Source organism: Oxyura jamaicensis, chromosome 2, assembly GCF_011077185.1.
Source record: "Oxyura jamaicensis isolate SHBP4307 breed ruddy duck chromosome 2, BPBGC_Ojam_1.0, whole genome shotgun sequence".
Classification (NCBI taxonomy): Eukaryota; Metazoa; Chordata; class Aves; order Anseriformes; family Anatidae; genus Oxyura; species Oxyura jamaicensis.
Genome location: NC_048894.1, coordinates 70,371,545 through 70,488,857, shown reverse-complemented (window position 1 = coordinate 70,488,857; position 117,313 = coordinate 70,371,545). Strand labels below are relative to the sequence as shown.

Here is a 117,313-nt window from a genome sequence, read left to right as displayed (position 1 = left end):
TACATCAAGGTGATCAGTGCATCATCAGCTGCATCACCAGTTTCTTCAAGATTGCAAAGTATCTCAATCTGATCAGCACAATCATCTTCTTAGCTGTAATGGTAATTCCTGCACTTTTGCAATAATTTCTGCAGTCTTTATGTCAGGTCTTTGCCATTTTCCCCGTAGACTATCTGCAATATACTTTCTGTAATGTGAACTGAACTAAACTCAGGATTAAGGAGCTGAATATTTGTCATCCTTTACCATGACAAGGCAGCTGGTCTCTCTTTGATAGAAATTGTTTATCCAGAGAGCAGATGTGTTGGGTACTTTATTATTCAGAATTTGATTTCCATGGCAAATAGTTTGGCATTATCACTAGAGGGAATTTTAATACATATTTAACAGAAAGTTATCTTGATGATTTGTTCACCTTTCCCTTGAAAACCAGTCCAATAAATCCTGAAGGACTTAGTTGTGTGATGATATTACTGTGCTTTGTGGTTGTGTTTTTTTGTTGTTGTTGTTGTTGTTGATTTTTGTTGTTGTTGCTGTTTTTGTTTGGGCATTAATGATGACAAGCAATTTTGAACATGCAAGATAGGTTTTCAGAGTTTTGCTTCTACAGTGTAGGCAACTACAGTGTTAGTAAAGGACGTTAATCTCTGGTGTCTTTGTAAGCCTTAGTTTTGGAACCCCCTGTTTGTGTAAACCATCTTCTTACTTCAGCATGAAAGGCATGTGCAGTTCCCAACAACCAACCAACCAAGAAGAAATTAAACTTCAACTCATTTACTTAAGCAGAGATTTTTATTGAGAGAGAAATTTAAGTGTGAGCCCCGAATCAGCAGCTAACTAATCATACAGTGCTTTGCTCTGCTTTTCTTGGTTGGATTGTTTGTTTATTCTCAGGCAATCAGTAATTCTGGAGGAATCACTCTTTTGCAGCATTGCCCTTAGTCAGAATCTAACATACCAGGTTCCAAGTCCACAGTTTTCAGTGATCACCACCACTGACCAACTGAACTGGTACATGCTCTGTCTTCTCATGCTACAATAACGCGCCATCCAGAAACATCCTTGCTACTCCAAATCATTGCAATTCTTTTACCATTGATGCAGATTAATTTACCACATCTAGCTACAGATTGTCCTCATCTAATAAAAACATAATCTGTTCTACCTTGAATTATGAACCTTTCCAAATCTCTCAGCATTCAGTACAGCTAGACAACATATATCATTTTTATGAAGATCATATGTGCTTAGCTACATGTTTAGGCTTATCTCCCTAAAATAGTTTCACAAATGAGGATCTAAAGGGCTAAGCGTTATGCCTGGAAAATACTCTAATTATTTAGGCACTGTGCCACTATTGCAGGCCTTGCCTCAAGTGTGCCATAAAGTTAGCTGATGTATTCTTATTGCTTAGTCCTTCTCCCTGCGTACTATGATGTCTCTCTATTTTCTCTCAGAATTTCACTGTTCAGTCTCTCTGATCCGTTAGAGTATGGCTGCAGGATGTGTCTGTGTTGCGCAGGCTCTAGTACAATTTTCCTTAGGTAGGTTATGGGCAGATTCCTATTTGCTTCAGTAATTCACCAGTTGCTTCCAGTGCTCAAAGGCAGGGGAAGGCTATACTCTGTAGTCACAATTACTTATATGCTTCTTGTTAGCAGCACTTAGCTGCTCTTAAAAGTTACTCCTGCATGTTTAAATAAATGATTTGGTAGTCTTGTTTTGAGTCTTCTCAGTGTAACTGGGGAGTTGGTGTTCAGAAATTACTACATTTTCCTCAGCAAGATGTTCAACATAATGACTGAACAATTAAACTGCACAGGAATATTATTCTTAGTGTTTAATCAGAATAGAAACAAAAGTTCAGTAACATTTTTTTTTTTTTGAGGAAATAACATACAAAATAACTTCAGAGAGGTTTTGTAGACATTTAGTTGGTAACTAGTAAATCTATATGTTTAGCTTTTAAAAGACCTGTAAGTCTCAAAATATGTTTTGGATTTGCAACTTCTATTAACAATCTATGGAAGTTGTACATGCTCATCATGCTTTTTGAAGTGCTACTATTATTTGTGTAAGGTTACATATCATATCCTCCTTTCCAGGACAGGTAAGATACCCACTTAAATATAATCTGCCAAATGCAGGAAATGAGAAAGTAAAGTACTCTTTGAATACATCTAGAGTGGTACATTATGTTGCATTGTTGTTTTTTTTTTCACAGCAAGAGCACCTGGGAAAGAAACATTGCTGGCACAAGTTCAATCAGGAGATGTGGTTACAGGAGTCTTACTTTACATATGAATCAACTAACAACAGAATTGTTGTTAATTAAAGGAACTGAAATCTCCCTAAATTGGAGTTCTTTATAGATTCCTGAACCATTTAATGATGCAGGTGCTGGCTGTGGACTTTTCAAGCATTTTTGCCAAGCAACTATCAGTCCTACTCTTTGTTGTTCTTTCACTTTTTGAAAAAAAAAAAGTATGTGGGGGCATCATTTCACAGTTTAAACCAGCATGTGCAAATGCTGCTACTGAAAGGAGCAGTCTGTCTATTTCCCCAGGCCTTCCCTGTTCACTCCCATGCCTTCTTTTCTGCTGACACAGATGTTTTCACAGTCAAACATTGAACCAGCTCAGGGAATTGATCTAGGTTACAATTAACGAGGCAAAAGCAAGTACGTAAATGAATAAAGGTTAACTGTGACCCACATCAAATCTCCGATCCTTTTGCATCGCACAACTCAATGCACACTCCTATCGGTGCAAAGGATAGAGACGTAAGGGAGTCTGACAAGCAGTAGGATTGCTTCTTTCAGCAGCAGTGCTTTCTTGCCTCAGCTTACAACATTAAAGCATTAAAGTATAGCCTCTGAGGGATTTGTTTCACTTTCTATCTTGGTCTAATTACATTGCTAAAATGTTTTACTCTCATATCACAGAAAGCATCTGTGTAAGTAGATATAAATGGGGCTGTTAACTTACTCCTCTAAGAAGTGAGTTATAAAGCTATAGTAATGTGCATCTATTAGCCTGTTAAAACCAGAGCTGACAGAGCTCCGGTTTTAGTCCCGGAATAGTAGGTCCTTACAATTTTATTTTTTTTGGTCTTACAGAGGAAAATGAAACTGTTAATGGTTCCACTAAGCAAAAGACCACATCATGAGCTTCACCCTCCATCAAACAACTGTCCTAGTATACATTTTTCTCATGTGTGGGATTTTCTTGGCCTTGATGTATCTCAAGTGTCAGCAATCTCTACTTCTGCTTGTGTTGACCCTTGCATAACCCTTTATGTTGTGCTGACATCCGCATTTGTGTGGGCATTCAGGGAAGCAGGTGAGACAACTGATCCAGTTAAAAAGTAACCCACTCCAGAAAACCCATCAGCTGGACCAGTTTGCAGGTTTGATTTACACAGTTCACAAAAACAGTGGAGCTGGCACAGCTCAGAGCATAGTGACTGTTTAAGACAGCACTATTGCTGAAACATTTATCTTTAGACTACACCCCTATGTCTAACCAGACAAAGCTGCTTCACTAGGCTGTATCTCGCTTTGCATATGTGTGATCACAGTCTACCTGGATTAAATCTCTGTCTGGCTTTATTAACATGAGCATCTGCGGAAAAGTTACCAGTTATATAAGGACTCCATGCAAGTTGCTGAGCTCAGGGCAGCATAAACTTAGAGGAATTAAACCTTTTAAGACCTGGAATTACCAGAGCTGAAGTGCACCCCCTACCACTCCAGCACTTCATCAGGCTTGGTTTGTCTGGCCAGTGAGCATCTTGACTGCAGGGTGTACTTGTTGCCTTTTGGCAGCTCAGTGTGTAAGGTAATTTGCTTTGCAGGCTGCCCGTTGTGCAGGACTAGTTTACTTACCAAGGGCAGGGGTTTTTTGGAGAATTTATATTGCTAAGGAATTCAACATGGTTTTTGTCTACACGTTCCCCAAATACTTCAACATGTACTTAATACATCCTTTTGCTAAGGAAGGGTATCTGGTCCAATTTTCTTCATCTGGTGTAATTTTGTTCCAGTAAAGTCAAAATTCACCCCAAAACTCCCATTTGGATCTCTTCAAGACAGTAATGTCGTTCTCTGAATTTGAGGGAAGGCAGATCCCTTTTGATCTCTCTCTATTATCTTTTAATAGGTCATGGCTAACTTCATTTTCTCCTATTAAAGTTTAACTGTTGGTGTTCTTTCAGGCTGTAAGTTTGCAATCCAGCAAAATGTGTTTGTCTTGCTTTGGCCTGTAGTCTGTTCCACTATCCTCTTTTCTCCCCACAAATCGGGTAGACAGTAGCTCATGTAGATCTTTTTACTGTGTGTTCTGTGATTTCTCACACTTCGTGCCATAAGATAATACATTTAGACAGATAATCTACAGAGGGAAAGCAAAAATTTAAATAAACCATGCAATAATGTCACTTCAGTAAATAGGTTTTATACAGGGCTCTGATGATTATTCCCTAATACCTATATTGCATCTCCACAAGCCTTAGCGTGTCTCTGCTTTTGTGTAGATACCACCTACTGTTTCTCTTCCTTGATAGCATCGCTCCTGCTTTCATGTAGAAATGTTTGTAGTTAAACCAAGCAGCCAAAGTAACCACAAACAATGTCTGTGAAAAATACTTATTTGTGTGAGTTATTCTGGATTTTTTTCAGAAAGAATATCTTCTAGATTAATCTTCCACAGTGCAGTTTACTGGAATCCAGCCAGTTTGGTACTTACTGCTTAGCAATAGCCTTGAATGGTAGTGAATTTCTGGTTAAGGATTATTTTTTTTTTATTTTTATTATTTTTTTTTTTAATGAGTACTGGCATTTCTAGATGACTGTACTCATACTTTCTTCATTCCTTAGGACTTAGGTAGTTTTTACTTACTCCTTGATTTATTCAGGGTCATGCCTAAATTGTCCCTTTTTATCATTTTTGTAGTCTCAACATATTTTACAGTGAGAACTGGAACAACTCTGAGGTATGCTGGTCATGCCACTAGGAAAGGCTAGTAAAATTATGGTTCTGAAGAAGTAGTGGTGGATATCACAGAATTTCTAGGTTGGAAGAGACCTCAAGATCATCGAGTCCAACCTCTAACCTAACACTAACAGTCCCCACTAAACCATATCCCTAAGCTCTACATCTAAACGTCTTTTGAAGACTTCCAGGGATGGTGACTCCACCACCTCCCTGGGCAGCCTGTTCCAATGCCTCACAACCCTTTCAGTAAAGAAGCTCTTCCTAACATTTTACCTAAAACTCCCCTGGCGAAGGGGAGTTCATATGCACATGAACTGTCACAAATTTTTAACCAAGTGGAAAAAAAAGCAAGAAAATTTCAGGCCCTGATCTGCTAAAGCACTCCTGGTGGAGAAGCATCCATAACCACAGTCATTGGCAAAGGGATTTGTACCAGTTGATATAATCAGCATCCCAAAATGGCATATAACTTGGCTGCATCTTATTTAAAAGATCTAGGCCTAAAAAGGGTTGAATTGCCTCCTTCAGTTGCCCAGCGTTTAATTTAAGTTGCCTCCTTAAGTTGCCTCCTTAAGTTGCCCAACATTTAATTTACCATGTCCATGTATAAGAGAGAAGGACCTCGGTATGACGTCCTAGCCACAGCTGGTCTGGCTGGAGGCCACGGCAACAAGGTGTGAGGAACTAAGAGATTTGGCTTGTGATGCAAATCTGAAAGAAGGCAACTGTTCCATGTTGTCCTTTCAGTTAAGGGTTTTTATGTTCTTGAGGAAATAAAAAGTGCCAGGAGATCTTAGTTAAGCCTTTTTCACTTGAAGACCCCAGTCTTACCTTTTGATTATAATCGTGTTGTGTAACTTCATTTCCAATTGTTTCATTTCCCTAAGTCATCAATTTTGTAAGGTGCAGAACTATAACGTGCTTTCTATTGTTGCTAAACTCAGACTGTTCAGATGAACAACATAAAATAGGTGTGTGCTGGCAGCATTGCAACTTTGGTTTAGATTTATTTAAGTGCTATTTTGCAGTCATGTTCTCTCACAGAAAATAGTCATCTTAATATAAACAACATGTTTATCCAAAAGTATATGAATCACCTTATAATGGGTCTTCCTGTGGCTGCAGTCACATGTCAATATCTTCATATAGCTACAAGCTAGAAGACAGGTATCAGCAGTCTAGGGAAAGAAGAAATTTAAGCAGTCCTTCACAAGTAAAATATGGTGGTGGTCTTGTCACTGCACCGCGGGCTGCCAGCAGCTAGGGCAGGGCGTTCAGCCAGTCATCCAGTGTAACTAGGAGACTGGCTCCCACTGTAACTTGTCTTTGTACTCCCTTTTTGCTTTATGGCAAATTTAGTTTTGAAATGTGATGTTAGTATGTATTAAAAGCCTTCTTGATTATGCAAGAATGGTAGAACCTATAATAAAGAATAGAATTTGTGGGCACAAAGAAAAGTGTGCCAAAAGAATATATCACATTTTCCTAGAGTCATAGAAGTGGTAAGTTTGGAAGGGACGTCTGGAGATTGTTTAGTCCAAGTGCCCTGCTCAAAGCAGGGTGAATTTAGAGTAGGTTGCTCAGGACAGTGTACAGTTGGGTTCTGAGTATCTCCAGGGATGGAGACTCCACAACCTTTCTGGGCAACATGTTTCGCTGTTTCACTGCCCTCACAATAGAAAAGCTTTTCTTCTGTTTAAATGGAATTTCCTGTATTTTGATTTGTGTCCAATACCACTTGTCCTCTCACTGGGCACCACTGTGACAAGTCTTCTTAACACCCTCCATCAGGTATCCATGCACCTTTTTAAGATCCCCCTGAGCCTTCTCTTCTCCAGAATCTCCCAGCCTCTCCTTGGATGTCTGATGCCCTGATCCCATGATCATCTTAGGAGGTGGACCCTCTCCAGCATGTCCATGTCTCTGTTCTATTGGAGAGTCTACAACTAGACACAAAACAACTAATGTTTATCTTTTGTGCTGAGCAGAGGTGGAGAACCTCCTTCAATGTTCTGGCAACACTTTTCCTAATGCAGCCCAGGACGCTGTTGATTTTCCTTGCTACAAGAGCACATTGCTGGCTCATGGGCAACTTTTAATCCAACAGGATTCCTGTTTGCCTTTCTGCAACGCTGCCTCCTAGCCAGTTAGCCCCCAGCAAGTACTGGTGTGTGGTCCCAGGCATGGGACCTTGAGCTTCCCTTTGTTAAACTTAGTGAGATTCCTCTCTTTCTGTTGTTCCAGCCTGTCCAGGTCTGATTGGCAGCTCTATCACTTGCTGTACCAGCCATTCCCCCCAGTTTCGTATCATCTACAGACCTGCTGGGGGTATTCTGTCTTGTGACCCAGGTTAAGCAGTATCAGTCTTACTGGTGTAGCACTCATGCCTGCAGCTGATTGCAACCATTTGAGCCTGGCAGTTCAGCCGATTTTCAGTCCACCTCACCATCTACTATCTAGCCTCTACTTCATCAGTTCATGTATCAGGGTATTAGAGGAAACAACACCAAAAAACTTACTATATTCAACATAGGTAGGAATTAATGCATAGTTTTCTAGGTAGAAGGTTATTACAGGAATTAGACAGGGATCAGGAGTTTGGACAAGATGTCCTCCCAATGTCTCTAATAACCTGAATTATCCTGTAATTTTAGTTGGAGTCTATTCTCCATAACATATCTCTAAGTGACCACAACAAGGGGATTAATGTGCAAACAGATTTTTTTTATGTTTGATTTTTTATGTTACAGGGTTGCTCACAGTAGAAAGGATGAGGGCCAACAGCAAAGATGCGCAGAAAGACCTCCTGATATTGAGTGAATAGATAATAAAAAGGCAGATGAATGCAGTCCAGATAAATGTTAAGCAATATACATGTGAGGAAGAAAATAGTTATTTTGAATATTTGAATAGAGATGCTAAAGTCTAGATTTCTACTCAGGGTTGAAATTTGAATCATAATAGATAGTTAGAGTTATAATAGATAGTTCCATGGTAACATCGGTTCTGTGCTGAATGGCAATTAAAGCAGAGAGCTGACTCTCTGCATCTTTGTTCTACATCTGCATGAAGTGGTTGGAAATGCCTCTACATCACAGACATCTTAGGAGGTTAAGTTGAAGTATTGGAAGTCCTGCCCAGATGCTTTGAGAATAGACGTGCATTGCTCTGAACTGATGAGGTATTTTGCTTAACTAGTCTAATTTCTTTCATTTGTTTTAAAACTTTTTAAAAAATGATTAACTGGGTTGACAAGCAGCTTGTATAAAGGAATCAATTATTAGAATAATAGCAGTACTTTCTCAGGGGAAAGTACTGCCCACTTGATAAAGAGCCCTTTAACCTGAGATTCAATTAAAAAAAAAAAAAAAATAAAAAAAAAAAAAAAACCAAAAAAAAAACAAACACTTAGAATATTAGGTCCAAATTTTCAAACCTGAATACTTAAAATCTAGTACCCTTTCCCTTTCGCTTAAGTATTTTCTCTTTTCTTCTGTAGTTTTTTCTTCCCTTTATCTTGTTTCCTTCTCTCAGGTTATTCCCTCCGTCTATGAAGTGGATTTGGCATTGCCAAGAGAGGAAGAAGTTAGTATGACTGTGAGAGCATCTTTAGAAGTGGCAAAATATTATATTAAATTCTCTCCTGAGATCCTTTCTGGTCTTAACATCACCATTATCATTTTTTATTTTTTTTTTTCCACTCAGTATACTCTCTCAAACAACTGGATAAAGCCTGCTGAAAAACATGACTCCCTTATGCACATCTGCACTCAGTCAGTGCATCCCACCAGTGCTATGAACACTGGGAACCCTAAGTGTTGCCTCATTCTTAAAGGGGGGATCCAAGCCTGATAAAGAACCTCCTGTTGTTGTTTCAGTAAGGCAGAATTCTACTTCCTTTGTCACGGTGGAAAAGCTTGATTGAGGAAAGGATAATGACATTCTTCCCTGGTATACAGTGGATACCCTTTCATTGCCCAGCTCTGAAACGTGCTTTTAGTCATGTGTAAAGAGTATTTCCCAGCTATTTGTCTTAGCATTGAACTATTATTTATTTGGAAGGTGCAGAGGCATAATCTGCCTCTTGGCAGATATGAGATAATTTGTCTTTGGAGATCCTAAATCTGTTGTGGAGTTTGGATTTGTTCTGGCAATACGCAAAGACAACGAGGTGCTAGTTTATTGAAAGAGTGCATGGTGTATGCAGTTATATTCCCGGCAGCAGTTTTTTTTTTGTTTTTTTTTTTTTGCTTCAATGCATATGAGAGCCTAGAGACCCTCAGTGTAAGCGATGAAAGCAATTAGTATAACTTCTCAGTGCTCCAAATTATCATGTTTATTACATCACTGAGAGCAAAATTGTAAAGTTCCTGCAATTAAAAATCAAAATTCATTATTGACTGAATGCCCTGGGATGATGCATTTGAATGTGTTAAATTTGGAAGGTAGGGATTTCTTTTTCAAAGTAAAATGCAGTCCTAAAGAGGCACAAAAATGGAAATAGATAAAGCTTGCTTCTATTTCCTAGCAAACAGATGTCCAAATCATGACAGTCACTGGCTATCATGCCTGTAGATAGGCGCAGTAGAGACACAAAAAGATGAACATCCATGAAGAATGAATTGATTTCTACTGCTCTTACATCTGGGGAAAGATGAAAGCTTGGGATAAAAGAGACATCAACAACTGCCTGAAAAATCTGATTCCAGGTAGAGAAGGCTAAATGCTGAAACACAGAAAACAGGATGAAATGAGAAGGATATAGTGGTGTTGTTTCATTTATATCCTTATTTCCTGTTACTTGGTGAAACATTTGTGCTAATTTTCTTGTCCTTTTCTGCTTCATAAAGAAAAGTATCATTAATCTTGATTAGGATAAAAGTTAAAACATTTCAAAGTATGGTTGGCTTGTAAAATATTTGTTAGGATTATTGCTTTGAGTGGTGAGTTTGCAGCATGCTATTGGAGCTTTACATCTCTATAACGAAACAGTAAAACTGCTGTAAAAGAAAGAAAGAAAGAACAGAATTCCACAGGCTTCAGACAAAATTCTTAACTAATTTCTCCTCCAGGATTTAAAAATAATATGTACACTAAATTTTTAGAAGACATTGGGATGTAATATATGCTAATCCATTTTTTCTACTCCTCTGGAGATACTCAGCCAGTTTGCTACAGGTTTCAGCTTGTGGTAGACTTGCCTGCTTTGAAAAACCCTCTTGTACAAAAGAGACCTTTGCATGCATATACACACGTGACTGCATAAATCCCACTGCTAACAGTTGATTTCACACACCCTGCTTCTGGGAGAATAAGAAGCTAGTAATAATAGTTGTGTCTTTCCATTGGTAACTTCAAAAATGTTTGTTAAAATTATAGAAATGTCATTGGACAATGTTAGGAGACGAGACTGTAATGTAGCCTTTGCTTTCAGCTGTGCAAAGTATTTTGATTGTAAATGTTTCTGTAAGCAGTTGGCTAAAATCAAATAATTTTTCCAGTAGTGGCTGAATCTGGAGCAAAAGTTTGCTAAATGTGTTCAAAGATGAATTAACCAGGTGTTTTCTACCTCCTTACAAGGCACCTTACAGCTCCTCCTGGTGGGGAAGCCTTGCAAAATGAAGACGATTTTGAAAAGGTATCCTTTGTACTGGAGCAGTACAGATAATCAAGCACTATATATATATATATATATATATATATACAAATGTCATAATCTGACAAATCTCCGAAGTAACTGACTAGGGAGGAATAAGTGTTGTATATGCTTTCTTTCCTGTAGAATAGCTTTCAGATTGCAAGCTGCAAATAATAGAAACATGGTCTTACAGAAAATGTAAAGCTGAATGCAACCCCAGTGAGTAAATGAAGAAAGATCAGAACCGTTAGCAACTGGTTACATTTAAAACATAAATTCTAATGATGTTTTCTGAAAATATGTCTCTGTGCTCAAGGCTTATGTGTCTTTGGTAACCTGGGACGTGGCAGCAATGATATATATTTATAACATTACATTCCCCCTTCCTGGCAAACATGAATTGTTATGCTTAAACTGCACTTTCTTAGAAATTAGAAAGAGATTCTTAACACAATCTAGGAAATATAATGCATAGATAGTGTTTTATAAATAAGCACATTATCTTTTTTATTGGAAAAAAAAGGCTGCTAGGTGTAATATAAGTCCCTTCTAGGGAATTAAATGTAAAGTTGAGGCAACCTACTAATCCTCCTCCCACGTATCCACATCAAAATGATCTTTAGTGCCTTATCTTAACTGGTCTTTTGAACAGTATATGTCTATAGCTGATACCGCTCTATGTTCTAGGTCTTACAGTGCAAGGCAGTCAGTTAGGTGTTTGCAGCTGATACAGCAGGCCAATACTGCTGAATCTAAAAAATCCTTCTTTATTTTTGCAAGCTGCTGTAGATAGGTTTTGCACAGCAGGAGCTGTCTGGAATGAAATAGCAGCTTTTTGGAGCAGAAGAATCGCTAATGGCTTTCGCTAACACCAGTTGCTGCACTTTCAGGGTCATACAGATGACATGAATTTCTGCAAATTCTTAAAGAGAGTTGGGAAAATTCCAGGCTTGCTAAAGTCCTGAAGAGGCCTGCAGATAACTTCATCTGCTTGCAAAAACTGTGGTGTTTTCATTTTTCATTTGCACTACTGATGCAGCTGTAAGTTGTAAACAAGAATCATGCAAAAGCCGGTCAATGTTTTGCACATATCCATTCCAAGGACACGTACTGTCTTATTAACGCTTTGGATTGGTTTTCTCCCCACCCCCTCCTTTTCTGGTATGTTGTGCAGGACTTCATTGCTTTATTCCCCCAGTGGAGTAAAGGGATATTTGCATCTTCAGGAACAACCAATCTATCTGTACCTACTGAGAGTAAAATAACAGGAGGGAATCTTTACTCCACGGATAATTTGAGGAGCTAGGTTTCCTCACAGTGATCGTTGACTAGCTTGAAACACAGGAACTGGTACTATTATGGATACCTTTGTTGTGCTTATGCTTGTAATATCTGTCTTTTGGTCAAGGATTTGATAAAATGCAGTTTATTGATGAAGCTATGCAAAATAGTATTCATCTATCATATTGAGATCTGCAGCTGTGTTCTTAAAAAAACACTTTTGCAAGCCTCTGTTGTACCAGTCAGCACGTTACTGCTATGCCCCAGTACATATGGATTACCACATCAGTTCTAGCTTTTTGCACCGTTTTGCTTTGCCAAAGACCAGGCACTTAACACAAACTCTGCAAATTGCTATTAGCTCTTTTTGTTCTTTGGTGTCAGCAGTTTTGTGATACTTAGCCCTTTCATACAAATAGATCTTCTAAAAAGCCCCCAAAGTCTCAGAAGCGTCATTTGCCAACTGGAGTATGGGATTACTTTCAAAAGGACTTTGAAAAATGACCTGAGCAAAACTCCTCTATTTCAGCATGCATGTAGGCAACCAGATGGCTAGCTGACAAAGGTATTGTATGCACACAGCAGACAAACAGATATTACGGATAGTTCAGTTTATGTGGCCCTCTCTGCCACATAATTACAGCTGTGGCATCCAGTTCCCTTTAGTATATGTCTCTACTTGTGTGGACTTTTTGGACATTATACTGAGGAAAAACATCCAAAGCACTGTTAGGTTTCCATTACTACTCATCTCTACCTTTCTACATCCCTATTAGGTAATGGGTGAGCAAAGAATACTTGAATAAATGTATGACTTGTGATAATGAGTAACTCTGAAAGATGGTATTCAACTTTTCTAGGTAGATGTCATTATATGTACTGCTGACAGGTTAAGTGCCCACTTCCACTGGACAATGTCAGTGATGTAATTAATTTATGATTCCTTAAAGCATTTGTTTCTCATCTGACAAAAGACACAGTCTATCTCTTTATCATTATTTCATGTGGAATATTTATTTCGCTTCCTAGAAATTTCTTATTAGCTAGAGTTAAAGCTGCCTTGCTCTTTTGATACAATAATATTCAAATGCTTTTTCACTAAGAACAGGGGTGTAGTACTTCACTGAATCTGTTATACTTCATTCTGGCTGAGGTGATCAGGCAACATGTGGATTTACATTACGATTGTAGCTCAAAAAGGGCTTTCTGGGAATAAATGCTTTGGAGTAACACTAGGTGGACATCTGGATCTTCTGAAGCTATGTGAATTTTATATTATTTGTTCTCATTTAGAATGTCATGCGCTAGATCTCCCCTAGTACTGCCATACCTGTGGCACTTATCCTTCAAAATGTATTCAGTATTACTGTAAACAGCATAAATTATTTGAGGCAGACCTCAAATGCACATGCAGGCTGGAAGAGCTTTGCAGTTGTTCTTCAGACGTAATGCTGGTTCCTTAGTTCTTTGGTTGTTGTGGTGAATTTTCTTCAGGAGTGTATTACAGACATGGGTTTTAATTCAGTTTACAGGCCTAAATTGCAGAAATTTTAACAGACACGTGTATCATAAACTCAGGATTTGGAGCATGAGGGATTCGCTCAAGAAAAATACACACAAAATATGAAATATTATATGTCAAGTTTCAGCAAAAGTTGATTTTTCTTTGTTTTGCAGTTACTCAAAATTATGGAATTCATTCATATAGCTGAAAGAAGAGACTACTTTGTTCAAATCATTCTCAGAATAGAGCCACTGCTGGATCAAAAAGGTGTTCCACCCAAAGCACCACCACAATAAAATAGTCCTGACATCTAGACACAAAATAAGAATATGAAGTTGTCAGTACTCCTGAAATCCTCTGATATGCTTGTGCATATCAGATTGATTATGATTGATTATTAATAATCAGCATTGATTATGCTTTTGAAGAAACAGCATAGCTGTAGACTGTGGTCTTAAAAACTACAGCTGTTGGGAGGAGAGTAACTGTCAATACTCGATTGTCTGAAAAATATGGATCAAGTGTCTGGTAGTTGGATCACTTCTGTGTTGACTTGAGGAGTGTCATTTCCAGAGGTAAGAGGTATTCATTTTGTTGCCTCACCCCAAAAAGTAGTGTCATTTTATTTAGCACTTGCTAACCTTTGGAAGGAATTCAGCTTATCAACTAATTACAGAAGGATCAACATGTGTACCTATGAGAAAGAAGACAGAAAGAGGAAGCAAAGCCTTTAGAGAGACAGGCTGTTCTTAATTTCTTCACCATTACATCACTTGAAGCATGAACCTATGCTTGTTGGGTGTTTTGTCTTTTTTTTTTTTTTTTTTTTGGAGGTGAAATTTATTCTACATGACTCTGTGTTACTGAAGGAATAAAAAACACTGGTGTTCTGGTGTTCCAAAGCTTTCAAAAATAAAAGGTAACCTTCCTCTGAGCCCAAGTGCCCATATAAAAAATCATGTACAACTATGCTGATTCTTCAGTAATAAGAACCCTCATCCTCTCTCGTAAAGAACAATATCACATTCTTCCTAATTTGTCTTTCTATTGCATTTTGGAAAAAGAAAGAACACTTGCTATAACAAGGATAGTTTTGCTTCCTCTGGTAATAGTGCCCATAACTTGGTCATCGCTTTGTGCTTCTGTCTCTCTTTAAAAAGATGTTTTTTTAATCTGTAGATCACATATTGGGCATTATTTGTCCTAGGCAAATCTGAAGAAGAGCATTTATAACAATAATATGCTCACTGTATCTGAAACTATTGTCTTTGGGAAGATGTCTATGGAACAGTTCCTGGAGTTTGGTTGAGTTGGAGGAAAATGGTCTAAATTGTCACCTGAAATATAGAAAATTAGAAATAAAAATGGATGAGCATTTGTTTCTTGGTACTATGGTAAAGCTTGGCGATTTCATTCCCTATTGTGCTGGGTGATGTCCAGGAAAAAAAACACCACCACCCAAAACAAATAAACAAAAACAATGAACAAAAGACTTTCCTGCCACAAAGCTTGCAATTTAAGAGATAACAGGGTGGAGAAAGACAGTGAAGCATAAGGAAATTAACAGCTGCCTCTGAATTCATAGGAGACTGGTACTGTTGTCATTGCTGGGTCTTTAAAAGAAAGTAGATAAGAGTACAGCTTCAAAATCCCCCAGTACCCTATCATATAAAGAATAAGTGTATTTATGTGACATATCAGGATTCATAAGTGTATCTTGTAACGGCTGATAAATTCTCCTTAATAATGAAATACATGCACACAGTATAGCATCTGCCATTTCTTACGTTTTTGAGAAGGAAAATAAAGCAAACATATTTTCTGCTGCACAACGAGCCTTCCTCTTTAAGCATTTCAAGTCCTGGGACTCTAACCTCACAGGGGTGATCCCTACTGTGTGTGTTGTAGGACTGAGTACATCCTCCCCTAGGACATTATGGTCTGAGATGACATGGTTTGTTGATTAGAGAGACAGCAGCCTTGTCTGTATCGACCACAAAACAGCGATGCTCAAGGTCCCAAGAGGATTGAGGTAGGCAATGAATAGGGAACAGACCCCGGGCTTCAGAAGAGACGAATCACTTATTCAGGGAAGCAGTGGCTGGGATCCTGTGGGAGGCAGCTTTGTAAGGCAGAGGAGCTCAAGAAAAATGACTCATTTAGAATATATCATCGAGTAATATGAGTAAAGAGTTGTCCATTCCAGTGCTCAGGAAAATAAGTACACATACCACAAGACTGGCTTAACCAAATAGGGAACTTGGACTGAGCTCCGATGGAAAAAGAAGAGGTGTAAGTGGCAGAAGCAGGAACAGAGTACAGACAAGGATTATTGAAGTTGCCCAGGCTGGGGGGTGACACGAGGACAGCAAAAGTTCAGCTGGTGTTGAAACTGGCAATAAATACCAAAGTGTCTGTTCCCCCTGAATTGGCAGTAAAAGAACAAATGAGGGAAATGTAGGCCCACAGCTAAATGGTCTGGGTGAATATAGCAGATCTAAATAAGACAGAGATACTCAGCACTTTCTTTGCCTCTGTCTTTATCAACATTTCTCAAGCCTTTGTGCCTAGACACAGGTTCAAACAGGAGACAACTACTGGTAGTGGAAGAGGACCAACTTAGGGTTCTGTTGAGAAATCTTAACCCATACACGTTCGTGGAACCAGATGGGTCAGCTTCAGCTATGTCTCTAGGAAATTCATGGCACAAGTGAAGCCAGTTTTCAGCCCATGAAGCAGAAGGTCACTGAGAACAGACAGCATGGATTTGCCAAGGGTAATATGCTGGATCAACCAGATTCATTTTATAATGAAATGACTATGTCTATAGATGAGGGGATGAGGAAGGAAGAATGGATGTTATCTACTTTGACTTCAGCAGGGTGATAACGATCTCACATTGCATACTTCTGCCCAGGTTGTGGTGTTACAGTCTAGCTGGGAGAAAAACTGTCATTTCTAATAGTTTAAATTCATTCCTTCTGTTGATTTTGGATATTTTTAGCAGTGCAGCTTCTACAAATGGTCTTTAGGCTGCCCCATATTCCAGCTGTTCCTATCACTACAGTTATCATGCAGATTTTTTTTTCTGTAAATGTCCCTTTTCAGGTGTAATGATATGAAATAACTTGCTCTGTCCTGTCTAACAACTTATAATCTATCCCTCCTCACCCCCTGCCCCACTTAGGGTAGATACTTTCTCTCCAATTTATTTGTCTTTGTTTGTTTGTTGTTTTTATTTCCCTGCTGCCTTTTTTTTCTGAGTTCTGTGTCCTTATTATATTCTCTGGCTCTGCAGTGTTGATTCATGCAACATTTTTATCATATTTATAATGCTCTCTTCTGTGAAATGCCTCTAGCTTCAGAATAACTTATTTTGTTGAGTTGCCAATTGCAGTGTTTATTTATCAAATCTGGATAAATAAATAATCTAATTTTACCAGTCCTTAGAGTTTAAAAGAATAGTCGTGTTGCCTAAACAGCAATTAGGCTTACCTTCTTAGATTACTCCTACACCTGTTTTTCCATTAATGCGATGCTACTGATTTAGACACCTTGATTTTGATGTTTTGTGTCATCTATATGGGCAGAAACACCTATTAAAAGAATCTGAGAGTGGCTAAATAAATGGTAAAAGTTGCATACTGGAAGAATATTGTTGGATTTCTCTCTTGCTATTGAAAATAACACTATGACCAAATGCAATGCTCTCTTAAAATACTTTTGCAGAGCAGGAACCAAATAGCGATTAGTTTTTCCTTTCTTCTCTGAGATGAGAAGAACATCTGCAGTTTCTGGAAGTACTCTCTGCAAAAATGTATCAACAAAATATCTTGGACCACGTAAGTCATATCACAAGCAGATGACTTCATGGCCAAGTCAACTTGGAGGGGAACTTCATGAACTTGGGTTTTAAATGGACTGGCCACTGGGGTTCTCACTGATTTTTAATACAATACAGCAAATGCTTCTATGAGTGCTTTAACTTAGAATTATTTTCACTGGTGAGAATCATTGCATATTCAAGATTTGGCACAATCACGATTTATTTATTTATTTATTTATTTATTTATTTATTGCCTTTTTCTACTTAATAAATGCATCTGAAAACCCACTTCACTTTGCAGTTTTCCTTGATGTTAATTTACACAGTGTTAAGGAACAAAATATTCATGAATATCCTACTGGTTATACATTAAGATTGACTTCTGTATTTTTACTGTACCAGAGACACTTACAATAATTTATACATTACAGTCCTGACAGTCCTTCACTGTAAAGAAAACACGATGTTCATAGAACTTATGAATGCCTCTTTAAACGGCTTCAGCTTTAAAGGGCTTTCACATTTCATTTTCAATCTGATCTGTATCAGCACCCACATTTACAAATGTCAGCATGAATTTGTCTCCTAAATTAATTTAATTATCTAAATATCAAAAGTAATTTCACACCTGCAACTCTTACCTAATTTGCAAAATAACATAACTATCCTGGCCATGGTTTTCCAAACAATCAATAGCTCTTTTGTCCAGCTAAAAATATTGTTTTCCAAAGTCTGTCTTAGTCTTCCTTCTCTTGTCTTAGCAGACTTGGAGGCCGTGAACTAATGTTGCTTTTAACACCTGAAAAATGTGTTTAAAAATACCTGTATCACAGCACACAATGGAAAGAATACTTTACTATCTCATATAATACGACTACCCTCTTTGAAAAAAAAAAATGGCTGGCAGACAGAATCAAAATTATACTAATTTTTTGCTGTGTCCTGAAAGACCAAGTGCAGAGATGTATCACGTCAATGTCACGCTGTATCGTTTTAACTGAAGTGCTCAACAATGATGTGGTACTGTTATGACTGCACTATAAAAGGCTTTTCTGGTACCTTCCTATTTTTAACTTTCACTGTCATTTGAAGAAAAGTCAAGGTTTTTTTTGAACAACCTTTTTTAATAAAGCAAAATTGAAAAGAAGATCTTGACTATTTTTGGTTTGTCTTTAGATTTTTGTGAGGAGGAAGGGAAGTATAAAAATGGAATTTAATTAGATAAAATGTTGTTTCAATAAGAATGAAAGAAGCATCTTGCTTTATCTGCCTTTATTATCAATGAGCAAGCACTGAGTTTTAAAGGAGGGGAAGGCATGTACCTCTTCCTAGTCTTGTTCCAAGAACAAGTACATATAAGCTGGCAATCAATAGAATAAGCTTGAGGTTAGCAGGAATGCCTTAGCAGGGCACTTGAACACATTAACTGACAATTTTCCATCTAGATGCTTCTCTGCTAGAGAGGAGAGATTACTGTCTTCTTCCTATCATGAAAAACAGTCCTCCCCTCTCCTCATCTCCTTCCCTCCCTTCTGCATGCCCCAGACCTTTGCTACTGCTTTACCTGAAGCAGTAAGAACTTGTCCTTCCTGTTTCAAACTAAACCATTGTGCAAAGGAGTAGTGACAGAAACCAGCTACCTCTGAACTCATCGTGAGTGGCTCAACTTTTTGTTTTAATAAAATGTGCAGGGCTTTCAGTAAAGTGTTATTCTATGTAGAAAGACCCTTGTAAGTGGAATAAGAACTTATTTTTCCTGGAAAATGTTACTAAAGTTGTGAGAGTTATGAAAAAGTTATGAGAGTTGAGAAGAATGCAAAAAGCCTTTATACAAATCTGAGATGAGGCTAAAATACAAATACAAAATCTATACAAAGCTAAAATGAGGCTGGATATGTGAATAATTAAGATCTGTACCAGTAGAAGATGCTAAGAAGGGTGTGGGATTAGCGCTGCAAGTAGGCTGATGTAGAGACAGTCCTGTTTTCCCCTGAATTCCCATAAAATGTCATTGAAAACTGTTGTCAGTTTACTGTTGTCAGCTGGCGTGATGATACAAATTCTGTTTCAGAATACTTCTATATCTCTTTCAGAGCAATGTCCATACCTTGCCTATATAACAGGCAGCAATGCAGCAATCTCCAGAGTAGTACTGAGCCACTCTTTCTGTAGGCTGTGGATCATTGTATTGCTCAGATGCTGAGACCTGAAAATAAGTGCTTTGGCAGAGGTTTTGCACCAAGGCTTTTTGGTGGCCTATGGCACATATTCTGAGGCACTAGGGCTGAAAAATGTCCTTTCTTATTTTATCTATTCACCACGATTTTTAGCATCTGCTCTAAATTTTCTGCCAAGTTGCTGAGGTCATTCCCATGGCACTAGTAGCTGCCACTCCCAGAAACGAGGAAGTCTCTTAAACACACCAACACAAGCTGATGCTGTTCATAAAAAATCGGATTCAACCACTCTTACTGCAGGTACAGCTGGATGAGGGAGCTGTGTCTGACAGGCACAAAGGAAATGGTAAGGGATCCAGACTGGTCCTTGTCATAGTGAGGAGGCATAAGACTGGACTCACCTGTTTTGTAGTTGTTGTTGTTGTTTTGTTTGTTGTTGTTTTTTTTATCACAGTGCAATTTGATGCTATATGTATTCATCTGAAGATGAAACTTTGAGCTGTTCATTTTATGATAATTTCTGAGTATTTTTCATCTGAAGAGTGCTAAGAGATGTATTCTTAAGACTGCTTTTCAGAGTTCTTTCTCCTAATGGAGGGGCCATAATCTGAAATGAAATCCAACCTATTATACCTACTCCCAAAGACAGATATCCTTCAAAGGCAGAGTGAGGCTGCATAAATCTTCACCGAGCCTGCTGCAGAGTTGCTTGGATTTTATGCTAGTAGGAGATCTTGTTCCCAAGGAGCTGCTCCTTCAGGGTGCTCTGCTGGAGTCTGTGGGGGTGATTCTAGCAGATGCTGGCCTATCGGCTGCTAGAAACACAGCATTATGGAGGCTGAAGGGGCTCTGAATTATAACAGAGCTCATAGACGTTTAGCCGTTTCCCTTTTGTGACTGGCCATCGTTCTCTGCTGTCACTGCCCAGATCCCCGGTGGCCTGGCCTTTAATAGACCTGTCCTCTGCACAGGCCTACTGGTTCCTAGAGTCCCTTGTTGTACCCCACAGCACGTACATGAGAGGGTGGGAGGCAGAAATCAGGAGTCGGTTTGATGTGTAGTAACTCAATTTTTTAAAAACTGGCAGTAAATGCCCACAGAGAGATTCAGGAGATGCAAAAGACACAAGCAGTCAGCTTCCTGCCTGGTTTTCTAAGCTCTGAAGCTCCTGCTGAGGAATTCCCATGAGTTTCAAGGCTGGAATGCTTCCAGGAAAGTAAACTCCTTGCATTCACACCAGCTTCCTCCTGTGATAGCTTTGACCTGGTAGATTGCTCTCTCCTCCTCTCACACATGCCAAAGATCATCTGATTTTTCCTGCATTACATCAAGGCTGGCTGGGAGACACGTGAAATGTGACGCCTGTTACAGCGCTCCTAGCTGAACTGTCCTTGGCAGCTGCTCCAAGTGCTGCGTAATTTCTGTGTACCTCAGAGGAAAAAGAGAAAAAGAGAGAAAAAGAGAGACTGTTATTCTGCCAGGAATTCTAGGAAGAAAACTGTAATATGGATCAAGGGGGACAACTTTTGTTTTAAATAAAAGTTGTGAAGATGTTGATACTGGACTCAGACAGCATGATTGGAGTCTCATCTTTTCATTTTACACTGACTCCAGTTGAATTACGCATCGCTGGTGCTAGTACAAGCATACTCAGGGCCAGGATCTTGTGAGCCAGCAGACTTTATTATAAATGATCCCATAGTTTCAATCTGATGTCTTTGTTGTTTAGCTTTCCACGAGTGTTAATAATAAATTTAAGGCCCATTTCTCTGACTTGCATCTTAACTCCAGAAGAATTACATAAATGCAGCTAAATAGAACTTGGCTTGTACTTAGTTCAGCTATTGAAATCTGTAATAAATGTATTAATAATAAATAAATTAATTCTGTGAAGAAATAATAGACCAATTTGGGCTCTTTCATCCTTCTTGATCAAGTGAGAAACAGAATATTGCAATTGTTAAGCTACCTTGCCTTCAGTCAATTTCAGATATATTTAAAGTATAGTAAACTTGATTACTTTTACAAAAGCATGTTATTTTCTCTCCCCAACCATTAGTGCAGTGAATGCCTTCAACAAAAAGATCATGAACTTCTAGAATTGAAATGTTTGTAAACTACAGGACTTATTTGAGAGGACATTGTTCTGGAAACATTCTTCACAAATTGGAAGAAATCTTCTACCTGTGAATATGAAACCTGATGTTCACTAATAAGGAGGTATCTTCTGCAAGTCCCTTGAGTATTTTTGAAGAGCAATCCATAGATTTGTACAAGATCAAAATCTGTTACTCCTAAGTTTTGCTGGAAATTTTACTCTGGTAGATACAATGTAGGTGTTATTTTTGTGTGTGTTTTTTGACCATTTGTATTTCTGTTTAATGTTTACTTATGAAAGAGCAGAAGAGTAAAAAAATACTTTCAAGAAGATTAATTACAGAAGAGTAGTTACAGAAGAGTAGTAGATTAATTTCTGTGGATCAGAACAAAAATTCAGTGTATTTTTTCCAGTCTTGATCTAGTTGTTTTCCTGACAGACAAGGTAGACTCTTTTCAGATTTGCTTCATTTTGTCCTGATTAGGCTTTTGTTTAAATCAATGGATGCTAGCAGGATAAGCAATTGTTTCTGACAGTCCTTCAAGTAGATCTTAAATTCATTGCACAGGCTTACTATTCTGTGGTTTACAGTGTATGTATATTACTCAGTTCAACCAAGATTAGTATCTGTACTTTTCCTGGACAGTTTACTGTTGCTTTGGTTTTGCTGTATGTGGTAAGTTGCATTTACAAATTACATTTACTATTATCAGAAGCAGTGTCTTCCTGAATTAGTGAGTTAAAATTATAAACATGAGACGAGAATTTGGTGGAATGTTATTTTATAGCTAAGAAAACTCAAATGCAACTGCAAAACTCATAGCAACTGTATGTGCAAAGAGTTGCTTTCAGTCAGGCAGCATTTTCTGTCCAAGGTTTTTTCATCAATAAGAAACATTAGTGCACACCTGAGATACAAAGTTGGAAAGCAGACCTAAAATTGCATATGAACACAACAATTCTTATCCATAGTGTCCTCCACAGTCGTCTTTCATCAGCTTCACATCATCAAAAGGTATTTGGTGTAAATGTTTTGTGGGCAACAGTGTTTGGCTTGAAGTAGGTCTTCGGGATGAGTTATGTATACCTCAAGGCTTTCTGGATGTATATAGCATAGAGGAGGTGCTAATTTGATGCACACTGTGTTATAGGGCAGAAATAAAGTGAGCAAGCAAAACTTGCAGTGCTTCCGCACCATCAAACAGTCCAACACAAATTAATAGACTACAAGTCCTCTAATGTTCAGGTCTCTTACAGTGGACAGAAGGTGAAGAGGGCTGTGCCAAGGGATATGCTCAACACCATCTTTCTGCAGCAATCACTCATGTAATTCCCTGCCTTCTATTCAGTCATAGCAGAGACTAACATGAAGTATGAAGTTTGTTTGTTTGTTTGTTTGTTTGTTTGTTTGGAAATGCTTTATATTTCCCTTGGAAAGATTATTGGAAATAATCTTGGAAATAAAGATTATTTCCAAATAATTTATTTGCTAGTTTTTCAAGAAAATACTTTATCAAAGAGATGTTGTTCCCAGCACTTACGTTAACATTTGATAGGATCTCTCAGAATACTATTCAGAATACTATTTACACATTAATAAAAAAGGGGGCAGAGGGATGACAATGAATAATTCATATTTATATATAGAATATATGTATTTAATGAAGTAAGAAAAACAAAGGGAGAGTGACAATTTGAACCTAGCTTATGCACTAATTACTTCTGCAACAGAAACACTTCAGAACAGTGTATGAAATCATTGTGAATTAGACGCTTGAACTGCATATTAAAAATCTGAGAGGTCTTAGATATTCTTGATGATCCCACCTACCTGTTACAACTGCTTCAAAGTAAAGAATCCAATCCTAAAATTGTAATCTTATATCCAAGGAAGCCATTTGCTGGAAACCAGAAAAGATTCCTAATCTGTGGCTAAGTACTTTAACATACTCTACCTGGTAATTCCTCAAAATCCTGGTCACTTCTGAGTCTTGATGCTGGTTCTCAAAAAAATGAAGAACTAGATTTTCTCCCTGCTCTGAAGGGTTTAGGCAGATGAGTTGAAAATAAAGTGAGGTCAATATAAAGTAAGTTCATTTTGTACAATGGATGTGTGTTGCTCTGTTTATGCAGCTATTTTACATGCTTTCTAATGGCATCAGTCAATACCGTCACACTGTATGTCCATTTCCAGCCCGAATGCTCTATGGCCAACACCATTTCCTCTTGCTAGAAGTGTGTTGGTAACAGGCAATAGTTGGTTGTGTCCTGTTTGTTAGTGCAGATGTTGAGCAGTATCAGTACCAAGATCAACACTTTAGAACACAACATCGTTAGCAACTGGCTGCCCTTTGGATTTTGAGCTCTTTAAGGCTGTCAGTCCAGCTAGTGTTCCATCCACACAAGCCATACCTTCCCAGGGAGCTGAAAAGATGCTTTGGGAAACTGCGACAAAAGACTTACTAAAGTCAAGATAAATGACATCCACTTTCATCCCCTTGTTCACTGAACCTGTCACCTCATCACCTTCATCTCTTTCATGTGTCCAGAAATGACGTTCAGGAAGATTTGCTTCATGATCTTCCCAGGAGGCTGGTTGGCCTGTGTCTTCCCAGATCCTTCTTCATTAAATGGAAGCGATGGTTGCCAAAACAGTCTCATGCCATGCCTGCTTGACTTAATGGCATAACAGAAATGTCTGTTGCCTCTGTTTTGAGTTTGCCTCAGGAGATCAACCATTCTTCTGTTCTCTTTCTTGTTAGAAGACATAGGAGATAGTATTTTGACATTAAATGAGGTCAATATGAGGAATCTTGTAGTCCTATTTAAATCAGTGAGACCGCTCACATGGTTAAAATTGGGCAGAGTATAAATATGTGTTCAGCTCAGACCTTAGTAATGGAACATTCTTCTTCCATGTCTAAATGGCAGCAAAACAGATATTAACTAAAATTCAAATGTCTATTTTTTTTATTTTTTTATTTTTTTTCTCATTTTCAGGAGTCAGCAAGCAAATCAGAAAACCAAACCATAACATTTGCCAAATTTTGAGGAAAATTGATTTGGTTGCAGCATTTGTTCCTTATGTCTGTTACTAGTCAAGAGATGCATTGGTAATACTTCATTTCTGAAAGATATAGCAGTGAGAAAATTGATTTTCTCGGACAATCCACTGGGCTTTTCCTAACTGGATTATTTGTATCCATGGACATCAGGCCTTCTGCAAATCATACAGCCAATATTTCACCCCAAGTAATTTCAGTGGGAATAGTGCAAGCTTTTATCCCATCTAATTCCAAATTTAATACATTCTTCTTCTAATTGCTGGTGGTACTTCCTGAAGTTGCAAAATGCTTCAAGAACACATATTTATAGCTACATGAAGCTCCTGAATAAAAAGATCAGCAATACTCCTCAGCAAATAAGAGTAACTTATTTCATTTTATAAAATCTCATTCTTTCAAGGCTTCAGAGAATAAAAAGAAAATGCAAATGAAGGAGCCCCTAGTTGGTAAGGGAAACATATATACATCAAGGATGAACACTGTATATTTTATATGCAGTCAATTTAAAGTATATGCAGCAGTTGTTGGTCTTTTTCCCAAGTGCTGTCTAATGAGTGTGGAATTAAAATGCAACCAGGATTTTTTAAATTTTATTTATTAATTTATTTATTTATGAGGGTGGGGGCAGGCGGTTGTTTCACTGCCTTACTTTTTCATTCATCTTTCCATATTGATCACAGATTTCACACGTGGATACCTTTCCTTTTATCTTCAAAGAAAACATTCCCTGCACCTTATGTAAGGCATCACTGTTTCGGAGCTTTGCCATTTGTGGAATTGTTTCCATCTTCCCTGGATTTGGTCAAACATGTTTGGTGATGAGTATATGGTTTAAGTACTTACCCCATTCATTTCAGCTTAGTAGCTCTGTCGCCTCTTTTTATCTCCTTCTCTTTGGCAGAAGTTTCCATTGCAGAATCCTGAGTTGGGATAGTGACTGTGCACTACACATGAGGTCTTTCACAACTGTATGGCCTCCTGATGCTGATGGGAGAAGTGATGTTTTGGAACTTAACTACAAAATGACATAGCTTAGATGTATACTTTTCAATACAGAAACTCACCATGCAAAGTTTTATACCTTCTATGTCAGGTTAAACCTGCCAAAGACATTGGTTTTCATCCAAACCTGAAAATATTTGATGTTTACCTGATCATCTGGAATGCTGTCATGAACCATATTAAAATCTTTGTACAACATTGTGATCATCTCCACGTTTACAGTAGGAACATTTATACCTAGATATGGCTTATGTCTTTATCATTACTATCATTTAGAAGGCACAGTCCTTAGGACTCTTGCAAAAAGCAAGCGAGCAAGCAAACAAACAAACAAAACCACTCCTTCTTGAAAAATTCTATCTACTTCTCTCAGTACTGTTACTTAGACCAGTTACGCTACAAACTATTCCTTCCAAATCTGTATTCTTAACTGTTAATTTTTTTACACACATCTGTAACACAATGGGAATACACTTGCCAGGTAGCTGATTTCTCCTAAAGAAAAACACTTTTTTCAGAAGGAACTTTTTGAATTTCTGCCTGACTTAATTTTGAAGTATTATTCACATTCCTACTGGAATAGTTTGTGGATCCCTAGTTGTGATCTGGTTACCAACTCAGCTTTTGCCTTCATACCTCCTTCTTTCAAAGAAATTTCGGAGAGTAGGAAACATTTTTTATATCCCATTCCAGAGAATTTAAGTTCATTGTCTCCACCCCCAGTTATATTAAAAACAAAGTAAAAAAAATAAAATCTGATCCCCACCCCACCCTGAAAATGCCAGTTCTGTGACTCCAAGCATTTAATTTGGCGGAAGCTGAGTTTGTCAGCCTTATTCCTGTTGTACCCAAGACAGTGTTTGTCAGACATTCAGAGAGTATGGACTCTGAAGGGCCAGCCCTATCCACCTGGAGCTTGGCATGGGATGGTCCTTACAGTCTTTTCATGGGGACTGAGCGAGGAACAACCTGGCTGGGATGCTGCCATGCCAAAGACTCAGCTGCAGTAATGAGCCACAGGGTAGCCTGAACATGGTGCCTGGGGATAATGGCTGATTTTTTTCTGGACATTTTGTGAAGTAGATCCTTGTTACTGTGTCAAGCTGTGAATAAATTACATTTGAGGTAAACATCTCACTGTTCGGTGCTGAGGACCAGCCCCTTAACTATATGCAGGAGCAAAGCAGTCAGGCTCATTTGGAAGCCTGCATGAATGGCAGACTACATGAAATTCCCAAATACCTTCCAGTGGTACAAACTCACTATCCTCCCTAAATATACTTTCAGAAAACTGTGTGGTTATGATCCATGCAGGAGGCTCCTCCAGCAGCAGGTGGAGCTCTACGTTATGCTTTATCTCCATGGCTCAAAGCAGGTCTCTGTCGACATCAACAAGTTATAGCAGGCAAATGCCGAAGTGATTTGGAGCTTGTTTTTGGACCCAGAAGATATTCATGTAAATACAAATTGTACCTTTGCAAAACAGAAAGGTGTCTGTGGAGCCCTTGTGAAGAAATTGTCTCTAGAAGAATGGCTAAAAGAAACAATGTTAGAAATATGGTCAAAAGAAGAAACAGAAAGGAATAAAGAAATAGGTGAGATGTAGTTAAATGGGAGAAATATGCACAAAATAGTTTATATATATATTATATAAATATTATATATATATTATATATTATTATATGTAGTGGAATAGGCTGGTAAACCAGGAGCTAGAGATCTTTTCCTATAACACTCATGTGAGATTGAGGCATATATAATTTTATAGCAGTGGGAAAAGCTTGCCCTACTTCTTTGTCCACATTTTTGTTTGTATTCTTCTTCAGACGATTTTTGCATTTTCCTTCATTTAGTGTCTCTTTGAGTGCAGACAGTTCTCTGTGATTCAAACCCATCAGCAGATCAACTAGTTTTTGTTTCTCCACGAGTAGCTGCTGTCAAGCACATGTAAGCCATCCCAACCATCTGTCTGCTGTTCAGAAATAACTTCCAGAGGAACTTCCCAGTCCTCCTCCTTTTGCTTCTGGTTTGTCATCTGGAACCTTCATTATTACTAGCTAAAATCCATTTCAATGCAGAAGTTGTTCTTTTTATTAACTTCAGTTCTCATTCTCCCTCCAAACCATTTTTTTTGTCCTTATCTTCTCTCCCATAACACTAAAACACATTTTTACAGTGAAGAACTCATTATAACACCACCCCACTACAGATCATATCCTGTGACAATATGATTTTCTTCATGGCTGTGTGTAACAGGCAATAGACCACTTAAAAAAAAGTTTTCATGTTAGTCAGGCAGAGCCTTGAGACGGGTGAATCAATGCAGCTATACAGAAGTTAGTGGAGATTCACTGCCCATGTAATTCTGAATGAAGTCTGTTCCCTCTAGCAATGGGTGTTACAGGCTGATCTATTTTATTGCCTTCACCGTGTTATCAAGTTGTCTCCTTGATAAATTAATAATGTGGTTTTTAAAGAGCTAATTGATATTACTGTACAAAAGCCACAATTTAATTAGGAATACTGTAATTGCTTCAAGAAGGATTCTAATTCATGCATTTAAAACATCAACTTAGGAACTATTGCACTTATAGGGTATACATTTCAAGTTTATATATTTTCTAATCAATTTGAACATTTTTTAATACTTTTTTTTTTTTTTCTACTGAGTCTACACTTTTTTTGTTGTTTGTTTGTTTGTTTTTCTTTTTCTCTTCACTTTTCCTTGAAGTATTTTTGGTTTTATACTGAGGCTGCCTCAGCTAGACAATGGGATGAAGGCTGATACTGTTGCCCTTCCATCCGAGTCTTTAAAAAATAGAGTGATTTTTACATCAGAAATTCCACTGCTGATTTTAAAGGAGTGGTTGCAAAAATGTTAAAAGTTATGTAAAGTTATGTAAAACAAACATAGCTTAGAGCTTTTTATGTAAAAAAAACATAACTTTGAACTTTAGTATAGGTAGAGAACTCATGCTTCAATCTGCATATAAGTGCCCAAAGTGAGCTGTCACGATAGGTCTTTCACCCATGTTTTGAGAGTCCTCCAGATTAAGACCTCTGTCTCTACTTCCTAATTGGGACTTCCCTCGTTAACACACATGGTATCCCCTGATCTAACTTCATTCATTCACAGATAGCTCTTGAAACAGCTCATACTATTATGCAGAGGGAGTAATTTACTACAGTCACTTACTGTAGTGTGTAAGTGTCAAGGGAGAGGGGAAACATCCTTTGTTTAATTTTGCATTGATATCTGTGGTGGCTGCAGTAAGGAAATAAAGCCCATTGTAGCCTCCCAGGCTGTACCAAACTGCAGGCCTGTTGGGCATAACAATGCTTTATAATGGAGCTTCCCAGCAGGCTCCACAGACTGATTAAAATGTTACTGCTTCTCTCTGTGTTATAACATAAATTGGGGAATTCCCCCTTGGCCAGAGTGCCAGGAGCCTTTGCAAATTGTGTTTGACAACTGGCCCGCAGGAACCGCTCAGCCAGAATAATTGGAAATGCCAACTTCTGTGCAACTTTGGAGCACTTCCTAACCGAACTTTTGGGGTTGGGCAGAATAGAGAATCAGTAGCTGTGCTCTGCGTGTGCTCCAGCATAGTTTATTTGCAACCAGGAAGTGCAGAGCCTTTTTTTCTTTTTTGAAAATTGGGACGGTCAGGAGGGGCTTTGGTTTTCACTTGTAATGAACAACGCTAACTAGACACACTGCCAGAATTTCAATGTGCTGAAACAATGCAACATATACCCAGATGTCCTCATGGCTTCAGCAGTTGTGGTGAGACCTGGGGACTGAAACTGCCTGCCTTAATATCTCCACGTGTAAAATGAACTTGCTTGAAATTGTGCTTTCAATAACGTAGTAGAATTAAAGTAATTAAATATTCATTTCCTTATTGTTGGAATGCTTCATGCACTAGTGCATTTGGGAGTTTGGGGAAAAGGTCTCCTTTTTCAAAGAAAAATGTAAGACAAAAGAGAAGAATAAAAGAAGGTTGGATGTCAGCTGGTCGATGACTAATTCACAGCATAGCGTTGTCCAACCAGTGGAAGTCTCTCCATCACTTATGTCATCCTTACTGATAGCTTCAGAAAAGAGGCAAAAGAAGGGGTTGGCACTGGGAATGTGCTGTCTTCGTGTCCCTGTAAGAAGGGAAGAAGAGGCTATTTCTCAAAGAAGGGAAAGGAGGGTTAAGATGACCTGAGAATGACTGAGACTTAAAGAATGACTGAGACTTAAAAGGACCTGCTGATATAAGGTCTTGAAGGAGGATGTAGGAGGATGAAAAGCAAAACAAACAATAGTAAGGGTATCAATTAAATCACATGTTCTGGAAAATGCTGTACTCTGAAACCAAGCTGGATTTAGGAATGACAGTGGAATAGCATTGACTTTTCGTGTTTGTTGATGGCAAATCCTTTACAAATTGTCACAGAACATGACCATTTTCTTCCTGATCATTCATTTTATACAGAGCCTGTAACGAAAGTCCATGATTTATCTGTTGTATTACCTAAATAAGGGACATGGTGGTTAACAGATATTAAAAGGAAAATGACCCATGCTGTCAAAATTAAATGCCCACTCAGAGCTGATATGGGCAAAAGGCCGATTCCCGGTCCTTCCAACTATCAGTGCAGTATTGCTGTAAGAAGCGATCACTACAGGGAGGAGTGGTAACTGCCTGCAAAATGTAAACATGGTGCTGCCAATCTGTGTTTGTTCCGGAGCAAATATGTATTACAATCAGGGGTGTGATTATCAGGCAGTAGGAGGTATCATAACAAGACCCGGTAGTGTCCACCTAGCTCGGGGGGCAGCCTGGAAGATGAATGACACAGTTTGGGCCCCCAGAACTGAGCAGTTGTGGTCCTGGACAGCATGAGTTAGGTAAAAACAATTCTCTGCTGTTTATAGGTAAAATATATTAAATTAGCATCGGTAGGCCCCTGCAGAGCAGTCATGCCAACTGACTGTCACGAAGACGCAAAATTTTACAGTGGTACTTAATCTCCATTGTTTCCAGTTCAGCACTTCTCTCAGGCAGAAATGTTTTATTTTTTTTTTCTTTCTTCCTTTCTCTCTCTCTTTTCATTCCTTCCTTCCTTCCTTCCTTCCTTCCTTCGGACAGCAAGCAGTAGTCTGTGAAGATCTCTTCTCAGCAGACAGGCGCACTGCACTTGCACTTCTTGTACCTGCTGACACAGCCCAAATAACCAAATAACCTTTGACATTCCTGCTGTGTTACCTCTACCCAACATCTTGGCATGAGCTGTTTAGGTTTCTTCTTTCCACTGGCAAAATTTTGGAAGATAATTTTCTTTTCTATTACTGCTTGAATGGCAGTAGAATTGACTGTGCCAAACCAAGAACAGCTACTGAACAAGTGCACTGTTTAAGGTACTACCTCAGGGGAGATGCTTAGTGCTGGGTGCTATCGTTATTTTTCACCTAGCAGCTTGTTACATCATTTGGCAGTTTTTTGGGTGTTGCTGTGATCTCAAAAGGGTTAACCGAAAGTCAGCGGCGATGCTGTAATCCTCCAGGACTACCAGCATGCTGCAGTGTTGTTGTGTCAGATCAGGGGGTTTTGAAGGAAGGAAGCTGCGTTAGCTCCCTGCAGCCGCCTCGGTCACGTCTGTCATTTTGGGTCTCTGTTCCTAACAACATGGCTGACGTAGCAGGTAAAACAGATGCCTGCCATGGTGTGTACAAAGCCATATTCCTTCACTCCCCACTGCACTCAAGAAATGCACTGCCCCGTAGTAGGAGCCATCACCTCCTCCGAAAACGATTGCCGTGTGTCAGGAACGTGCAACCTAGCTGGGGGGGGGGAAGCAAAAACATGTTTGACAAACAACCCTCGTCCTGACTGCAGTGGTGAAAACAATGCAGGTAAACCCAACTGCCCTCTGCCCTACTTCTTGTGTGCCGTTGGCAATGAATTCTCTAGCAAAATAACCAGAGGGAGCACTTTTTCCATTGCTATTTTCTAAAATCTGCATTGGGTTCGTCCTTACATTGACATTGCAACCATCTGGTATGAGCGGTTTGATATGAAGTGGGGCAAATCCACCCTGTAGCTTCTGAAGAATTACTCTTAGTGAACCATGCTAGTTTTCCCTTTTATTTTTAGAAAGACTTCATGCTTTAAATTTGGGAGAGAAAAAGTGATTTGGAAATATCAGACCTGAACTTTAACTTCAACTGTGTTTGCAGTCATGTAATGCAGCTTCAAGTTCTTCTACTTAGGCATATATTATTGAAAAATCTGATATATTTAGATACATAAAATCCTTGCAGGTTTGAAAATAAAATAATAATAATAAAAACGATTTTTGTTATCTTCTAGGCAGAGAACTGAGGCATGGAAAGGGTGAATACAAAGTCACCAAAAATGTCCATGGCTAGGCTATTGACCTAATCTCTGGATTTGTCTCCTCTGCCTGTCTCTCCCAAGGTACTGACAATCATGATAGGAAAAGCTATGTTTTCTTGGTAAGGTTTTTTTTTTCCTTTGTAAACCTCTGTTGCAGTGAATGTACTCAGCTTCAGAATAAGCACTGAGCAAGGCAAGCAGCAGGCCAAGGGCAAAACTGAGACAGTGACCTATATATTCTGGGATGCATTGTATGCATGCAGTGTTTCAGAGTGGGTTTGCTGGGACCTCAGAACAAGTTGTCTGGCATGAAGGGTCCTGCATTCCTTCCTCTGGGAGACTCAGGGAAGACAAAACTTCTGCCACATCTTCCAGTCTTACTGGGAGACACACAGAACACAGAGATGGCTCTTCTGGATGAGACTGCAAGGCCAGCTTCCTGCCTAATACTGTGGCCAATAATGAATGTTTAGGGAAACACAGTAAAAAAGGCAAGTATGCTCTTCCCATGGTGTACCTTTCCATCTTCTAGCAGTAGGTGGTGATGGATTTTTAGATTTGTGGTTTGCATCCAGGCCGTCAACAGGGCATTTAACAGGGCTCAGGAGACATTTCTTCTATGAATGTGTCTAGTCCCTTTTAATACATTTTTCCTTTTGACCTCTGCAGCATCCTGTGTCAATGAGTTCCACTGCTGCTTTCTGCAGTCCATGGAAAAACACTTCCTTTTGTGACTTTTTAATCTTGAGGCTCCATAGTTTCCACTGGGGGCTTCTTGGTTCGTTTTCCGAGAAGCAGTGAATAGTTGTTCTGCTTGCCACAGATTCTTTAGATATCTGATAATTACCCTAGGTTGTATTTTCACAGAATCACAGAATGCTTGAGGTTGGAAGGCACCTCTGGAGAATATCTAGTCCAAACATCCTGCCAAGCAGGGTCATCTAGAGCATGGATGAAGGGCCTTAGTCTCTGCCTGAGGGAAACCTTCTATTATCTCGATCATTTTCTTCTCCTTTTCTAGTTCTGCTATAATTTTTTTGAGTTAGAATGACCAAAGTACATTCAGTATTCAGACTATGAGTACACCGTGGTTTAATGTAGTGGCATAAAAGTGTTTTCTGTTGTATTTTTTACTCACTTTCTGGTAGTTCTTAACTTTCTCTTTATTCTTCTGATTAATTCTAAGGATTCGTGTAACATTTTCTGAGAAATATTCACAGAGGAAGGAAGAAAAACATTTCCTATGGTCCATATCATGTAAAGACAAGACAAACTCATTTGAACAAGAAAACATCAACATGCTTTTTGTGTCTTTAAGCCTTCCATTGTTGGCTGAAGCAAGCTCACCCTCCTCATCCCAAGAGTTGGAGGGGTATGATGGAGTGGGAGATATCACAGATCAAGAAAGCCATGCAAAGTGAATGCAGATGGAGTGAATGTCATAGTAGCCCAAGGATTTTACCTGAAGGTCAGAAATGTAAAGAAAATGTAGATTGAGTGTGGTACAGAAGAGCTGTGGGTTCTTAGTCTCACTTGGAGGTAAAAGAAACTTGCTTAGGTCACTGCATTTGACATGGTGAGATTGGGCAGGGGTTGAATAGATTACAGTGCTGTGGTATTGGGAAAGCAAAGGTAGTTGTATCGATTGTTTATCTGAGAGTGATTGTGAAAAAGAGTTGGGAAATTCTCCTATGTCAAACAAAAAGCTTGGATACTTTACAGCTGCCTTAAAGCTTAAGCTATTAACCACACTATTAAAGTATGATTTAAATACCAGATAGGATTCTGGTGATTTGGATTTGTCAGTACTGATGCGATCTGTGAGCTAAACTAGTGTCCCTCTCCAACTGCAGCTTAAAAGCAGGGCTGTCTTCCACCTCTTTCCCTGGCTAATAGCAACACAAGACGCATCTGTTCAGATTCATGGTTGCACAGATGATCGACCTTGCTATCACAAGGTGATAATGAAGCAGGACATCCTTGGCTGCTGCGTAGGTCATGTCATTATCTCTCTTCTAGCCTCCTTAAAAGTTCTTGGAGGTATGTGGCAATGTGCTGCAGCGTGCCCACGACACCCTGTGTGCAGCCCTGAGGCAGCAGGCACGTAGGGCAGGCCATGCTTTCCTTTGCCTCAGGATGCAGCGGCTCATCAGCCAGCCAAGGGCAATGGAAGCAGAAAGGCAACATAAAGCCATCTTTGTTTTCCTGTTCTGCCCTATTGAGTCCTGTTTTGGGGGAGGGAGGATCTGTGCCAGAGGAAGACCAAAGGTTTCCTCCTGCAGATTTGTCAATGCTCTTTTTATTAATTTCCAAGGAACACAGAGACAAGCATTTCCTGCACTCAGCAGCATCCCCTGGCTGCTTTACGAATGAGTCACATAATGCAGCTGCCTGAGCTTTCTTGCAAGGTGTGGCAGCATTTGCCATCAGGACATCCAGGCTCTCTCTCTAGCTCTCCTGTAATTTACACGTCAAACCCGCAGTAAATCTACAGTTCTTTTCACCATTAATAGCTGTCTTGGAAAAAAAAAAAAAAAAAAAAAAAAAGACATTAAATGCGAAGTTGTTATTGCTCATTCATATGTGTTTGGAGCTGTTCAGCTGGGATGTGGGCTCAACCAAACATTTGGAAGGCAGTAGGCAATCACCCCGGCCAGACAGCATTTTTAACATGAGCTCTTAGTTCCACTCTAAGTTGCTGTGGTGCTGCACCATCTTCACCTTGTGAATTGCGATGAGAGAGCAGAATCCAGCCCTTAAAATAACATATGATAGCCCTGTTTCTACCAAGATGATTCATGCAGAAGATAGGGCAGCAACCATTACGAAGGAAAAGTTGAGGTGGTGTTTGTGAACTGACACAACTCCTGCTAGCTTGAAATGCTGTCAACAAAAGGGCTGCACTGACAGCTCCTGCAGCAGAAGGGATCTAAGGGAGACTGGCTGGTAGGAGAAGTTTTGTCGTATATGAGAAGAAATTTATCTTTCTAAAGAAATGCATGACTTGTCAGAATTGTAAAAGTATAAAAAAAGACTATTGGCCCAGTGGCAGGAAGCTTGCACTCCCCTCTTCGCAGCACCCAGTTCATCTGCAGCCTCTTGGTCCCCTGAACCTGACCTACAGCTGCAGCTGCAGCAAAGCTGAAGAACTGAGGTGAATTAAGGCTGATTTCCCATCCAGGAAAGAGCACTGACCTCCTCAGACACTCTGGGCCAAATCCATCCCTGGTGTGACAGCACTGGACTTACGTCGGGCTTAATTTTGGCAAAAATATCTGCACAGGATTTCACAGCAACAAAACTGTGCCTTTTTGAAGTAAGGGTGGTGAAATGAATCAGGTCAAAGGAGACTAAACACTGGGTAAAACCCTTGATCCCAGTTAGGAGTTTTGCCTGCTCGGGGACAGGGTTTGGCTGGCTATGGTAATCATGGGGTGGTTACTATGTACTCCAGACATTGCATAACTGCCCATTTAATTTACTGCAAATGTTATTCAAAGCTCAGAATTTATTTCTTTTGAACATTAAAGTGTACAGCTCAGTTACCCTCTTCTTCGTAAGTTGCTGTATATTATTTCCACAAAAGTGTTATAATCTTATTTTTTTTTTCTGTTTTAAATTACAACTTTGGTAATTCTTTTCCCTTCTTAACTGTTATTAGATTTTTGTTTTCAACGTGCTTGTTATGTGCATGTACTCCCTCAACCACTGTAAAATTTCCCAAGTCTACCATCAACTCTTCAAAGAGCTCCAGGTATCAAGTTAAATATCTGGATTTGTTCTTAGATAGAGCACCAGGTTTTGGTCTCATGACAAAAGTCAGTATATAATCATTCCATTAGAACAGTAACAATTTTTAAAATTCGGACTCTTAATTTTTTTACACTGCCTGTGTTGTGCTGTATTCCAGATTGAAATTCTTGACAATTCTGTCAAATTTGGTAAAAATAAATCATCACACATTTTACTCCGTATTCATTTAATTATTACTTAATTATCATAGTTACAAACCATTTAAAAAATCTTTTTGTTTTTCTTTTTTTTTCTTCTGGAAAGTTTTATTTCTTAAAAGGTATTTCAGTGTTTTTGATACATACTTTAAACCCACCCGGTTCCCATTCTTCAACATTTTATTTTCTTGCATGCTCTGCAGGATCCCATTCTTCGCTTCTGCAGTTTGCTCAGCTGAGTTCTGGCCACTGGACCAAGAAGTGTAAAGATGCATAGTTGCAGAACAGCTCATTTATTTTTCCACTGGGTTTGTTTACTTTACCATTGCTTCTTTGCTCTTAACTCGCAGAGGTACAGATTCTACCTTGAAGAACAGCACCAGGAGGTAAACTTGTCTTTAGTTTAAAAGTAGACAGATGGCTTTTAGTGCTGTCCCTACTGGGATCTGGAGGTCAAACAGGGTTGCTTCTTACCTCTGATGATCTGTTCCAGCTCTTCAGTCTCGTAAAAAATTATGTTGATTATTCAATAGAAGAAATTTGGTTCAACTGAGCTCTCATCTGTATCATACGTGGAAGCTTAAATGTTAGTAGCAGTAGAAACTTTCTTCTCATTAAAACCATTAAATGGCTTCTGAATACACAGAGATGGCAGATCTTTTGGAAAGAAAGAATTTACATAGAATTTACTGAAAATATAATCTGCCATCATTTTCAAAAAAAGGAAACAAGTCGCACTCAGGAACGGCAATATAACCTGTTTCAGTGATATCAAATAGTTTGTTTTGGATTTGTCTGGATTTTATAGTAGTTGATGTGTTAAGATTTCTAGGATTTGTTAAGGTACTCTTTTTATTTCACTGGTGTTTAGGTTTCTAAAACACTTTGTAAAGAAAGAATTTATTTATTTTTTTACCAATGCACATAGTAATTGGAATATTATGCTAACAACATTTGTCTCCCTTTGCCAGAGCAATTACATCATTGTAAACTGCATCACTTTAAAGTCTCCCCAGTAGAACAGAATAAATATAGTAGCTAATATTCCCTTCAGAGGAGATAGTAAGAATAACACTACCATGTTTCACAAACTTCCCAAACTGTTCATTAAAGTAAAGCAAAGTTTTGTTTCAACATCCTTGACACAAAAATTAGTAAGTTTTCTCTTGAAAACCTAGTATCATTTTTTTAAAGTACTGCTTGTTTATTTCTTTATTTTTAAGTGGTTAATTCTGAAACAAAACGTTGGATTTCCTATGGGAATCTTTTATTTTTTGACCGAATGAAATGCTGTTTTAAAAGTCACTTTGGGCTAACTCATAGTTCAATTCCTTTGTTGTTTGATTTTCCTTTTCAAAAGTACCTATGACATGACAAAATAAGCTGTTGGCAAAATTCTGCTCTTTAGATTGCTAATGTCATGTAAAATGGACTCCTTAAAAACAAAAATTAGACTCTTCTGTAGATCACTGATTTTTTTCTTCCAGTTATCAGCAGCATTCAATGTTTAGCACTTGTATACCCATCTTTCATCTTCAAATGCCTTGCTTGAACATACAAATGGATCTGATTTAAATCCTCTGCACAACCACAGCTGTAGCATGTGAGACTGTGGAAAGGAGGAGGGAATAGCCCTACAGACTTGTTACTCCTCCCAGTAAACCCGAAACTGATGCAACTTTTCTATGAAGACCTAAAAACTGTTAATGAAGGTACTGACTCATCCGTTCTTGAATCAAGCCTTCAAATCAGTTTTAGTGCCCAATAGTGCCAAGAAAAGAACTTTGGCTATTCCAAAGCAATGCCCAAGCTGTTTCTTCCAGAGCTCAAACAAACTGAAAAGCATTTATGTGAAACAGCAGGAGAATTCTGGGTAACGATGGATGAATAAATATGCTCAGCATCCTGCTTTCCTTCAGAATTCCTATGTACAGTGCACTGCAGTGAATATTTACATTTCAATACCCAGTGTGCTTCCTCTGCTCTTTCAGAGCTGTCTTGAATGAGCCCTGGAGCTGCCCAAAGAGGGTTTGGGCTTTTTTGGGTATGCAAGTATGATTTAAAACAGGGTGGTTTGTTTTATTCCCCTGTCCCAAAACTGTCAGGAATGTAACAGTGTAACTCCTTTGCTAAGTAAGTAGTCAAAGATGCCTCTTTCTTGACAAATCTTCTCCTGAAAGCCATGCCACTGTAACACTACTTGAAGTTATTTAATTTATTAAAAAGAAATATGACTTCATGTGACAGATATGAGTTGATGGTTTAATAATATATGCTACTGGATGCACAATGGTGAAATATCTCTACTGTCATGTTTTTCATTCTTTTGAAAAAATATATCCTTATGCTAGAGTGATCTCTTGTTTGTCTATCAAGGTATTAGTCAACTGACTGACTATAAGGAAAAGGTCCATTTAAGACTAGGCAATATCTTGGATTGGATTTGTTTGCAGAGACTTAGAAACTTGCATGAAGAACATCACAGTTACTTAAAAATGTATGTAAATGTTGAAAAAAATTATTTTAAGAATCTCCCAAATAATGTGACTGACTTGCATGTCTTCTAAGTAGTCAGTGACACAAGGTGTGTGGCTACGCCTTTATCACTGATTAGACCAATTCGATCCTGTTAATGCTTCTGTGTTATAAAAGCATTCATGTTGCTTGTTGGGCTAGGCACATTGGGTATATACATTCCTCTGGGAAAAAAGCACGTGTGTCCTAAAGAATTTATGATCTGGGAAGAAAAATTTACTATTGAAAAAAAAAAAAAAATTGAATTAAGACAATGTTAGATCAAGACAACAGAGAGAAAAACACATAAACCCATCAATTCTATGTCATTGTGATTTAAATGAGTTTGAATAATGCAATGGTTTAAACATTTTAGTTACAAACAAAAAAAAAATACAGCAAGACCTTCGGTTCTGCATCCATGAAGAATCACAAGCCATCACTCATCACTCCCTGCACCAGCACAAACATGTCGGAACCTGTGCAGAAATCCAAGGGGGTGCACAGGCTGCATGAGGAATAACGTGGAGGAGGCACTCTAAAGTTAGTTTTATGCACATGGATGAAATATGCATAAAATAAATGCAGCTGTGATCACTCTATAAATAGTTCTTTTAATAAAGACCTTGTTTGGTTTGATAAGTATGAAACCCTTTCATGTTATTACTTAGTGTAGGCAATATTAAAGAGGATGAATCTCTCCTATATCCAGGATCTGTGGTGCCCTATGTGAAAGAGATAACTGAAACCTAATCAGAGACTGAAGCATTCTGAACACACCATGTTTTAGTCTGGAAATAAGAAGGGAAGCCAGCCTAAACATTATATGCAAAATTCACAGATAAGTTTTAGTTTGAAGTCAGTAGGCATACAAAATGTTGGAGCTGAATCCAATTTATTTTTTTTTTCAAGCAAAGGGAAAGATTCTCATTGTCTTCACTGGATTGTGGTCACTGGATTTGGATTTTAGTAGACTGTAAGAACTGGAAAAATGATAAGCTTTTCATTATATTCATTAGGTTTCCATTTTCAGTTACTGAGATCACTTAAATCTCTGTGCATCAGCCATACTTTTTTTAAATGGCTATTAAATCTAAGATTTCTCTTTTTCTTCTCTATGCCTATCTGTTTGATCTATTAACATTTCAAGGAAATTTATTAATTTATGTAGGTCCAATATAAAGCTCAGCAGGACTCTGATGCTCTCCGTGGCATTGCGACATAGATCACACACTGCTGTTCTACTCTGTACAGGGATCTAATGTTCAATAATAAAGAAGGAAAACAATGTCTAGGGGATCCCAGGCAAGGGAGTGAGAAGCAGGCAAATGCTATATTCCTCACATTAGAACTGGTTAACTTTTAATTTTAATGTTGGGGTGGACCATTAATTTCACTGAAATAGCCTGTGTGTTGAAATAAAATCCTTCATAAATGTTTGAAGGATAAAAATTTCTCTTGTCTCTGAATATGTTTACACATTTTAATAGCAAGGTTTACAATTACTCATTTATATAATTCTGCCAGGAGTCCAGTGTTGTGCAGAAATGAAAGAAATCCCAAATCTCCATGTTGAATTGTTATTTTAAATATTTTAAGAACGTTGTTTATCCACCTTTAAGACTTGCAAAGTAATTCAATTTGATAAATACAAAATTCCACATTTTATTTCAAATGTTAAAGCAACCAATTTCTGAAACAGCAAGACAAAATGATCGTTGTGGTGTCTAGGCTTGTTAGGAATAAAAATGTATGATTGTCAAACATTCATCAGTGTTCACTGGTTTCCATGGAATCTTTTTCTGTAAGAAGCAAGATTTTTGGTGTCCTGAACATAGTGGCACCATTTAACTTCTCAACAAAAGATGTTGCATTACTGCTTTGCAGTGCAATTGAACAAAGCACAGTACATTGCATGAAGAAAGTTTTATTTTAAATTGTTAAATCTGCCTCTGATGCTCAGAACCAGTGAAATTTTGTCTTCTAAATCTAATCACCTGCTAGGTGGAATTTTCCTGATGGTATTCTTTTTAATAGGGGTTAAAATTTCTTGTTTCCTGTATGAACCTCTTGGTAATAACATGAAAAAAATCAGTGCCTGTAAAACCAAGTTGGCCTCTTTATTATGAAAATTATTTATACAGATGTAGCAGCAGAAGCTCCACACTTTTCATTGCAGATGAAGCCTTCCCTGATGCAATCTCTTCTCTTCCTTTTGAGTTTCAGAAATGTAGCAACAATCCTGTTCCTCAAACTGCTTATTTACATTTGAATCGAAAATTAAATAACATTTGAGTATTTTTTTTTTTTCCTGCAGAAATGTGGAATTCATTCCTTTAACTTCAGCAAAGAGCAAAGGCACTCTGCTTTGTATCAATGTACAAAAGGGTACAGTTCAGCTCAGGTTAGAAATGCCCTGTGCATGCTGGCTGAATTTGTTCTGCTGAAGAAAGAAGTTTTTTTGTTGTTGTTTGTTTGTTTTTATCCTAAATAAAACCTCAAAAGATGGCAATTATAAATGAAAAGATCAATATTTTATAACAACAAGACCTATTTTACAGAGCTGGTAACTATGTTTATTTCTAATTGAGACCATTTAGCTGTTCTGAAAATTGGTCATTATCTTTAGCCATCTAAGCACACGGGACTGATTTACAGACCTATTATATAAAGTATCTGGAGTTTCTATTGATTTCATGTCTGAAAATCAGGCATTTTTTATTTAGCTGCTAATTGAAGCTGAGTCACTAACTTAAAGATCTCTAGTATGAAAATTTGGTTTGACTTTTAAATGCAAATGCTTTATGTAAAGCTGTAGTGAAAATAGAGAAACTGGTGTATCCTGGGTTATTTCACTGTTTGTCTCAAATATTTCTTTTTGAACAGTTTCAGTCACCTTCCTGCAGTGTTTTAAAAAGGTACATCCGTTGTGTTACACAAAATGCAACAAAAAATATCAGGAATACTTTCCAAGGCACAAAACATTTTGTGAAAGTTTGAAAGTATCAGCATATTTGAAAATACGTTGAAAGGGAATGGATTTATATGACACAGACACTGGTCTGGAGGCTTGTTAATATGGCAGTAATGTCCCAAGATGCTTTTCTTCACTGTAAGTGTAAGCATTCCAAAATATCTCTACCTGCTTCCTAAAAATTGAAGAGTCAAGGCAAACACTCTCAGGAATACAAATGCTGATCAAAGTATGTTGTCTTGAGTATTTGCTTCTGGAAATAATCAAGTGATTTACATTAAAAGGCTGGTCTCCGTGTTTTTCAGATGGTGTATTTACCAAGTAGTGAATATGTACTTTAAGACATCTTTAATTTGAACTGGGTGGTTTAGGTACATAGTGGTATTAAATGGAAAGACCTATGCTAACACAACATTCAGGCTGAAATAATTCAATTGTTGCATGCAAAAATTAGGGTTTCCCATAATGTCAGCATATAAGGTGTTCATGATACAGTAACTATGTCTTATGGAAGGGATTTAGCAACAGTGATGAGTAAGACATTAAACCGAAAGAGAGAGAGAGTAGCCAAAAAGCGAGAGAATAGCTGGTGATATGTCCTTATCCTGCAGTCAGATATTTATGCTTGGCTTCATAAGCAGTTGTTCCTGCTCACGTCAGTGGAGCTATACAATGACATATGGAGAAGCCTTTATCATGGTACAGCGCTGGAGTTTGTCTCTCTTCTCTAGATCGATACCTATTTCTTATTTCCATCTTGACAAGTATTAATCTTTAAATTAATCCTATATAGTAGAGAGATGTTAGTATCCTTGTAGTCTTACAGTTAAAATCTTACAGTTGAGAAACAAAGAAACAGGAAGATTTTAGGAGGGGAAGAAGGAGAATTCATCCCTCATCTGAAAACTGCCCGTCTCTTTAGGTTGGTCACCTAGGCTTGCACCATGCTTGAAATAGCGTGGGTACTCATCACATCCTGTGGTAGGCAGGATGAACTTTGTGGAGGAGATGGTCTCTCTTATTCTACTTTAAATGAGAACTTAGATGACTTTTGTAGACTAGATACTGAACATCTCAAAGGGTTTAAAATAATTGAGAAGAATCCTGAAATGACCGATCTAAGGTTGCAGAGAAAATTCTGCTGCTCAGAGTCTCATCTACTAGAAGTGTACGCTCTCCCCTTTGGATGCCATGATCTGTCATAAGGATGGCCACCTTAAGTGATGTTCCTGTCACTGACATTTCCTGAGACTGTCTGTGCTTGTAAGTATGCAAATTTAATTGAGGATTTAATAATAGACTAACCATACGTGTGTGTGTTGGGGGTGGGGGTGGGGAACATGACCCATGTAGGTTTTGTTTTTCTCCTTAAAGCTAGATATTCTTAAAAAGAAAATGATATTTCCAAAAGTTCTCCAGCTTGAAGAACTAGATGGTCTGGTACTTTCACTTTTCCAGAAAATTTGAAAGCTGAATGACTATTCAGCTATAAGTGCTATATTTCTGGTTCACATATGGGCTAAAGGAAAAAAAAAAAAAAAAAAGTTTAAAAGTGCCAGGTATTATTAGTCTTGCCCTTCTCATGGCGAGAAAGAGTGCCAAGTAACTTCAATGAGAGAAACATTAATTCATTGTCAGTAAGGACTTTCAGATGTTCCCTGCTTCTGATTTGTGCATGTAGGTTTGTACCAATGTGACTATTAGTTTAGAATGGTGTAGGGTTTGGGAAAGCCATTTTTGTGTTTTTGCTTTTTCGATCTAGATAGACCTAATTGGACGTAATATAAAGAAATTTATCCCACTGTAGTGTATTCTCTTCCTTTGTAGGGATAATCTATACTGATGTAAATAACAGTATTTTGTGCTAATTAACTTTAACAAATAGTAATACAGCTTCTGTGTCTAGACAAGACTTTTGCAAACCACATATACAGGTTTAGCAAACAATAATCCACGGTAGCTTTCCGTGCTACCTTTGCAACAGTAGATTTTTAGGCTATCATGTCTCTGGTTCAAACCCAAATGTTATTTTTTAAATAAACAATGATAACTGTATTTGTTAAACATGGTGCATCTGATCTAACGCCCACTGCAGTTATTGTGGGTATTTCCCTTAAGGCCCCTGGGCTTTGGATTGGGTTGTAGGTTTTGTAAGTTTCAAAAAACACTCTTTTAGAATTGGTTGAGTAAAATGACTCACAAATACTAATATGTTTTACTGAACCTTCCTTTTCCAACACATTTGAACACTCTCTCATAGCTAATCACTACAAAAATAGACCACCATCAGGCAGAAATTAAGAATAAGAAGTTTCACTTCAAGAAGTGAGTGTTTTTAGAAAGTTGTGAACACATTAAGGTAGTGTCATAATACATGGAAACTATCTTGCAATCTGAACCACTGTGGTCACTGATGTTACCTGCTATAATTAACTTAGCAAAGTGAGTTGAAATGCTTATTCATCTGAGCACTTAACAAAAACAGATTTAAGCATCAATTTAAATAGGCAAAATAACTTTGCACTCTCTTTTTGTGATGATCTCAATATTACAAAACTGATGCATTGCAGCATGTTTTTAATTCCATTTTGCATCTGCGAAGTCATATCCTTTATTAAAGACTAATCACTTGCCCATTTGATTTGAAGAATATAAAAGAACAAGTGAGCATCTGGGAAGAAAATATATAAATGTTGACTTAGAGTAACCAAATAAATCCCCAAAATGATAGAGGAATCATTTGGCTATCAAAGTATTCACAGCCTGAGATCATGCATGTCATAATTGATTGTGGAAAAAAATGCATCCTAAAAAAAACATCGAGAGCATTCATAGTTATAATATCCTCTTACATCTTAACTCCAATGTCTGTCCACGTGTAGGTATGTCTGTCAATGTGTAGGTATGACTCCTGTAACCATGACCATGAAACATCCCCAGCTGGAACATTTTGGGACCATATATCATCATTCAGATTTACTGAAAATCCGTAACGCTGTAATGTGGTCATTGCTAGTTTAAGTATATTCCTTTTGGATACATTCCAAAGGGGGTTAGCTGAAACGCTGGGGTTTTTCGTAAGGTGAAGAAAAGATTACTTAAGGTTGTATGAACCAAAACCAAAAATATTCTGTTGGCAAAGCAAAAAGTGTCAGCAGAGGAAGCAGCAGTTACCATTTGGCTAACCAAGTTGCTCAGTCTAGTGAAGTCTGAATGGCAGAGTTCCCCTGTAATAGCACCCATGTGTGATGTACATTAGTATTGTTGAGTAGTTTAGCCAGTGTGCTATTTCAGAGAAAGCTAGCGAGGATCTCTCTTAGCAACCGAGGGTGCAGTTTCACATTACACCTAATACAGTGTGACTGCAGGCTGCTAAGAATACGAGCGGTCCCCATCCATTACCCACAGCTGTAACTTCCCACACTCTTCCTTCCTCTGAGTCTAGCAATTGTGTGGCCATAGGACAAAATGGTTCAGCTTTCTCATCTGAGCGGAAACAAATCTTTCTCTTTCTCTCTCTCTCTTTCTCTTTTTTCTTCTCTTTGTTTCTCCCCGGCCCCTACCTCCTCCAGTGGTGGATGGATATTTGTCAGATCAGCAAACTGAGCCAACCCCACTCGCAGCTGTGTGACTGCAGGATCCAGTGTAAACGCAAGGGGTGGGAACCCGCAGCTGGGCCAGGAGGATTGTTTGAAGTGGTCCCAGATAACATACCAGATCTGCCAGTTTGGGGAGGAATCAAGTTCAAACCTAGCCTGCAGCTATACCACAATCAGTAGCTATCATTAGATGACATCAGATAAAGCTGTATTATACTCAAGTTTAAGGTCAATATTATACTCTTTTCAGCACATTTCCACATCAGGCTACTACATGCTGCTTTGATTCCAGAGAACATTCTCACACGAGAGGGCTTCTTATCATATTTTTGATCCCCAAAAGGGACTGAAACACAGGCTTAATGCTTTCTTCAGTCAGGGTTCCAGAAATATGGTTTGCCTGGTTTCTCTGATTCATCTGTGATCAGTGAGTCAGAGTGGCTTTGGTAAGTGGATATTTTTTAAATTATCCAAGTTTCCTGGTTTTTAATATGCAAAATAATTGAGATCATTGAAAAAGATCTTGATCCTTCCAAACACAGCTAGCTCAATAGATCTGCTGGATTTAAGATCTCATGCGATGCTTCTGTTCACATATGAAGTTTGAAATATGGCCTGAGCATGACAGATTTCTTCTTAATACTATCTAAAATTCCTGAGCATGACAGCATACTTCTAAGAAAGGACAAAAGGTTTGTCCAAATTCAGAATCCTGTAAGGAAAGCAACACAGAAACTCAGAATTCCATGGGCAAAGAGGCAAATTGGATGTCTGGTAGGATAAAGGAAATATTCCCATTTATTACAGCTGGAAGAATGCAGGAGAATAAGAATTTACAGAGGGAGAAGCAGGATTTGAATCAAGGTGTTCTAAATGAGCCCAGGGGCTCATCTTTCCTTCTTTTTTTGGGAAAAAAAAAAAAAAAAAGGAACAGGAAAAAGTCTTCAGTTTTATTTAAGTTTCTGAGATTTCAAAATGTTTTCTATTCCATACAAGCCAAAAGCTTTAGATTTTTTTATTTTCTTTATTTATTGAAAAAAAGCCAGTAAAATCCTGACATCGCTCTTCTGGCCTATTGGATGTTTAGTTACTTGTAGGAATTGAAAGAGTTTCACCAGGAAAGCCTGACCTCTGGTTTCCTCTCTCTGCTGCTTTGCACATAAATGTCTTTCTGTGACTTCCAGGGCCTTTTATGCTCTATCCCTACTCTACTTACCATCTCTCAGGCTGTATTTAGAAGAGTGACTGAGGTGCCATGATCATATGGCACAACCCATTAAGCAATATACTCTTGACAGGTATTGACCTGACATAAATCAGCTGTAGCAGAGACTTGGAGCTTTTATAGCTCATATCCCACACCAGCAGTCCCATCACTAGACCATATGCAACCCTAAGGTAGATGAATCTGGGCCTCCCCTTTCAATCGGAGATGTCATTCTTGTCAAAACTAAGAGCAGCCTCAGTTGCCTCAGTGGGAACTGTGAGTGAGGGGTTTCAGAGGAAATTTTCAGATATGCTATTCTAAGATGAAAAGTTTGCGTCAGAAAATGCCCAACAAGAGATGATAATAAGCATTTCTTCACTTTTAATAAAAAAGACACTGATTTGATTCTGCATGTAGGGCATGGGGAGGCAGTCAGAGAGCTGCCTAATTCGTCAGAATAGGCTAGAGCCGTGCGGAGTCCACATCCAGCCTGGGATATGCAGAGAACAAGAGATTACACCCTGTCCCTGTTCGGTGTCCTTCACACAGGGAGTTGCCACTAAAGCGTTCCTTCATTTCAAAGGAATTATAACTGTTTAGGGGTGTGAAATAGCTGTGAACAAGAAAGGAATGTGATACAAATTGTTCTATGCAGAATTCAAACTTAGCTTGTCACTGCCTCTGCATGTGCTTCAGCAATAGCCGTTTGCGTAGTCCCACAACAAAACATCTAAATTATGCATTTTTACATTCCCTGGATAGCTAAACCCTGCCACTGACTTCAGCTGAAGTAATTTTGACCTCACGAATGCATTACAAATGGTTTGTTAGGGGACCACCAGGGGTTGTGCAAGCAGACGGCTGCTCAAACTGCAGCTTTAAGGAGGAGACGGTCTGATTTGCAAATATCATTGCTCCCTGTCTTCTTCTATTTAGGAGAACAGCCTGAAGAAAACTATCCTATCTCTCCGCCTACCCTCTCGCCCCCGACCAAAAAAAATGCCGAGATCTTTACCCAGCACTGCAGACAGTGCCTGTGCTACCAGAGATGGCTGTTGCACAGGGAAAGTAAACACAGAAAAGGAAAATAACAAAAACGAGCTCAGTTAGCAGAAGGGACTTTGAGGAGTTAACACCAGCCACATATCAAAAAAAGCAGATCTCTAAAATCCTCCACAAGGGTGAGGATTTGTATGGTTAAATCTGATGGAAGGATTTAATGGGCAGGGTCACTGGCCTAAAACAATAAGAAGGGTGGAAAATCTTGCAGCAAGGAACAAAGCTGCAAAATAAATCAGGATGTGATGAAGAATAAAACTAGGAGGAGATTATGGAGAAAAATAATGAAATAAAAAATAATATAAGAGCGAGGAAAGTTCACAAGAGGTGTAAAGAAGGGAGTTCCTTTTAAATACTGAAGGCAAGATCTTCACTTCTTTCTGCAACTGGAAACTAATCCAGCAATCGCTGGAGACTGAGCCCAGAAAGCTCTTTGTACCCCTGCCAACAAATTCATAATGTGAAGATGGTGCTCTTCTAAACAGAAGGATAAGATTCTGAAGAAGGCTGTAAAATTTTGGGGGCAGGACATGAAACAGAAATGTTTCAGGATCCATCGCTGACTACTTTAAGGGAGAAGGGAGAAGTGAGCAGCATTAAAACCTGCTTTAGAACAGCAAATATAAAGTACAGAGTTTTCCATTCAAATACATTTTTAAATATCAAGGGCACATCATAAAAGAGAAAAAGGAAGAGATTCAATCCCTGAAAAGCTGATTGTGATTGGAAAGCTGTCTAGAAATACAACCTGAGTCCAGTGTAGAAAAGAGACAACACCATGACAACACCATAGCAAATTCTTATTGCCAACATAAAATGAGATTAAAGGACAGGGATAAGAAGACAACAAACAAAAAATCACAAGCATCTGAGTATTCACAAAGATTTAAGACTTAAAAATAATATGAAGGAGAGAATAAGATGTAGAAGACAGAACTTCACAGCAAATAATAAAAGTGGAATTGAACTCCTGGAAATGGAAGTGGGAAAAGGGGAATTCCGAGGCAGAAAGGAAAGCACTGGGCAAGAGAAGGTGCAATTGTAGCAGAGAAGAAGTGAGCCAGAACGCCAGCCTTTGACAAATATATTACAGGGTCACAGCTTCTCCATGTTCGCAGTCAAGAACTTTCCACTGCTCCCCTGAGGAGCTGCTAACCACCCCTCTCCAGAAGAGGACCAGGGGAACTGAATTTTCATACTCTTTCTGCAGTAAGGAATATTGGGGTTTCTAGAGGGATGACAAGAAAAGTGATTAGGCAGTCAGGGAATGCTGGAACCAAAAAAAAAAAAAAAAAGTCATGCTACACTGAATAAGATCCTAGTACTGCATATTCAACCATTTCTAATTATTTGTAATGTTTAAACTGAGAGAATACTTTGAAAATGAGGAATAATAAAATAATATTGGCAGAATGGGAGAACCAAAGACAATTACTCTCATAAATTTTTAAAGACCTTGTTGAGAGAGGACTTTACAAACAATAGAGTGGTACACCTGCCACTGTGCCATTACAAGAAAAATACGTGTGAAAACCATGGGAACTGAGCCATTCCTGTTTGTTGAGTGGGAGAGAGGTGGGGCAATTTTATTGGCTTAATATATTATGTTTGTCTTTGAAAAGAACTTGCTAGATGAAGGAGGCAGATGTGTCTGATCAAAAGTTACCTAAAGTTAACAAAAGGTAGTAAAGTTAACAAAAATTGCTATCATAAATATTTCCTCTTTTTCACTTTCCTTGTATAGCTTTTTAGATTTCTGGTAGCATTCAAGAAAGTGGAAGGTATCTTCCTGGGGGAATTTGTAATGAAGCCCTAGATCCAACTGATGAGAGATCAGGATGGTTGAGACCTGTCTGGAGCAGGATATTTAGACAGGTTACAAATATGTTAAAAGAACTGGATCTGAGTAATATTTGGAGGGTGACGAACTATGATTTTAGAAACTCCACTTTGTATTTCATACCACAAGATACATATTCTATAAAGGGTATGCTATATGAGTTGTGTCTCGCTACCTCTTACTTACCTCTATATCTATAGCAGTGATCAGACAGTCTGAACACTCCCTGGTAGATCTGACCTGTGGATCAATTTGGGTTCAGCCAGCTGCTATTCATAGAGACTAGAGGGAGTTCCTTTATATGACCAATTAAAAGTACAAGAACTAAGGAGCAATTTTCAGAAATATTTAGGAGGCAATAGTAAAAGCCATGAAAAAAAAAAAAAAAATGGTAAGAGGCATCCTTTTCAGTAAAGCTTCGCCCCTTTAGAAGTCCAGAATACAACAAGATGAACAATATTTAACAAAGGCTTGTTTTGGAGAGTGTAGTTTTAAAGCAAGGAGTGGATATGCCTTTAAAAATCCAAGATGCTTAAGGTTTCAGTCCCTGGTGATTTAAAGTCTGAGTTTTACAAAGGCTTTAAGGAGAGTTTTCACTTCTGTATTAGTAGGCATTTAATGTGATCAGGCCAGGAGGACATGATGCTTCCCCTAGGAGAGAAACGGGGAGAACTGTAGCATGTAAAGGGAAGAGAGAGTACAGCAACTACTTGTTGTATAGATCTGTATCATTAATAAATAGTAAAATGAAGTGGAAAGACATTGGCAGATTGAGAAATGAGTATAATACAAGTGACTACACAGTACCAAGAATTTCTCATATTTGTTAAATTGTGATAGGTAGATGGACTGCGTACAAAGGAATGTCCAAACAGGGTATAGCACTGCATAAAAACAACACATCTCTGCACCCGCCAGAAAATTTGTTTGATCAAATTGAAGGGAATATATGGAAGATATGGCTTGGGAAATACCTTACAGCTTTCTGTTTTGTGCAAGAACTTGATAACTTTGGAGGAGTCAATGGATCTTACCATGGATTGATTTAGTTTTATAAGAAGAGTTATGTAAAACAACCTGTACCAAAGTATGCATTTTTGCTATTGTACTTTCTGTGTTAGAACAGGATTTCTCTCAAGGCGAAAGGCAGTAAATATAAATGTGGTGAGGCAAAAATGCAGGCTATATACATCAAAGAAGCTGAACCTGGAGTGTTAACTTTCAGGTTGGAGGTATTCAAACTGATGACAATAATAATCAATAAATGTATCCTACTACTTAGGTACAACAATATCTGTGATACTAATCTTGTGCCCTGCTGTGCACAGCTGGGCACAGCTCTGGCTTTGCTGTGCCTCTGGCCATCCATCCGTTGTCCTCAGGAGGGCTTTGCTGGGACATCACTGCCTGCTGGGCAAGGCTGAGCTTCCCCTCCCCTCTTCTGTCTTGTGGCTCTCCTGCTTCTCCTGGAAAAGTGTCATAACGGAGCAGAGGTTTCGTGTTTGTGGCCACTGGATACCTGAAGAAAATGACAGAGGGAAGAGCCCGTTCCAGGGATTGGATTGTTTTGTGCCCTGAGTGAAGGAAAGGAGAGGAGGAAGTCACTGCACACTTCTGTAGCTTGAGGGGAACCTTAGCCAGCCCCTGCTGAGCTCACACTCCCTGGGTGTGAGGGCTCCTGAGAGAAGAGGAGAAGACCCCTTTCTACCACCTCTGGAGCACCACTGACCTCGTATCCAGAAAGTTTGAAAATACTGGAATATTATTCAGAGGGAAAAGTCTTACAAAGGACTCAAATAACCTTTTAGCACTTAACTGAGCATTGCCCTCAGGAAAGTCTACTACTGGACGGGAAAAAAGATGTCAGGTCAAATTGCTAGAGAAGAAGCAAAGAAGAAGAGGAACAGATACTGAGAAATAACAGATCACATTCCCAACCACTGAGGTAAGCAAAAGTTCACTGCACGGCTTGCCTATGCTCCTAAACATTTTCTTTGATTTTTTTTTTTCTTTATCTTGAAAACTTGCCTTTTGATGAAGATCCTTATATGATAAGGACTGCAGCTTACTGAAGGTATGACCTGTCATACCTTCAGCTCCATGGGATTCCCATGCACTTACTTCTCTTTGGCCACCATTGTGGTTTGTTTGCATTTTAGTCTCCTAACACATATTTAAAATGTCAATTCACATTTCTTCTTTGCACCCTAAAGACTTTCCTCTTGCTGTCTACCAGACCCTGCTTAGGAGGGTGTAAATAGCTAGTAGTGGCAAGTGATAGCAAAATGCAGCTTACAGCAACTATTCTGGAGCATGGTAAAACCTTGGGCCCATTCCAAACCTGCAGACAGGCAGCTGAAGTACCAGCTAGTCATACCCTTTAGAAAAAGATCGTGCACTGTTGAGCAAAAACTATATATGAGCACTGCAGTGTGGGACAGGTTCTTGGAATAGTTTCCTGTGGAAAAATTGATTGCTAGTGAACACTGTCTTCCATCCAAAGTATCCATGGCAATATAAAATATGTTGTAGGTTTAGTATGGAGAGAGAAGTTGAGGCTGGAGTGAAGACAGTTTAAACAGGAAACCCACATTTCAAAATGCTGTATATGTAAAGCAACTCCTTTTCCACTGGTTTCTTTTTGCAGAGGCTGCTGTTGTTTAGTTTGACTTCTTATTATTTGCTTTTATAATAGCCTATATATTTACGAGGGATCAGTCCACATACAAGCCTCATTTTATGTCCATTTGCTACCATTTGCACCACATTACAAACTCATTTACAAAGGGAATGTGAAAACAAATGTGAGCCCTATGGAAAGCCTCACTGAGCCCCTGTGTGATTGCAGCCGTATGTAACAGCTCATAAATGGTGTCGGCTAGAGACCAGGCTTAAGTACTACAGCACAGGAGCTTGTCATTTCCTTAACCAGATTGCAGCATCTGTATTTCCCTTGCCCTTTTCCTGGTGCTGTTAAGCCAGAAAATTCTTTCTAGAGCAGTCATCTTAAAAGCCAAATAGCTCCTTTGGAACAGTTCATAATGCTGTCATCTTTAAAATATGCCATTGTGCTGTAAAGTGCTCTTAAGAGCTGCAGTGTTGCTGGCTTGCATACTACACCAAGATACAGAGGAAAATCAAAACTAGAGCCTCCAAAACAGTCACTCCAGCAGGTGAACTGTCATAGATGCACAACTTCGGCATGTAAGAAATTCTTAAGTTCTCACTCAGCATGTTGAAATCTGCCACGTCCCAGTCTCTCCACATCTCCAGATATATCCGTTAGCTGAGTCAGTCCCTGGAGCTCCATTTCACCCCAGTCAGATATGCCCTGCTGAAGATAATACTACCATTTTCACACGTATGAGGGAATACAAAATGGGGGAAGGTGCCTGTGTTCACAGAGATCCAGCCATGCTTGTCAAGACTGAAGCCCTTTCTTCCAGGTTATTCACTTAGACACAGGAGCATTGCATCTGAGGCATCAATCAACTTGCAAACCAGAGCTGCAGAATACTAATGTCAGAAACAGCCTTCCATGTAAAGAGCGTTGATCAGTTTTGGGGGTAAACCATACCTTGTTGTTGTTGTTTAAATCTAAACATAGTTCAGGAAGTGTTAGTTCTAGAAGGCACCCGTGGGGCTGAGCAACGTATACCATTTGCAGCCTCAAAAATGGCTGAGAAAGCAAAGGAAAAACTGATCTAGCTGTTAAGAGTAGGAAACTTACTGTTACATGTGTCTTGCTCACTAGAGACAATCTGGAAGAGAAAAAAACAAGGCCAAGAGGAAAAAAAAAAAAAAAAGCCAAGAGAACAACTAGAGCAATTAAATTAAACACTCATTCTCTGGTATGCTGTTTAACTACCTTGTTTGGTTGAATCTCCATGCACATTTTCTCTGCTGCTTATACAACACATAGGAAACATCTCCAAAGCACTTAGCGTATACAAAAGAGCTCCTATTAACTCCATTAGATTGATACTTGAGGCCTTGAGTGAAAAATAGATTTACACAGTCAAATTAGGGATAATAAGCATAACACTGGCTTTACTCTTAACAAATGCCCTGTGAGCATCAGTAACCATCGTGCCTGAGACATCACATGGGACTTGACCCCCAGTTTAATGACAGATTCTTGCAACTATCAACAATCCTCCCACCGAGCAACCTGCTAAGCTTTCATCTGATGCTTTTCTTGTATTCATAGACAAAATGCAAAGTCAGTTTTGTGGTTTTATGACTGAAGTTCTCTGTTTTGCAGCCTTTTGTGTTGGGCTTTTTATTTTCCAGTCAGAAATTTCAATAGACCTAGTCATGACAGAGGATGCGGGCAAAACTCCCACTGTCTTCAATGCTAAAATATGATTTAGTGCTTATAAAAACTTGAGAAAAGAAAATGTATTTCCAGTTATAAAAAGAATAAAGCAGGGAAACTCCCTTTATTTTCCATTTCTGTTCATAGATGAGCATGTAGAGTGATCTCGAATTGACTGACTTTTACACACAGAAAGGCAAAAAAAGAACTCTGCCAGAGGATAATATTATACATAAATTTCCACTAAGTATTTGCACAAGGTCTTTCGCATAATAGTCTCTAATATGGCTAGGAAAAGCTATAAATCTTTCATTTCATTCTGCTGCTTGAATTATTTTCTCTTTTGTTCTTACTGCTCTGATTTTTTATTTTTTAAGATAGTCTTCTCATCTATCACACAGTGATGGTGAATTTAGTAAAGCTTGAATTTTGCTTTTTGGTTTTTGACATTTCATGCAAGTTGTATCTTCACCTTTTTCTGTGATTGGGATGAAAAATACGGTAACTGGTCTGCCTTGTGGGAATTATTGTGCCCGTTGAATTCAATTTAAACAAAATAAAAAGTTTCTTATATTGCTTCTCAATTCTTGCTAAATCAAGATGTACTGAGGTATGTGAAAATATTCGTGGGTGAGGGGAACATGTAAGGGCTGGCTGAACTTCTTTGAACTTCAGTCTGCTGGTGTTTTGAGGTTAATGTTAAAGGTCAGGCCAGGTCTTGTATTATTCAAATAAGTTTCCCTGTCTTTAATACAGTTCTTGAAGCAGATGATTTAGCATAATATGATGACTGCCTAAATTATTTCAGGATATCAGAGATTTAATTCTCTGTGAAAGCAGACAAAAGTATATGTGCCTGATGTTTGGAAGTGTGATTTTTTTTAAACAAATTCATTTGAAAGTAGGATGCTACTTTTCCGGAAGATGAATTAATTTATAATGGGAAAGATAATATCCCATGAGCCAAACCGATGTCAAGCATTGCATTATAGATCCAAGAGTCACAACTCTGAGACAGAACAGATAATCCTGGGATATGAGAAAATAGAGTTGGAACAGATGTATGGCACCCTATGGGAGAAAGACAGCCATTTGTGAGCCAAAGAAGTACATGCATTTAAACCCTTTCTTGCCTTTTTTTTTTTTTTTTCCCCCTGCATTTTGATTGCTACTTTTGCTAAATCAAGTCAGTTTCAAAACAGCCCTTACCTCCTGCTTGATTATACAAAGACAGAAGGTATGATAACAGTTTATCAAAGACTGAGTTGTAACCACAGTGAACAGATGTGGGAGATTGGTTTTAGAAATTGTAGTTTTGAAGATGCAAACATCTCCAAAGTTGAAAAGCAAGCATGAAGAGAGCAGTCATTGAAGGGAAATTATAACAGTGGTAGTATTTTCATGTTTTATCACTGTGGGACCTTTTAACAGTCTTCTTTGAGACCATAGGCAATGTGCTGAATTTTAAAAGGCACCTGCTTTGCATGCTATGGTTACAGGTTAAAGTGTTATTCGGTAAAATGAAAGGGTTTACCACTTTTATAATAAATTCCAATGTTCTTTCTTCATATTATCATATTAAACTTAGCAAATGCAAGACCTGCTTCAGCAAATATTTACTCCTACAAGCAGCTTGACATATGTAGCTGTGTCCAACTCTCCCATCATTTAGAGCTGCTGGTGCTGACTCTACTCTGAATAAATTATTTTAAACCCTGAGACTGGAAGATTTCTTAAAGCTAAATACATTTTGGGTGGGAAAATGCAAAAGGGAGAAGTAGTGCTTTCAGCTCACAAAAAAAAAAAAAAAAGAAAAAAAAAGAAAAAACAGTATCGTCACTCCTCAGAAGACATATCCATAGCTGTATTAACAAGCGTTGAGACAATTACCACATGTTTAATATCTTGAGAAATTGAAGCAGTCTTCCTGCTTTTTCTGCCAGAGGGAGTGACATTACAGGAACCATGTACATAGCTTTCCATTTTAAACCTAATTTCCATTCTCTGTTTATGGTTAAGGTCATACACTCTGGTAGTCACAAAAATAGTAAAATTACATTAATATGTATATCAAAATATTGCAGGCTCAAGATGAGCTGTTAGTAGTTCCCTTTACCACTGTCAGCCTCCCTAATATTTGCAGGGGATTATTTCCTCTTCCAGGTCTCCTCAACCTCTCTTCCAAATCATTTAATTAAACTTTGAACACTAGCAAGCAAGGACAAGGAGGAAGCACCATCCAAATGTCCCCTCATGGGTAGCAGTCATCTTAATGAAATAACATGCTTTTAGACTGAATACATACAGCTTCCCTAAGAATAGTTGGTTTTGCTCTCCAGAATGCTGGTGTTGGGGAAAAAAGAAAAAAAGAAAAAAAGAAAAAAAGAAAAAAAAGCCTTTAACCAGCTTTAGGGGTAAAAAGAGAGAAGAAAGGACAGAATAGTAGGAAAGAGCTAGAAAATGAAAGAAGTTGCTTGCAGAGCTGAATAGATACAGAGACAAACAAACCACCAAATGTGGATTAAAGGGACTTTAGTGTATGCGAGAGAAAGAAAGGGGGGGGGGGGGCGAGCACTGGCACCAACAGAAAGTGAAAAATAAAGATAACACACAAAGAACTATCTATGAATTTTAAGTAAAATACACCAGGAATGAACATCAAAGCTATAATGTCTGTGTATAAACTTCTCAAAGTCTTGGTAAAGAAATATTAAAGTCTAGCTTTACGTAGTGATAAGGGAAATGCCCTAGAGTTTTTGTATTCACATTTTCACACCTCAGTGGATCAAGCTAGTAGATTTTATAATTTGAACAACACATTACTGAAAAGCAGGAAGAAAGTTTAAAGGAAACTATTAGCATGAGGGAGTAAGAAAGATTGTTTTACAAAGAAAGTCAGAATTGTGTGCACTTGTACCTAGGTATGCACCTGGGCTACAGTACCACCGGGGTTCCTGTCAGGGCTCTAATTTGTGTTGTTGAAAAGCTTTCTGCTGAGAAAATGTCTTCATCAAACTCAAAATAATTTCTGATATGACACACTCTCAATTTGCCTGCCTATGCCAAAATATTCTCATAGTTGATGCTATTGCCCAATTTATCTCAAAGTGCTTAACATTATTTGAAAGAATTTATACATTATGGTCCCTGGCTTCTCTGTAGTTCTTTTGCTTAAACTTCACCGAGAGGGAACGACTCTCATTGTGTTTCAAGGCCTTCTACGTGTGGCCGCCATACCCTGCAGACTAGTGGAATTTATGCTAGAGGATACATAGATGAATGCTAGAAGGGTGTTATGTCTCATAAATCTGATAAAACACCCCATAGAAGTCAGTAAGGTCACACTTTTAAGATTCTCTGGTTATCAGTGAAGTGTATTGCATTTCCAAGAGTCATTTGGCAGTGACTCTCACAAAAGACGCCTGTGGAAGCTAAGCTCCTGCTGCATGGAAGGGAAGGCCTTTCTGTGTATTAGTAGCTGGCTAATAGGAAATAAAGCAGATGTTTGGAATGGTCTGATGTTTCCAAGGGAGTTTCTCAGGCATCTGTGCTGGGACCATGCCGGTGCTGGGAAGACCTGGGAAAAGAGTCAAATAACGAGCAAAGATGCTGAGAGAAGAACCCACAATATCACCTTACTAGTTTGAGGCACCGGAGGGGAAACATCAGCACAAATATCTTTCTTTGCTCTGTTTCTTTTAATATTTCTGAAATATCTGCTACTGGCTGCTGTAACAACTGCTGAACTAAGTGGCCTTTGACACACCAGTCATGTTTGTCTGAGTCAATTTGGAAACATATGGTCTTTTTTCTTTGGAGTGTATGATCAGTGTTTTTGATTCACTATGATCTTGAGGCACAAGCCTCGTCGCATCAGGGCTCTTCACGGAGATTTCCCTGCTCTGCCTTACTGTCCTTAACCTTAACCATGACCGGATTCTTATCGTCTTCATTTCTGGGGCAATATTTTCCTTCTTTCAGCAGGTTTTATCCATTCCAAAATGCAGAATAAATACTTAAATGGAAAAGGGAAAAAAAAAAAAAAAAAAAAAAAAAGCAATCTTCTGACAGGGGAAAGGAAATTTTTACTTGCTGAGAGTTGAATAGATCCTTTCAAACACATTTAACAAGCCTCCCACTAACACAGACCTTAGTGTTACCCAGGAATAATGCCAAGTGTGTGTATACAGATAGAAGTATAAAACGGTGGTGGGTCATGTAAAATGAAATCGCGGTTCATATCTGCTGTACTGGCGGCATGTGAGTCACCTTTACTCCAGGACATAAATGAGTGTCAGACAGGAGCTCCTTCAGTGTCTCAGGGATGTCTTTTTATTCTGTTTCCTTGGGACTTGCACGTTTCACCAGCCTCCTGGGTCAATCAGGAGTTAGCCAAATCTAGGCTCTGAGCAGGGCTGTTCAATAATGCTAGCAGTGGTGAATTGCTAATAGGGATGTTTGTTCACTAATAACGTTGAGTCACCAGTGGCGACAAACCATGTTAGAAAAAGCAGAAGATGTTGTCACCTCCCTGTGTAGCAGGGACTCCTGTTAAGGAAGATACAGCAGAAATAGTTGCTATCTTCTGATGGTAACAGTCTTGTCTGTTGCAGCAAAGCAGCTCTGATTTTAATTTACCCTAAGTGTCCCCTGTAAGCCATTATGAATATGAGGGTGTGGGAGATGTTACACAGCCTTTGAAGCTCTCCTTGCATTTGGAGCAACAACCTCCAGCAATGAGTGGACAGCTGGGAGCAGTAACTACTTCAGCCATCCTCATTTAATCTGCTATTGCATGTGAGCTGACATCCCGAGCTCAATGCAATCACTCCACATAAAATGCATTTCTAAGCTTTCCAAAGAGCTGCAGTCTCCTCACTGTTAGCACATTTTCTGTTTCTTGCTCTCTTAAGGAAAGTGAAAGAATGAAATAAACGATCCCTGCTTACAGGCTAGAATCCCACTGACTTTCAATCTTTTTAATAATCAATTACAGTCAAGAATATTTGTTTTGCCCCTCCTCCATGTCCTCACACATAGATCTGACCTGTTACAAATCATGCACTGTGGACTTAAAGAAACTGCACGCGCAACTCCCAACTTAGCCATTAGTGTCACCTAATAAGTCATTTATAGCCTTTTATTAATTGAATATTCAGATAATGGAGAAAAAGTGAGCACTGTACTATGTCTTAAGGTCTGTTTCAGGGCCTGTGTGACAGATTACATGTAGAAAGGCTAGTGACTTGAATATGAGCCAGTTGTCACATGAATAACGATATCAGACTTCAGCCTTTGTCAACAAAACCATATCAGTGAATTCTGCTTTGATTTTCTTGTAATCAGTTTTAAACAAACCTTCTGCAGCAGTTAAGCATCTGGTGGTAGAACTGAAAGATATTGATGCTAATAATGAAGCAAACCACTCACTGCCAGATTCTGATAAACTATACTGTATCTCACTCTAGCGGAGTCATTTCAGGAATAAGATGCTATTTAAACAGAATACGAGTTTAAGCATCTCGACCAAAGTATTTAAAATGTATGCTCACAGATACCAGTCCCTAGAAATCTCAGGTATGAAAGATGTGCTTAGTAAAAGCCAAGTTTATGCACAAATAAATTATGTTCTGGAATATATGAACAGAAATATCCCTCTGACACATTTTTTTTTTTTTTTTTTCCATACAAAATTACACGTGCTACATTAAAGCTTCACTGGAAACTCCTCTCTGAAGTAAACTAGTTAATAAAGCTGATAACCATCTACTGACTGTTACTTTGATACATGGTGCTGTTTAGTTTAGGTTTTTTTTTTGCACTTTATTTTGGATAATTTAGTGTCTTTTTCATAAAGTGAAGAACTGATCAAACATCCCTCCTTCAAGAAATACCTCTATTGCTCAGGATTATGCTTCCTTTGGAACAGTTATCTGCTTCAACTATTACAACTGAGTACCAATTACCAGCAGAAAAAATAACAAACTGACTACATTCTGATGAGTAAAAGTGGTCATTCCAATTCTGTATTCATTTTGATAATTTTCATTGCTGTGTAAATGGCAAAAGACATTATCGTGATTCATGTGGAAAAAGTTGTCAACTGAACACAGACTCCAGAGAAATTCTTCCTAAACGTGAGTGACATAATTGGAGGCAATGAACAACAGAAAGATGAAGACATTTGGTTTCTGCTTCTATAGAGAGCACTCCCTCTACAATATTGCAAATGCATGTGTGCATCAATACGAATACCTGATGTGATCAGACAAGTCTAGCAATGTAAATATAAGCCTTTATTCATTATCTTATTTCCTCATGGCACTGCTGGCCTCAGACCAGTTAAGGTTAAAGATGTGTGTAATTTTCAGCACATCTGTAGCTTCATTGTAGTCCTTTGAGGGTAAATTACAACTTGTAGTTATTTTTCCACATGTACTGGAAACAGTATTGCAGTAACGTGAAAACTAAATGATACATACAAGAAAGTTGTGTGTTTCTTATTTTAGCTCACCATACTATTAAATGTCAGTTACAGAGGTCTCTTTCTCCCACTTTCCGGCTCTGCAATTGATGCCTGGGTGATTTTAAACTAGCATTGATGGGCGAGGCAGTATGAAGTCGTTAGCACTCTGTAGATTGAAAAGCCTGCTTTATTTCACAGCAGCATCCCTATACAGATCTGGCTCCTAGAGGAGCCAGATACACTCACTACCCATGGACCTGCGAACCTACTAAAAATGTGGCCTAAGACAATGTGACCACCCAACAGAGTCGCCTGCATCTTGGTCAAGAGGACAGGATGCTTGATCTGAATGCTACTGGCAAATGAAGCTGAGATATTGACCAACTGGACAGTAACTTTCATCTTTAAGCCATAATGGTTTCTAAATTCTGATGCATACACATTCTCTTTGAAAACATCTGTTTGCCTTAGCTTCTTCTGGTTGTTTAACATGCTCAGTGATGGTCATGTAAATAATACTACTAGCGATACTAGTGTGTGCAGATCTGGTAACATCAGCATTTTCAGAAACAAAAACTGGTGCACTTAGACCTCATCTGGTTAGGAAATTTATGTTGTGTGTTGTGAATCATAGCCTGCACCTGCAGCTCAGATTCTCCTTATGCCATAATAGAGTCTGGTTGCAGCATTCTAGCTTCAAGCAATCTGGAAGTATTTTAGGAAGATTACAGCATAAAACATAGCTGTCAGATGGAAGAATTTTCAACAGTGTGCTGCCAACAGGGTCTGTATTTTCTACTATCAAAATGCCACCATATAAGAGGGCTGACCATATGACTTGTCAGAATATTAGGCAAGTTTGATAAGGGCTAAATAGATATTTCAACTACAGAAGAAGGTTAGGCTAAGTTTTGATGTTCATGATCCTTTCAGCTCCACTGCTTTCAGAATAGAAGTGTTGGAGGCCACAGGTATTCAGCATGGGTAACCCAAAATAATGGATGTCACTGGATACAGTTTCTTGTTGGCCAGCGTAGCATGAGACTGGGGAGGCCAAAACTAGAAGATCACAGTCCCGAGTAATAAAGTGCTAGCAAATGTTTGAAGATTCTGTGTAGCAGGTCCAACAATGTTGGCAGTAGGTTGTTGCAGGTCTTGACACTGACAACCAGTTTTATCAGATGGGCAGGGTAGATCAGAGATCTATCGAGAGAAACTATGAGGTGGACCAGATATGGACAGTATTTCAAGAATTGAGAAACTAAACTTAATTACAGAAGAAATTACGACAGTGAAGCATTAAGCTGTAAATGCCAGTTATGACCATATTACTGCTGAACCAGGTTTCAAGTTATTTTCAAGGTCAGAAAAGTCCTAAGACCAAATGCCCAAACAGATGTCATCAAGTTAGATTATTTCAGAGCTTAAGTTTCAGGCAGATCACTGGCGTACATGTTTAAACGGGTTGGCACTACTTCAGAGCTTGGAGGTAGTCCTTTGAATTAAGGTTTGCTGAGTGCCATTCATGAAGACTTCTGAGCAGTAGTTTAAAAAAATAAGCCCCAAATTTAAGTGAACTCACTTGGGACTATTTTAAGCGGTTTCACTAGAGACTCAGTGAGCCATGCCATGTTTGTAGGTGGAAATCAGATGCAGGAGCATAGTTTTGCATTTCACCTTTTTCATTAGTTTTCAGTGTGGGTTGTCAGAGGAAGAACTTGATCATGCATTCTGCAATCATAGTGAAAATCAGCTAGTTCTGCAATGAGAAAGATGCAAATTGTTGATAAGATCCATTGAAGGATGAGATATTCTCATGCTTTGTAGCAAACAGCAACCAATGATGCAGTATGGTAATTACCTGTGTGGGATAGATGCTACCTGTTATTTACCAGCTGGTCATTCTGTATTTAGCAATCTGGATCAGAGTGCAAGGACCAAGGTATCTCATGAATTGCCTTGTGGTGGTAGCAGTTTTTATTTCCTTGCATGCTTTCTCTAATCTGCTCATCAAAATACATTCTTGAGTATTAGTGTGCACAATATTAACGCATGGACTAATAGATGGGATCTTGGGCTGTGACTTAGAGGATGCACAAGTTATCTCAGCTTTATCTGTGGTCTCTTGGTGAATGCCCTGTATAAGGCTTGTAGAGCTCAGAGGTTAATGCCCTGTATAGGATTTGTGGAGCATTTCTGGTCTGGTTACAAGTGCCTCACAAGGACAATCTCAACATGCTAGTTTTGTTGATGTAAATGTCAGGAAGAGAGTTGAAAATGAACAAGATACCAGGGTCAGCATTCATTTTAATTATGTTTACTTTTCCTCATGCAGAAAGAGGTAGTGCTCACCATCTATTTTAGTCACTTACTAACTGCATAATTAATAGGGCTAGGTTAACCTTGACTGTGGAATTCCTTTGGAAACTGGATGCCAATGTGTTTGAAGTTCCTTGTTCCCATCTGAACAGCCTTGTAGAGGGAGTTCCAACCTGTTTAATGAGGTGGTCAGTCGTGTCAATGTATTCTTATTTATTTTATAAACAGAGAAAACAGTACAGACTAGATTGATCTGGGATTGTACCAAGTAAGAGGATTTAATTTGCATGTAAATGGGTTTTTATCTTCTAAACTCTTGTCTTTAGCCCACGTACTCCTTATGAATATGGTCCCATCAGAGCAAGGTGAAACGAGATATCCCCAGGTATCTACTGTGGTTTGGCACAACTTTGTCCACTTTCAGGATAGATTTAAAGAATTTGTTTCCTGTAGGTTGTCATCTTTCCGCATGTTCTCTAAAGAGCAACTTACAGCTCGAAGCTGGGAGCTTTCTTGAGGATTTGGTGGATTTCTCCAGGTACAGCAACAGATCTAAGAGCTTTGGATCTGCTCTTTTCCTTCAAAGCCTTGTTTATCTCTTCTGGTTGAGGAGGAGAGATAAGCCACACCTATAGTTCCACTGTGGGAGCTTGCAGTTGTTACAAAGCCACTGATTTCCTCTGTGTTAGGTGGTGATTCATTTTTGTAAAGTGCTAGTTAGAATTTCAGAAACTGGTCGGTGATTGCTTTTTGATTAGTAATTACTCACCTTTGATCTAATTCAGACAACTGGTTTCAGATCTGGTGGGTTCTCACATTTACTCTGGGTGGAATAAGTTTTTCTTGCTCAAAACTCCACATGACAGAGTTTAAAAAAAAAAAAAAAAAAAAAAAAAAAGGCAACGTCAGTCTGAACTGAGAGAAGCCTTTTTAATTCATGTTAGTGATACTTTTTTATGATTGTACTGGGAAAGTCTGCTAGAGAAGTCTGGTATCGAGTATTTCCCTAAATCTGACATAATTCTATTGGTCCTTCTCCTCTTCATTTGCACAGAACAGTGCCCAGTTCTTGTAAACCATTTTTGCATGTCCTACACTCTGACATTTCTTTTAAGGAAAATAACCCCAAATACCTAGAGTGCTTATCTTCCAAAAAAGAAAGGCTGTTGGTCTCCATCTTCCTATGTGTAGGGCATTTCTGAAAAAGAAAAAAAAAATCTTTGATGCAAATATGCATTATAACTGGCTTAATTTCATGATTAGATGTTGAGTCTCTTTCATTTTCAGGAGTGGTGCTGAGGAAGATATGTGTAGAAATGAGAGAGGGAGAGAAAAACTGATTTTTTAAGAGAGTACTAACAATCTCAGATAAAAGCTTTAGTGGCTTATAAATATTGTCATGAACAAGACTTTGGCATTCTCACAAAAAGCAGGTGAACTGAAAATCTTCTCCAGTAGATTAAAACTAACACTGTATTACTCAGGCATGGATTCCCTTATGCGCTTTCGTTTTACACAAATAAGCTAGATGTTTCCAGATTTATAGCAAAGCCTGGTGCTAGGAAAACAGTTCAGACATGAGGAAATTACATAAGGAAGGCTGAAGGAAGGGTTGGAAGTAGTGTGCAGCTGAATTTAACATGTAATTGGCTAGAGAATTATGCCACTATTTTCTGCTGAATATTGCCAACCCAGAGGGATGAGAAGAGAGCAGGACCGGTGGAACAGCCAGGCTTGCTGCCAGGAGCAGAGAAGACAGAGACAGAAGACAGAGAAGGGAGAAGTCAGGCGAAGCAAGTGTATCCATGTTGTGGATACTCTGACCCACCAACAGGAGCTGCTGAAACTGGTCCTTGTTCTTGCTGTCTGGAGGAAGAGCAAAGATCAAAGTTTAATTGAAATCAGTTTCTTTTCCGTACACATTTACTCTTCCACCTGCTCCCTCTGCTGGCAAAGTCAAGGAGACCTAAAAGAGGGAAATGGGAGTGAAAAAGGAAGACAAAATGGTGGGCTGAACCTTTGAAGTTTGACAATTTACCAACAACTGAATTTTAGTACAGTAGTAACCAACCATTTAAACCAATTCATGTCATCTTGTCTTCATTTTCTCCGGGGGCAGGGATCCTACTGTGGGAATACTGAATCTCCTTCAAACCTTCTTTTCATAAAACAAAACGTCCTGTTTTCCTTTTCAAGTTTAAAAGTTGCAAGAAAGAAAGTAGTGTAAGCCAATTCCCGACTTCAGTGACAGCTTTTCACATGTTGAATTCTATCCTCTTTTCCATCATGTTTGGAAAGCACATTGTAGAAAATCACAACCACTTGTCTTTTCTATGTCATAACTGAATATTCCTTTTGTTTGTTTGTTTTATTTTTTATTTTTTTATTTTTTAAAAAGATGGAATTCTCTTATTTCGTTTTAAAATCTTAAAACCTGAACCAGAATTAGTTTAGAGGCACAGTGACTGTCCTCTTTTGTAAAGGTGAATTTTCACAGTAAAGCCGTCATAAAACAAATCAGTCCCTTCTCTCCAGTTCTCTGCAATTCCTCCAGCTGCAGAGCAAGCCAATTTTTTTTTTTTTTTTTTTTTTTTTCTAGCTTCATTTTATCCCATTTTAATGAGATGGATCAGCTGAGCACAAGGTCAGAAGACAGCCGGAGACAACTTCAGAGATGGGGCAGTAGCATGCAATGAGCTATCAGATCTGCTCAAGCAGTGTGGTGCAACTTTCTTGCCAAGTTCTGGTTGAAAGAAACAGCAAACATTGCTGGTAGATAGAACTCTTTCAAGTTTCTCTCCATGTAAGCAATTGGTCCTTTAATAGGTTTGGGATTAAACGTAGGATTCTTGGAACATTTTCATTGAAGCTAGTTGCCGGCAGCATTAACTAAGGAGCAGCATGACTGAAAAAGGCATAAAAATTTCTTGCCCTCCTCACTCTCTCCTTCTAGTAGGGTTTGACAGATTACATTACTAAAGATGACCTGTTGTTCTTACTGAACTCTCCCTAATTACTGGCTAACAACACAGTGCTCCTTTCTTTACACCCCCTCTGGAAGATCACAGTTCTCAATCTGTTTCTTCCTGATCTTCCCTCATTCTAGTTTTGTCTCAGCAGTACTCTTTCTGGTGCTGTATTTGAATTCTGTGATGCTTCTTTTCACAAGGGGGTTCTATTTTCAGCTTCCCTTGTTCTCAATGACCAACCATGCATACTCACTTGATGAGGTAACACTTGTTACCTCAGCAACATGCTCAGATATTTTCTCAAAGTAATTTTTGTCATGAAGTAACATGAGAGGGTCAGGTGCTCCTTGTTCAGTTATCTCAAATACAAGGGGAGTGAATGGCAGCCTTATTTTTTGTAGTGAATCTGGCAAGGAAGGAGCTCCCTTATTACTCTTAAGAAAAAAGGAAAGGCTGCAGAGAAGTGTTTGTCTGGTGAAAGATGAAGAACATATAATGCAACAGTTCGTGTGTATGGATTTTAGGAGGCCGAGAAGGGAGCCCTGGAGCTCTGCAATTAATGTTTGTTTCCTATCAAATTGCTGTGTGATTCCTGAGCATCATATTAATCTTTCACACAATAACTAGGTGAGCATGCAGAATACTGGGGAGTTTAACGTACAACAAGCAGTGTGAGACTATTGCTTCTAAAATTCACTTTCTGCAGACATTTTATAACCTAAATGTTCTTAGACAGCAAACACAAAAGGACATGAGAACAATCAAAGTTAGTTCTCTTTTACAGTTAAACAAAATGACTCATGGAAAATATTTTCTATGTGGAATAGAAAGCTGTCTGGAAAAACGATTTTGTGCTGTGAGGAACCCTGTACAGGATGTGCCTTATTATGGATAAAACTGTCATCCTACATGTTGCCACCTGTGTTAGACATATCTGTGATTTAGTGATAATTTATATCAATCTTTATAGAGAAGCCTATAAATTTACATTTCCTTTCTATCTCTCTTATTTATAAGTAAATGCCTATATCCTTATATGGAACCAGAGATGCTACTGCTACACTGGGGGAAACTGTTACTCTATTGCCTAATTTGGGATATTTTCAACACTTTTTTTTTTTTTTTTAAAAAAAAGTTTTCCCAATTGGCTATGTATCAACTGTGGATGATGACTGTATTGAGTTTCTTTACCCTAAATCTTCTCCTGCTTTTAGATTTCCTATGTGAACTTTTTATAGTGTGTATGCCATCTCTGTCCCTATGAATTCAATAAAAGTGGGATTTTTTAATTTGTTTTTAGTTGAGCTGTTTCCCCACCTTCTCTCAGTATGCATTTATAATTTCTGCCTTCTTGTTGATCCAGTTAAGCTATTTACTGTATACACCATACAGCAACTCCTAATTATCATATAATATGTTTTCTAATGTTGAATTCATGGCGATCATGAAGATGAAAGGATGAACCTAACAAAATTATGACCATCTGAGAAGTGATTAAACAGGAAACTCCCCTGCATTGTGATAGAAAGGAAATGAGTGGGTGTCAGCCTAGTGAGTTGTTCCATATGAATCAAGCTATAATGGGTCTGTTTTTCATGTGTCTTAAAGGAGGGCTCAGAATCATCCCTTAAATCTTGTTTGTTGACAATTTAGGAAAACAAACAAACAAACAAAAAACAGTAAGCTCACAGTCTTGCACTTCCAGCCATCAAGTAAAAGTTGATGGCTGGAGCAAGTAAGTATGGAGCAAACATGAAAAAAGAGCAAAGGATTTCTTATGGTTCTTAATTCTTCTGCTGAGAAATTACAGTCTTTTCTTATCAACTGTTCTTTCCTTCCTCTAATTGTCTGATGTAATAGCCTCTTGTCTTAAATTTATTTTGTAGCTTGCTCATCTGTTTCAAACATGAATTCTATAGCTGACCTATTTCTCCCTTTTTAATCTCAGGTGAAGAATATTTTCCTTCAGTAAATTATTCCTGTTGTTGTTGTTGTTGTTGTTCCCATACAATATAGCCAAATTTTACCACAAACTGTGCTTTAACCTTTCAGTAAATTGCCCCTTCTTATAATGCACGTTCAAATTAGTTAATTTGATCATTTTATGTATTACCTTACTATCCAGTATTTAAGGATTCCCCTGACAAACAGCCTCCATCTTTTAAAAAAAGAAGTCCCTTTTTAAAGATCATAGCAACCTAAAGAGGTCCCTGGAGGACAATTTTGTACGATAGATTCACTCCCTTGGAAACCTGTACACTTTCAACTTGATATGATTCTTGAACGAATGTCATCCTGGTGGACAAATACGATACCTAAACATAAAAACTTCTGTGTGAAGAGAGAATCCATGAAGAATCCACAGACTGATGGAAATGCATACATTATTGATGAGTGGTTAGCTGTTCGGGTCAATCTGTCCTGGTCTATGTGTCGTATGTAATGACTTACTGACTCTTCTCTTCCTTTTATACATTGTTGTTGGACTCAGTTTCAGTGCTCTGTTTCTTCACATTTTAACCTTCTTTAGCCGTAGAAATTATGAGTTACTCAAAAAAAAAGATAGTCATCCCAATGAAACATTAATTAAAGTGTGCTGTAACTACAACATTCTCACTATCAAGCTGATCTATGCGTGTAGATTTACAAAAGGAAAGACTCATCACTCCAAATTCAAAATCCATGGATGGAGACAATTTCTCTTCATATTTCCATCATCAACAATGAATAAAGGTCCATAACTCTGGCTTGTGTTGTCTGGTCAGATTAGATGATTTGGATGAATTTAGCATCCTACATGTTTATACTACAGATTTAAAAGGAGGTGCTGCATGCTGTTGTGTTTAAGGATCATTTAACTAGATTTGATTTTTGAAAAAGGACACGTCTTTTATTGTCTGTAAAAAGCATGCACATTGTGAAACCACTCTCCCTCTGAAGGACAGATGGAGAGAACCTAAATAGCAAATAAATGCCAGAGGTCCCAACATCTGCAGTTAGCAGAAGACCTGGAGAGTGCATTTTAAGCAATGCATTTTAAATGGGATTGTGACTGGGATGAGATTCATGTTGGCAGGAGTGGATTCCCAAGATAGAAGAATCCTACAGTGTCAAGAAAAAAAGTTTGCCATGGCTTTCTTTGGCTTCACATTTGGAGAAATACACAAAACATGCCGGACAAATTCTGTCATTGTGTAGCAAGAAAATGTGTGCTCATACAAAAATGGCCTATATCCAGGTAGGTGCCAGTAGACAGTGATTTATGGTCTGAATTTTACCGGGATGTGAGCTGGATATTTTAGCAAAAGCAGTCGAGTCATGTCTTTGAAGGCCGGATTTCCCAGGCTATGCAGAAAACAGGTTCAGCCGGTTGCTAGGTGCTCTCAGCTCCTACCTCCACCACACCCATCCCGGGCTCCCTGCACCTCTGAAACACAAACACAGCGGGTGAGATTTTATCTGCTGAAATATTTTCAAAAACAATGGATTTTTGTCTTTCAAGTCACCGGTCTCTACCTTACTGGGAGAGTAAGGATTATTTGGATAACTATTGCCATGTGCAAAAAATGTTCACACCCCCAAAAAGACCTCATCCTTTTTAGCTCAGTGACTGTTTTCTCTGAAAATATGGGTACATTTTAAAAGCATAATATTCATCTCCAATTTAAAAACTCAGCCTTGAATCACAGAGCAGAAGCAGTGCATTGCTGAAGGGTTCGGTCACAGCCTGCCAAATTTTGTTACACAAAGTACAAGTTCACTCAAAACACATTTTCATACAGGCTGCTCTCCTGATCAGTCTTGTTGATTCATTGTATGGACTGTCATTGCTCATCAACTGCAAAAGCATCCCAAGTAAAATTCAATATGATAGGTTATAAACTGATTTAAAACTATTTACTATAAAAGGCAAATCATCATCAAGCAGTTCCTGATAAAATCTGCACATTTCACAAACTGTGGGGGAGTGCTGAATTATAATAAAGACAGAACATCAAGACAGTGACATGAATTATTTGGTATGCCAGCTGCAAGCACGGAAGCCAGACATCTTAAAGGATACAGATCATCTTTGCAGAAGGTAGAACAATACTATGGAAAGTAATGAGTCTGAAAAAATTAAGTGTTGTGAGGAAAAATAAACTCAACAAATCTCCACAGTATGATGCATTGGTTAAAGTGATCCTTCGGAAACATCAAGTAAGACAAGAAGGCTGTGTTACCACTGGAGCTAGCACTGACATAACCATTGGTATAATGTTGTCTACCCAAATGTTGTCCATCCAAAATATACTCTTGAGAAAGTTATTAAACAGTTGCTTTGGAAGAGACACAGGATGGTTAAAGAAAGAGAAGGCTGACTTAACAGTGAAAGACACAAGGAGCCCACTGATGCAGAGGTGCAGGGGTGATTTGAATGCTATCTGCGAAGGACATCGAGTAGAAGGCTGCTCTTATACCTGATAAGCAAAATATAAGATGATCTGATGCTGAAAGTCACAGCTAGGAATAAAATGAAAATGTCTTGCGATAAGAAAAATCAGCACTGGAACAGCTAAGCAAGAATTGTAAGAGATGTATCACTGGAAATTTTCAAAGCAAGATTGCTCTTGGATTTGAAGTAGGAACTAATTATAAGACTTGCAGCCTTTTGTGGTACAGGGAATCATTAGTGCAATATTGTGTGTTACAGTATTCCCTTCTGTGCTTAAAATCTATGAAACTATCTTGTTTGTAGGTGCATCTACTCACAATATGATAGACATTTTGAATAGCCAAATATTCATTGAAAGAAGGAAGGTAACAGGTCTCTGTTTTTCAGCATTTACCATTAATTCTCTCTGAGCTTAAGTATATTGAAAAATGGTTTGAAAACGTGTTAAAAAATAATGACAATACATCTTAAATTACTCATCAATCTTGGTGAATATTATTGAAATTAAAAAAATATATATACAAGGAAAGAGTCTTAAATACACATGTTCTGGTGAAATACCTCCCCATAAATGCACTTATGTAATGCAACAGTGACATTAGCCAATGTTGACCCAAAACTTAAATGATTAATCAACAGCTCAGACAGCAAGCTTATGGTCACAATACAAGAATCCAAACAGAATAAAAATTCAGCCAGTTAAACTTGTCTAAGACAAACTTAAAGACTACAGATGATGGAAAAGAATTCTATGTAAAAGAAATCTATGGCAAGGTCTGATTAATATTTTTGATGACATGTTGAAAAATGAGGCTCTACTGAAATAAGGTTCTTTGTAAAATCTTTTATATTTGTTATGAACCTGGCATGTAGGCAGGCAGCTCTTGCAAAGCTGAAGATTTGGCAACCTTGGAAACCTTGATCACAGTGTATTACACCTATGAAAGAAGCCAGAAATTTGATAAAAGTTGGCTCTTTTCAACTGAATACGAATTCAGACTTTATCAACAGAATAAATGTACTCATGTCAATATACTCTGTATCTCCCTTTATTTTTACAGTAATAATAATAATAATAATAATAAAAAAGAAAGAGAAAGCACCCAGATCATTCTGCGACATCTTTTAGTTTGAATGCAACACTGTATAAAGTCTTGGAAAATATTAGAAGGAAAGAATAATTAAAGCCCTGAAGGCAAATGCAAAATGGGATAATCCTGGTTTTATCAAACATAGATAGTGTTGGACTAAAATCTTTTTGGATAAGATAATTGACCTTTTAGACAGGGACAATGCAATAGACTGAATTTTCACACATGTGAGAGCAGCACTTGTTGTAGGGTGAAGGCAAATTATTACTGAAGTGGAAATGATGAGGATTACCACAAGAACTGATTAGGTTGATAAGGCGCTGACTAGCATGAGACTACAATGTATTAAAAGAGAAGTTCTCAAGATGGAGAAGGCGTTTTGTTGGCACTTCCTCACAGAACAGGCCTGAGGCTTATCCTACGCTGTTTAATCATTTTCAGCTTAAGGACAAATGAAAGAAATGGTACAGGGTCCAGTAGCACGAAGTCATGCACTTATGGGATATTAAATCAGTCAGAACATTGCAGTGGGTCTGCCTAGGCATCGTTCTTGTAGTGATCGCTCCAGAGTAGATAAAAAAGGCTTTCAATCTCAAAAGGCTAGATTTGACTTGCATGTACAATAAAACAGTTTGTTTTAAAGAAAGACTGCTCAGCAGCTGGGTGAGATGCAAGAGAAATAAAAATGAATTTATGACAACTTTCCTCCTGCCCACAGTCTCTTTGTTGACTGGATCCTTCCTTCTAGTCATGATTTCAAAACACTAAGTGGCTGAAAACTCTGTCTGGTCCTCTCTTGGACCACAGAGAGCTTCTTTTTCACTCACTGTAGTGATCTTGCCTTGGCTCTGCTTCCTGCTTCTTGTAGAGCAGTCTCTCAGTCCCTCTGCTGCTTTGCTGTTGTTTTTTTTTTTTTTTTTTTCCTCTTCCTCATTCGGCCTCACCCTGTTGTCAGGGAAGTTTCTCTCCTCCAGACAGTTGCTCCAGGGGAAGAGCATTCTCCTCTTCTCCACAAGGTGAGCAAGAATCAGTCCCTTCTAAAAGGAATATGACATTCCAGCACAAACTGCTAAAATCTACCACCTATCACAGAACTGAGCAGAAGAGAAAGATCTTAGTGTATTGTTATTAGAGGATGACTGTTACTGGCCATGCTGAAGCAGCTGTGAAATGCATGTGAAGCTGTGAATAACCAAAAGAGAATTAAAAGAGATTTAAGTAGATCCTAAAAAGGGAGAAAAAAAAATCAAAGGGTTATAAGGCAATTGTAAAGCATGTTGGATGAAAAATGAGAAAAAAATAACTCTCATGAGTTTCTAGGGCATGGAGTAGAATGATCTTCTAAACAAGAGCAGTGAGGGCAAGAAACCAAAGATGTCTTAAAATTTGAACTTTATACATATAGATATGGGACTGTATGAGAGAATGAGAGAATTTATGGGGATAGGAAATTAAGCTCTCTTGCATATTCAAGGTATTGGTATCTCCAAAAGGTTTGAGAGAGGCTGAATCATTATTTGTCTGCACTGTTCATAGACAGTGAAAATCCCATATTTTGTGACTTCCGCTGCTTGCCCATCGAGGTCAGAAATTTGTGTGTTCTCCTCATGTGGTCAAAGATAAACCAGTGGTCAGATTTAGGGTGAAAAAAAAAAACAACAACAACAACAACAACAAAAAAACTTTCACTTGGGACATATTGGCAATGACCATTTGCTTTAGGTCTCTTGCCACCCTCTTCTGTGTGGGTCATTCTCTGTCTCCTAAGATATTTCAGGAGTTTCATGTAAGAACTACTTTGCTATCGCAGGGTCATAGTGCAGTGATGGTAGCGCTGATTTTTTTTTCCTGCTGTACTTTGTAGCTATGGATTACCCCAAGTTCTACATTTGTCATAAGGTGTTGGGAATTATCTGTCATATATTGTAGTTAACGTGATTGGAATTGGAACTTTAGAAATAGATGTGTACTGAATGGTTACCAACAATTGTATGTGGCTGTAACTGATGACCCTTAAATTCTTGTTCCTGGGTGGTACTTCTATTTCAGGACAAGAATGCTTACAAAACTAGAGGAACTGGTATACTGACAAGAAGTGATCTACTGGTAAGTCTTCCTTTTAGGAAGATTTCCCTCAGTGAAATTTGAATCAGCACAACTTCCGAACTGGGGGATATATATGGATTCAAAATTAACTCATTAGTCCTTTGTCTGCATGCTTAAAACTGAAACAGAAATTACATATCTGCACTTCTGTCTGAAGTGACAATTACTTTCAACCTGTCTCTCAGCTGAAACAGAGGAATAGAAATAAATCAGAGAGTGTAAGTCAGAAAGAAGGAAGCACTGGAGCCAGAAGCAGTAACATTTGGTGCCATATTGGGGGACTAAAAAAATACATATTTTTAACTACAATAATTTAAAAAGAATTGGGGCCGTCTGCTATTCACAGGACATTAATTATTAAAACTTACGAGAAACTGAAAGCATAATGGCTGGTGTATTCTAGATTGTTATAAATCTTAGTCGTGCTCCTTCCTATTCTGTCTGATGTGAACAGCTGATCAGCATGCAGTAAAAAGGATTTCATCACAATTATAGTGAATTTAAAGATAAAAGCAGCTATTGAAATTAGGCTCAAAGACCTGAAGAATGACTTCAGTATAGTTTTGTAATGCTTGCCCCACACGCACACAAAGTTGCATCAGTATATCCAAACATATATTTTAAAATTTACTTAAATTCTTGCAAAATCCCATGTGTACGTTCTTGATTAGATTTTAATCTGTCTTAAATTCATTAAAATTAAGTCAGTTCCTTGCAGGGTTTGAGGTTTTCAAGCATGTGCACAAAGGAATTTGGACCACTGTCACTAAATTAAACCAGTGACTGTGGTTCAGTAAGTGCAATATTTATGTAGGGAAAAGCTCTCCTTTATTGATCAGCCTGAGCTGCCAATTGTAGATCCAGGTCCAAGTTTCAGTAAAATACTGGCATATTGAAATACTGGTCCAGGCCTACATAATTCTGTTGGAAAGCATGAAGTTATTCACTCTGCTAAACTCTCCTGTGTATTTTTGCATAATCCTACAGTGAAAAAATATGATTCGGTTGAGATCAAATCTATGGGCAAGACTAGTTTTAAACAAATACAAAGTTGTGCAACACGTCTGAAGTGCAAGTGTAGCCGTGCAATTGAATTTAATGGAATTGCATAGAAACCAAGCTAACAAATCTGTCTGTAGGATTTTCACAGATTATAGTGCTAGCAAATATGTATTAGCTGGGGTTCACTGAGACAAAAAGCAATATACAGGTAAAACCACACAGTCTTCATAAATTTGTTATCTTTGTGTTATGATACAAGTTTGCTTCTCTAAGGAGAAACAACTGCTCAGAATTTATGAACAACTGATGTTCATCCATGGGTAATGCTAGAAACAGACTGTTGGCATATTAAGGTGATTTATGTATTCTATTACTCAGTACATTTTGAGACTACCATTCATAAGATCTAAAACTCAAAACACAGTAACATAAAATGTATCACGCTGTTTGTAGTAGATGATGGGATAAGAAATAGGCAAAAGGACAAAATGTACAGGTAAAGAATTACAAGCACTGTTTTAAATTGAACACTTCTCCAAAATGACTGTTAAACTACCATGGAAAGCAGAAGGAGATTATCAGATATTATGTTATTTTGGAGCAAGAGCTTAGAAACTAAAAGGAATAGAATATTCTGCTATTCTAGGACATATTCTCACAACTGCATATGACTGAGCAGTAACTGGTGACAGACAGATGGTACCATCCAGAAAGCCCTTCTCAAAGCAATAGCTAAGGGGACTGCTATAGAAGCCAAAAGTAAAATAAAATCTGGTTAAGAACAGCCATAATTTCAAAGTTAGACATCCAGTATATACTGCAATTTTAAGCATGCATAAAGGAGTAAGACTTCTTCCTGGGTTAACTGTGGTCACCCAAAGTTTTGCTTCCTCTTGGTGATACAAAACTAAGGTGGTGAGGTGTTTTTTATGACTGAGCAGTTAACCTATACATATTTGCTATAGTAGGTTTTTGTTTGCTGGCTGAGTGATGTGAACAATCCTTCTGGACCAGACTTACAGAGGTATTTGTCCTCCTGGGTATCTAAAACACTTTAGGTACCTAAGCTTTTCTGCAGAATATGATAGATGTCTATTTGCAGTATTAAAAAGCTAAATACCCTTCTAAATTTGTCCTTAACAGTAGTCTTGTCTGTAGGAATACTCCCTTGATTAACCATCATTAGAGTTTGGTTTCCTTTAAACAAGATCTCAACTGACAAAAACATTGCAGTCTTTGTTAGCAGGTGGCAATCTTCTCTATCAGTTGTTCCCTGAAAAAGATTCTAAAGTAATTTTCTATTTTATGGCATCCCATCTTTATCTGTAGTTCATTGAATTGAATGGGGCTTTCCATTACAAATAAGAATATATCGCGATACATGGATGGAGTCTGTCATTGGTTATGCAGAACCATCTATCATACATGTGATATTCTGGAAAGTATGTCCTAGTTAAACCATGCAATACATGTAATGATTTTCCTAGAGAGGGGTTCAATTTCATTTGTTGTGTCTGGAAAAAAAAAAAAAAAAAAAAAAAAAGACATTGAGAAAAAAAGAAAATTAATTAATTTTGATTATGATTTTTTATGCAGCTGTAATGAGAAGATTGAATTGCTGGCTGTCATCATCACCAACCATAGACAAATGCTATGACAGCCTCACATCATTGTCCAGTAGTTTCAGTATATTGAGCTATCACTGAAGCCAGCTTCTGATGCTTTCTAATTGCTTGTGATTACATTGCATGTCAGCCTCATATGCAAAGGTAAACTGATGAAATCATCTCACTCCAAAGAGCACAGCCAATGTAAATGTGGCACTGGATTCAAAAAGGATCAAAATCATGGGGCAGCAAATGTGTTTCACACAGTGCTCTGAATGCAGCCTTTGTCTCAGAAAGCTCCTAAATGGCTGACAGTCAGAAGGCAGAGGACTGTCATAAGAGAAAGATCTCTCTATACATGCTTTTCTTCTTCTTTTTGAGACTTCTATAAGTAGCTGATAGTGGCTGCTGCCAGGCACTCCTTTCTGTGGCACAGCCCTATTAAACTAGCAATTGATTTGGGCATTATCTTTGCATAATGTGACCCTAGGTCTCCTTGGATACCTGAGAGCTTTGCAGGGCTTATCAGTCTTCAGAAGCAGTGTCACTCTTGTATTTCTTTTTACTTTCAATAGCTCGATTTTGATACATTTTGCTATTCTACAGTATTTTATGATAAATTTTATGAACTTTTAATGCCTTCTGATAGTTTATTGTTTCCTTTTGGGAACACAGTAGGTCGGCTGGGTTAGGTAATTTTTTATCATTTGTTTTAGGTTTTTCTGTAAAGTATCTCTTTTCTGTGCCTATATCCCCTCACCCACAACTGGTCACATTCCTACAGGTTGAAGGCACAGCTTATCCATGATGCCACAGCCACAGCTGCCTCCGCAATTCTGCTACAGTCAAGCAGGTCACTAATCTCACCACATAGCTGCAAACAAAACATCTGAGTGTGTGCAGTTTGTAGTAGAAAATGTTGATGCCTTAAGCTTGTGCTTCAGATAGTCTCTTTTTCATAGGAAGTCTGTACATTTCTAGTTGGTGCGTGAACTGATTCTTTTATTTATTTATTTGACAGCTACAGCACTGGGATATGAAATTAAAATCTTTTTCAACATCCATAAAATCCTTGCCCCCAGGCACCTTTCAGTCTTCTATCTCTACTGCTTTCCATAAGTCTACTGGATTGTTGTCTCCCTTCCTGGTCAGTTTGTTTCTGCTACCTCTGTTCCTTTGGCTTTAGTATTTGTTCTGGGCTGTGGCTGCTGCTGAATTGTCCCCTGCAGCAATTTTTTTTAGATGAACTGAACTTACATCTCATATTATTCTCCTTTAATAAAGAAATCTTTTAACACATTAGAAGTAAAATGTGAGTAAGGTCTCTTACCACTGAAATGCAATGCTTTTTCGGGTAAGAAGTGTTTATCCTTCCACAGCATTCAGCAAACACATTTTTGTAGCACCTCCACCATACTGGTCAGTTGGCTAACCAGCCAGGCTTCATATTCTTCCCATTAGAAGAAATACATGCATTGCTTTTCCCTTTTGCCATGCCTGTGGCCTCAGTATTTGTACCTGCTGGAAACCCTTCCCTCCTGCAGCCTGTGCATTTCTCTCCCAACTGCTAGGCAAGTAGCTACTTGGTGAACATGAGAAAGAACAGTGAAATACACAAGTTAGGCAATCACCCACTGCTCTGCTGCATGATCTTAACGAACAGCATTGCGCAAGAGCGAGGATGGGTTTCACATGCTGTGGACCAGAAGGGTGGAAAACCAAGGAGACCAAATACTCTCTCAGCCCTGCTGCAGGGCCAGACACAGGGCTGAGACCTGTGGTAGGAGGAGCACATCCCACAGGGAGGGAGGATATTTGTCTTCTGCTTGTTGTGAGGCATGGCCCAGCTGGTCCACAAGCCAGGTCTCCAGAGCTAAGCCTCAAGCACTAGTGGTGCCCCATTCCTCAGGCCTCCTGGGCACCCTCCCCACCATGGCCAAAATGATGGGCTGTAGCCATGTACACCATCTCCTTCATCCTGGCTTTGATGCACGAGTTTCCTTCCCTTTCCCTCTTTGTGATGGATTACTCCAATGTGTAGGCCCATCACTGCCAAGGTGCCTCTGCAGATGCAATGAGGAAGTGGCTTAGTTTAATAAAACTGCTTTTCTTACCGGGATTTTTAAAAAGTATTGGGTAGAATTTAAGCGCAACATTAGTAGTAATGAAGCGTAAATGGTTGAACAAAAACTGTAATTGGTCCTTAAGCCATATAAATATCCCTGTAAAATCTTACTTAAGGGCTTTGGAATCCACCTCTAGTGTCTCATAACTACTGCTCCAAGCAGACAAATTAAAGATAATTAGGATAAGGTGGGACAATTAGATATAATACACTCACAGACAAAAAATCTGTAAGAATTTACAGCTGTGTAATTCCAGTTAATTTCAATAAGGTGGAATGGGACTTTATATCAGTGCAGAATTCATGTATACAGCAAGGTCCTAATGCTCCACACACCAGAAATATGCTTAAAAATTCCAATTCTTTGCCAGTGCTTTATATAAATGTTAATAGATTATGTGCATAACCCTAATGCAAGAGCCTAGCTGAGCAGATGAGATGTCAAAATAGCTATTTTAACCAAGCATCAAGTCCAAGTTTCCAAGTGAGTATTTTCTGCTTAGCCATCTTCTCCCACAAAACTAGTAACAAAAATTCCCTAAGAATATATACAATATAAATGTCATAGTGTTGTTAAAGATTAACTTTGCAAATACCTGGGAAGTAAAGATGGACTTTGATACTAAATAATAAGGCACTTGTTGCTAAAATGTCCTGTTACTTGATTTTTAGAAGTTGGAAATATAAATGAAAGGTAAAGTCAATTGCTCATACACATTCATTAAGAAGAATGATGTATCTTTTCTGAATTTATTCATTTCATGTCATATTCTAGTAGGAATATTAGTTTTTCCTGCTATAGAGACTAGGTCTGTGAGGTAAACCAGACAAAATTAGGATTAGCTATTGGTTAATAATTACTTCATAAATTCTTAATGTAAGCTAAACATATTAATACTTGAAAAGAAGTGAATGCTTGAATCTAGATCCAGATGACTCCTCTCACAGACGTCAAGAGTACTGCCTTGCCTTGAAGTAGCAGTTACCCTTAGGTGCATGGGTCACTGATTTTGTTGTGAGAATAGCAGAAGTATTGACTAATTTAGAGGAAAAAAATACAACAATTAGGAGGGAAAACAAATCTACCTTTTGGCTCACCCTTTCCAGCCACAAGTTAAGTTGTTTAAATAAACTATATCCCTTGTTCTGACTTTTCCCAAATAGTTTAGATTTGCAGCTTGTGTGATCCATTGCCTCTCACGTGATTAACTACAACAATCTGCCTCATGGATGCTAAAACGTAAAACTGTCATGGAAGAATTCTCACTGTCATTGTATTCATTGCCAAGGTCATGGAAGGCAGGGAAAGTTCAGGATGATTATTTATAGTGTAACATGATCTCAGAGGATCAGTCTTGCAAAATTTTACATACTTGTGAGATTAGATTAAGTTGATTTTGTGAAAAATATGAGGCTTTTTTTTTTGGGGGGGGGGGGGGGCGGGATTCACTTTGCTTGCACAAATGTATCATTTTAATAATGGGAGTCTCCATTCTGAGTATATTAGCTGAGACTACACTGGGCAATGCTTCTGAATAAATCAAAACATCCCCTGGTGCTCTCTGATTCACTTGTTAAGTACATTTTCAGAAAGCAAGGCAAGAGAAAAATAGTATTTTTTTCCAGTCCCTTAGCTGTCATGATAAATTGATAAAGTTGTAATAATTTCACCTACATGTGGTACTTAGAACAGCCTGAATTCAGAGCCTGCTTTAAGTCTGTGGTTTGTACAGACATCACTAGAGGGATGCCTGAAAAAAGGATGGAAGCTATTTTTTCCTTTGTGTAGCTATATTATATAATACCTCTACCCTGAATCTGAAGACAAATTGTTGTTTATCACTGGAGAAAAGTGCACTGAGGGATACTTCAAGTGGCAGTTGTAAAATATTTTATGGAAGATCCTTTCCCAACATGTACTGGAACAGAAGTGCAGGTGTACAATAAAATTAAAAAATAATGAAGTGTCTTGTTTCAAATCACAGATACAGTTGAAAAGAAGGAGGAAAAAAAAAAAAAAAAAATGAACAACCCAGGACTTTGTCTTCAGAAATGCCAGTTACAGGAATTCCTCTTTAAGGACAGTGCCGACAAAGCCCTGTGCTTCCTCTCCCTGCACTGCTTCTTGCTTTCCACCCTGTTCTCAGTGAGCAAGTATCTCTGCTACCCAGGTGTGCTGGTCTTGCACCACTCTCAGTTCACTTACTGCTGTGGTCATCCCAAGCATGATGCTATGCATGATATTATTTCATCGGGCAAACTCTGCTGTGAAGGTACCCTTTGTATGCTTGTTTCTTCTGCACGTGACGAGTAGACCAAGCCTGTGTTTTGGATTGTTGGTTGCCACATCTCTCTGTTGCTGCGTCTTCTAGTTGCAGTACACACTTAAAGGAATAGGCAATACAGAGGCATCAGAAACCATGAATAAGTTCCTAAATGCTATTATTTTCCAATCTAAGTAAATAATACTGAATGGTTTGGATTGCCAGGCCCATCCTTTTCCAAATAGATTCTTTCAGGCCTGTCTTGAAGGTAAGATGTGCATAACAGTGACCTGTTATTACAGACCTGAAAAACAGAGCATTCTTTATGGCAAAACTACTTGTTCGGAAACTGTCCAGCAGCAATAGCATTTTCGGGACAGACTGGTTTCTCCTTGAACTTCCTTGCAGTCACAGTGGGAGCATTTTTTTAGGCAGTATTTCTGCCCACCAATTGTCTAGCAGCAAAACCAGCAGCAGCAGAATCCTCATAGCTCTGGCTCGAGCATTTTGTCTTTGATTCTGTGGCAAGTTTATTTAAAGTGATTTTCCTCCAGCATTGTTGGCCCTGCATATAAAAACTGTAGCATGTAAATGTGTGATGAAAATGACATGAAATAGGTTCGTTCTTGAAAAGTTACAGTGATTTTTGAAAATAAAATAAAATAAAATAGACTTTTCATCTGCTTTGGATTTAAATTAAAACATTTTGACCATTCCTGGAAGAAAGCAACTTCATTTCCTCTTCATATTCATAAAGCAGAAAGGCTTTTGATACTGTCTCCCATGACATAGCTTTTTGCTAAAAAAGCTGAGAAGGTGTGGGATAGATGAGTGGAGAGCAAGGTGGGTTGAGAACTGGCTGACTGGCTGAGCTCAGAGGGTGGTGATTGGCAGAGCAGAGTCTGGCTGGAGGCCTGTGACTAGCGGTGTTCCACAGGGGTCGGTGCTGGGTCTGGTCTTGTTCAACATCTTCATTGACAACTTTGATGAGGGAATAGTGTCTGTCCTCAGCAAGTACGCTGAAGACACAAAGCTGGGAGGAGTGGCTGACACTCCAGAAGGCTGTGCTGCCATTCAGCGAGACCTGGACAGGCTGGAGAGATGGGCAGGAAGAAACCAAATGAGGTTTAACAAGAGCAAGTGCAGAGTCCTGCACCTGGGAAGGAGCAACCGGATGTATCATTACAGGCCGGGGGATGACCTGCTGGAGAGGAGTTCTGAGGAGAAGGACCTGGGGGTCCTGGTGGACAACAGGTTGACCATGAGCCAGCAGTGTGCCCTGGTGGCCAAGAAGGCCAATGGGATTCTGGTGTGCATTAAAAGGAGCGTGGCCAGCAGGTCAAGGGAGGTGATCCTCCCCCTCGACTCTGCCCTGGTCAGGCCTCACCTGGCGTACTGTGTCCAGTTCTGGGCTCCCTGGTACAAAAAAGACAGGGATCTCCTGGAAAGAGTCCAGTGGAGGGCCACAAAGATGATACAGGGCTTGGAGCATCTCCCCTATGAGGAAAGGCTGAGAGACCTGGCCCTGTTCAGCCTGGAGAAAAGAAGACTGAGAGGGGCTCTTACTAATATTTATAAATGCCTTAAGTGCGGGTGACAGAGGGATATGGCCAACCTCTTTTCAGTGGTTTGTGGGGACAGGACAAGGGGCAATGGCCACAAATGGGTCACAGGAAGTTCTGCACCAACATGCGTAAGAACTTCTTCACAGTGAGGGTGATGGAGCACTGGAACAGGCTGCCCAGGGAAGCCGTGGAGTCTCCTTCTCTGGAGATATTCAAGGCCTGTCTGGACACCAACCTGGGCAACCTGCTCTAGGGAACCTGCTTTGGCATGGGGTTGGACCCAATGATCTCTGGAAGTCCCTTTCAATCCCTACAATTCTGTGATTCTGTGATATTAATACTGTTGAAAGTGTCAGATCAAGAGAAACTGTTGCTATATCTCAGTACCTGAAGCTACTTTGTCCTTTTTCAGCAAGAACAGCTCCAGCATGTGCTATTTCTCCTCATAGGGAATGGCATCTGGCATGCAAAAATGACTCTGTATTTTAGTTCTTGTGTCTGTGACTTATGGCCAAGTTCTGCTCTGAAATCCATGCAATTCTGCTTGATTTTCACTGTTGTCAATGAGAACACATTTTGGTCCTGAAGGTTTTCAGTGTCACTGCTTACTAGGTCTGGTTCTCTGCTGTTTCATTCATGCGGATCTACTGACTTGAATGGAGTTGCCATGCTGTAATACTGTGGATTTCATTATCAGGACCCAAGAACTAGGGATACCTCCTGCTCTGTTTTTCATCTTACTCTGGTTATACACTGTTTGCTTCTTAGTTTTTTTTTTACTCTTTCACAGAGGTGATAGGAGAATCAAATCCTTAGACTGAATACAAATTTCTGCAGGTTCACATATTACTCCCTTCTCTCTGCTGTTTAAGTAAGTGAAAACTCTTCAAATATTCCTTGCTGTCTCTCATTCTTTCTCTAGACTGCTCAGTATTATATTTTCCAAAGAGCCCCCCTTGGTTCATTGCACCTTGCACAAACAGCTCAGAGTTGCCACTGCCCTCAAGGGAGTGCTGAGAGACACATATGGAACCAGTGTAGGAGTCTTTCACATTTTCAGGATGACAAAAATGCTCTAGCCATTTCCCTTTTTCACAAAAGTCTGAGCTGGAGCACATCATAAATCTAAAATCCAGGAATCCACTGGCCTAACCCTAGCCTCACACTAGAGTATTACGTGTCTATTCAGACACCAGACCTTCCAACCACTGATTTCCCAATGGCAAAGGGAAGGGAATGTGACTGTAACAGACCAGAATGGAGCCATACTATACTCCAGCCAAGTCTCCACTGTGGAAAACAAGGAGATCAGGGCTACAACACATGCTCTGACACACTTCTACTGCTTAGTCTAGGCACAGGCAAATATCTCTCAACACAGTAAAACAGTGCTTCTGCTGCAAACCTCATTTGTGAGGTTCAGTTGGCACTTCATTGGATGTAGCAATATATCCTCCTTGTCTCTTCTAAAAAAGAAAGGAAAAATTATAATAAGTAGTAGAATTATCTTCTTAGAGAGATCTCATGGTTGCTCCTCTAAAGGTACAGGTTCTTTATGTCTTCATTCTCCCTCAGGTGCTCACTTGAGTGTATGCCATTGCAAATCCGTGGGACTTTTTGTGTAGTAAATGTGGCAGTACTGGGCCTGCTGTGACCAGACTGGAACTGCAGAAAGTTGCATACATCAACAGTTTCTTGACCATAGACCTTAGAATCACAGTGAGTCAGCACCACTATCCCAGCTTCACTATCTCATCAAAGTATATCTTGCATATAAATTTTTGAAGTGTGAGGACATACTTTGGTCTATGTCAATGATTTACTGACCATAGAACTTAGAATCACAGTGAGTTAGCACCACTATCCCAGCTTCACTATCTCATTAAGGTATATCTTGCATATAAATTTTTGAAATGTGAGGACATACTTTGGTCTGTGTCAATGATTTACTAGACCTGGTCAAAGCTCTGTGTTTCTTTTGTCTTGGGAGATTTTGACATTTCCTTATTGGCTCTGGTGTGAATCAGAGTGGAAACAAAACAATGTTTGCAAAATGAAATTTAGAACAAAAAGTCATTCAAGAGGGTCAAAATGTTTGTCTTAAAATAGTTGTAAATGTTTGCATCCAGTTGTTTTCATTACTTTATATTAAAATATCATATCAATATGTAAAGGAATTTAGAGAATTCAGGAGTTCTCAGAACAGCACATAGAAGAGGTGATAGTAACAAATTACACTTTCCCAATTCAGATGTACAAGTGGGAAAGAAAAGCATGTCAGTAGCTTTGCTACAGAAGTAGACAACACTGCAGTTTCTTCAGTGAGCAACCAAAAACTGTTATTTAGGATGACTGGCATAGAATATTTACTACTGGTACACTGAACTGTATGTAAATATTGATGTGCAGTTGCAAAAACCAACCAAAGCAGCAAAAGAGGCAGAGAAGAATCCATGAAAACACACTCTAGACAAGATTTCAGAATCTGATGATTAGTGGTATGAATATGAAAGTAAAAGTCAAAAATAAAAAGTTGATGAAGAGCTAAGTCATGAAAATTATGTGTAATGTCTATTTGGCTCCCTCACATACATATAGATGTATGAAGTCATACGATGTTCACTAAATGGTCAGACCAAAACCCACATTAAACACATTCTTTTTAGTCAAAAATACAGACAGTCATGGCAGGATGCTATTGTCTGTAGAAGTACAGAGTATGGTTGTGAGCACAAACTGTTATATTTGTTATGTTGTGTTGTGTTGTGTTGTGTTGTTATGTTTATGTTATGTTATGGAAAAGAGTAAGATATAGGCCAGGAAGATGATTGGGTGTTGCTGTCTCTTTGATCCTTTGTAAGTGCAAAGATCACTTGGCAAAAGAGACAGGCAAGGTAAAGCTGAGAGTGCATTTCAGGCCATTACTTTGGGATGATGAAGAAATCTCACTATAGCTTGTATGGGAAGAAAATGGGAATACATAACTTGTATGTATTTGAGAAAGTGATACCAAATACTTCAGAGGAAGTTATTGGAAGTCATAAACAAACAAAGACAAGCTGGACAAGCAACGGAATAGGATGTTACAAGAAAAGCATAAACAGGCCAAGTATGCTGGCAAAGTAAGAGCATGATCAAAGCAGTGAAGACATCACAAAGACAGTACAAGCAAAGATTTGTGGAGAAGGAAGCTCAGCAACTAAAGAACACCTCAAATAAGCTAGAAAAAAAATTTACATGGTGGTTAAATAGTAAGGGAAAAGAAACTAAGCCAATACTACCGGTGCTAGAATGTCTGACAGTAACCTGATGATTCCTGTAAGAAGAATCCTGCTGCATGTAGAGAAGGATGTTTTGAAAACATTTATTCCCTGTAGCAGATGATGAATTCATTCTGGGTGTGTTGTGGGGAGGGGACAGCTTGGTTTGGCTCTCAGGACAATGAATCCCAGAACTGAATCTTCATCAACAGAAGAAGCAGAACAAATACAGAGGTGAATAAAAATTCAAAAGGTAGAGGAATGCATAACATTAAGGTGGTAGAAGGAAGAGGAACATGCATCTGGAACGCATTGCATTTAAAGTATTCATGAGGAAAGAATGTCTTGCCAATACAAATAATTATGTAGATAAAATTTATCGTCACTACTAGGAAAATTCATTTTAATAGTACTTGTGAACAGATTAAGATTTTTTTAAAAGAAGGAAGAAGTGAAAAACAGTGCAGAATGGTCTGGCCAAAAATGTATTGATTGAATATTCATCTTCTAACAGGGAACTAGAAAAAAAAAAAAAAAAAAAGCAAGAATAGGTTTTAAGTTTTAAAAAGGAAAAACAAGCAAACAATTTTTTTTTGGTGATTTTATAATGGCATTAAATTTGACTCAAAAGGGACAGTTATTAAAAAATGGCTAAATCAGATGATCAGGATTGTAGATAAGGATAAAATTATTCTAAAAGGTGTATATAAAGCATCTTGCAGTCTCATAAGAACTGATAAACAACTGAGCAATTGATTCATTCTGAAGGCTTGTAGAACAGAAAAGGCCATAGAGCTGCTATTCTCCTTCATTGCTGTCTGTAACCAGCCATGATGAAGCCCAGTGTGTAACACTGGATGAGTAATGTTGTTCAACCGTGCTGCTGCAAAACACTTTATTCCATCTTATGAGGATTGCATCCTCAAAGCCTGCTCTGTCAAGCATCTGCAAGTGTGTCTGTGATGTTCCCAAAATGGAGATGTCCCTGTGGGTCTGATCCTTAACCGTTCCTTGACTGGTCATACAAGTAGTCCCTAATCATTTTCCCAACATTCATTTGTGCTTTTCTCACTGGTCATGCAAATCATGTGAATGAAAAAGCTTACGTGTCAAGTAGGCTTTAGTCACTTTGGTCTCAGAACTGTCACCATCTGAAAGAAGAGGTTAGCAACTGACACACCCATAACACCTAACCTTTATCTCACTCCCAAACTGTGTCTGAAGGGCCAAAGATAAATAGAAAGCAGGCAGCAAACTTCTAGATTAGAATTATTCTTACAAGCTGGATGTAGCTCGCAAAACTTTGTTCTTGGTGGTGGTAGTGGTGTTTTTTGTTTGTTTGTTTGTTTTAGGCTCTTTGATAGAGAGTTAAGCTTCCCAGTTTGTGCAAATAACGTCATATAATTGGCAGACACTTAAATCTATGAGAGGTTCTTGGCTATCTTAGAAAACTGGTGTAGTTGCCTTGGATTCACAATAAATACCTAGAAGACAAAATGATTTTGTATCTGCAAAAAGGGAAAATGCGCTAAGTGTTGCAGGGGTAATCTTATAAAACAGAATCTGATATACACACCTAGAAACCTTGACCGGTGCTGATTATCAAGGATGAGTTTATAAGAGCACATGCTTTAGCCACAAGAGATGCATAGAGACTGACATAATTCCACATGAGATAAAAACAGGGTATTTAGAGAGAGATGCACTACCTAAAGTGAAGGTCAGAGTTCAGGAGACAGTGGAAGTCTGTCATCTTGCAATCCAGACATTTGGCAGCTGATCATGAAAACCTTCCCTGAAGACCCTTTCTCCTGGGACCCCCAAATTGTTGTTCTTTTAGAATAAGGCTGCTCAGTTCCATGTCCCCACACAGGATCCACTGCATGCTTTTTGTAAAGCCCAGGGAGCTAGTGCCAGCACTGTGTAGTTGGAATTAAAGGAAGTACTGTGCACCTGCTTCACAAGCAATCAGAGGAATACTGAAAATACTGGAGATGTCAAGTCCCTGGGACCTTGCTAAGATTTAAGCAAAATTTACTGAATCTGTGCTTTTTCCAGTTAGTGGCAATAAGTTTTATCTGTATTACTGTTTGGCTTGTAGATACATGTTTTCCTCATGAATATTTTTTAAATGAATGTATTTTCAGATGATTGCTCACTGTGTCTCTGTCATTTGGATAGTCCTGTTGTAGAGTCATTTAACAGGTTGTTTGATAAAACTTTTAGTATACCAGCTGGTTCCATTACTCTTCCATGCAGTTGTCTGGGTGATCTGGAAAGGGAGATAGTTTGTAATCTGAGCATAGTTAGAGGGGGGCCTTTGCTTTATTGAAGGACTGTATTTCCACTGACTGGGGACTAACGTCAAATCTTGAAGTCATGACAGCTCTGCTGGCTGCTGAAGTGAAAAGTCCAATAGGAGTTCAATACCACAGACCTCATTTGCTGTAGGTTCAAAGGAAAACACTGCAATTCATTGCACTAAAAGCAAGTGGCTCCTCTGTAGGTGATCCAGTACTTTGCTTTGAAATGACATGTAGTTCACTTGAAAAATTACTTGGCAAATGTGGAAGCTTTACCATCTTTCCATGATGTAAAGAACCATTAAAATAAGAAACCAGTGAAGACAACTATTAAGCTGCATTGATGGTCAGGCACTTCAAATGCTAAATATTACACCAATGATACCGGTAAGAACTTTCAATATTGTCCCTTTTGCACTAATGAAGATTAATTTATTATTAGAACAACAGAATCGTGATTAAAATCAACTGTTTGTGGAAATTGCATATACAAAGATCTTCAAAACACCAGCAGCTCTTGCAGAGTACTGACGCAGAAGAAAATACTCTGGAAGAAGGCAAACGTAAAAGGTTACACCATACAGTCCTGTGCCATATATGAATCTGATGCAAAAATTAAAGGTATGAATAGTTTTAGAAAGATGAGTTGCCAAGGTGAGACATAGCTATGTAAGAACACTTAGCTTGATTTGGGCTGTTGTATATCCATGTTAGTAATGTTAGTAAACCAGTTTGGTTAAAAGTATATGAATGAGGAGGGAAAGACCAAAAAGACTATGATCATTCCATGCATCGCATCTTTAAATTGCCTTTAACAGATCATCAGAGCTACGTTACTTTTCTCTTTTAAGAACAAGGATTATCTCTTAGCACTGAAAACATTCTCAGATTGGCTGAATGGGAGATAATTTTCACTAACAGAACAGCTAAAACATTCTTAATGTGAATTGTATTTTCTCCGCTTTTAGTAGTTGAAAAACTAGGCATCTAGTCTGACCTACCCATTTAAGCTCCCTCCATAGATAGGTATCTCAAATATCAACCTCACCTTGTCCTAAGGGATGAGATTGAGATAAATTGGTACCTATCACGGGTTACTGACCGGAGGTGAAGCATGAAAAATGAGCTTTGACTGACCTGAGAGTGTCATCTCTGGTTATTCAGAACTGGTCTAGTATTCCTTTTTACCTTTTCTGATAAATGTGTTCTAGTCATAAATGAAAATTAAAATCAGAAATTTTGAAGGTCTGATTTTTTTTCCTTTTTTAAAATCAGTTCTCCCCACAAATATTTACTTCTTCAGTAGCAATTTCAAAGGTGATGAAGCCAATTTTCCACTCTGAACATCACAAATACTTTTAAGAGAGAGCTCTTTCAGTTCCTTTATTATGAGGTATGCTCCTCTCTCCATTTTTCTAGTTACTTCACCATGTTAACATAGAAAAGCCTCGCTTTTCCCTAATTATAAAGTCTGTGCTTGTTTTATCAAAACAAGTGAAAAAGTCATGTGAGAAGTCACAGAGCAAAATCAGTTCCAAGAATCAGATGCCAGAATGCTCTCAGTTCATGAATTCATAGAGTAAAAAAAAAAAATGGGATCATTGAAACTTGCAGTCCATCTGCAGCTGATCTGTATGTTCTGCAAGACTGAATATGCTGAATAGATAATGTTACAGAATTAACCACTTCTGTCTATTTCTGTAATTTTTCCATTTTATTAAAGGACCTAATGCAGCAGGAGTCCCTACCTTACTGTCTATACAGGATTTCTGCCTGCCATACCACGGTAATACACAACACCAGTAAAAACAAACAAACAAAAAAACCTTTCATATTCATATACTTTTATATTCACTTCTCCCATATAGGATGATATTCTCTATAGGCTAAAGACAGAAAAATTGGAGTGTATGAATCTAAATGCACTTTCAAGCTTTAAATGTCTTACAACTAGGGAATCTTTACTGTAAGAGGCTTGCTTTTAGTAGTATCTGTTAATAAAAAATGCAATACTGGATTTATCCCTCATGGTTTTGGTATTTCTTCTGAGAAAATTATCATGTGTTCCACATTAGGCTAAGTTGTTCAGAGCCCTTTGTTCAACAAGAGATTGAAGGCAGGACTTAGACTACCTGACCAAATGAGTATCCTCCTTAAAAGCAAAGTATACCTTTTTATGGCTAACGCACAGCAGGATAAACTCATTTAAGTCCCAAAAGAAAGCCAGGAGACTGAGTACAGGTGAAATATGTGACTGCACAAATCAAGCTCCTTACTTTTTACTGCAGGTCACAGCTGAATAGCTTATACTAACTGTTCAATTGTTTTATTTTCAGTAGATGTGTTTAAGATGCTGTGGACAAAATGTGAATGCAAGTGGAAATAGGCTTTTAGAAGTTTCTTTAAGTCTAGAGTTCTCAAAAAAAAAATTCCTTCATTTCAGTTCAAGGTGTTAGATAACACATTTTTACTGTTGGAAACTCTACCCCTCCCAACTCTTCTGTATAATCTTATTAATGTTTCTTTTCAAGAAATAGAAGGTACACTTTAATACCATGGTGACAGTTGTCTCCTGCTATTTCTTTTAGAAACCTTTAGTATAGTTACATGGTTCGCTTATTAACCTAAGGCACCCTTTGAAGGTAATGCTGGGGGTGAAAGAATAAATCATAAGCCATGAGCAGTGAAAAGTTGTGTTTGGCACTCCAGTCATGCTGTTGAGGGAAACTGCAGGCATTTCTGGAGAAATGGAATGAAGATTCAGGCCTGTACACTGCATATGTATGGGATTTTGGAAGGAATGTATCCATAATTACAAGAATATTAATGCAACAACAGAGGGCCTTTAGCATAATTTGACTGTCTGCTTGTCTCACGCATCCTCTGAACTCTACCTTAGAGCTACCAGCAGGGAATTAGAGTAGCTATTTAAAATTCTCCTAAGTAAAATGCAGAAGCTCATTCGCCATTTTTTCTTTCCAGTTTTACACTGTTGCAACTCTAATGAAATCATAGGACTGTAAAGTGTTTGATTTTTCCAGTAACACAAACTTCCAGTGGTTGCAGAGCCATTGGAATATGTAGGCTCTTAAGGTACCCTCAGAAGAAAGTCATAGAGAAAGAGGTTATAAGAATAAAGACAACACATGCCTTAAGACTGGATGAGGATTAATAATACACCTTTGCATTTACAGTATTTTATAATTCCTACATTGATAATACAATCAACCATAGACAAATAATATAAAGGCCTGCTGCATAAAATTAAATTATTTCTGTCTGAATTGCCTTCCTGCTTTAACCAATAGAAATATCACACTTTTATATTTAAATGACAATGTTTCATTTTCAAAATATTTGTTAAGTAAGGAAAACAATAGGAATAAAGATATTCAGACCTCTTCCTTTGAAATAAATGACCTTTCATATTATGAGTATCTTACTTTTGATCTGGATATAATTGAGTTATAACTCTGCTGTCCTTAACAGTATTTATTATTCTACTCTTGGCTGATGAGTAAAGGTCATGCTACACTTACTTTTGGTCATTACTATAAATGTCATACCAACATGATGCAAGCAGTGGTGCTGAAGTTGGGGCTCTGACATCTTTTTCTTTTCTAATTCTTAACTATGTCTTTTTGCCTTGAATGTTCATGACCAATTGCATCATGGGACACTTTTTTCTGCTATCCAAGTGAGTTTTCTTGTCACTCACCAACAATGACAAGAAATTTAGCCTTTCTTTCTGCTTGATGGCTGTCAGTGAATAGAATGTGATTTCACTGCTTATTCCCATTATTCCAGAGTATTTGATGAATATTAGTGTCGATGTCTTTGTGTGGCTGGAGTGCAAATAGTCCTCCAGGGATTTTTTTTCATATCTGAGTACAGTTTGATTAAATAAGTCCCACACCATTGTTTCCATTCTCCAATTTCCTAAGCATGGAAGTATTTCAGTAATAATTCTTGTGTGTGAGTTTAAGACTGAACTCCTGAGGTTACACTGGGCTCAACACTTTGAAACTCAAGAACTTTGTTCTAGTGAACATTTATACCAGTAAAAGATCATGAGACTCGCTTAAGTACCTCAAGTTTAAAAATGGATGAGTGTTTGCTCTGCTTTTTGTAGCAGCAATCTGCCATTTTTGGATAGTCCTTGAAGTGCTACAAGTAAGAACAGATATTTATCTTAAGTCTTTGATTATACCTAATCAAAATGTAAGCTGTGACAACTGCACTGCTGATGTTTCACATGAGCTATATATGCCATCTTCTATCATAATAACTGCATTTATTTCTACCATGCATCTTAATTTTCCCTGTATTCTCTTTCCATAAATTCATTCTGCATGTTCTGTACAGATTATGGGAATTCTGCATGTCAGCTTCTCAACCAAGATCAAATCACCCGATACTAAGAACTCCAGTGCTGCATGTGCTATTTGCAATTACAAATGTTGTTTTTCCATGACTTTTTACTTTTAACATGAGAAGCTTTACTGGAAAACTTTCAGTTAGTACTAATCTCAGTGGCCATCCCTGGAAGTAGTGTGTTTTTAGAACAAGTCCAGTATTTTTTCAGCTTTATGAACAGTACTCAGTGGGAATACTCAACGTGGGCAAAATTGGCAGAGATTAACTCTTGGAAATGCTCAATGGATGCTCAAATCATGAAATTCTACTGTGCAGGATAATTACAAGACTGGTGTGAAGAGAAAAGCTCCTTGTGTGACATGGGCAGAAATAAGGGCATATTTCCATTGTTTAACATTTTTTACTTATTCTTCTTTTTTACTTATTCTTTTTTACTTATTCTTTTTTACTTATTCCCTTCCTTCCTGCATGCCTGCCGGCCTTCCTGCCTTCCTGCCTTCCTGCCTTCCCGCCTTCCTTCCTTCCCTCCTTCCCTACTTCCTTCTCTCTTAGGCAAGTTAACACCCTGTTGAGATTTATAAGGCAATTCTGATTCCCTTTATCATGCGTCTCTTTTGTGAATCAGGTGGGACATCAGAACCCTTATTTACACAACTTGCTGCAGTAGGAGAATCGTATAAGAGAAGACTATCTTAAGAGAAAAAAATGTGAATATATGAAATGGTAGAGGGTAGCATAATCTATTCTACAGTATAGAAATGCCATAAATTTGTAGAATTAGAACATTTTCCACAGGTGCAAATTTCTGTTGCCAATGCTAATATGCATTAGGCTGTAGTTATTGTATGATATTACTCTCTAAATTCAGTGCCTGTAAGTTATAGTTTATCTACACTATCTCCCTATCTCAGTGTTTATGCTTTCAACTCTTGCCTACATATAGCACAAAAGGATGGGAGAATGCTTCAGTGGATGACTAAATTGGTGGATCTAATGCACCCACTAATATGCTGTTTATTTTGCTCTTCTGCAGTTAGACATCTCTCACTAAAATGGCACTTTAAAATGCAGGTGACCTCTAATTCTACTGTGAAGAATCAATGATCCACTTGATTTCTGTACTTGGTGGAATTGACTGATCAGGAAAATGTGTGTGTGAGTGCTAATGATGCAGTATGTCCACACTGTTTCACTTCAGTGCTGTTCTAAGCCTGTCCTTCTGCTACGCAGAACTGCAGAATTTTGCTCCCTCGGCACTTATCTCTGAAGCTGTAGCAAATTTTGAAGGGCCCTTCAGAGCCTTGTGAAATTGTGAAAGGAAAGATTAGATCCTGCTGAGTTGCTAGGAAATTTTTTGTCAACCATTGCCAACTTCTTTTCTTATACCAGAGGCCAGGGAGAATGCTCTGTTTATACCCTCTGCTTGGTGAGGAGCAAAAAGTGTCTGCTGGAGTTTCTGTACCATCAGCTGGAACATTAAACTGATGTAGGGCATTCTGGAAGCATTCACTTAGACCCATGTGAGCTCAGCTGGAAATAACCTGCTCTGTACTGTTCTGTAGGGTGGTGACATCTGTGGTTTTCTGGCCTGGTTCAAAGAACTGACTGGTCAGAGAGGCTTGTTTTCAAGTTGTAAGTTACACGGGGAATGTTTTCCCTGGGAAGAGGAAGGAGACATTTTTGTTATTAGACCAGACTTCCAAGGTGAGAGTACTAATCACTAGCAGATTCCTGAAAGATTTTGGCTAACCTCACCCGTGGTGCTCAGCTGGGCACTACTTCAGCATTAGGCAGTTCCTGGCCGGTTGATATGCAATTGTGCATGGAAATTATAGAGTGCTGAAGAAGCATTTGAAGTATTTTCATAGGTTTCTCAAGAGCTGTAGATCAAATTCATGTGCCTGTTATCTTATCCTTTGTTTTTCCTTTGTTTGTTTTTCCATTTAAGAGCAGGAACACTCTATAGGAAAGGTATATTGACTACGAATTAATGCAGTTTCATGTTCTGAGGCGGTAGCCAGAGCAGATGCTGCGCACATATACAGTGAGAGATAATTCTTTCTCTGAAGAGCTCTCAGTATAAATAACAAGTGATGATGATGTAAGTCTTAGTGAATCATCGTAGGAAGTTGTTGACTTATACATGGGGAGGCCAGGCAAAGTGCATGCTTTCAATGTTCGCTTCCGTTGGGAAAAGTAGTCTTGGCTTCATGTCTGCCAAAACACTGTCATTCATAATGTCTTCACAGTGCTTCAGTTCCAAGTGGCCCAGAATACTTTCCTTTTTTTTTTTTCTGAAAGCATTCATTGATGACAGTGAAAGACAGATTAAACCAGAAAGGAAATAAATACCTGGTAGAATGAACTTTTGGGTGACTATAAACTTGGAAGGGTTGTCTGACTGCAATTCAAATGTAATGATTAATTTTCATCCCCAATATAACGCATTTTTAATCATACACATGAAAGCAATGATGAAATCTGCAGTAGCAGCAATAAGGAAGCAGCAACAATCTGCTGCACAGCCATACAGACAACATATTGATAACACAGCATGCAGGCAGTTTCTCCTTGGTTGATAGCTACAACACATATCAGTGAGAATATTGTAAATGTTTTCAGAGTGTTTCTTTCTCAGGGAGCCAGGAAATGTTCAGTCTACATGTTGCATTATTATTACCTGTCTCACGCGAGAATCAGTGTAGAAGGAAGTGTAAGATGTTCGTGTCACCTTGCTTTCTTCTTCAGACTGTGTGCACTGCCCAAAGTGTTGTCTGTCCTAAGCTGGAGCTGTTGTCTGTGAAATAAATACTGGTGTGATGTTCATGTTAACACAAGATGAGAGATGGCCAATGTGTGGTTTGTAGCCACTTCAGTTCCAGAACTCAAGTTCTTATACAAATAAAACAAACTGACTTTGTCTGTGGTTGCACATACGTTTTCCCAGCAGCAGTGCTAGTATAAACAGCTCCCATATCTCTATCACTGGCTTCTTTTCCATCTCCTTGCTAATCCCTCATTTATGTTGGATCAACTGCATGTGGAGCCTGTGCTATGAGCCAGATGAGGGAACTCATGCAGCTGAAAAACCCTTTATAATTTTTCTAAATTATTATTTTATTTTTAGCCAGTATTGTTGTCAAAAGTGAGACTTTTCTATTAGTTACATGGAGTCAGAGAATTCTGAGTTTCTCCTGAAGGGGGATGTAGGACTGTAATGTCTTCCATGCTACTACCGTGCAGATAGTGTATCAGAATGTGAAGTGGCAATATAAAAATGCTGTACTCGTGCACCCTCAAATTTATGATAGAGAATTACAATAGGTTTGTAGGCATCACTTAACTTAACAGTCTTTTTCATTTAAAAGTGTTTTTTTTGTTTGTTTGTTTTTTCTATATTAGAGGCGGGTTATTATCTATCAATCTTTACATAATTCATAAGATAAGTGGCTTTACTGAACGTAGGGTTGTGGATTATCATTGAGTTAGTAATTATTATCTGTGCTATGGTGGTATAAAACGTTCTCATGCACTTTCTTTTTCCTGTTATTCACATTTTGGTGGTACGTTACATTTACTTTATTTTTTTATACCTTAAAACTGCTGGAACTGGGAAAACTCATAGAAGTCCTTGGAAAATTTGTCTCCCTTTCAATAGGAAATATTAGGATACTCACCCAAACTTCTTTGAATCACAGTGCAGTTTAGGGAATCAATTGTTACACTCGCAGAACGTGGATTCTCTTTAGACCTTCCTGCCATGAACCTGCTATACTGTGCAACTGCAGTCAACTACCCATTTCTGCTGGTTCTTCAAGCCCTTAGTCACAACCCAAAATGTTTTGATTTGACCGTGCTCAGATGAATCTGGCTTTATTTGTCTTCCCAGTGGATCACCACTTTTCATGTTCCAGACAGTGAAGGAAAAGGAAATGAATTAGTGCTCCTGCAATTGACTGCTGTGAAAATAGTGTGTGCCATACCATTTGTGTAGGCTGCTGAATAATATTTTCCTTGATAGTCAACGGGGTGAGTGATGTTGTCTGTTCATAATGAGCTGGCAGCACGGCCTCTGCTACTGCATCTGCAGTTGTAGTTGAGGCTGAGAATGCAACATGGTTCACGCAGGGATGAACAGAGATGACAACTTTATATAGTTAGGAGTGTTTGTGCACGTTATTGGATGAGATGTTCCACTGATGGGCAGGATATCAGTGAAGCTCCATATGAAATATTCTTCTACAAGTAGATAAAGCCAGTGAGTTGTGAAGACATGTAACCTTTCAGTAGCTGTGTCAATGAATAGCTAATGCCGGTACTTCCCGAGCTGATATTCTGAACTGTTTGCAGAGATGATTTGTGAGTATGTTTTTGAAAGCAGAGTAACAAACCTTGCAGCCTAAGTCATGCTCTCATTCTGTGATGAATATAAGTCATACAGAGTTCTTGTCAGCTATATACTGGGTTCAGATTGTTGTGGGAAGAAGATCCAGCATGTCTCTGTAGGGAGCAGAGGTCAGACAGATGGGAAGTGAATGCTGCAGAATCCTGATGAGTCATTTTAAGTCCAATATTTAATTGATTCATGTAGGAATATAATAAATACTCCTATAACTTCCATCACAATGATTACACATACTGCAAGAGTTGCTTAATGAGCCTTACCTAAGTCTCTGCCAACCCTACCATTCTGCAACAAAAGAAATAATGGAGCGTTGCAATAACTGAGCCTAAAGATGCCTGTTCTGTAAACACAGGAACTTCTATGAACAGAGATTATTTCTTTCCACTGAAAAGGCCTCCACGTGTGCCTGCTTACATGTATGTGTGCAAGGCTGTAAGGGAGGTGCATATGTTCACATTCAAAAAAAAGTGCTTGTACTTGCAATATGCAAGTAATTAAAACTGCTGAAGCTTTCTTGGTGTTATACACTGAAGAGTCTTTTATTTGGCAAAAGAGAAAATGTAAAGATTCTGGTGGAAACCAGGGTACTTCGATACATATGTCACATCTCACAACAACAATGAAAATAGGACCAGAAGATATTTGGGTCAGGAAGCTGAACAAACCTGTCCCTTAATGGATGCATATCAGAATCAAATAGCAAGAACAGAGGCTAGTTCTGCCTACACTTATCCCTTAATAACTCCATCATACCTAAGAGGATATCACAGGTGTGACCAAATAAAAGATTTGGACATAATGGAAGAAAAAAAAAAAATAGTTTGTCAGCTCAGGAGTAATGAAACTGATAGTGATAAAGTGATAAAGAGACCAAAAAAAAAAAAAAAAAAAAAAAAAAAGGCTTAGAACTGTGTGTGTTAACTGTGTGTTGTCTTCCTTGCTGCCTGCTTATCAGAGAGGGCACTGCCTGTTGTAAAGAAGTTCATTGCGATTGTAGCTGGTGCCACCATTTTTATTTGGCAGAACATCAGGAGCACTTGGTAGTCCCAGGACCTGTCCTGATTCCCCATGGAAGACTTGAGAAAACGGTGGCATTTGGTAAGGGGGCAGCAACAAGCAGCTGTGGGAAATATGCCCTCTACCTCCCACAGCCGGTCCAGGAAGAGGATGTTCAGCCACAGCCCAGCCAGCTGACCAACTGTTCTTTTAGTGAGTGTCATGCAAAGCTATCTCAGGCTGATGGCTTTGCTGAGCCAAGGCTGTAGCAGCAGAAAGCAGTGGCAAGCTGAGAAAGGATGCCCACAACCACAGCAATAATCAGCTTTTATCGAGAAGAGGTGGTCAGAGTGCCTCCAGGGAGCCTTGCTGGGGCCTGTGTGAACAAGGCAACAGCTACATAACTGTAGAGAAGTGCAGAGTATATCCTGCCTGGAGCCAGTCCCAGAATCTGTAATTCCAGACCCACTTTTATTCTCGGAGGAGAACAAAGAGGATTAATCAGTACTTAGGAGCATAAGAGGGAAAGACTCCCAGGCCCCCTCCTCATTTACACAGCAGTCCAACAGAAGACATCGCTTGTTGACTTTTAGTGAGTTAACCATGCTAATTTCCAGCCTGTTTCTGCTGCAATCAGATAACCCCCTGCCTCAGCTAATTTAAAGCCTCCCGTGTCCCCGTAGGTTCCCCTTTCAGGATCCACACGGGCAAACGGGAGGGGGAGGAGTGGCCAACTTACCACTAGAGACATTGTCCGCTGCCAACTGGCAGAGCCAGAAAGTGATCCAGTTTTGCTGATTATTCAGAAAGACCTGATGGTCTCTGTGAATCTGGCTCTGTCATGCATGGCAGGAGTCACTGTACACAAAGCAGCGACCAGACTGCTCCCTAGGGATTTACAGCGTGAGTAAAAGTGGGTTAATTTCTCTGGAAATTTCTGAAAGGGATGACTGTGTATCAATAAGTTGTTCCAGATGACTAAAATGAAGTGTTAGAAAAGCCTCGAGGGACTCATACAGTATTGTCAAGGAGACTCTTTCCCTCTGTTCATAAAGGTGACTTGCAATATAAAAAAAATAAATAAAAAATGCTTTTGGCCTTTACTGCTAGTTTTATGAAGGACAAAGAAGACCTGAAAGTGATTTGGTTTAGTTTAGCCTATCCCTACCAGGCACAAGTTTAATTTAGGAATATCTGCTACTTTTTTTTTTGTTGCTTCTCCCTGCTTTTCAGTGAAGTACAAGGACATGAGGTGTATTCTTTCTCAGCCTTGAATTGAAACTGAGAGTGGTGGGCTGGAGCTTGAGCAGTTTTTATGCCTTTGAGCTCTTTATGTAGCTATTGCTCAGATGTTTCAGTTGCATAGGTGTTAACCAAAATAAAGGATTAGATTACACAGCTTTCAGGGTGATTTAATTAAATTGATGCAACCCCAGTTTGGTTTTGTTAGATCAGCACAAAACCCCATGCATAGACAAGCCCAAAGCATTTTAGAGAACTCAAAGAAAACTTTCTTGCTTTCTCTTTTTACTCCTGTTTTATTTCTTCGGTTCTACTGGGACAGGACAACACTAATGGTTCACAAGTGATCACAGAGGCTTCTAGAAACTAGACTGTAAACAAAAACTGAGTAAAAAAAAAAAAAAAAAAGCTAGAGAACAGTTATCTTTATTATTGCCTTCTTTGCCTTTCAGACAGAGTACTGACCCTATGGGAGAGAAAGCTGTGTCAAAAGTCCCAGAGGGGTCAGGATGTACTGTACATGTAAAACATTGTGTCTGCTTGGGGACCTGGAAATCATTCTGCTCTGCAGTGGTCATTCCTACCAACCCTGAGGAACAGCTACCCTCAGAAGATGCCTGGCAACAAAGCCAATGCAGGGATTAGTACTACAACTGTGTTTTAAATCGGTGCATCATGCCAACGTGGCCTTTATTTCTCCCCAGCTTCACACAGACCCAGAAGTAAAGAGGACAGAAAATGAAAGCTGTAATTCTGTGACTTAGTTCTATCCTTTGCAAGAAAGGGGTGACACTGCTTCAGAGTGGGAAGCAAAAGAAGTATGTGTTAAAATTTTAAGGCCTACCAGGGAAAGAAATGACCACACACATTTATTCTAGGACTACCCTGCATCTGCATTGTCCTGTCCTCTTTTTGTGTCAATTATCCTGTTTTATTTTCCAGGTGGAAAAAGAGAAATATAGCCATTTGGCCGAGATTTCCAGGCCTCTGGCCTGGGTAGTAGAGAATGGATAAATAGCCATACTCAGGCCATCCCTTTTATTGCCCAGACGGTATGTGCTTGCACAATAACTCAGCTGCAGCTCAGATACTCCTCCAGCGTGTCAGACTCACTACTGTATGTCACACAGTGCACACTCACACACTTCTTACTGTGAAATATTGCATAGAAATGCAACATCTTTAATTAGGTTAGACTTGTGAGGATTTCTCATAAGTAAAGCACACGTTTTTGTAGTGAGGCAAAGGCCAGAATGTCTCTCCATAAACATGCAATTTTGTGCACACTCTGCAGTGCATCCAAATGCCATCATAAGCAGTATGGCAGTCTACACTCCTTCTGTCTCATTCCTTGCATTAGTGGTGATTGGTGATAATAAAGGGGTTAAAAACAGGAATAATGCAAAGGCTGTTATATAAGGGAAGTATCTGCTCTGTGCTGAATGTATGTGTCTGCTGTAAGATTTTAGTATGCATTTACATACTTTCCTGAATTTTGTGGCTTGAAACTATTATTTGCTGCTTCCCAAACACAATCGCTCACTAACAGCTCTCTTTCATAGCATCATAGGATAATTCAGGTTGGAAGGAACCTCAGGAGGTTGCTAGTCCTGCCTCCTGCTCAAGGCAGATTCCTCAAGAATTTTTCAGTCAGGTCTTGAAAAGTTTAAAGGACAGAGACTGCACAACCTCTCTTACAACCTGTTTTTCTGCTTGACACAGGGAAAAGTTTTTCTTTATATCTGCCTTGAATCACTCTTGTTTCAGTTTATGTCTATTGTCTCCATCCATGCACTGCCATGACAAGTCTGTTGTCATCTCCTCATAGATACTGGCAGGCTTCTATTTAGGTCCTTTGAAAGAAGTCTGTTCTCCAGGCTGAACCAAATTTCCTCACTCTGTCCCTCCAGGTAAAGTGCTCAAGGCTTTTGACCCTCTTGATAGCCCCCTGCTGAATATGCTCCAATATATCAGTGGCTGTCTTGTACTTGGGAGTCCAAAACTGTATACAGTATTTTATATGTGGTCTAACGAGCACTGAGTAAAGGGGGATTATTACATCCCTGGCTGTGCTTCTGGTGAAACAACCCAGGATGCTGTTTGCCTTCCTTGCTGCCAAACAGGCTGCTGATTCATGCCCAGCTGGCTGCTCATCATGATTCGCAAATCCTCCTCAACAGAAGTGCCCCTCAGCTAGTCTGTCCCCAGCCTGTATTGTTGCCAGCGTTATTCCTTCTCAGGTGTAGGACTTCCCATTTGTCCTTGATGTATTTCGGAAGGTTGTGCTTGACCTGTTCCTCCAGCCTGTCTAGGTCACTAGTTCCTCCAGCCCTGCCCTGAAATGCATCAACTTGTTCGCCCTGTTTGCTGTCACCTGCAAACTAGATGAGAGTATACTCCATCACCCCTCAAGGTCATGAAAAACGTGTTAAAAGATACTAAAAAATAAGTTTGATGGTAAAGATGTTGTAAATGTCCTCATAAGCAAGAAAGCCTCTTGAAGGAGAACTTACTGCCAGTTATACCAATCCACTGGCCCATAACCTACAGAGAAGATAATTGGTGACATGCGTGAGTTGTGTGGCAGGCACAGTTGAAGTCCTGGTAGACAGTAGTGCCATTTGCACTAAAATGGCACATTTGTGACTTTGTGCTCAACCTCAATAGTGTGATGAGCATCTAAACTGCTGAAGAGGTTCTAAACCATGTGGTTTAGAATCCCTACAAAACAGTTCTTCTTGCAAGTCAGCCATGTCATATGTAGGGAACATAATCAATGACCAAAACCGTAGATCAATATGTATATGCATAGTGTAGGACTGAGGGTGTGTAGTTCTCTGCCTTAGAGAATGGGACGTGACATCAGGAAAGACTATGTTCTTGGGTTCATGTGATCATGAATAAGACAATTATTTTCTTTTGTGATTCAGTTTCTCACCTCTAAAGTAAGGGTAATCATATTGTTGTACTACATAAGCATTTTTGAGGGTAACTAATGTTTCAGAAATGTTCGTAATTGGTTTTGGGCTCTGGTAGTTTCTGCAGACTGCAACTGAGATCACAACCCCATACATACTTATGCTGTGGGTCATGTGTCGTCCTCAGACAGAGGTCTCCCACAGGAGGAGGGAGACGGAGGAAAGAGGAACATGAGTGATAGAAGCCTTATCGATATTTACATAAAAGATTGTCAAAATAGGGAAGAACAGCTATACAAATGAATCATCAGCAATACAATTATTCTTCAGGAAATTCCTCTTAAGAAGCAAAAGAAGAACTTTATAACAAAATTGTTCTGTGTCTAAATTTTAACGCGTAGACGTTAAATCTCCTATACAAACCTTAAACTAGGACATATACGATAAAAGAAATCCATCTGGTGGTAGTACACGAAGATTCTAAACAGGAAAGGTGATTGTTGTTTCTTGTTTCATTTATTTATTTATTTATTTAATTACACTCTTATTTCACCATATAGATCAACTATTCAAAATCACAGCTACACCTGCTTTTAACTTTATTTCTTATTAAGTGTATAAACAAAAATAAACTCCTAGCGTTGAGCCTGACCCCATGCCCTTTAAAAACAAAGGAAGAACAGGACTCTTGGTAACTTCAGAGGGCATTCCATCCAGCCCATTGTTTTTAAAAGTCAAAAGCTAACACAGATTGTTCATTTCCTGGCATTGGCATCAGCAGTAAATGGGATTGCCTCACAAAAAGTTTGCTCAGTCCTCTGGGGACAAAGGATAAGAGCATGTTACATTGCTCAACAATGATCTTCTCAGCCAGCTACACAGCAGCACTGTTTCATTTCAATAGCTCGTTACCTCCTTGGTGAGTACAATGAGACCATGGAGTTGAAAGTATGGGGAGAAGAGTGAAAGCCAGCAAGAAGGGTGGGTCTGAAACACCATTCTTGACCATGTCCTGCTTCTGAATAAAACTAGTGGGAGATAGATGCTAACATTATTGAAAGGCTATAAACATAAAAGACCAATCTGAAGAAATGTAGGTGCTGCTTGATGGTCACAGGCTTCTTGGTGTTAGTTTAAAGCAGAAGCTTTCTCTCTGTTTTGTAGCCTCTACAAAGCAGGCATTTATACTATTGCCAGTTGCCCAGACTCTCTCCATAGCAAATAGACAGAAATAGGCCTTTCTACTCTATCTCCTAAACAAAGGTGAGTCGTTTAATCTATTTTAGATGCCAGAAAAGGGATAAGAGAAGCTCTGCCCTCAGAAGACCTGTTCTCTTGACTATAAGGGCAGCCTAGACAGTTAACTCAGATACAGACACCTACAATGTAGAATCTATATTTGGAGAGATGAATCCCACTGCTGGAGTTTACTATAAATAGGGAAGTGCACAGTATATTTAAAGCAGAAAATCCATTGGGTACTGCTGAGATTATTGTTAATGCTGCTTAAACTAGTTAATTAAATAACTCATCAATCACCCCCTAGCGTACAGAGGACTAGCCATACAGCTACTGAAGTCAATAGTAAAATTCATGGAGGCTATAGCAGGCATTAATCTTGGTCTTTGTATGACCATGCATAGAAGCAAGAGGTTCTGAATCTAGTTCTAGATCCAGGCCTTTATATTTTTTGAACTGGGGGATACGTGGGGATATGAGTATGTCATTCTGTTGTTTATAGCAGAACGGAGCATCTGCAAAGCTCAGTTGAACAGCTATCACTCTGAGTGTTATTAGTCTGCTGAATTGCAAGATATAAGACATTAATGTAAGCCTGTTTCAAGGATGCTCACTGTCCCCAGAATATAAGACTCTTCAGGCCTGATACGGCATTTAAGACCCATCTCTAATAAATTTTGAGTAAGGGCTTTACAAAATTAAATAGCTGGCATTGATAAGTTGCTATATTATAAGAGCTGCAGCACTGAATGTCATCAGTGTAAATCAGATCAAATGAATTATTCTGTAACCTAAACTGCAAAAAACTGGCACTTGATACTGCCCAATCAACTATAGCTATAATGACCATAGTAAGAATGTGTTAATTTACTTCTTCATAAATCACGTTGAACTGTATTGTGGAAGCAGCATGATAGGCAAGGGAGGCATTTGTTTGGATATTTTTATAATTAAAAGGAAGAAAACCTTTCATAAGACTGACTGCCAGGTGGCTAACTGCCATCTCTGAGAGAATGTGTTGTGAAATATTGGGCACATTTACCATGGAGAAAGACTCACCAGCATAAAGGGCTGGATGGATTGTTTTGAACTTTACAGTGGTTAGTGGAAATCCTGAAGTCTGTTCTTGGAATGTGAAAGAGATTTGGCCGTAGCAGCTAGATCAGGATCCTTCATTTCCTCCTTGCCTTATTAGGGGATTTAATTGCTCTAGTGGAACCTCACATGTCAGTAAACATCCCTGGCTGAAATGAAACACAATTTGTTACTTACTTGTTGACTTCTCCCTACCTTTGTGATAATCGGGAAACTACATGTCTATTGCAATTGTAGAATCATCTCTGAGAAACTGGTAAGAGTTCATAAAGTGCTTCAATGCGCTGTATCAGTTAAAGATGAGTGAAGAAATGGAGACAGCAATCACTCACTCGAAGTCTTCTGGGTACAGTCAAGGGTAGAATGAAGATGATACATGACAGACAAGGGAAGGGTGTAACAGTAATTACTGGACCAAAATGTGTGAATGAGATAAAGAAAGTATCGTCAATTTGATCTCACACCCCCTGCAAAACTTTAGAAAAGCTTAAAAGGAGGAGACCAATACGGTAGAAGAGATTTCTGAAGGACTTCCTTGGGAAAGGTCTTGTGTTAATTCTGTGCTCCACTGGGCAGCTTCCATTAGACCCAGCCCATGAAACCATGTACCTGGCTGCTCCCAACAAACCAGCAACCTGACAAAAGGAAGGTCCTGCCTTGCCTCGCCATGTTCTCTGAGTCTCTTTCTTTCCCATTGTTTTATTTTCAGCCTCTCGTTTTCTGGCATTCAGCTGTTAACTTCACTTGGAGTCAGCCAGTTCCACTCTACCAAATGCAGAATGAGGAGTAGAAGGAAGGAGACCTGACTTGGCCAGGCAGGGGACATCCCATACCAGGAAAGGGGATTGGGCTCCAGGACAGCAGTTACCATGGGTGACTGGCTTCTCCAAAGTGTTTTCCGTGACTACTTGTCCTGAATCCTGAAAAGCCCAGCAACAGCTACACCTCCCCTGCTTTCCACTCTTCTGTCCTTTCTTCTTTCCATGTTCATATTTATTATCAAGCAGGAAATCAATCTTTACTCCTACAGTCATGAACTGAAAGATGAGTAAGAGAATTAAGCTTTTCTTGTTGCTAAGGGTTTCTGGCTAACATAATGGATTCTAAATGAATAACCTGTGTCTAGCAAAAGGACTCTGACAGATTTTGATTAAGTTAGTCTTGTTTAACCACTTGATTTCAATTTCCAAATGCTTTGTGTTTTGTTTTTATACATACTAATCAATATCCTTCCCAGCTTTGGCATGAATTTCTAGTACAGCTGCCATGTGAGTGAGCAGGCCAACCTCTCTGTACTTAAAACCACAAACCATGTTAAATGGTTTAACACTTTATATTGGTAAGATTATATTATCACCTATGACTGAAGTCTCATTTAATCCATTGAAACTGACAATACATGACTGCTTATATATGACTGCTGTTGCTACTGAGGTCACATTTATTAAACATACACTTGTTCAAAACTTCTGAAACCCCTCTGAACCACTGTATAATTTCCATCTAAGTTAGCAAGTAGAAAGAAAAATCCAGGTTCCCTTATTTTTAGCTTATTTGTCCATACATGTGTGAAAGTAAAATGTCTTGAAGACACAACCAAGTATTGATGCTTTGGCAAGTCACTGGTGAAGGAAAAGTGAAGGCACTGGAGCTTTACCAGTTACTGCATTTAACACCAACAGATTGAGAGGAAAATGTAAGTTAAAACACAAAATATTATAGAGATAGCAGAGCATGTGTAACCAGCAATATTTTACTCAGGTTAAATGATTGTGTCCTATTCTCAATGAAAAGGAGCTTGGGAGCCCATGGAATGTCAGAAGATGAATCTCTGTTTCCTTTTACATGTCCTTTCAAGGTGAAGGAGGTCAAATAAAGCGGTCTCTAAACTTATAAATCACTCTGCTAGGCTAGTTTAAAATATCATTCTACAGAAACATAGGTGACAGATTTTTAAAATGAAGATAAAAGAAGTTACTGCCAAGGATTTGATTTGTTGAAGGTTTTCAACAAGGACATTGGACTGGAAGGAAAAGGAAAAAAGCTAAAGAAAAATGGGAAAATCTCTGGAGGATAGAGTTGTTAAGGCTATAAAACTGAAGAAATCCTGGGATCCAATAGCATAAGATCTCTGATAAAAGGTGGGAATGGATGAAGACTGTTTAAATGCATGTTACAAATAAAGTGCAAAATATTGCCACTTTTTTTTTTTTTTCTGTGTGTATTTTCATGAATTTACACTTTATTTAGTATTTCTTAGAGTTTTCATATGTTTTCACAATACCTGAAACAAGCACTCTGTGGACTTTGACAAAACATCCTGCAAGTTTCCCATGACTAAAAAAAAGATTATTTATATAAATCTACTTTGACATGAAGTCAATACAACATAAAAGACATTAAACTGGGTTGTTTCAATAACAGTCTTATTAGAGTCAAACAACTAACAAGTACGGAACAGACAATAGACTGTTGTCTGAACATTTTAGACACGAGGCATTTTAAAAGGCTCTTCCCCATTATGAGAAAGAGCTTATGTGCTTTTTAACCATGTTACAGTGAAGTTTCAAGTGGGAACAGAAAAGGGGAACAGTACTATTATTCATGTTTCTCTTCAAGCAGTTCATGTGGTAATTCTGACCAGCAGCACAGTTTTAAATATGATTGTTGTTTCCTGAAGAAAGAGCAAAACTGTATTTAATATTGTGTTAGATGACACCTTGCCTATTGTAATGCATTTTCCCAAACCAAAGAGAACCAAGAGGGCTTTTATTAGCAAATATCTGCTGCTCTCACTGAATTGACAGCCAGGCTGGTATGAGCTACCTTTTTGTTGATGATCTGTACAAATGAGTCCTATAATTTTTTTCTTCTAAAGCTTTATGACAAAGCAGAGGAGTTCTATGAGATCATTGGCTGTCCACCTACTCCTTAACTGCGTAAGGGAAGATACTAGTATAGGTTTGGTTTCTGTGGTGTAGTCAATTTTACTAGCAAGAGGTCATTTCTGCATGAATGACTGGTTGAAGGACAGCATCATCAGATGGGTGCCCTCAAGTGAAATGAAGGTAGGCCTGAAGAAATAACCAAGGCTGCAGACTTTCTTTCTTTCTTTTTTTTTTTTTTCTTTTTTTTCTTTTTTTTTTTTTCGTGGTAATTTCTGCTAATAGGAGACCATATATATATTTTTGATGTGCCCATGAAGTAAAAACCAGGTAGTTTGACACATACATTTTCTCATATATTACATATATTGGTTTGTTGTGGCTGTTGTTGTTGTTGTTGCTTTTTGTTTGTTTGTTTACTTATATATATGTTTAATTTCACCTGTACCTCCGAGTAATTATAACTAACTTGAGTAACTTCTGTATTACCGAGTAACTAAAACAATCTGAATGTTGAACTATTACCATGTGGAGACACACTTACACATAAGCAGAAAGGTTGAAAACCCTTCATTTGCCCCCCTTTGCTTGGTTATGTGCATCTTACCTAAACTGTAGCCATGGTATATATGAACCTGTTGGCTCAGATTACAGCTACCTAAAGAAGCTAATTTTGAATGTGAGAAAGTCCCTCCCTTGAGCTTTACTCCCGGCTGCCATCCTGTCCCTGGGTTTTGTTCCCTCATCAGTTCAGAGGAGAGCAATTTCCTTGTACTTGCAAGCTGCTCTGACCAATCCATTCTTGAACATTTCCATATTGTTAACATTATCCATGTTGTTAACATTACCCATGTCCAAGGACATACTGAGCTGCTGCTCACCTCTGAGTAATCGTCTCCATTCATGCTGAAGGTTTCCATTACTAGCTATCTTCAGTGTCTCAGTCTGCCACCAGCATGTGTAGATACTAAAATAATATAAAAGATAACTATAGCTATGTCTTCTAATTCCAGCAAGATACATTGATTTGGGAAGAGAGCATGAAGAACTGTAAATATTTTCCTAATTAGGACACGTGATTGCTCATGACGAACTTAAAACTCTCAGTCTGATCCTTTGCCTGTCACCGAGTTTAGTCACTCCAGTACCTGGGCAGCATGGTTACTGTATTTGTGCTAGAGGAGCTGTAGCTGTTAGTATTGCCTCAGGTGGACTCTGAAATGATAATTGCTGTCTTCAGGAGAAGCACTGGTTCATGCAGTCGGCGACAGCATTGTTTCTTTACAGAAAAGTGCCAACTGTCTGCCACTGACATCAGAAGAAAAGGAAGAACATATTGATTGAACAAAGGAGAAACATATCCACAGACTTAAAATTAGATCATTAAAAAAAAAAAAAAAAAGAAAAAGAGCAAATAGTGTTTCAAAGTAACAACAAGAACAACAAAAGCAACAATAACAAAACCCAGAATAGAAGAGAGAGCCAAGTTTGCACTTCGTATTTTTTAAGCACTACTGATTTGGAAGCCAACCATGAACACCAATAGTTGCTTATGCACTGTACATGCTGTACTCCAAAAGCATATCCGCTACAGCAGGCCAACCAGAAGGGAAAGCATGGAATTTTCCTTTGAAACAGAAAAGGTCTCATTGCTCACAAGCATTTTGCTCTCAAGTTAACTCCTTTGTTTCTTCTCTGTGTAAGGCTGACCCTACATCTGAGCAGTCCTGTAATAGCACCTCTGTCATTGCATTCAAAAGTCTGGAATTAGTTTCTGATGTTTAGTCACTGCAACAGTATAGTTGTCTTTATTTACTTTTCATTTTCTCAGTTACTACTGCCGAGTCTTCTCACCTTTTCCATGGAGTTCTGTTTTTTTGTTTGTTTGTTTTGTTTTTGTTTTTGTTTTGTTTTTCCTTGTCTGATATTGCTGCTGTTGCTGTTCCATGGTGATAAATGAACTGAAGGCAGACATGAGCTGATGCATAGCCTGCTCTGCTGCCTAGGGACCCTGCCACTGGGGAAGGCATAGGTGCATATGAAACAGTTGTTGTGGGAAGCTGTGTACAAATTCTGTAACAGAAAAAAAGAATAATTCGTATTTAGGGCACCAAAGCATATTACTAAGAAAATAACAGCATCTTCCATGTTACATTTGCTGCTCTCTGTTGAGAGCAGACAGAGAACAGCAAGGACTTTCATATCTGGGAAACAGGATCTTGTTCTTCTGTGGCCCCAGTTTGGTTATCCCAGCTCTTTGGACGAACTCTTGTCTGTGAGGAGACAAACTGGGATAGAAAGCACAGACACGGCCCTTCTTACCCCCATAAAAGAGAAGAACAACACCACAACAAAACCACTGTGTTTAGGGAACAGAAACTATAAAGGAGATTCTGGAAATAATCCAAGCCAGATCTCAGTAGGAAGACATGGATGCTCAGAAACAGAAAAAAGAAGCATTAACAGATGTTTGCCTCCAAAATGGGATAACCATAAGTACTGACTATTGCATAATTTGTTAATGTGGATATGATTATAGATGGTTTTATTATTTTCTTTCACTATTTTATTTATTTATTAGTCATGTTTATTGGAGGAAATCTCTAACTACTTTTTTAGCACAGAGATCTGTACAATCTTTCATTGTGTCCCCTGTGCTTTTGCATACTTTCACCTATGTTCATTCTGTGACTAAATAGTTTTGTTATGTTTAAGCATTCAGCCAGAGGTACTATGGCATCCTAGAAAATAATTGCATGTTGTGGAGGAGTGCTACTGATGTATATTATGGCACATATACCATTATATATATTTCCATGCCCCATACCCTGAGAAAGGAAGGAAACCATACACTTTCATGGCATGAAAATAGAGCAAGGTATTATGCCTGTAAAGGTAACACATTTTCCTCATGTATTTGAGGGCCAGGACACCCACACATTTGGCATGTTGCCACATACAGTTGGGTAAGGTACGTCACATGCACAGCAGGCTGTTCTTATCCTCCATCTGTTCTAAGTCATGCAGATTCAGGTTGTGTGTCCCTCAAAAGTCCACTTTTCCAGCACCATCCAGTCTGTAACAAACAGAGGCAAGGATGTCCCAATGTACAGATTCTTTAATACTTGAGCTGTAAATGCAATGGAGTGAGGTGGGCTTGCATTGGTGCTCAATTCACTTACAGCAAAGCATGAGGCTTTGGGCAACAGCATAATCTCCTGCACCTTGGAAAGTGTGTGGGTGGCTGGTTGTTCAATTTAATATGTGAGGTGTTCAACTGCTGTATTTAAACAAGGCTTCAGCCCAGTCATGTTGGATCTTAACCTGGGGGATTTAGGCAGCCTAGCAGAATGGTCTGCGTTTCTCTGAGCTCATGTACTTTATGTACATACTCTTAAAGTATTTATTACATTCCAAGTCCCTATAACAAGCTCATACCAGTTACAATAGCTTTTCCACTGGGACTAAGTTATATATAAGTGGGGGTAAGGCTTAATATGCTGAAAAATAGAAAAAATGTGCATAGTGTTCCCAACAAAAATACAATTTTCTGTGTGTTGTAATAATTTCTTTAACTGCCAGGACAGTGAATGTTGCTTAGAGATAAAAATTGATGCATCATCGCTCTCCTTCCAATGAAAAACAATAGATCAGGGTACACCGAAAACAACTTCTTTTCTCTCAGCATTCACAGAAGTAAATTGACTAAAAGCTGTTAACTATATATACATAACATCATATGCATGCTGTGTGATTGTAGTATGTGGCTATGAAGAAGCTATTGTAGCATAAATAGACAAGGGAGGAGGATTAAAATTTAATTTTAGGAATCTTTAATTTAATTTTAAAGATCTTTACATATCTGAGGCAGATTCTGATTTCACTTATACTGGTGTAAATATAGAGTCACTTCACCTAATCGCAGATTTACAGCACTGTAACTGGAACAAAAATGAGCCCTCTTGTAGCTGTGTTTTCTAACTTCTGTGAAATTCTGGTCTGAATCTTGACAGTGGTTAGCATAGTTGCTTCCATTTATATCTTCAATATTTCTTTCAGATTTCTATTGTCTTCCCTTTTTCTTCACTTTCTGTGCAGCTGTCATCGTAGCATTTCAACTCCAGTTAGAAGAGCAAGGCAGATGTCTCCCAACAGAGGCTCTGCCAACATCACTCCAATGACAGCTGTGGGAGCAGTGCTGTGATAACAGCATGACCACCAACGTCAACAGACAATGACCACATCACATCTGCAAAGCCTTTCAGCTTCCACTGGCTTAGGGCCTGCAGTCTCAAATCACTTTATACTTGAGTCTCTAAGCTGGCAGCACTTAATGCTGCTCAGTTCTCCAGTATATTAGACACATTTTGGTCTATTTTGTTGCTGTTTTTTGTTTCCTTTAAATCAGAATTCTCACAATGTAATTTAATCATGGGGTGAGAAGGACTTTTAAACATGCCTCTTCCTGAGATGCCCCCCAAGGCCTTGTAGTATCAGAAAATCCAATTGGAAGTGCCAAAATGTCACTATGAACCACAACCTTCAAATCTCAAAGATGGAAATTAACATGACGTTATAAAGATTGAGGAAGTATATCAATATTTACTCAGTGAAGAGAAATCTTAAAGCTAACAAATACCAACATCTTGCAAAAGGTTACCTGAAACCGAAACTTAGCTTGTTAGTGTATTTTGGTCTTGTGTTTATGTTGTGTATACTTGTTTATGTGTAGTCTCAAAATGTACCAAGGAAGATATTCACTGGTGAAAAGAAAGACAATTGACAAGAGATTATTTGATGCTTGTTATGGAAGCTACCTCATAAGTCCAGTGATATTTCCACATACTCCTTTTCTACACCAGGGTCTGTGTAGGGATTTCGTCTGTGATAAAAAATCCTGCAAAGTGAATTTCTAATTTAGGACCAAATCTCCCTCTCACATCATCAAACTGAACTGTAGCTCTGCAGTCACAGCCCATGCAGATGCTTCTGCTGTACCATGTGTTAGGAAGGTGAGATTAGTACCAAAAGCTTCATCCTTTCCACATCTACAGTCAAAGCTTGCAGGTTACTGAAGAGTCTTTATTGATTACACTAAAAATGGAATGGTCACTCAGACTTCTGAGCAAGAAGGACTTTCAGCAGCTATGCAAGTACAGTTGCTTGTAAAGTAATGAATGTGATGTCCATTTTTCTCTCCACAGCTGGAGAGTGTGAGAAGTACAGCCCAGGAATGTCACAATTCACTTAGCTGTTAAATTGGGCAGAAAAGATATCCCAATCCTTCTCTACAGCTGATAGTTGTGATAACCTTTATCAGCCAGCAGACAGACCCAGCTCTAAGTTATAAAGTGCAAATAGAAGGCAAACCCATTTTTTCCTTGGAGATGTTTCTTACTCAGTTTGCTACAAAGGCACTTGGTCCTGAATAATTAAAAACACTCATTGTTCTACATAAAACTACAATATATACGTAAATAGAAGAAGATTATGCCAACACATCTAAAATCAAACGTTACAAATTACTGATTGAGTCTTGAATATGAGGTAATGCTTGTAATTGACTACCCTGGAATTTGATGAATAACATTGGGTTAACCACGTGCACCACTTTTACAACAAATGTTATCATACTTGGAGTTATCTAGAGCACTCAGCCCCTTCCTCCCTCCAGAAGGTAGTTTCTGCAGCTGCAGAGTTTCCTTACTTTTCTAGTCTGTTGGGTATATCTGATTCAGAAGGGAAGGTGCTGCCTGAGGATTACCACAGGTGCTTCTTGCAACATTTTCATATCAGAGGTTGTGGGAAGTTAGAACTTGTGGAACTTGTAATATCTGATAACAGACTTTGGTCCTATTTCAGGAAATCATCCCAGTGCAAAGACGCTCATTAAGATATGCTTAAGCGCTGCAGAAGACAGTGAAAACTATGCACATTCTTAAAGTTAAGCATGTGCTTTCCTGAGAGTCTTACAGTGTAATTTGGTATGTCTGCAGGTACAAGCTTAGACAAGAAGGTGTTTGCAGAAGCTGGAGAAGACAGGTTGTGTCCATCTTGCTGCTTTGTGTCATACACAAGTTAAGAGTTTTCTTTGAAAAAGAGAGACATTCTAAAGAGGAATGTTTGGGACTTTTATTTGTTATATTTTTAAAGGAAAAAGTCTGATCTTGATTGCCCTAAAAAAATGTGATTCATTTGTAATGCAAGCAACCAAGCAAGTGAAATGCACTTAATTGAAAGAGGAAATCATTTTAGTCAGCTTCAAATTCTTTTTGCTTCAAATGCTTATTCAGCTCAAATATTTGTACAAAAAGATGCTCTGGTGAAAAATTGAACCCTATGATTAATGACCAAAATCTTCCCATCCACACCCATCCAAGAAATCTTTGAAAACAGAAAGTATTTATTTGAGGTCTTTAAGTCCACAGCAGGCAGGAAATCTATGTACATATATATATATATATATATATATTAAAAAAAAAAAAAAAAAAAAAAAAAAAACTTTTTTTAAAATACAGTTACTTGTATAGCTTTTTTCTTTCATAAAGAAATGAAAAATGACACTGGTATATGCATGTGTGTTTTTTTCCCCACATACAACAAATTATATTCTGTTATTAAAGACTTGCTTGGATATCCCTACTTTGCTATGCATTATGTTTTTAGCATTACCTGAACTTTCTTCTTAGGTCCATTTCATTTGCCTGACATTCCAGCTAAAGCAACACTTTGGACCTCAGAAGGTGGGCACCAATAGTCCAATGGCAAAAGACTGCTGTTAGGCTTTCAGGAGCAGCTTTTTTTGATTACTGGACTCAATACGGCTGTTATACGTCCTATACACAGCTAATGCCAAATATCCAAGACAGGAATTTGGCCTTGTGTAAATGTGGGATTTTGACTGTCTGTGAGTGCTTTCATTCAGAATGAGGTTGCCCTATTTCTAAATAATGTACTTTTAAAATCTATGTCATTTCACAATTGAGCACTGTTGTTCTAAAATTATAGCACTCATGAAGACCTAAACTACCATAACTGTAAGCATAATATAGGAGCCATTTTGTTATTTTGGTTCCACTTAATCATGTAGGCAGATCCTTATATTCATGTAAAACTGGTTATTTCAGCTTATTTTGTAACTCTGAATTTCCCTGCTGCCCTATTTTCTCTCTCAGAAGATGGGTTCTTTGTATGAGAACTGAGCTGATTGGTGCAAAACCAAGGACAGTCGAACGATAGCCCTATGCACTGTCCAAATCTATTTCTGATCAAAACAGTTAGGGTACAGGCTAACTAGATGTGTGCTAACTCATCCTTAAAATAAAGAATCCATTTTTTCAAAGCTCCATGAAACTAGCCCTGATGAGACTAGAAATACACTGATTTTCTACAGTTCTTCCAACCTTGTACAATGTCTCTGTTCAATTAGAAAACACTTCTTTTTTTTACAGAATACCAATCTCAAAATTCAAAAAAATTCAAAAAAAATTCAAAAAATTCAAAAAATACCAACTCAAAATTCATAGGAGGAGAGACCATTACAAGAGGTAATATACACATTACTAAAGCTTTAGGAGGGAATGTCAAAATCATAATAACAATAAATTAAATCACATGGCTGTTACTGAATTCAACATTCCAAGTGCTAAGCAGGACAATGTATCATTTTCCACAAGCTATTTCCTTGCCTAGCCACCAAATTAGAAACAGCTACTCAGTCTTTGGCTCCCAGAAATAATATGACAGATAAAAATGGATAGCTTAAAAGATAAATTATATTGAAGTCAAGCAAAGCAAATGCTCAGGTGTACCCACTAGACACTTACAGCCAAATATTGTGTATGAAGTTGAACCCCAAGAATATTTAGGTGCTGTTATCCCAAATATAGGCATTCAGAGCCTTCGCATAGATGCCTCTTTACCAGGAGGCATATGAAATATACAGGTGCCCAAGTTTTCATCAGTGATATTTACTATGTGGCTAAATGAATTAAATTAGGAATCTTGATGCCTGACCATTGTATTTCTCAAGTAAAGTATTCCCACCCTTGTCTTGCATCCAAAATCCAGTCCAGAAAACAACCTGAATACAGACGTGTTGGATTGGGCCATGCGGGAAGCGTGGCTGGAGAGCTCTCATCACTCTATAGCTAAAGGATTCAACTAAGATAGGGAAAACACAACTCCTTTTATTAATTCCTTTGTCTTTTGAATGGGTATTTCGCACCTTCCAAAGTCACATTTTAGCTTCAGGTGTAGTCTGCTTCCCTGAGTGAAGGCATTCAACTTTCATTCTTTCTACACTTTTCCAGTGTGCACAAAATATTTGCAAAATATTTGTCAAAACTGAGAGAGAGCAGAGAAGGAGAAGAAATATGAAAATTGATGTGATAATATAGCTTAGTAGTGAGCACTCTCACCTAGGTAAAGAGAGTCCTGAATCCCAGTCCCTGCTCTGATGATTACTTAATATGGGATACTTAAAATTTCATTGACACAGGCACTGAGGCCTCTTCTCTTTTAGCCGAGTGCCTGGAATGCAAGGTAATAAAGTATTGCTCTCTCTTTTGCCTAATGAATATTTAATTATTCCCAGCGAAATAAAGCAGCTTCAACAAGAGGAATTATGGTTCTTTTTCTGTGCTCTAACTAACCACTGAGCTGTTGGTTAAAACTGAGCTTCTACCTATCCCTCTGATTAGAATATGTGAGCCCAGCCATGCATTCAAGGCAGTAAATACCAAGAGAAAATAAGTGTCTTGCTATATCCTGACAGTAAGCATTCAGGTCCTTCAGAGAACTTAGTCTCCATAGTCTTGCTATTGCTGTTGTTGTTGTTGACATTGTTGGTTTCCTGCTCAGAGTGTTGTGGGTCTTTGAGCTCTGAAGTGTAGGCATCTCACTCAGGGCTGGGCTATGACATCTGAGAGTCAGGTACGAGAACATTCAGTGTGGGGCTGCCTCTGTCCTTCAGGGAACTAACTCATAGTTTCCACTCACCCTCAAACAAAACAGACAGGAAATACAAGGACCATGTGCATGCCGAGTAGGCAGTGTTAAATGGGAAAATAAAACTGGGAGGAAACAACCATAGGACCAATTGCTTGGGTTAATTTCATTGCTTCTGTCCCATAGTGCCTGAAAATCCATGTAATCTTCTCAGTCAGAGGGTTGTTTTGCTGAGACAGAGGTGTTCCCAAGTAAGGCAGCTCTTACACATGCAGACACACTGTGTTGCCTTCCAATCTGCCCAGTGCCCGTTAGTCTCCTGTAGGCCCCAGCTGGTGGCCCTTTGAGACCCGCATCCAGCTCATAGACATACTGAATTGCTCTCAGCTAGTGTGGGTCTGTCATACAAGCCGCTTTCCATCATTTATTGGCAGTCCTGGCTATCGGGGGAGGTCCCACTTGACTGGCGGCTAGTAAAAGTGACACCCATCTACAAGAAGGGCCGGAGGGTAGACCCGGGGAACTATAGGCCAGTTAGTTTAACATCAGTGCCAGGGAAGCTCATGGAGCAGATTATCTTGGGTGTCATCATGCGGCAGTTGCAGGGCAAGCAGGCGATCAGGCCTAGTCAGCATGGGTTTATGAAGGGCAGGTCCTGCTTGACGAACCTGATCTCCTTCTGTGACAAGGTGACACGCTTAGTGGATGAGGGAAAGGCTGTGGACGTGGTCTACCTTGACTTCAGTAAGGCTTTTGACACCGTTCCCCACAGCATTCTCCTCAGGAAACTGGCTGCTCATGGCTTGGACTGGCGTACACTTCGTTGGGTTAAGAGCTGGCTGGATGGCCGGGCCCAGAGAGTTGTGAATGGAGTCAAATCCAGTTGGAGGCCGGTCACTAGTGGAGTCCCCCAGGGCTCGGTACTGGAGGCCAGTCCTCTTTAACATCTTCATCGATGATCTGGACGAGGGGATCGAGTGCACCCTCAGCAAGTTTGCAGATGACACCAAGTTAGGTGCGTGTGTCGATCTGCTCGAGGGTAGGAAGGCTCTACAGGAGGATCTGGATAGGCTGGACCGATGGGCTGAGGCCAATGGTATGAAGTTCAACAAGGCCAAGTGCCGGGTCCTGCACCTGGGGCACAACAACCCCAAACAGAGCTACAGGCTGGCAGATGTGTGGTTAGAAAGCTGCCTGGCAGAGAAGGACCTGGGAGTAGTGGTTGACAGTCGGCTGAATATGAGCCAGCAGTGTGCTCAGGCGGCCAAGAAGGCCAGCAGCATCCTTGCTTGCATAAGAAACAGCGTGGCCATCAGGTCCAGGGAAGTGATTGTCCCCCTGTACTCGGCTCTGGTGAGGCCGCACCTCGAGTACTGTGTTCAGTTTTGGGCCCCTTGCTACAAGAAGGACATGGAGGTGCTTGAGCGAGTCCAGAGAAGGGCTACGAAGCTGGTGAAGGGTCTGGAGAACAAGTCTTATGAGGAGCGGCTGAGGGAGCTGGGACTGTTTAGCCTGGAGAAGAGGAGGCTCAGGGGCAACCTTATCGCTCTCTACAGGTACCTGAAGGGAGGCTGTAGCGAGGTGGGGGTTGGTCTATTCTCCCACGTGCCTGGTGACAGGACAAGGGGGAATGGGCTAAAGTTGTGCCAGGGGAGGGTTAGGTTGGATATTAGGAAGAACTTCTTTACTGAACGGGTTGTTAGTCACTGGAATAGGCTGCCCAGGGAAGTGGTTGAGTCACCATCCCTGGATGTCTTTAAAAGACGTTTAGATGTAGAGCTTAGGGATATGGTTTAGTGGAAGATTTGTTAGCATTAGGTCAGAGGTTGGACTCAGTGATCTTGGAGGTCTCTTCCAACCTAGACTATTCTGTGATTCTGTGATTCTGTGATACAACCAATATGCAGATCAGGGACCCTGAAAAGTGTCCTTTGCAATAAATACAGATAGGGTCTGGTGCACAGAGCTGAAACCAACACGAGTGGACTCACAGCAAGAGACATATTGGGATCACTTGTTCATTTAGGGAGGAATGGGATTTTGAAATCAGACATTGTCTCCTTAAAGAGAAGAACTGTATTGTGAAAAAAAAAAAAAAAAAAAAGGCATCAGACGTGTGTTTTTCAGGAAAACCAGGAACATCTGTACCTGAACCTTAACAGTAATCTTCAAACTACTCAGGGACAAAAAAACAACTAAAAGACAGCTGTCTGAAAGAAGGCACTTTACCCAGAGGATACCCACCAATTTTCAGCATTCT

General features: G+C 38.8%; 1 long non-coding RNA gene across 2 annotated transcripts; it reads left to right on the top strand.

Moving 5' to 3' along the window:
- The first annotated feature begins 31,185 nt into the window (after positions 1-31,185).
- LOC118161354 lies at positions 31,186-112,186 on the top strand. 2 transcript variants are annotated; one of them, XR_004747965.1, is made up of 4 exons: positions 31,186-31,490; positions 31,948-32,055; positions 36,128-36,310; positions 112,101-112,186. It is a non-coding gene; the product is annotated as an uncharacterized LOC118161354 (long non-coding RNA). The 2 variants fall into 2 exon arrangements; XR_004747966.1 differs by lacking the exon at positions 112,101-112,186 and adding an exon at positions 37,412-38,684.
- The last annotated feature ends 5,127 nt before the right edge of the window (positions 112,187-117,313 follow it).